Source organism: Nothobranchius furzeri, chromosome 15, assembly GCF_043380555.1.
Source record: "Nothobranchius furzeri strain GRZ-AD chromosome 15, NfurGRZ-RIMD1, whole genome shotgun sequence".
Taxonomy (NCBI): domain Eukaryota; kingdom Metazoa; phylum Chordata; class Actinopteri; order Cyprinodontiformes; family Nothobranchiidae; genus Nothobranchius; species Nothobranchius furzeri.
The window spans coordinates 58,111,296-58,255,474 of NC_091755.1; the positions used below are offsets into that span (position 1 = coordinate 58,111,296).

Sequence of the window (144,179 nt, forward strand, 5' to 3'; positions counted from 1 at the left end):
CTGATGGCCTGATGGAAAAAGCTGTCTGTCAGTCTGCTGGTTCTGGACCGGATGCTGCAGAACCTCCTTCCTGATGGAAGTAGTCTGAACAGTTTATGGCTGGGGTGACTTGAGTCCTTGATGATCCTCCCCGCTTTCCTCAGGCACCGCTTCTTATAGATGTCCTGGAGGGAGGGAAGCTCACCTCCAATAATCCTTTCAGCACATCGCACTACTCTCTGGAGAGCTTTGCGGTTGTAAGCGGTGCTGTTGCCATACCAGGCGGAGATGCAACCAGTGAGGAAGCTCTCAATGGCACAGCGATAGAAGGTCCTGAGGATGCGGCGGCTCATGCCAAATCTTTATGAGTGTATTCTTTAAGGGAGCCCATGATTCCAGTTATTGTGCCGTGATGTGAAGTGTACCTGGAATAAAATGCAGAAAGTAAAGAGAAAAATCAAACTTCAAAACTTAGTTTGACCCTTCGTTTATTTTCACTGGACCAGAATGATAAATGCATTTATTATTACTGCATAGCATTATTATTTTACATCTTTCACATATGATTTAGAACAGGGGTGTCAAACATGCGGCCCGCGGGCCGGATCCGGCCCGCAAGCAGGTTAGATCCGGCCCGCGAGATGGTTGTGTAAACTTTATTTTCTTACTTTACAATGTAGAGTGAAAATAACCTATCTTTGTGAGCAAGTTTCCTCTGTAATGAGTGTAAATAAAACAAAGCTGCACTCAAGGCTCACACAAGAACTTGAATCACATCCTGAAGTTGGCCGCCACTCAGGATGTGACTTCTGATGTTGATGTGCTGGTGAAAGCTAAAAGATGTAAAGTAAAATGAGTCAAATATCTTTAAGTGCTGCATGAAATTGATCTTGCCATGTGATCTGTAAGCTCTTTGAATCACTAAGGCAAACCTGGGCATTTTACGGCCCGCGGGCCACATACGACCCTTTGGTTGACTTTGACCGGCCTTCATAAGGTTAATTGGAAATTACAAAATAAATGTATTTTCTCATTTTACCTCATGCATGGGCTAAGGCTGCATTGCTTTTATTTTGAAGTTGTTTTTTACGTGCACAATGACGCAATACGTATAGCAACAAGTGCCCGCGGTTGACATGGTGATTGTAGCCCCAGAAATGTCCGCTCATGCAAAAAAAAAAAAAAAAAAAAAAAGAAAGATGCCAAATACAGGATTTTCAACGAAAATTGGACTGCTAAGTATTTTTTTTTTTTACTGAAGTCGGAGGCAAAGCCGTGTGTTTGGTTTGCGGGGAGGAGATTGCCATGTTTAAGGACTACAATTTGAGTCGGCATTACGACAAGAAACACTCGGAAAAATACAAGAACTCATCTGATGCTGAGAGGGCACGGACATCCGAAGCTTTGCTAGCAAAGTTGCAAAAGCAGCAAGGCTGTTTTACTAAGCTTCACACATCCAGGAATGCAGCAACCAGGACCAGCTTTGTGATATCCCACAAAATAGCTAAAAACAGCAAGCCGTTTTCGGAGGGAGAGTTTGTCAAAGAGTGCATGGTGCACTCTGCCGCACTAATATGCCCTGAAAAAAAGGCGCATTTGAGCAAATCCCGCTGTCCAGGCGAACCGTGGGGAACCTGAAGCTTCAGCTGCAACGTGAAGTGGCAAGTTTTGACTTTTTCTCATTGGCCTTAGACGAGAGCTGTGATGTCCGGGGGATAACGGAGCTCACAGAGGAGCTGGCAGCAATGCGGTCGATGAAAGGGACAACGACAGGGAGTGATCTTTTTACAGAGGTAAATGCGTGCATGGACACTCTGGGATTGAAATGGGAGAGACTGTCAGGTGTCACAACAGACGGTTGTCCAAATCTCACAGGGAAAAATGTCGGACTTTTGAAACGCATGCAAGATAAAGTGACAGAAATCGATGCAGATCAAAAATAGGTGTTTTTGCATTGAATTATACACCAACATGTGTTGTGCAAGTCAGTGCTAAAAATCACCCATGTTACTGATGTTGTTACTAAAATAATAAACTTCATCAGGGCACGGGTGATGGATCACAGACAGTGTGTCGCTCTTTTGGAGGACTCCACACAGCTGTCAGATGGCTCAGCCTGGGGAAAGTGCTGAAGAGGGTTTGGGACTTGAAAGCAGAGATTCAGGATCTCTGCTGGGTTTCTACTCTTCTCTTAAGGAGGAGGACTTTCCAAACCTGAGGAGACATGCTCAGAAGATGTTGGTTTTCTTCGGCTCTACCTACATTTGTGAACAAACATTTTCAATGATGAAGTTTACAAAATCCAGTTATAGATCCTCTCACTGATGATCATTTGTCAGCTGTGCTTCGCATCTCCACCTCAGACATTCAACCTGACTTTGATGCACTCGTTAAAGCCCAGCAGAGACTAGATTTATCTCAATGAATAAGAAAAAAATTGCTTAAAAACACAAAATAAGGTGTTTGGACCACAAATGTAGGCAACTAGCAGTGAACTGGGACACTTTTTTTAAACCTCTTTCTCAAGATCACAGTTCAGTGATTTTATTTTACAGACAATACTGTGTGTCTGTAGAATGCTAAGAACCTCTTTCCAACAATATTTGAAACTTAGAATGTGTTTTGGAGTGAATGTGACTGAAACTGTTAACTAATACAAGTCACAAATGTTTAACAAAAACCAACACTTTGTTTACCATTGCCTTGGGAAATTTGAATAAATCACATTTTTGTAAGCCTACCTCACTTTTTCCTTTTTGCTCATTTATAACATATAGTCTACTCTTACCAGCTTGAAAAAACGATGGTATTTACTGCTTTTCATAAAGAAATACCATTAATATTGTGCATAATTGACTTCAGCCTTTTGGCCTGGCCCTCCACAATATTTTCTATTTCTCATGTGGCCCCATGGAAAAAATAATTGCCCACCCCTGCACTAAGGAATGTTTTTTTATTTATTGATTTTTTTTTTATTTATTTTTTTTTTCAAATGTTCAAGTACACTTCAGGTGTTGTACTATTTTGGATACACTGTCCTCAGGCTCCAGCCTTGTTTTATATTGATTGTATTAAAACAAAAAAAAAACAATCTGAAGTTGTTTTTAATTTACCGGTCCGGCCCACTTGGGACTAGATTTCCCTCAATGTGGCCCCTAAGCTAAAGTGAGTTTGACACCCCTGATTTAGAAGAATATGAGAAGGTGGAACCACAATTATTGAAGGAATGGGTTCTTGGATTAGCTTCATTGTTGGCGGCTACAAAAGAAAGAGAAGAAATCCGGTAAAAGTTGTTCTGTGATAACGATCATCCCAGACTTGTCCTCTGATTTGTATGGAAACCACATCTCCAGCATCCAGTTCCAACGCTGCTCCATTGGCGAGGTTGTCTTCAGGATCTGTAGAAGTGGTAGTACAATCCCCTGAAAGAACTGTGGGATGCTCGTTCTTGGCCAATCTCATAGTGATGCTTGTGGTAGAGTGTGCAACATAGCCTGTAAACCTGAAGTAACACACTCCTCTTACAGGTGCGGTGAAGTAACCTGAAAACCAGGCAGATGGGAATCAGAACCAGTGCAAAGGATGTGGTCACAGCATCATGCACACAGTCTTTTCCATGCAAAACTCCAAATACATCAATGATGAAGTGTTACACACACACATGATGGCAGTAACCTTTACACGAGGAACACATAAGCCTGGTTCATGCTTCTCCGTCAGCTCCGCAAGGGACAAACACGCATGGATTGACGGAGGCGTTTTGCTGTCATACTTCTCCGTCTCCTGGGGAGTGTTGCCAAGCAATTGCCCGGCAGGACAACAGAGGGCATAGCGCTGTTCTGTGGTATCCCGTCATGTATCTGGTCCAAGATAGTGTGTTTATATTGTGTTTTTTTTTGTATGTATAAGAGACTTTTTAACACGGACATATTTGTCTCATTCTCCTCCACCTCATCATGCGCTCCCCACCTCTAAACCCACGTTTCCTGTCATTTCCATCCGCAAATAAAACGCTTGCTGCGCATCTTTTCACTCCTCCAGTCACGGGGAATTAAACGTTCATATTTTTAGAGTTTTTTCATGAGGTATTTTTCAAGCTTCTCCGTGTCTGCCGCTTGTTATCCTCAGCTCTCTTTATGTTTTTGAGGGCGCAATGGCGGCGCTGTAGACAACAGCGGCGTCCTGACCAATCACAAGCTTGCTTTGTCCGTCTCGACTGACGGATGTTTAAAAAAGAGAGCTCGACCCCGTCCGTCCTTGCGGAGCTCTCCGGCAGGCCCGCAAGGACGGATAATGGCGTTGCGTGTCTCCGCGCTGACGCAGACGGAGAAGCATGAATCAGGCTTAAGAGGTAGTAAATGTTAATGGCATGCCCATACCAGAGAAATCTGATGAATAATAATTAGAGATGGACAATATATCGGCATCAATATCAGTATCAACCAATGTTAGTCATTTTTTAACATATTGGTATCGGTCCGATAATAACAACCGATATTTTCCCCATCTTGTCTCCGTTTGTTTGCCTGTTTCAGAGGGTGACGGGGGAGGTGAGTATTTGTTTAGACATGTGACAGTGATTGTAATCAACTCAGAAGTGTAATTGGGTGTGTTGAGTGTACATACTAACGTAAATTCAGCTTTAATAATTTTCATTCTATACAAAATCTGCTGATTTTAGAAGCATTAATGTAAGCATTTTTGGTATCTGCAAATATTGGCTATTGGCCATAACAGTGATCTTAACATTGGATATCGATGTCGGCCCAAAAATTTCATATCGGTGCATCACTAATAATAATACAACCTCATGGACACTATTGCATGAGAAGTTATTAAGCTAGATGGTGCAGAAGACATTTTTAACAGAAATAGCTTTAGACCTATTGGAGAATTTTGCAAATAGTTTGGTAAGAAGAGGTTGTGTCCACACTTTCTGGTTTGAGATGCCAGCTCTTCAAAGGACTTCCTGTTGGAACGATGGAGCTGCAGCAGGGAGGAGGTGAGAGCTGCTGACCATCCTGGGGTTTTAACGGCCGAGGGTTTTAGACTGATCAGATCTCGTCAACAAGAGCCGAGTCGAGCCAGCTGTGTGGGATAGAGCTGTCCAAATGTCTGCCGGATTCCAACATCAGAGGCTCTAACCCAAACCCTACCATCACAGGAGGTCATCATGTCAGCAGAAAGCATTTTCAGTCAAACAGTGTATAACTTCTATGGGATGTGCAGCAACATTAACAAGGTCCTTCACTGAGAAATGCTTTTTTACTTATTATTTCTGAACAGTCACTCTGAGTTTAACATTCAGGCTACACCTGTCTCCTGCATTAGCTTCTGATAGAAAATAGACGGTGAAACTCTAGGATTAGAAAATCCTGACAGATCTACATCACACTGTTGGGGTTATCTGGGTAGCGAACAATTAGTAAGCTCCTACTTACTTTTGGATTCTTCAATAAATTCTGTAAATATGGGAATATTTACCAATGTATTAATTAATTACGATACTCTTTAGGTATCCCGGGGCACCATCCCCTTCAACCGGGGAAAAATTGAATCCAAAACTCTTATTAGTCTTTCTTGAAGTTCGTAGAATCCTTGGAGCAGAGACTTCAATTGACACAACAAATCTACTGGAGGCAAAAATCTGAATTTTATAACATTTAATTAAACAATTTGTCAAATGAATAAACAATGAAATAAATGAATAATAACCATGTGATATAATTCAAGGATGTATATTCAAAATAATGTTCAAGGTGTTTTGTGTGTGTGTATGTGTGTGTGTGTTTCTAAAATGGAGTCTGTATACAAGATGGCTGACCCCTTTGTCTGGCTAAAGTGTGGGTGGCAACTTGCACTTTAACTTCCAAGGCACTTAGAATCATAAGTAACTTAACCTTAAAATCACTCAAAACACTTCAAAATGATCATGAAGCTTCACCAAAGATTAATCACGAATAATATCTCTTTTAGTTTAACCGCTTGGCCGTAGCAGAAAACATTTTAAGATACCAAACAATGATCAATAAGCAGTTTATTCTTTCAAAATGACCCGACGGACGTATTTGGGAACGAAAGAGGAAAACACGAAGCTACTTTTAGCAATAGCGCAGTTTTATTGCTTATTCTGGACTATAGAGGAAACGGGAGAAGGAAAGAATGAAAGAAAATGAGTTTCTGATCACCAGAACAGCAAGGCGTCCCCCGCTGTTTGATTTGACGGTTCTCCGTGTTTCTCCGCAGTTTTCGGCGTCGTCCGTCGGCTTGATGGCTTTCTCCGCTGTTTTCGCGTTCTCCGTGAGTTTGACGGAGTTGCTGATTTTTCCAGCCCGGTTCTGTGTTCTTCCCTTCAGCAGCTAGAGCAGCGAGCAGTTGAACAGACCTGATGGCTTGTAGTTTAGCTTTTCCAGCGGTTCCGTGAGCTCCAACGGGGCACTTAGACTTCCCGCGTGCTCAAGTTAGTCGGAGCGTTCGACAAGCGTGTCCTTACCGCCAGGTATCCTGGGCAAAAGAACAGAGTTCCTTTGTCTTTGTTGATGATTTATAGCCTTTTTCGCGGGAAAGCTGTCCATGAGCTCCCGCACATGCGCAGAACGTGTTTCTGGTATTAGGCGGTGACGTCTTCACAATGCTTCCGTGTGCAAAGCATCATGGGAAATGAAGTGTCTTTTGGCGCTGATGTTTAATATCTGCTTTTCAAAGCAATTTAGCAGTCTTTTGGAGAAAATTACTGCAGCAATAATTTCCTCATGAGGTCAGACCCTCAACAACACTGACACTTAGCATTCATGTACTCACCCATCTTGACTCATAACTGGGAAGGCTGTTGTTGGTTTAGTGTCCAGGAAACAGCAGAGAATGTCTAGTCAAGTAGAAGCTAACCATTAGCATTAGCAACTCCACCACATGGCAGAAGCTCCTCCAGGCTTGTGTTATTAATGGTGGCTCTGCAACATAGATGATAAAACATCAATATTGCAGAGCAGAGTCAGTGGTAGAGTCACGTTGATATGAGCCAATCAGAGACGAGATCTTCAAATATCAGGAAAGAATACTCCAAATCCTGCTGTCTGAAGCTGCTATGGCCCAATCCCAATACCCGCACATCCACCCTTGCGCCCTTCAATTGCGCGATCCCGACCAGGAGTGCAAGTGCGTAGGGGGTCCTGATTCTCAACTGCATGCGTTGATTGCGCCCCTTTAGCACCCTTGATCTACTCTTCGCCCAAGTTTGCATTGATGCAGACTTGGGCGAAGGCTATTACCCACAATCTATTGCAGTGGGAGAAAGGACTCAAGTTCCTTTTCTGAAAAATGCCTTTCTAATGAAAGTAGCTCATTTGAGGATGATTAGTTGATGCTCTGATTGCTTTAGAAAAGCAGTGATTTATTTCAAACAACTGATTGTTTCTAAGAAAATTTTTAATAAAGGTTTATAGAAAAAAAGTATCATAGCAACCGGCATCCCGGCATGTGATGCGTTTGATTACGCGATGCTCCCTGTCTCAATTCGGCAATTATCTGCACATGTGTGTGCCGCGCACTCGAAGCCTTACTGCACACTTTCTCCACGTGCACTTTGCTGAAGACTGCAGGACGCAGTGCGAGTATTGGGATTGGGCCTTTCTATTCTTGAAACTGGTGCACCGGAGCTTTTTTTCTCCTGAGTACCACTCACAAGGCATCCATTCCTACTAGAGACCACTGCAAATGTATTAAAAATATGAGCGAAGTATGTATTTTAGTCAAGACAGCCTGGTTGAACACACCATACATGATACTGAGCAGCATGGTTGGGTGCTGACATAAGCAGTAAATTTATGTAATCATCCTGATTTTATTCCCTCAACGCTGATCAAGCTTCTGTGTCCTCAAAACAATGTGACTCAACTTCTGCCTCCCTCTCAGCACAGTGCAGCCCACCACTGCAATCAGTAAATAAAATAAATGTCGCACCTGTAATTGGGCTGTCATGGTTTCCCACGTTAATGAAGACATTTCTGAAGACGACATTTCTGCAGTAAAATCGTTGTATTCCGTGTTGCCTTCACCAGTTCGCAGCAGGGAGGTAGCAATTCTCCGTGCTGTGACTTAGTTCACACGGATGTCTCACAATTAGACTTGACCCAACTGTACACCTCCCACTCAAAAGACAAATATATTTTCTACTGTAGATATTTGGAATTCCTTGCATCGCCACATTTTGACCATCATAAGATGCTAACTGGTTCATGCAGAAACACTCAGATGATGAGACTTTTGTTCTAGCCTCCTGCTGATTCTGCAGCTCCTCCAGGTCACCCGTGGTGACTGACAAGCTTTCCTGTATGATGCTGAGCTTCTTCTTAATGACCCCGAGCTCTGCAGCTTGAGCTGAAGTGACATAAAATGTGACAGGAAAGGTTCAAAGTCAGAAATCCAACAATAAAACACCTCACCCAGGCTTTAGTTTTCTCAGCATGTCATCAGCCAGGATCTCTGCTGCAGCCATTCTGGCCTTCATGGCTGTAGAATGATGGATATGCAGATTCTTCTGCTCTAATAAGGTGCAATATCAGATTATACCTGCATTTTCCTTCTGCAGGTCGTCCACTAGCTGTTCAGTAGCTGGGACATATTTAGTCAGCTGCTTCAGCTCTGCTCTTTGCTCCAGCACCAGATTTAGCAGATTTTTCTGCTCATCCCAGATGTCCATCTGCAGCTCCATTATTTCCATTCAGTCTCTGAGTCCCTCCACCTACCGTCACATCGTTTTCCCTGTGTCCATAAAGATAACAGAGCATTAGAACCAATAGGAAGGTCAAGAACGCCCTCATGATCGTCTTAAGATACATGAAGTTTGCTGTCTTCTGGGTGCTGTGTGAACCGTGTGCATGGTGTGGGTTATTTAAAGGGCCATTCCCATCTGTACCGGGTCGGCCCGGGCCGGGTAGCGTAGGTTGTTTACATATCTGGGCGGCCTGGTATTTTTCCGGGCCAACCAAGGCTCATTCTCAGCCCTCTTCTCGAGGGGGTCTGCTTCAGGCCGACCAGGGCCAACACACCCACTGCTGACAGCAAATTCACACCTTCCATTAGAGCAAGCCTCTGATTGGTGGGTAGAATCAGCCCACATGGGCTTAAGGCAAGGATGTGTGGAATCAACCGGGCCAGGCTGGGGCCGACTGGGGCTACCCGGCCCGGGCCGACCCGGTACAGATGGGAATGGCCCATTATGGAGCCAGTCAAGGCCAAACGGGTCTGATAGATGGTAAAATGCTAACGTTGTGGAAAAAGTACACCTGTGGCTTTGCCCTGTAAGGACTTGGATCAGTAAACAGATCAATATGAGGACTTCTCCAGCAGGGATGAAATAAGATTAGATGTTTTAGAATTAAAGAATATAAGTACCATAGAGTAAAAGCTGAATAAACAAGTGGAAATACAGAAACAAGTAAATATACATGAAGATGTGGAAATATAGCAAGAGTTCAAATGAAAGGGTTATATTATCAGTTTATTCTTGTAATTAATAATTTGTGTCAATAAAACTTGATTATATTAATTAGAACATCTGGCATGCGCCAACTTCAAACCAACAATGACACTACAAAGACTTTTTCATGCAGACAACCCAGAATTCGGTCAAACTGCCGCTTAACTTTAATAAACTAATAAAAAACGATGCCAGGTGCACTTTATGAATTAATTAGGAGACGTGCTCTTTTATCTCCGAGACTATAACTGCAGATGCATCCATTGGCTACAAGACATCATGAAGCTCAGGGGAAGTTTCCCATTGCACCAAGACCATTATGTGGGCGTGCTGTTTAGTGAGTCATAAGTGTGTGCATCAGTGACAAGTAAGACAATTTGACAGAAATAACAACAAATCAACCTGTCGTTGAAAATAGCTTTCTGGAAGCGTGTATAAAGCTGCTGCGGGTGACGTGATTTATGCTGATTGCTGCTTGTGTTTATGAATAAGAATATGGAGCCGCTGTCAGTCAGGAAGGGGCCGCCACGTAGGGCAGGATTTACTCCACATCAGCAGCACAAGCATCAGTCTTTCAAAGAAAACACCGGTGCTGAGTGAGAAAACCCAGTGGTGCAAACTACTAAACAGTCCTGAGACGTTTATTCACGTTGCTTAATATAAATGAAAGACTTGCCATAAAACACTTTGCTTCAGGCGTAAACACAAACAAATGTGCACGTCCCACAGAAGTGTAGAAGACGAGTCTCTTCTGGAAGGAGAACACAGAGTTTGGGGTAAAGCAGCCGGAGGGGGCAGAGATAAACAGAGTAATAGTTAGACTGTGGTCATGCTGGTATGCAGACAGCCAGGAAAGCAACACGCTGCCTGTTGCATCTTGCAAATTCATTTGCTCAATATTGTGAAATTTTACCACTTAAATTGGGAGCAACTTGAAGGACTGACGGAAAACGACACGTTGTGTTTAGTAACATGAACTTGTTAACTGATGACTGTAAACCTCGTTATCAGAACCGGATAATGAGACCCAATGAGGATTCTGACATGTAAGCGTTCACGTGCTCAAATCAAAACGAGTCGATCAAAACGCCACAGGATGAAGAAACACAGGTGTTCGTAATCAACATTTCAACACGCAGACAGGTTTCCAAAAGGCTTGGAACACAACGAAGGGACACGCTGAGCGTTTTCTCAGAAGATCCTAAACTCTAGCGTAATAAAGCCCCCCGTCTGTCTGTGGAAGCGTTTTATAAATGTAAACATATCAGTGCATATTCAATTTAATCAGTTTAACAAGAGGAACTATTTACAATAAATGACTAAAACAGTGTTTATGAATAAAAAACAGAAAGAAATGTGTCACTTTGACTTCCACAAGACACTTTGGACAATCAGAATCTGGCTGAAGAAGGACACATTTAACTCTGTAGTCTTGAAATAATCATCAGAAAACTATGATTTAAAGCAGAACAAAATCATGAGTGTAGTTGCAATTCACATTTTTAGTATATTTATTGTGGAGATGTACTAAAATATTGATATAATTAATAGTATAATAGTGCTCTGCCTGCAGTACCTAGATCCTCCACCAGAGGGAAGGAGACATGTAGAGGCTTTCTGAGGAAAGTACTAAACCTGTCGCAGGTAGAAGTCCTAAATAAAACATATTAAACATGATAATCATGAAGCTTATGGGCTGTGTGAGTGTGTGTGTGTGTGTGTGTGTGTGTGTGTGTGTGTGTGTGTGTGTGTGTGTGTGTGTGTGTGTGTGTGTGTGTGTGTGTGTGTGTGTGTGTTACATACTAAACACAGTTTGTTGCTGCATCCAGTTCGTCCAGACAGAAGAAAATAAAAACAAACATCTAAAGGAAGACACTGTTCTGTGGTCTAATAAATGTTTTTTAGAAATGATAAATCATCTAACTTGATGTGATTTGTTCTTTCCTGCAACCTTAAAGTCAGCAACGATATTAATCCAGAGTTTTTGTCCCCGGTGGGTGAGCACCTACCTGGAAGTTAACGCCATTGGTTGGTTTAAATCTGCATAGCAGATTAAGACTTTATTATTCTAAGGTCCAAAATGCTTTAAATTACAGATTCTTCCTTAAGCTCTCAGAATTTTTGAGTAGAAAGTTTTGCTATTATTATTGATAATGATAATAACAATAATAATAATAGTAATTATTATTATTATTATTATTTTTAGTGCTATTACACCTTTTCCCTGTAGAGTTGTTCTAAAGACAAAAAAACAATATTGTTGTTTTAGTAAAACATAAGAAATGAACAAAAACTGCATTAAAAGTACATCACTACAATCTCATGGTTTATTTGTTTTTCAAAGTGATTAAAAATCCACGATTCTGGTTTGTTTTGTTTTTCAGACTAAGAGTAAAATCTTGACTATTTTCTTACGAGACTCAAATATATGTTTAATATAAATAAAACCAAAATGAGTTGGAGAAGCATGATAAATGTGATTATTAGTTTATTCTTTTTAATTTCTGGTTTAGAAAGTATAAAACAGAAGTTATGGGTGTCAGAAGCCACACATACCACAGATTTGCTGCCTGAGCCCAAGTCAGACAGTCAGCATCACGGGTAATTCCTCTGCTCAGATTGTTGACCTGTGATTGGGACTCCAGTAAATCGTCCCACCCACGGAGAACTGGAGAGGAGCTTTCATTTGACTCAGTGCACTTCAGCAGGGATTAGTTTCACTTTCCTTCCCGTTTCAGCTCACGGGGCTAAAGTCACACATTAACCGGAGGAATGGTGTTTTAATTAAAGTGTTATTACACCTTCACAGTGTATTATTCCAGGGTGTAAGATCAGACCCACGGAGCAACATCTCCATAACGGTGACAAGATGACAGTGTGATAAGATGATAGGTTAAGCTATCAGGCACCTCAGAGTGACAGGCGGCCTCACATACCTCCTCTCAGGCAAATTCCTCAACCCTTTTGCTGCTCTTTTAACTTTTCATCAACAGTAAAATGCAACACTAAACTTTAGTTTAACCCCAAAGTGTTCAAGTTTAACCTCAGAGATTATTCCTCTCTTGTCTCCAACTTCATCCTGCTCACTCGCTCACCCTCTGAAGTACAGTCACCCCTGGACGAGGCCCTGGGTTCTGATGCGGCTACTGTATGGGGTGGCTTTAGCTCCAGCTAATGATGCATGCCTCCCCCTGTTTGTGGCAGCCAGTGAAGAGCAGCGCTAGCCTGTGCTTGTCTTCTGCAGAGAATGCCCATTAATGCTTTTCAGCCCCTCAGGTAATGACCACCTGAGCTATCAAAGACAAGCCTGTCTGTATAGCCCCCTCCACCCCTCCGCAGCAGCAACCTCTGCCCAGACACATGCTGTACAACTTAATCTCTAAATTGCAGCAGATTTCTCTCTTTTTAAAAACACAGTTAATGTAACTACATCACATTCAAGAACCATGCTGAAACATTTTGAGATGAAAATCAAAAATCACACAGAACTGAAATGATTTGGTTTCATAACAGAGTCAGTCTGCTGCTGGTGGCAGTAAAAATCAGATCATCAGTCAAACCCTTCTTTTCTCTCTTTGAGCAAAAACTTTAACACATTCCTGCAAAAGCAAGGAGCCTCGTAAAGGATATACTGTAATAACCATCTATCTCACATTTTAAAAAGAACCAAAATGTTTCAAACAATGCCTCCATCTTTAGTTTATTTCAATAATATGAAAAAATTGTGGATTTAACAATAAAGCATGCCAAATCAATCAGTATTAGTATTAAAACACCAAAAGTAGCAGTTTTCACTGTGTAGCTGTTTAAAGACCAAGTTTGCAGAAACCATTTTTTACCTTTTTAAACATGATCAGTCATGAGTTTAACATTCAGGCTGAGGCCTTGCCCACACGTAGTCGGTTTTTTAAAACGAATATCCGCCCTCCCAAAAATAGCATCCACACCACCTCGTTTTTAGAAAAAACTCCATCCACATGTAACCGCATAACTGCATTAAGGACGGCATCCTTCCTGCTCAATTCCAACAAAACATGAAACATGGTGCCTATAAGTATAATTTTTGCTTGTAAAAACAGAGACAAGAAGCACTTGGACGATTAATAACGCGAGCACAGCTCTGAGGGCATCCATGTTGTAGTGTAAACACAAGTAAACTAAAACTCTGGGTATTTCTGTCCACACAGAAACGCTTAAAACGAAGAAAACACAAATCTTCACTTGGCCAGGGTGTTTAAAAAGATTACTTTTTGTTGCGTAAATCTGCGTTTTCATGTGGATGACAGGCCGAATTGTTGAAAATAATCTTCATTTGGGGAGATACCCGGATACGTGCGTAACGGAATGAAATGACTGTTTCCCCCTCTCCTCTGACACAGGACTAGTCTGCATGAGATATGGCCTCAATGTCTCATGCATTTGCTTCTAACCTGCTTCTTTTCAGCTCAACAGAAGAATGAATAATGGACTCTCTCCTTTTAATTATCAAAGAACTCAATTTTAATAAAGCTAATCACGCAATGTGTCAGTCAATAATAAGATGTGACCAATCTGCGAAATCAAAATATTATCTTAGGTGTGTTCTTGCTGTGCGTTATTTCTAATTCCATGTTGTCGTTCTTTTTTAAAACACAGAAACGGTTTTGTTACCTGTTATTGACGGTACAGTTTCACCGACGGCTGCCGGCTTCTTCAAGAAAAAGAAGACAAACACATACAACATGCTTTAAAGACCTGCAGATACCCGGCACGGGCAATAAACAAAGGAAAACGACAAACAAAAACAGAAAGCAAAGGACAACCAAAAAAAAAAGAACCAGAAACCCAGAAAGACAAGAACCAAAACCAGTGATAACCCTACCATACATCAGAGGCATAACGGAAAAAATAAGAGCAACAATGAAAAAACACAACATAAACACACCAACAAAACCATACACAACAGTTAGAAACAGACTGGTGCACCCAAAAGACAAAATATCAGCTGGACAAAAATGAGGAGTCATCTACGAAATCCCATGCAAAATATGCAATAAAACATTGATAGGAGAAACCGGACACCAACTCAACACACGAACAATAGAACATAGAAAGGAGTGCGAGAAAGAGGCAAATCGAAAACACACAAGAGCAGCAAAAGAAGAAGCAGAAAGTACAATTAAAAAGTCAGCCGTAACAGATCATTGCTTAAGAGAAAACCATATAATGGACTGGGACAACACACGGATCATAACCACCGAACAACAAAAATACAAAAGATGGCTCAAGGATGCAATCGAGATAAGGAGACGTGGATGTGGGACCATGAACAGGGACGACGGAGTTTACACGCTGGACCACGCATGACTGCATCGTCGGAGAGGGGAGAGCGGGCAGTAGAGGGCGACAACGTCCTCTGCTGCCCGCAGATAAACGGAGAAGGAAGTGACGCGCCACCATCAGCGTCAGACTGAAGAAGCCGGCAGCCGTCGGCAAAACTGTAGCGTCAATAACAGGTAACAAAACCGTTTCTGTGTTTTAAAAAAGAACGACAACATGGAATCAAAATATTCATTACTTTGTTATAATCCTATAGAATATAAAGGTACTATGACTTTAAATGTTCCAATAGGGCTGATCTCACGTAGTGTTAAAAGACATGACACATTATTTTCACTGATCCAGTCAGAATCTGCCAGATCTGACGGAAGCGTAGTTTTGGTGGTGTTTGGTAATTCTGTCAACTTTTTATTCGACCGTAAACCAAAACATCCGAAGTATAAAACTATGCCCACGTCATCTCTAACGCCAGTTCAAAGCATTCTAGAGAAGTTGCCGGAGTGGCCAATCCGTAACTTTCCTCTTCAGCCAAAAGAACCAACGACACGCCGGATAAAATCTGTTGCTGTAACAACCGCTGCAACGGTCCCTTTCAGAATAAAAGCTGAACCATCACGACCCAGGTGGGTCTCACCAGACGCCAACAAAATTGTTGTGACCTGGAAGTATCTCAAAGACTGGTGGTTGGTTGCTGTGGCTGCTTCTACAGGCTTTGGCTCCACAAGGTCAAGCTGGACCTTTACACCTCCTGATCTAGACGGGGACTTCCGCTCAGGGTATGTAGACCGGCAAATGGCGTCGAATGTGTTTATGAATCTCCTGATCAAAGCTTAACTCAAAGCTTAACGCGAAGACATCACCTTCAGTTCCCATCAGAACTAATTGCTTCTTCGGATTTGCTGGTTCTGAGCAACATTACACCTCACCCCTTTCACCGTCTCATCCACCTTAGTTGCAACTTACATTTAATGTTTAAAGTTAGTCTAGTTTAATTTGTTTAGTAATAAATGTTTAAACTTTTAAACTGGACTCTCTCTCTTCTGTTGTCTCTGAGTGAATACGAAGCTGTTATCTAATCTCTGCAATAAAAAGTTCCAATCTTCTGGTTTAAAATAACCTCACAGATCCGTAAGGTTGATTTCATATTTACTACGGAATCCTACGCCTTATGGCTTATTAAATAAGATGTAATTTAAATCATTGCAAGTGTGAAAATAGTCTACTACCCCTATTTCCTGCATTAGCCGCTGGCAGCCAACGCTTTGATCTGAAAAGCCAATCAGACATCAGTGAGCTTGTGACGACCCCCTGTTAGCCAGATAAGAGGTGAGCATACTTCCAGGACCCCCCCCCCCCCCACACACACACACACACACACACACACCCACACACACACCCACACACACACTTCTGGTAGGCTCATGGGTCTCAGAACAAAAAAAAATGGATGCAGGTGAGCGGAGATATAAAAGCTGTTTTCTAATCACACGTTTCACTTCAATTGTGAATTTTTACTACACTGTCATGTATTGTGAGATTTATTAGCTTGTAAAAAATCATAAGATGTGTCTTTCTGTTTGTTTCTTGTTTGATGATGCCAATTTGGTGAGACGGACATTTTTAGTCCTATACGTACATTCACACAAAACCTAAAATAACTTGTGCCACCGTGCCAAATGAAGCAGTTTCTTGACATCAAAATGTGTATTTTAAATTCCCGACATCATATGTGAGGCCCATGGCACATAACAAACAGATCAGTGAATAACTTTTATGGAGTAATAACTTTTTTTGATGGAGGGGGGGGGGGGGGGTGTCCTGGAAGTATGCTCACCTCTCATCTGGCTAACAGGAGCGCCACAGCTTTTCCCCCACAAGGAATTCATTTATAGAGACCACTGCAGATGTGTTGAAATGAGTGAACTTTGTCTTAATTAGTCCTGTCTCTTCTAGAGCCACCCATTCACCCTCTTTCTTTTTCCAAGACAAAAACTTCCTGTCAGCATTTATAAATCAATAAACTGATGCGTGTCAGGGATGTCTGACTCACCGTCCCTGAAACAGCGCACCACCTAATCCTGAGCAGATCAAGCTAATTAGAGAGCAGAGACCGGACTGTGCTCACTCTCAAACACTGTACACTCCAAAAGTGACATCTCCGTCTCTGAGGGGAAGCCATTATCATGAGTTATGTCAAGAGGAAGGTCTTGTTCTTAACGTCTCCTCTCTGCTCGTGAGGTTAGGCAGCTGTCATCGTTTTCTCCAAGAATCCCTGAAGGATGAGCATCAGAGCAAAAATCCCAGGAACAACTCTGATTTGTTCAGATGGCCTATGACCGTATAGCTCATCTGGATGGATAGAAGGTTGCCAGGAGGGTCTGCTCAGATGTGCAAACGTAATACTAACACACCCTTCACATGATCACAGAGGTCTACTGGCTTCTGGTTGTGTTCAAACATTTCACAATGAGCATCATGAAGTTAGCTCTCACTGGCCACAGAGGCATAATTTATTAATTTAAAAAATGCATAAATCTGCTATGATGAAATATTTAATTTGTACAGACAAAAATCTGAATATAAAAATGTTTTTAAAAGAGCAGATCTTCAACATGCTGGAGAGATGAAATTAATCTATTCTATAAACACTGGCGGGCTGCAAAAAATCAATCTGAGAACCTCAAATTGCCCTCAAGCCACCCTTTGGACATGTCTGCTCCAGAGCCTTAAGGGGAGACGAAAACCATGTTTGTACCTTTTCAGGAGCAAGTTTACATTTAAACGTCTTGTGTGTAGTACTTACTTCTTCCTGTAGATGGAGGTGTGACACTTTAACATCATGCAGAGCCGAGCCCAAAAGCCTTGCATGCATTCATTAAAATAAAACAGAACAAGACACTGCCACAGGTTACATATCCATGAATTTTATTGGTGATGACTGTGTGCAGATCAACGGGGGTCTGATGATAAATGCTGAGTTCTGCAGCAGGGTTGAAACGGCTACGGCAAAAGCCTGAAGATCTCTGGGGTGTCGTCGTGCACTCCTGCAACCAGCTCTGTTTAACTTCAGGAGGCTTACTCAGTAACACGGTGCAAAATCAAATACCTCCATAAGGGCAAATGCACGTAGAAGGAATTACCATGTATGTTTAAAAACATACAACCTCCAAACCACAGGCTGACAGCACGCTCCACGTCACAAATATTCCACCAAAATACTTTAATGCTATGTAAATCCAGCACAGAAATATGATACATCCATTAAAATATACTTCATTACAAAAAATACAGCAAACAGTAACATTAAATTAGCTTGAAAACACTTCAAATATTAAACTAAAGCAGCAATGAAGGTAAATAAAAACAGTTAAAGGTTTTAATTCATGATGTGGAAAAAATGATCATCAGAGGTGAAAAGTATCAGTAAATGTTGTTTTATATAGGTTTTGTTTAGTTCTGTTGCATCATCCACAGCTAGTTAGAAAAACATGTGGCTGATTGAAGTTGATCCATGATTCTATGAAATTACAGTTTAAAAAAGGCATAATTTTCTTTAAATAATCCACTTTTTATAGAATTAAAATGAATAAAAGCAGGATTACCTGTTTCAAACTCACCAAACACATAGTGGTAATGTTAAATTCTAGTAGAGGAAGCCATAATGGACTCCACGCAGACAGCTCAGCAGCAGTTAGAGGGAGTCGGCTGTGATGAAAACATAGATCCTGGCCTGGAAGGTGGTAAACTTCCCTTGCCTCCAAAGCTTCATCTCCACCGTGATTAGAAAGTCCCTTGGCCCCTGGACCTGTCGCTGTAAGTACACCGCACCTGTGTAGGCGTTCAGCTTCCTGGTGCTGAAGTAGTTCCCCTCGTTGCCCTGCGTGATGGAAACAATCACGTTGTCCCCGGAGTAGGCGGGCGACGGTCCAATACGGAAGATCTGAGCGGGGATGAGGATGTTGGACTGGAAGCTGAGGTAGTAGTAGGTGATTCTCTGTGGAGAGTTCTGACACTCCAGGGCGTTGGGACAGCTGATCCGCTCACAGCGTCTGCCAACACAAGAGGGTAGATGTTGTCATCAGCACAAGCGAAACTCAAAAAATTAGAAAATGGTGCAAAAGTTCACTTACTCAACTTAAAAGGTGAAACTAATAAATGAGATAGACTCGTTACATGCAAAGCCAGATATTTTTTGTTTTAGCTGTGATGTGAGGGACGGCAGTAGCTCAGGAGGTAGAGCAGGTTGTCTATCGGAAGGTTGCAGGTTCGATCCTGGCTCTGAACAGAGAATGCTGCCGCTGTGTCCTTGGGCAAGACACCTAAACTGCCTTGCCTGATGGTGGAGCCAGTGTTCAGCAGGCCTCGCCCCTGTGCAGCTGTGGCTGCAGCGTAACTCATCCCCACCAGCGTGTGAATGTGTGTGAATGGATGAATGACTGATTGTGTTGTGAAGCGCCTTGTAGAACTCTAAGAACGTGCTATACAAATATAGGTCATTTACATTCACCATGAACATGGCTCACAGCTCATGAAAACACCAAAATCTCAGACAATTAGAAAAAGGTGAAAAAGTTCCATATTCACGGCTCAAAGTGTCACACTCTCACCAGCTAATGAATCCTGCAAAGCCATGTTCTAATATTTAGTTTCATCTGTAGTGTTCCAGTTACGGTGGGATGCGAACATTTAGTCAGCCTCGTTAATCTTCATAATTATCCTGTATAAATCCTTGATTGTTTCAGTAAAATATATCATATAGGTATAGAGAAACCTTACCTATACGTGTACGCACACAGGTGCTCACATGGTGCTCTCATAAGTATGGACTTGGGCATTTTCAACACATGTCTTAAGGCAGTGGTTGGCACTAAATGCACTGTGATTTACTATAATGTGATTGTTCAGTAAAACAATGATAATTTGATGTTTCCTCATTAGGTTGATGCAGTGATATTTTGCTCTTGTTGTATTGTTGTGTGTCCCTTTGTTTTGTTTGTTTTTCTCTTTCTGCAGGTCTAGAAGCAGACTCTTGCTCATCATTGATTGTTTACTTTCGTGGGAAAAAAGTACACTGCCAATAAAGTTTTTAGTATCAGGCGTGACATTAAAGCAGACGCTTTGATGCTCCACCTGAGAGTTAATCTGTAAGGCTTGTCACCAGCATCCAGACATTAAATCTGTTTGCTTCACAGCCGGGCAGGACACGGGAGAATAAATAAATGAAAGCAACTTGTTGCATCTTTACCAAGAAGACGCATGGCTGCATTAGCTCTAAAGGGTGCTTCTATGCTATGTACTGAGCAAAGGGTCTGAATACTCAGGACTCTGTGATATTTCAGTTTGTCTTTTTTGATAAATCTGCATACATTTCTAAAATTCTGTGCTTTTCTGTCAGTATGGGGTGTTGTGTGTACATTAATGAGGAATTACATGAAAATTACAGTCCTGCACTGGAAACATGTTTTAGAGGTATTTTACTGTGTATTTTACGGTAATACGCAATGGGAATTACAGTGTAAGTGTACAGAGATATGAACAGTGGTGTGGCGTGTGAGTGATCCTGGTGAAGGAAACTACAGTCAAGCAGCAAAAGAAGTAATAGCAAACAGGTGATGCATAAATAACTAATAACTAAACTGTGCTATGGACTAGTCTGAATGTAGGGAGGTGTTATCCAAGATGTCAGCTTAGACAACATCCTCTCCTCCCCAGCCTGCCTGCTGGACTTCACTGGACAGTCCAGGACAGCGCTGATCTGTCCCCGTCTCAATTCCAGCCATGACCGATTGTGAAGGGTCGTATGAGAAGTCTCGTGGATTTGTACCCCAGTCTGGATACCTTACACATTGAGCTCTTTTTGACATGTACAGGATGTCACCCATAGACATACACTTACAACTGATTCACAACATGCTCTGTGTTGAACTACATGTAACTAATTGTCAAAATAATGTAAACCCAGATAACTAGACGTGTATAAATGTATCTGAATGTATTCTTAGGAAATGTTCAGTTATATATATATATTTAGTGATAATTTTGGTGGGACTTTCTTTATACGCTTCATTTAAAATAGATATAAGGACATTGTCTCCCAAACTCCATTTCTAGACTGTATCTGAATTATGCATTCATGTTTTTTTTTTTTTGTTCCCTGCTGATCCGGTCGGACTGCTTCTCTTTAGCTACACATGTACAGTAGTAGTATCTACAACAGGGGCCCTCAATTATAACGGTCCAAGGGTCACTCACAAAAATGACCCAGAAGCAAGAGGCCTGGACCGGGGTGCGGGGTGGGGTTGCTGTTGTATGAATGTCGGACGGGGGCCGCTGTTGTTTGGATCGCTGGCTGTAATGTACATAACACACAAGCTTTTAATATAAGGAAGGACAAGACCTGTCCTCTTCCAGCTCGGCTGTGTGACTGCACTAACCTGTCCTGTGTCACCCTCCCCATGTAACCCTCATGTCCATTTCATAGGAAACAAGATCTCCTGTAACTTAAAATGAGCCAAAGCTTCCTCCTAGTTTCTCTTTAAGCTGAATTTAACATCAGTTTATCATCATGAAACAAAAGAATAAAGTGGAACAAAAACTTATATCTTCTATTTCTCTCTACTTTTAACTTCTCCGTGTCCCTAAATAAAAGAGACAGATGATTATGCTGCAGCTGCTCGCTCCATCGGAGCGCGCCGCGCGACAACCTGCTCAATTAACATAATTCACGTCCCAAAGCCAACAGAACCGATCGGGCTGATTCGGTTCGGGTTCGGTCTCAGGTTACAACTCCAGCGCTCAGCCCTGCAGTACCACATAAAGAAGGACCAAAGTTTCCTACCCGGTAAATGTGGACAGATTCTAGATCCCATTCTGACAGATGTGGATGCTGCGCTTAAAATAACAAAACTACATTCCACTAGAATTGATTATGGCTACTCTTCTGTGATGCAGAATCGTTTAATTATTTTCCTCAGCTCTATCCAACACCTCTCGGTCGGCCGTCGGGGGTGAGGGTGGGGGTTGCGTGCGGGGTTCGGGGCGGCAGAGAGAGGGCTCGCGGGCTGAACATGGCCTGCGAGCCACCTATTGATTACCGCTGATCTACAACAATCACAGGAACAGCAGATTGTGTCATGAATTAAATAATTAGAACATTTGACAAATATGTATCTTTTGCATTTTTAATCACAATTGTCTATCTTTGCTTATTTAAAACATGTTTTTGATCATTTTTTGAAATCTTTTTTATATTTATAAATGTTTTGTTTTTGTGAAGCGTCTCGTGATTTTTATCTTGAGAGGCGCTATAGAAAAGATTCTTTCTTTCTTTCTTTCTTTCTTTCTTTCTTTCTTTCTTTCTTTCTTTCTTTCTTTCTTTTTCTTTCTTTCTTTCTTTCTTTCTTTCTTTCTTTCTTTCTTTCTTTCTTTCTTTTTCTTTCTTTCTTTCTTTCTTTCTTTCTTTCTTTCTTTGGACTAATACATGACCCTGTTGACCCCTAAACAGAATGCCTTTGGGATAAGTGGCTAGTTACTACAAAATGCTCTGGAGACATTAAATGTTGACCAAAGACTTTCTGTATGCGGAAGGTGCGCACGTTGGGTTCGGGGGCCACAGAGAGACGGCCCGCTGGCCGGACTTGGCCCACGGGCCGCCTATTGAGTACCGCTGATAAAGGAGATACACACAGTGATAGTAGAGAAGTGAAACTAAGTTAATAGGATTGACAGAAAGTGTGCAACAATTGTTTAAACAAAATTAGGCAGGTGCATAAATTAGTGCACCAAAAAAATAAAAATGACCTCAATGTTCAGTAGATCCTCGTTTTGCTGAAATAACAGCCTCTAAACGCTTCCTATAGCTTTCAGTGAGATTCTGGATTCTGGTTGAAGGTATTTTGGACCGTTCTTCTTTTCAAAACATCTCTGGTTCATTCAGGTCTGATGTTCTTCTGAGCATGGACAGCTCACTTTAACTCACACCACAGATTTTCAACAATATTCAGGTCTGAGGACTGAGATGGCCATTCCAAAAGGTTCTACTTGCTCCTCTACATGAATGCATTAGTAGATGTTGAGCAGTGTTTAGGATTGTTGTCTAGTTGAAAGATCCAGCCCCGGTGCAGCCTCAGCTTTGTTTCTGATTCCTGGACATTGGTCTCCTGAATCTGCTGATATTGAGTGGAATCCATACGTCCCTCACCTTTAACACGATTCCAAGTCCCTGTACTGGCCACACAGCCCACAGCATGATGCAACCACCCCCTACTTGCTCTTCTTCAGAGATATTCAAAGAGGAAGGAAACTTATAATTGGCCCCACTTAATACTCTTTCTTATAACTGGATTCACCTGTGTACGCAGGTCAAAGGTCACTGAGCTTACCAAACCAATTCTGAGTTCCTATAGTTTGTTCTAAAGGTTTTGGAATCAATAAAATGACAACAGTGCCCACATTTATCCACCTGCCTAAATTAGTTTAAACAATTATTGCACACTTTCTGTAAATTCTATGAACTTTGTTTCACTTCTCAATTATCAATATGTGAGTCTCCTACATGATATTTTTCAATGAGATTTTTTATCAGAACAACCAGCGATTCATAAAGAAAAAGCATAAAGAATAACAAGGCTGCCCAAACCTTCGCATCCTGCTGTGGAAAATGACTGAAAAGACAGGATTTATTGGTCTGAAATGAAGCATAACTGACAAATTGGATAAAACATTAGAGCTATCGCTCAAAAATGATTTCCTTTGTACATTAAGGACACGGAGTTGTTCTAAAGGTTTATACAATGTTTGTGGGAATCACAATCCTGCCATGTGTGGTGTGTCACAAGTGCTCCGGCACGCTCAGAAGGATGTCAGGACCACCCCCATCTTAATTAAACGCGTACAAAACAGGATGTTTTATCTATTTTGTTGGCTTTGTGAATCAGCTACCACAGGTGGTGAGTTCACAAACCTGGAAAAATGTTGGATTTATTTATTCAATCTTTGCTGTGTGACGACCAATTTTGAACTTCCAATTAGTGACCAAAAACTGAGCTGATCAGAAGACTCCTTTACCATTCTAACCGATTTAAACATGAAGAATATGGGTTTAAAAACTCATAACAACTCACGTGTCAGACACCTGGCGGTAGTCAGGGGGACAGCTCAGAGAGAGGCAGCGGTACCCTCCTTGAATGTTGTAGCAGGTCTCAGCAAGAGAGCAGTTGTGGGCCCCTGTGGCACACTCATCGATATCTAAAACACAGAGTAAAGGCCCCAGCGGGGCCAGTTTACAGCCACGGGATAACAGACAAACGAAGCTTTATAAAGTGTATGATTAAAGCACCATCTTATATTTATCTGAGCAGAAGCACTACTGCACCTTCTGCAAAGAGTGAAACAAGTGCAGAGCAGTTTTACCAAATCAATCTCAGAGCTGAAGTCAATGAGGCAACAACTCGCCCAGCAACAGCAGCAGCACAGAGAGATGAATTGATGTTGAATAAGATGATGAGGAGAAGCGGGATGCATTCCCTCACCTCTGCAGGATCGTCCATTGGGAGACATGCTGTATCCGGATTCAGGGCAAGCACACTGGTAACTACCAGGAACGTTCACACACTTGTAGGTGCACAGATGGCCGAGGCTCTGAGAGCATTCATCAATATCTGGTGAAGATAAATCATGCTGTGTGAAGTGGTCTGAGTCTGGTGTGTGTGGTGTGTGATGCAAGCGCCCCACCTTCACAGGTGTGTCCATCCTCCCTGAGGTAGTAGCCCTTTCTGCAGTAGCACTGGTAGGACCCGTAGACGTTAGCACATTCCTGACTGCAAGGGTTGGTCAGACACTCGTTCACATCTGGACAAATAAGGTTAAAGGTCAGAGGTCTTTGCCATCAGGATAATGTTTAAATCCTGACAAACACAAAATGTTTTAACCCTCTGGAGGCAGGTGTTGCAGATTTGCAACGTTAAAACCTACCTACCTGGTTACTCCACATACGTATTTCATGAGCATTTTTAAATCAGAAGTACCCCTGAAGGACTTAGATGTTCATCCTTTTATCAGAACTTATTTTGAGCCTTAGAGGGTTAAACAGGCTAATTATGGTTTTACTGGTTCCTGTCTGAAGGCCTGGTTTACTATAAAACACACTAATACATGTCTGCCCACACACACACACACACACACACACACACACACAAGCACACGCACACATATTTTCACACACACACACATATACACACACAAATACAAGCACACACACACGCACACATATTTTCACACACACACAAATACAAGCACACACACACACGCACACATATTTTCACACACACACAAATACAAGCACACACACACACGCACACATATTTTCACACACAGGCTCACACAAAAGCATGCATCAACATGCACTCATACCCAGGCCAACAGACATTCAGACAAACACACCTTCACAGTTCTTGCCATCAGCAGATAAGCGGAAACCAGAGGTGCACGAGCATCGGTAGGAGCCCGGGGTGTTCTCACAGGTCTGGGCACACAGACGGCCAGGGTAGCGCCAGCACTCGTTTATATCTGGGAGGAAGAAACTACATCATCATCGTACCTCAGAAAAGCCACGCCATGTTTGTTTGTTTGCTCCCGTCTGTGTGTGTGTGTGTGTGTGTGTGTGTGTGTGTGTGTGTGCGCGCGTGTGTGTGTGTGCGAGTGTGTGTGTGTGCGAGTGTGTGTGTGCGTGTGTGCGAGTGTGTGTGTGTGTGTGTGTGTGTGTGTGTGTGTGTGTGTGTGTGTGTGTGTGTGTGTGTGTGTGTGTGTGTGTGATGTGATGTGAGGGGACCATCTGTCTACTGATAGTCTAAACACTTGAGTTGAGTGTATTATTATGGGAGTCACAACACAGTGAATCAAGTGTAGAGGGTGATGAGACGTGATTGGTAGTCTGCCGGCTTCCTCAGGAGCTGGGAGGGATCAGCAGCTCCCTCTGCCTCGGAATAATAAAAAGGACACTGACAGAGAAGAATATTTACTAAGAAATCACAATGTAACCATAGACACATTGCTTGGTGTGTGTGTGCGCGTGTGTGTGTGTGTGTGTGTGTGTGTGTGTGTGTGTGTGTGTGTGTGTGTGTGTGTGTGTGTGTGCACTCTCTCGATCCCCAGTGAGTCGTGGAGGATGGCTGCTTATACTGAGCCAGGATCCTCTGGAGGTTTCTTCCTGTTAAAAGGGAGTTTTCCTCTCCACTCTCGCTGCATGCTTGCTTAGTATGAGGATTGCTGTATAGTCACTGACACTAGTCAGTGACTTGATGTAATTTGCTGGGTTCCTTATATAGGAAACATTTTTTCTGATTGGCTTATTGAACAGACCTAGATTGGAATGTTTATTATGTGAAGTGTCTTGAGACGACTCTTGTCGTCATTTGGCGATATATAAATAAAATTGAATTGAATTGAATAATCTAGTTGTGTGGTAATCTAGAATAATAAACAAGTTTAAAAAAACAATTTGAATACAGAAGGAATCGCAAATATCTGGAAACATTTAACCCCCCCACTGTCCTAATGGGTGTGACCCCGCGAGGAAAGTTGACCATTGAGCAGGGTTGATGGTTTATCCCTTGGGTCCACATGGCAGGAGTGAGGAGTGAGCACCACCTCACCCCTGCCACATGGACCTCAAAGGATAAACCATCAATCCTGCTCAATGGTCAACTTTCCTCGCAGGGTCACTCATAAAGACAGTGGGAGGGTTATAATAAAAACAGAGTCATTTAGTGTAAGACCAAATTAACACACTTTGTAGAGAAACTGCAATTAAAAGATGACATAACTGTTACAATTTGTCTGCAACTTTGCAGCATTAAACTCAATAAAAAGTTATTTACAGTGTACAACGAGTAATCAGACTCCCGTCCGTTTTTCACTGTTATGCTAAAATCAATTAAATTCATTTTTTCTTTATTGATGTACACACAGCATCCCATGTTGTCAGAAAAACACATAATTTTAGATATTTATGCAGAGATAAAAAAGAAAAACTGAAATATCACATGGTTCTAAGTATTCAGACCCTGAATTGATTAATGAGGAAAATAATGAATTTAAATGATTTAGCGAATGGCTGCAATATAACAAGAGTGAAAAATTGACAGGAGCCTGAATAATGTCCATAACACTGTATAAAACCTGTAGCAAAAGTTCCAGTTTAGTGTGATCGCAAAGGACTTTACAGATTTCCTTTCTACTTCATGTCTCTAACTAGCCCTTCCAGCAGCAGCTCAGTGAGGTCCTGGCTGTAGGGAGCTCTCAGAGGTCATAACGTACCTACGCACATCCTCTGGGCGTCCAGCTGGTAGCCTGTCTGGCACTCGCAGCGATAAGAACCAGGCAAATTGTGGCACAGCTGACCCTCTCCACATCGATGCAGGCCGCTCTCACATTCAGTCACATCTACAAGAACAACAGGACATCTGTGAAGCCCTCCTAAAGCTCAAATAGCTGCATCATGTAAATGCTGCCTTGCCATGTGTTCGAATTAAAGCTACTAATACCATTTACGTTGTAGCATGAGGTGCTGTTTGACCCAGTAAAACTCATGACTTCTGCATCACACTCATATTCTGATTAAACAGACGTTGACTCAGCATAGAAAACATCAGTGAACACTTGATTGTAAATCATTACCAACACATCTGGACCCATCAGGACTGGGCTTGTAGCCCCGGCTGCATATTATCTTCCTGTTGCACACGTAGGATCCCACCGTGTTGACACAGGTAAATCCTGAACCGCACGGCTGGGTCAAAAGGCCACACTCGTCAATGTCTGGTGGAAAGAGACACACAGAGGGAGTGAGTGAGTGAGGGAGTGAGTGAGTGAGTGAGTGAGTGAGTGAGGTAAATGTGAGGAAATGCAGGGGGGGGGGGGCACACAGGCAGACAAACATGGCCTGAGCTCTTTGCTGTGATATCATAGCAAACACACTTCACACAGATGGGTAACTATGTTGTTGTGCACGTGTGTGTGTGTGTGTGTGCGTGCGTGCGTGTGTGTGTGTGTGTGTCTGAAACTTTCTTTGTCCCTTTTTTCAGAGGATTTCTCCTTTGCTCCTGTTACAGGGGCATCTGCTGCCTTAACACGCCCCAGTTCCTGCCCCTGGGGGCTAATTCCACAGCCTGGGTTTGTACTGCAGGAGGACAGAGGATCAGCTTTTATCCGCCCCTAACAGCAACGTCTCTGATCTTCTCTCTGTGTGGCATTTAACCCCTCTGCCACTGTAGGTTCACTCATTCATCTGCTTGGAGAACCATCACACCTTTCACCCGTGGACAGATTTGTCTCATGAGCCAGTGAGTGGGTAACCGTCAGGTAAACACGTTTGGGTCCAGATGTTCTATCACTCTTAGAGGGAACCATAAGTTAGTTAGCTCCAGTCTGGCTTGGCGGTACATGAAAGCAACACTTACTCTGGCTGCAGATCAGACTGGATCAGCTTTAACATCCTTTTCATGAATTGTTGAAAAGATCAGTAATAATAGAAGTGAAAGAAATAAATACAAACACGCTATAATGCTTAACATTAGGACATCTGTCTTTATAAAACACCTCATTCTTCATTTTTACACTTTAACATGGAGATGCTGATTTGCAGCTATAATCATGTCTTTATTGGGACATCCATCACTAACTCTGTTTGCTCAGGGACATGGATGTTTCATCCCCCCAAATAACAAGCCTGGGGGAGCCTCAGCTGTGTGGTGGAGTTGCTAATGCTAGCGGTTAGCTTCAGTTGAAAGAGACGTTCTCTGCTGATTCTGGATGCTAAAGCAACAGCTTTCCTTGTCGTGAGTCAATATGGGTAAGTCCAATTCTCAGTGTGACGTAGATCTGTCAAGCTTTTTATATCCTAGAGTTTCACCATCTATTTTACACCAGAAGCTAATACAGGAGATAGGTCTTCATGTTCACCCTGCATATAACTTATCAGAAATAGTCCTTAAAAGTGTTTTTCAGTGAACCGCACCTTTAAATGCTGGTAACGTGAAAGTGTGTGGATGCTACGTGATTTTTACTTGTGCTCGGATGTGAATCTCTCCAGAGACATGACTGCTGATTTATCAGGTTTTCTCACCTATGCAGTTACCCTGGGAGTCCTGACTGAAGCCTACGGGGCAGCGGGGTTTGGGCTCACACCTGAACGAGCCCTCCGTGTTCACACACTCAAAACCATCGCCGCAGTTGTGACTCCTCTGCACACACTCGTTGATGTCTGTGGGAGAAGATCACCGGTGAGTGTGAGAGGACGTAGAAAACACCACAGATCACACAGAAACAGATGCAATGCTTTACTTGCCCACTGGAAGGCGCTGTGCTTTAGTGTCAGAGTTTAGGATCATTAAATCAACCTCAACACAACCAAACAACAGCTTCCTGTTTCAGCGTGAGGGCTGCAGCTCATGAAACGGCACAGCTAACGTCTTGTGCAGATGCTGTTCACTTCTCTAGAGTTTCCTCCCACCTGTTTAGCAGAAGCTCGACTTTTTCTCAATAAACCCTCCACATCTGTCACTGAACAGCATCTACACATCTGGAATAACAGCCTCAAAAAACAATATGAAGTCAATCTATGTGTGGCTGCATCAGACTAATGCTTTCACTCGGAATAAACACAATGAATATGTTGCTGCTGGTCTGGAGCAGCCCTGTCAGGAGTCCCTGTGGACGAGAAGAACCGGTTCACTAACGGGGACCGAGCATCTGGCACCGACTCAAGCCCAGCAGGTTGTGCAGGAGGCTGAGGGACAGCGATGGAGAGAGGAAGAGGGATAGACTTCTGAGAGACTATAACAGTGGCATCCCTCCAGGAGAAAGGACTGCAAATGTAAATGCTGGACTTTACTGGCACTTTGAGGGAATCAGTCCCTTTGGAAACCTGACAAGCGTTTCTGTTTTGTTATGGAGACCTAAAACACGGCACAGCAATGGCTCAGTTTGTTTAAACATGTGAAATATGACTTCTAAAGGAAAGGACACAATTAGATACTTCAAATGTTAATTTAACATTTTAACTGACTTCAGTTCAAATTGCACCTGTTGTCCCTATTCAGAGAGACTTGCTTTTAGTTATTATCATTGATGTAATCTTTATTTATTCTGCCTTTTAATTAGTTTTGAAATCATAATTATTAGAAAAACAATGATTTTTGCATTTCTGACAAAGGCACGGGGCTCAAGAGGATAGATCAATCTTTTTGACATTTAACAGTAAAATGTTCTTGAAATTGCTTATTGACATGTTTGCATGTATAAAATAGGTTGGTAACAGTGATGCACAAATGGATTCTTGAGTATTTTGTAAACCCTGAGGCTCTTATTGGCGCCTCGTTAAAAACCATTAGGACCTGTTGTATGAAGTGAACCATCTTACGGCGGCGACGGTCTGTAAAGAGAAAGATGGTTCACAAATCTGAGCTGAGCTTCTTCAGAGCAGCAAGATAAACAAATCAACTGTATGATCGCCACAGAAACCAGACACAGGAACACTGTAGTCTTTCTGGGTCAGATCTCTGCAGCTTTTGTTTTGGAGGTGAGGGATTATTAGTGCATCCTTGGGAAACCTGATCGGTCTATAAAACAAACAATATAAAAATCATCAACGACCATGCTGATCATTCCTGATGAGAAAAAATTGAAAATATCCATCCATCCATTTTTATCCGCTTATCCAGAGTGGGCAGCAGCCTAAGTAGGTAGGCCATATTAAATTGAATAGCCAGCAGAAAAGTAGATATTTTTTACTATTCTCTTTCGACAGATGACATAACTAGTAGCTGTGAGACATTTGTGTCACAATTTCCATTGTCAATTCCTGAGGGTATTCTAAGCAGCTCTTCCTCAATAATATGCTTTTCCCTCATTGTGAACCTTTATAAGTTGTTCACAGTGGGTGGAAGTGCGCACGCTGATGCTGCTCAGTGCTGATAAGGTGCAGTCTACCTTCACAAGTGTCACTGATGATCTGGTATCCAGGGGCGCAGGTGATCAGTCTCTGGCAGACAAAACTCCCTGCAGTATTCACGCAGCGCTCATTAAACTGGCAGGCACGTGGAGACAAACACTCGTTTATGTCTGCAGGAAAGAAATCAAGACAAATGTGTGCAGAAGATGAGGCCAGAGGGGGATAGGTAGTGAAAAGCAGTCAACAAGATGTACAAGAAACATCAAGTCAGCAGTTAGAAAGAGATTAAAGAGACAAATCCCCTTCAGGACAAATATTAGAGACAAACATGGAGAAAAACATCCACATTGAGCTGTTTTCTGCTCCATGTCTCTATGTCCTAACTCACATAGATCTACCTCCAGGAGACAGAATGGTCTCTATGTCCTAACTCACATAATTCCATTTTTGGTTCTTTTTTAAACACAGATAAGGTTTTTCTTTACTTTGCTGACGGTTTCATTTGTGGCTGCAAACATCTTCAGAGCTGGCGCCGATGGTGGCGTCACTTCCTACTCCGTTTATCCGCGGGCAGCAGTGGACGTTGTCGCCCTCTGCTGCCCACTCTCCCCTCCGATGATGCAGTCCCATGCGCGATCCAATGTGTAAACTCCATCGTCTCTGTTCATGGTCTCACATCCACGTCTCCTTATCTCTATAGCTTCTTTTATCCATCTTTTGTATTCCTGTTGTTCGGTGTTTATGATCCTTGTGTTGTCCCAGTACATTACAAGCTTTTCTCTTGAGCAGTGATCTGTTACGGCTGACTTCTTTATTTTGCTTTCTGATTCTTGTTTTGCAGCTCTTGTGTGTCTTTGACTTGTTTCTTACTGGATCGCGCATGGGACTGCATCATCGGAGAGGGGAGAGTGAGCAGCTGCCCGCGGATAAACGGAGTAGGAAGTGACGCCACCATCGGCGTCAGCTCTGAAGATGTTTGCAGCCGCAAACGAAACCATCAGCAAGGTAAAGAAAAACCTTATCTGTGTTTTTAAAAGAACCAAAAATGGAATTAGAAGACTAACTCACATAGATCTATTTCCAGGAGACAAGGTGGACGTATATAGTTCAGTTTCTGATGGTCATTGTGATTAAACCCACTATTTGCCTCCATTCTGGTTAGAAAATAGCAGGTGGATTATGGAATGCATTTGGTGAGCTATGCGGTGATAACGCGTGAATGGTTGGGGTAATCCCTCTGGTGTTGCATCAGTTCAGGACCACGATGAAAACGTCTGCCAAAGGAGGATTAGAGCTGCATCTCTTCCAATCTAGAGGCGCTGATGAGTGATGGAGACAAATCAGTGACAGAAGCTCTCTGCCACAAAGGTCTGCTCTGCTGGAACCAAATTCCTCTGGCTTGAACTGAAAACTGGGGTCAAGGCTGGACTTCAAAGCCCAATGTTCACTTGTGTCTTGACACAAAATGTTTCTACGCATGATCGGCTTCATCACGAGGTTTTACCTTCACAAGAGTGTCCATCAGCTCTGAGGGAGAACCCTGGCAGACAGGAGCACTGTGGCCTTCCTCCCACTGGGGTGCACTGTTGCTCACAGATGCTGTCGCCTGAAAGCATACGGCACAGTCAAAACATGTGGAATATAATCCTTCCACAGCCTAAGCAGGAAAACAGAGTTCTTGTGTTTCTAGAGTGATGCCTGAAAAATGTCACAATGTGCTAACAACCAACTACCGCCATCGAGACCAAGCAAGGGGAACAAAATGTAAGCCTGCATGGATCAGAGTATCGAAGCCTTGTGAGAATAAGTGATCATTTAAAAAAGACATTTTCAGATTTCATAAAAAGGGTGTGTTGGAGTTCCAAGCATGCCCGTCTGTGTCTTGTCCTCTAAACCTACTTCTAAAAGCTGAAGATGCTCACTGTGAGCTATCCCTTGCCTCATTAAGCCACATATCTAACCTTCACAGGGGTTGAGCAGGACCCCGGGCTGGTGGGGAGGTGGAAGTGGAGAGGTGGTCTTCTCCGCCTCTGTTCTGTCATCCTCCTGCAGTTTGTTCTCCTCATCCACAGTCTCTGCACGGACATGAATAACGTCAGGACTGGAGCAATGGGTGGCACTGTAATCACTAATCCAGCCTCTCCATCATCAACAGCAGTCAGAGCTCTGCAGACACATTCTGTAATCTGAGGCTGTGGAGTTCATGAGTGACAGCTGCTAAAGTAACGCAACGAGAAAAAACATGGCCTTCAGACATGCATTTGGGTTTATTATTGTGTCCAATACCTCACTGTAATTTACTGAGAGCTCCGACATCAGGTTCCTGTTGAGACAGGCTTGTGTTGGTAGCAGCAAGCGATTGTTGATTAATGCCTGGCGCTCTGCAAACTTCCTCAGATTAGAATATTTCTGAAGAGAGGCTGAAGAGGCCGAAGCAGCTACTTCACAAAACAACATGAACTTTGTACTGAGCCAACCTGTCCTACGTTTTAATGAGTTAAACTGTATTAAATCATTAAACTAAGATTCAAAAAAATGTCAGCACTACTGTGAGAGGCTCATCAGGGTCACCATAGTAACAACACAGTGTCTCTCACAGCAAGACACAAATTACACCTCAAGCAAAGACTTGATGAATGAAAACTACATAAATCCTTTTTTCTATGACATCATAGCATAATATAGCTCACTTGTGACAGGTCAGGAAGGCAGCCATAGCAATAAGGGTGCTCCAAGGCTTATGCATTAAATATTTGTACACCTGAGAAAGCTGTGCCATCCGATTAGACTGAAATAAGAAATGAAAGCTGAAATGAGGAGAAAAAAAAATCACTGAAACGATGCTGGAAGGACTTTTGACACGAGCAGAGATCCAGGAAAGGGATTTTACTGTAAGAGTAGAATAATTGTAATTAGGCTTGCAGACAGGAAGGAACTGAAATAGCCAAGAAAATAATACAGAGAGACGGATGGAGTCTTTCTGACATGAAGGGCAGACTATATGAATATTATTACAAATGAAAAACCACAGAAAGTTGCAGCCACAACCACCCTACGGACGTCAGCAAGACAAACGACGAGTTGTGGTTTTGAATTTACCTTGTGCACAAGTGAAAGCGTCCTCTTGTAGCGCGTACCCGGGAAAGCACTCGCACCGGTAGGAGCCAGGCGTGTTGATGCACCTGTGGTGACAGATGTTGCCCTCATATATCAGGCACTCATCCATGTCCTCCACCTCAACAGGACCCTCGACGGCATTCTCGCCCTCCCGCTCCGCACCGATGGAGAAGGCCTCTTTAGGGTACAGGCTGTCTGATACTGCAGCACAGGGGGGGTGAGTGTGAACGATGCATAAAGGAAAACACATATCTAGGCGTAACTACAGAAAAGCAACACTGAAGGCCGCCCCCATCGTTTAGCAGCTTCTTATAAAAGGAGAGCAACAAAATGGGGTGAGTAAAACTTGTATGAGATGAAAAATTAATCCTGACTATTGTGTCCTTTATCACCGCTAACCACAAGGCAGAAAGAAGAAAAGTTTCAGAATGAACGAGGTCTGAGCCAAGTTTCTGAGCTTGTCAAAGCCAAACCAAATGAGTTCTACACAACTTCAAACAAAGCAGTGATTTACTGGAAAAGAGCCGAAAACACGATGCCCAGCAGGCAGGCAGACATTAGATCTGAAAGAGCTACAGTTCATGAGGTGAATGAGGCTGTTAGGGGCAGCAGAGTGGGGTCTTGCTCTAGATTTATTCTTTTCACAGCAGCTTTATTTCTTGTTGCAGCACATCCTTTATTGGCCTGCAGTTCAATACGTGTGTGTAGGGTGCTGAGTTGATTTAGTTCATTATCTCCATAAAAAAATAAAAACTTGTATGTTAGATTGGACACTGATATATTTCAAATGTTTTTTTCTTTAATGTTGATGCTTATAATTAACAACTAATGAAAATCTTAAATTAGTATCTCAGAATATTTGGATGTTAATTAAGACTGAAGCAAAAATAAGGATTTTTAGAAATGTTAGCCAACTGAAAAGTATGAGCATTCACAGCACTCGTTGTTTAGTTGGGGCTCCTTTGGTCTGGATTACTGCAGCAATGCGGCGAGGCATGGAGTCTGTGGCACTGCCCAGGTGTTATGAGAGCCCATGTTGCTCTGATAGTGGCCTTCAGCTCTTCTGAACTTTTGGGTCTGGCATGTTGCATCTTCCTCTTCGCATTAAGGTCAGGTGAGTTTGCTGGCTAATCCAGAACGGGGACACCATGGTCATTAAAAACACACTTGGCAGTTTTGCTTGCTTTTAGCACTCCCTAGTGCCTGTTATTGATTATCTGTGGTCAAAGCAAAAGTGAAACTTATCTCCTCCCTGTGCGTTTGTGTTATATCCTAACAACTGTCTCTCCAGCCTTTATTAGTGTCTACAGGAGTGATTCATCTCTAAATGATACAAATCAGCTGTCTTCATCATCTAAAACAAGCAGGAAACGTACTGGAAGCAGACTTGAGTGCCAGGTATGTAAGCTGAATTTTTTTTTTTAAAGTTACCCCTACTTGACACCAGAAGCATCAGCGAAACAGAACGGGAGCAGAACATTACTGCTTCAAATATAATCCATTATAGTATATGGGGATAATTCAAACCAGCCACGATGAGGCAATTTTCAGGCGCTTCCCAGAAGCGGCACACCACACCACTAAAGCCGTTCTTCCGGCTCTTGGAGAGTTCAGACGCTTTTTTCCTCCTCTCCTCCCTATCTTATCCCAAGGCTCTTTGTCTGTCTTTGGGTGTACGGCGCTTCTTCATTTTTTCTGGAAACTGTAAATTATTAAAAATGCATCTGGTCAGTTGGTCTCTCAACGCGATTGACAAATTTTTTTCAACGATGAGAACAGGAGAAGGGGCTCCCGGATGCCCCTCTGGGACAGAGCCAGCTGGGCATATCATGGACTCCTGGAAACAGTGGAACCTGGTCTGCCTCTCTCAACTGTCTGTAGAGGATTCTGAGGACGTCTAGATATTTGTGGTGTTTGTGTCAGGTTTCTTGCTTTTTGGCCTGAGTGGTTACCTGGCTTACCGTAAAATTAATGAGCTGTCGATGAATATTGACTCAATCCCGGAGCTCAGGGATGGATTACACCATGTTGTGAACGCACAAACTCATATAATTGTCGAGATGAGTCGTAAGCTTGGAACTTTGGCTGAAATTCAGACTGGCACAGAAGGTGGATTTGATCAAGGAGAAAGTGGACGGATCAGCACGGATTGGGATAGATTAATTACGCCATTATTGGATTTAGAGGGGTAGAGGACCAACAGAACTTTAAGATAGAGAGGGAATTATCTCTGTGTGGCCCCAAGACAAGTTATCTTATCCGAATCTAGTGCCATTGAGCCTGTGAGGTGGAAGTGATTACTCCCCCTCAGAAGAAATGTCTGGGCGGGACTGCGACCAGTAAAGGCCATTGGATCGTTTCCAGGAGTCACTGTTCTTTCTAAACCCAATTACCTCCCTCCCCTGTCCAAACGAAGGTGACGAGCGCTGCTTATCGCAGCTGCATGCACTGATGTGTGGAGAGTCCCCAACCCTACCTCCCCACCTAGTGGACACTTATGTTGTGTAATGTCTGAAGTATGTTGCATTTCTGTCTGAGGTGTTTTTTGCATAGCAAAGCTGCCCTCCCTGTGGAGGGTAACTCTGAAGTGCCTTTTTTTCCTCCACCCGACTCAATCCTTATATAAACCCTCTGATCTCTATTAAGGTAGCATGACTCTATTAAGGTAGCGTGACTCGGGTTGCAAAAGACCACAGTCACCTATTCTTGTCATGTGTCTATGTCTATGTATGTCTGATCTCAGAATTGTGTGTACTGAAACTTTAATTTCCCCTGGGATTAATAAAGTATCTTTGAATGGAATTTGAATTGAATTTGAAATTGAATTGAATTGAATTGAATTGAAATGAATTGAATAGCATTGGGTTCCATTTTTGGCGCGAGCCGCTTCTGGGATGCAACAATTTATGCTGTTAACATAGGGCTAGACAGGAAATCTCACACTTTTTCAATGTAAAACCCCTGGTAATTTTCAAAATAAAAGTCTAAAGCAGCAATGCAATTTTATATCTATGTAGATTACGTCAATACAAGTGACCTAACGGCTTATTTACTCCCTGCTTCTTTCCAGAAGTGCAGCGATGTGTTTATCATGGCTTTAATCCTGGCAGTGGAGAGGAACAACATCGTAAATGACATCAAACAGCAATATCAGAAGTGATTTCCTTCTTTTGGGTTAAACGGCGTACGGCATAAACTCAAGGTACTTTGTGATCTTGCGAGTTAAGCAAGGAAGATGGCAGAAGTCTCGAGGGATTTTGTGATCTTGTGAGTCGAGTGAGGAGCACATCGGAGAAACCGCTTCACGGCTGAGACCCTCCCGGTGTGCACTGCGGTGCAGCAAATGTCGCAAGTGAACCTTTCCGCTGCCGTTCAGCCCATTTCCAGTGTGCAGTAGGGTGTCGGCCCGGCACTCTGAAGCAGAAAATGCTGTATTCTGGCCATAGAGAGCAGTGGAGCTCTGAATGACATTTCATTAACCCTGTTAAGAGTCATTTTAGGACATACTGAGAAAAGAAAATGATTTTAAAATATGAAAAAGTTGCGAAGAATGCCTTTCAACCAGGTACTGGTGGTTTTGGCACTGTATGCAGGTTCCAAGTCTTGTAGGAAAATTAGATCTACATCTCCATAAAGTTGGTCAGCAGCAGGAAGCATGATGTGCTCTAAAACTCATGGTCTGCGTTGACCTTGGACCTCAGAAAACACAATAGACCAACACCAGCAGATGACATGGCACCCTAAACCATCAATGACTGTTGAAACTTTACACTGGACATCAAGCAGCATGGATTCTGTTCCCCTCCTCTTTCTCTGCATTCTGGGACCTTGATAAATGCAAATTTCACTTTCAACAAAGAACATAACTTTGGACCCCTCAGCAGCAGTCCAGTCCGTTTTGTCTTTAGCCCAGGCGAGATGCTTCTGACGTGTTCTCTTGTTCAAAAGTGGCTTGACATAAGGAATGTGACAGCTGAAACCAGGTCTTGCACACGTCTGTGTGTGGTGGTTCTTGAAGCACTGACTCTAGCTGCAGTCCACTTTTTGTGAATCTCCCCCAAATTTTTGAATGAGTTTTGTTTCACAATCCTCTCCAGGGTAATCTCTAGTGCTTGTACGCTTTTTTCTAACATGTCTTGTCCTTCCCTTCACCTCTTTATTATTGTGGTTGGACACAGAGCTCTGTGAAAGGCCAGCCTCTTTAGCAATTTGTGTCTTGCCCTCCTTGTGCGAAGTGTCAATAGTTGTCTTTTGGACATCTGTCAAGTCAGCCGTCTTCCCCACGATTGTGTAGCCTACAGAACTAGACTGAGAGACCATTTAAAGGCTTTTGCAGGTGTTTTGAGTGTGTAATGGAAAAAATCTAACATACAAGTTTCACTTTTTGAATGGAATTACTGAAATAAACCAACTTTGTCATGATACTGTAATTTTATGACCAGCAACTATAGGTGAGTTACCTTTTCTCAGAGGCAGGGTAGAGTCCAGAGCAGGTCTCTCTCTGACTGTGGGGCTCTCCTGCTCCCCCCTGCAGCAGCTTAGGAAGATGTGTTGGCAGTGGAAGCCCATGTAGTGGTGGGCTTCACAGCCATGCCCCTGTTTGTGCAACTGCAGCCCGAGAGAGCAGCAGCTGCAGCACTCCTGCAGGTCACACAATACGGGTCACAGGGATGCCGTTTTCTCATTTACAAATAAATGTCATGGTTCTAACAAAGAACCAGAACGTTTGACGCATGACTTGTCTGTGTGCATGTATGTGGTACGTCACACGTCAGGAGTTTGTGAGGGAGTCTCCATAAATTCTTAAAATATTTGGCTAGCTATGGTCAACTCCTGTTTTCTTCTTTGATTTTTGATAATTATTTTCCCTTCATGGTGATTTTAGCCAAAACATTCAAACAATCAAACATATGTTGATTCTTCTCTTTTCATAAATTTAAGTTAATGATATCTTTTCTCATCTGGAAAAAAATATGTTTCTATACTTGAAAGCTATGAAATCTATGTCTACCCTTAGTTATTTATACTTTACTGTTACCTTAATCATTTATTCTTAAAAATGAATATAGCATCATGCAAATTCCACATTTTGGAGCCTTTTACCATGTTATTATATTATCTCATCATGAAAAACACCCTCAAAGCAGTTTCCTGTCTCAGCTGCTGTTTCCCTTCAGCTGTGCTAAACCCTGCCTAGCTGTTGTAAAAACCTACATCATCATGCCCCACTCCTCCCCATCCTCGGCGTCTCAAGTCTGGATCCCTCCTCCCCTGGACTGTAAACACTAACACCCAGTCTCTCAGTGTAGCTAGTGGTGAGATTATTCTCCACAGTTGTGAAGAAGTGATTTCTTTCCTTTTTCTGTTTTCAGCAAAAGCTGAATGGGACGTTTCGGCAGCCAGTCCAGCGGGAAATGTCCCGGTGCTTCTAATGTCCAGTTCACTGCTGCTTAGCTGGGAATTTAGTGTTATGTTACAAAATGGGTGGACCCAGCATTTAATTCCCTGACAGAAGGAATGGCTCATGAAAATAACTTATATTAAAGGACTTCTCAATAGTGCCAATGGTAATATTGTATCATATATTGTGCCTATCGTTGCTCTGGAAGGTGTAAAATAGCATGATACAGGTCATTTAAGACACCTGAGGCTGTTCACTGATACCTGCCTTAAAAGAATCAATTCCACATTTACTGCTGGCATCCTCTTCACATAAGCTTCCTGCTTGGGCTGCTTTAACTCCAGCCAAGCACTGGCTTTCTTTCAGAGAGCTGAAGCAGCACTGTTGTTGTGCAGTCCTGATGGAGAAAGATATGTGTTATAAATGACCGTGGAGGTGTTTGGACTCAAACGCTGCTCTTACAGGAATCGCCATTCTGGCCAAAGTGCTGAATAAATATTCTTTCAAATTAAAAGATCTTATTTAAAGGATAAATTCAACCTGGAATATCTAAACAATCACTCATCATGAGACAAAGAGACAAACAGGTAAAAATGAGTTTAGAGGTTTTACTGAGAAAAATCTCTGCCTTAAATAGTTGAAAGTGGAAAGCCTGAGGGAACAGGAAACTTGTTAGGCAACATTTGGGGAAGTTGAGACAACTCTTACAGTTAAGTCTGGCATCATCACTCTCTGTTGTAAAATGTCTGAAAACATGCATAAACCTTGAACTGAACTGTGTAAAAACCATTAAAGGTATCAAAATATCAGTTCAGACATATTAGTCCAACTCTCTGATGGAAAAGAATAAAGTTTGAATGATTTTTCTAGAGAACTGAGATTTCTCACACGTTTCACCCAATTCTCACTGTTGTTTGTGTAGCAATTCTTCTGCTTTATTATGTTTAGGTCATTTTGTCCATAAAGTCCCAGATTAGCATCAAATGTCCAAAGCTGCAGCAGAATCGTGACACCTACAGGTCTTCTGCCCCTGGTGGGGGATTTAAGAAATGCAGGCAATGGGTACCATTATTTCCATAATTTTTTATAGATATTTATATAATTTCAATATTATCATTAGCTATAAATTGCTGTGTTTAAAGGGAAATGAAAGAAGGACAAACCAGACTTTACTTCCCACAAACCAAGTGTTTTCCTGCTCAGTTTGTGAGCATTACATAACCAACTCACCAGCAGACTGAGCGCCTGTCTCCTGTTGGAGGCTCCGTGCTGTTGCAGCGACCATTAACCGAAGCCCATTTCCCCCCAGTTTCACAGCAGCTCTTCACCAGCTCGCTGACAGAAACTGGAATGAAAAACAAACACTCAGAGCAGCCGGGGTTTCGGAGCTATCCTCATTATTCTAACAGAAACAAAGGTTTAAAGTATGAATTCAGAATGAATCTGATGTTTAAAATGAGCAACTAAAACAATCATGTCTGCAGGTTTTCACCCACAGCAAAACAAGAGGAGAACCCCAAAGCTTCCATTCAGAGTGAAAACTTTGTAAAGCTTTAATTGGTTTCTCAACAGTATGGTCTGCTGACACATATGAGAAGAATAAAGAAAATGTTGTTTGCACATAATTTAATTATGCACGTACATACAGGCCAGCCCAAGGCCAGTTTGGCACTTTAATTTGCACATCTACCTCTGCAGTTTGCAGAAATCCCACTTTAATAACGAGACCAAAGCAACTCCACAGACCAGTGTGGGTGACTGCTGCAGCGTGCATAATTTAAAGGTTCGCAAAGGAGAAAATCAAAATGTTGACTCTTTGATACAAAACTACAGTATCTGTGCCAGCTGTGCAGACACACAGGTCCCTTTGAACTTGTGTGAAAGTTTATGAGAAGGCGGCAAAGGTACAACTATTCACCATTCACTTCCCATTCATTTTCTCCTGGTGGAATCGGCTCACTTCTCCAGGTGTCCACGCCAAGTCTTCATCAGGTTTCCAAAGGGTTTTGATTTTAGGGGACTTGGACATAATTCGCCAACCTGCACTGTCTGATCTACTTATGACGGCACTAATCCAGATGTGCATTAACTACACTTTCTCTCTGTTCTAGGTCTGTCATTAGATACGTCCATCAAACTGACCGTGACACCAGATGTTTTGCCCTTTTTGTCTCAGTCCAGTAGGGATGACATTAAACTCTTCTGAGCAGCAAAGAGCAGCTCTCAACATGTCTGCAGGCATCATAAAGCAGCACATCACCTATCGTTGAGGCTTTTATGGACTTACTAAAGCATTTACAGTTCTCTTATAAAAACATGGTTGGGTTTGTGTCTCCAGAAGACATGACACTATGCCCATCTCACGTGTAATTTGGCCTAGCAGGTGGTTGTGACGTTACAAAAAGCCCTTTGGTGCTATGAGCTCATTTGCAGCTGTTTTTACTTTCATTTCCACTAAAATTATGACTCAACTATCACGTGAGGGACCTTTTTCCACAACCAACAGAGTATGCAGCCAGAACCTGAGTGCCCAAAGGGGCTATTCACTTTAATTCAATTCAGTTTATTTCTACAGCACCAAATCACGACAAGAGTCGCCTCAATGCCCTTCACAAAGTAAACGTTCCAATACAGTTCAGTTCATTAAGCCAATCAGTAAAACGTTTCCTACAAGGAACTTTAGTGATTTCCAATGGGTCCGTGTGTTTAAAATCACTAACACTTGCTGGGACTTGTCATTAATAGTATGTAAACTTTTCAGGACCTTATTTTTACATATCCTAGACACACCCAAAGCCAGAGGTTTAAATATGCAACATCTGCATCCGCGGCACGCCTCCATCAAAACATTTTCCACACTCTTAATTAAAACCTGCTTCCCACTGCCTTGTTAGGCTGCAAGTATTTATTCAGACAAGTGTTTGAGAATCAGAACAGGGGAAATTTACTCAGCTGTTGCCTAAGAAAATGAGCAGAATTTTGGCACTGATGGGTTCAAAAAGAAAACATTCTTCTCTAACTGGAGGTTTTTAAGTCCAAAAAGTCCCAGCTTTTATCGGCGTTAAGAGTGATTGCATCAGTGAAGCATGAATAAAACAACTTTATATAAAATAGAGGGCTGGGAGGACGTATCAAAGGAGAAGTGAAGGAATCCAGCCGAGAGTCAACGGCAGGTTGGTTCCTCTTTAACTCCTAGTGTGGGTGTGTTTATGAGTGGTTTTCTGCATCTGGAGCAGATGTGTTTCCTAAACATGGGTGAATTTGTCAGTAAGGGCATGTTGACGATGGGAGACGTCGCTAAAGTGACAGTGAAGGAGTTGAAAGGCACAGTAGACCAACCAGAGAAAGCCATCATCTCCTAACTGATCTTTAAAGCAGCGGTACAGTAGAACAGCTCAGGAATCCACCGTCCTCTTTCATCACCAGGAAAATTACACATTAGCTCAACTCACTCCGACATGAAACATGCTGTGACAGTTTAGCTGATAAAAAAGGGCCTCTACTTTATTCCACATCTCCTTAGATGATTGTGGTGTGTTCTTCCTGCATGCATCTTTTTATGGGTCAAGCTATTGTTCTGGTTGGTGTTTGCTGAAATGGAAAAATGGGTGGAATTGTGCTACAGATTACCAGGAAGATTGGGAAAGCAGCAGCCTCATGGGAGATGGGCAATCACACAGACCCAAGAGGGAGCAGGGAGTAGCGTCTGGCAATCACGCGATAACAGAGGCCTCATTCATCAGAGGACGACGATGCTGCCAACAGGTACAGCCCCCAAGAAACCCTAAACCAGGTTGGCTTAGCTTTGAAAAGTAAAACAAGCCACACACACACACACACACACACACACACACACACTGCATCTGGCTGCAAAGCAAACAGCAAAGATACAGACAAAAAAACATGTTTGGAATAAAAAGCCATGTGTTGTTATTCATACTTTTCTCTTTTCCTGTCCAATAACGTGGACATCCTGTGCTAACGGTGTTGATAACAGACATTGGTCAAGGCCTTACTTAATCAGCTGGGTTTTTCCTGTTAGTGCGTTAGCATGTCATCACCCAGAATCGTGCTTTAGTGCACAGCAGTGAACTCTCGGCATCTGTAGTACATCCTGAAGAAAACTGCACAACTGTTTGTTCAAAGACTAATTTTCAGACGCATCCCTCCATGAAATTGTGTATAATTTATTTCACACTGGGTGTAAATAATTGAAGTTATCTTCAACTGATTTAATGACACAAAAGAAGGTGTGATCCATTTTTAATTTTCTGTAAAAGGCAATGAAATCTAATGCCTTCTACAGCATTCTACACTGTAATATTTTGTGTTGCAGTTTTCCTCTCACCAAGACATCCAGCAGACATACCTGTCGGGTGTCGAAAAGAACAAAAGGTCTTTGCAGGTCTCAACAAAAATGGTCGAGCTGAAGAGCAGGGTTTCTACCCACCTACTCTCACGGAAAAAGATCAGAAGCTTTTACACATCCACATGTATTTTTATTTATTTATTGTCCTTTCCTGATATTTAAATCATGCAAATTAAAGTTTGGATCACAGCTATCTGTGTAAATAGGTCATATAATCACTCTGTATCATTATTTAATACAAATTAAGCACAAAGGATAGTGAGGAATGTGAGGGAACTCCTCACGCCTGAATGCACCTTTAACGGCGCCATTGGAGCACATCTGCAGTTCTTTCAGCCATTCTGTTGTGGATGTGCTGCTGTTTGGGATTATTGTCCTGTTTTACGACTCCGCTGTGGGACAGATGGCCTCATCACAGGTCTACAGAGGAGTTAGTGCTCAAACCATCAGCCCGCCACCCCCGTGCTGACTGCTGTATTTGAGCTAAAATGTGTGTGTTACTCTGAGTGGCTAAGACTGATCCAAGGTCAGAGCTGGGAGACGTTTTGTCTTCCTTGAGATATTTTACTGATGGATACACTTTCCCACGGTACAAAGTTGGACTCTAAATGGTTTGGAATTTTTCCTGCGACTCTCCTCACTTTCATGAGCGACGGCATTTTCTACTCTAGGTTTGTTGCTGACTTCTGTTCTCCTCAGCTTTACTTAAAGCTCTGAATGTTCCACATCTGCAAACTGACAACAAACCTGTTTAGTAAAACCTGCTTAACTTTTTCCCATACTGGGTGAGAGTCACTGCCCTAATTTTAAACAGGAGCAGTAGGAGTGAAAGCAGTGCTCCATTAAGGTTGGCTCGAAATATGGGATGCACAGAATCAAACGAAAGAAAATTTAAACATACTAACAAATCATTTTTATGTCATCATAACTCTGAATTACATGTCCTGGATCAGTGCTGGTCCTTTCTGTTTGCTTCGGTCCAAACACTCCTCCTGTCTAACTCCTTTATCTAATCTGTGCACACACTCCAGCAGATCTGCTCTCCTTCATATTGCAGGGTAAAAGGCAGCAGCAAGGACGTAATTTTCACTTTAGAAGTGGGGGGGACACGGGGGGGGGGGGGGGGGTATCTTTACAATATGTTCTAATGGGAAACAGGCTTCAACACAAACGGTAGCTTTCGGCTTGGTCCTAGAGCTCAACCAGTGTCAATTTAATATAGCGTAATATTGTTTTTGGATGGTAAAAAGTGCAGGGGTCAAAACTTGACTTTGGAAAAAGTGGGGGGGACATGTCCCCCCTGTCCCCCCCCAAAATTACGTCCATGGGCAGCAGCATAATGTGATTTAACACATTAATATTCAGGAATGAGGATTCCAAAGGTGTGTGAGTTTTTGCAACACTTTAAAAGTCTCCTTTGTGGGTTCAAACGGAACAGCTCTGCTGATTTTGTAAAAGAGTGGTTTGGGTTTACGAAGCAGACCTTTAATGTGATTTTTGAAGGTGGTATGACTCACCTGGTCGTGATCATAACTTTACTCACCTGTCTCTGCCCTTGCAGTGTGAAGGAGTGCTGATCTGCTGGGTAAAATGCTGATGAGGTTTTTTAAGTTAACACTTTCACCAGAGCAAAGTGGTGTGTGTAAAATCACGGCGAACATTTTTGGCTCAAACATCTCAGGAAACAGCTTTTCCATGAACAATAGCTTATTTTTCCTGGATTTTTTCCAGCTGAAATGAAATGATTACCCTTTCTTCTTCAAAAGGCAGGAAGTGAGAGTCCATTTATTACTACATAGAGTAGTTTAGATGTTTGAATGAAACCTTTCATGTTTCAGGTTCATTTTCCTGCTCACTGGCATTTCATTCAGCAATCAAAAGAAAACAGACGCATGCACTTCTGAAAGCACTGAGTTACCTTCTGGTTCCTGAGGCTGGGGCTTGTGGAGGCTTAGGGTGTGTCTCAGAGCCTCCTCGCGGTCCTTCATCCTGATCGGAGCTCTACCGGTGGGACTGAGACGGACTGTGGGCTCCTCTCTTCCTAACGAGCTCCTTTGTTCCACTGACACTTGTTCTTGAGGAGAAAGGTAGACAGAAAAGGAGCGACCCTGGTTTCCTGCTTGGATCTGACTGTGTTTCTGCTGCTCCAAGTGTTCCACCCTCATGTTTCTGTGATTTTTGTGCCTCGTGGGTTTTTCTCCGACTTCATGTTGCCGCCTATGGGTCTCTGCGTCGGCTCTCTGCATGGTGGCGGTTGTAAGCGGTGTTGTTGCATTGCTTAGAGCTCTGGCTGAGGTGGACTCCATGCTTCTCACTGTACTTTGGATTGTTTCAGTCTCCCTCATCTCATTCCTGCTGCCATCATAAGAGATGAAAGTATCAGAGGTTGTTTCCTGGTAAGCTGAAGGTACTGTGGAGGAGTCTGGTGTTTGGGCCAGATTTGGAGTGCTGGAAGATGTTGGTTCTGCCAGCATGTAGTCATAATCCTCCGAGCCAAAACTGGGTGGGTCCTGCTTATACAGTGGAAGAGAATTTCCTAGTGCAAGCTTGGAAAAGGGTTCTGCTGGAGAGGTTTGTCGTGTGTCGTGACCGCGGCTAATGTCTCTCCATGGACTGCTGTCAGTGGTCGTCTCCCCTGTGGGTTGATTAACACCCTGCAGGTCACAACCAGGGATGGGCGAGCACATTAACCGGCCCCCATCGTTTGGACAGTGGCAAACCTGACACTGGTCCATCTGAAAGGAGTGTCCCGCCTCATATTTCTTGTTGCCATGGACACAGCCGATACGCCCACACTGTGGACATCCATCTGCAGGTTGTAAAACATCAATGCAGTTGGGGGAAATTTCAGGGCATGGGATAAAATGACAGCTTATCTTTCCTCCTCCCTGGGGACAGGAGCATTCGGTGCTTCCGAAATCCACAAAGTAGGATTCCCCGTCCGGGACTTTCCCTTTCTGGAAGCCTGCTTGGATGCAGTCATAGTACTGGTACCCCTCGCAGGTGCACCCCTTTTGTGTGCATTTGGGACAACAGGCGCCGTTCTCCAAAACGGTTTCGATGCAGTTCTGCAGAACGGGGCAGGTTATACCGGTGCAGTCCTCCTGGCTTCGGCAGTCGTCCACACACAACACCAACACGCACAAAAATATTACTGTTAGCATTTTGGCTTTAAAGTAAAAACAAACAAAGATGTCATCCAGTTGGGAAGGAATTCAGTGTTTTATAGCCTGTAAAAGAAAACAGCAGTTAATGATATGTTTATTGTAAAAACAACTGTGTGCTGTGATTGGTTTAAAGCATTATGACCTACACATTTGGTTTTATTTGAACAACCTGTCTACTTTAGATCTGATCAGCTGCCAGACGTACATTTTTCCTCCTGTTTTGGCTCCACGGGGGTGAAAGGCCATGTGTTATATTTAACAGCACATGGAAATTTGGCTCCCGGTAAAGTTTAAGCAAAAAAGGTACAATAATGGACCAACAGAGGAGTTCCCAAATAAACGTTAAGACATAAAAAAGCAACATTTAATGCTTTCATGCAAGTCATTTTGCAACATTAAAATCTTGTGTTTATTGTTGTGTACAGTAATAGCTTTCCTAGATCCTGATCCAAAAGGGTTCAAATCAAGGCAACTGGACTTCTTTGGTCCAGAGAGTCAAGTTGCCTTGATTTGAACCTGGAAGACTGAGAACCTTCACCAGCATATTTCCAGATCCCCTTTTTTATTGGTGATGCACAACATGTATCAGATGTGTTTTAACGAAGTTGTTCCTACTGTATGAACTGGCAGCCATTCAACGGTTGTTCTAAAAGCAGCCAATGAAATCTGGAGTTTTCTTTTGTGTGATGTTCTGCAGAGACAGACTCAGAACAGCAGCACAGACGTTGCGTCTGACAGGCTTGACGCTGATGATGTGACTTCCAATCTGAGCGTTTTTAAAACAGGTGATATTTTATTTCACTTATTTCTCACTACTTCTATTTAGAATAGAATAGAATAGAGTAGAATATCTTGTATTACCCACTATTTAAAATGCAGTCAAACACAAACAGTAAAAACAATAAGAAAACAAATGGTGGGAAGTTGCACTTTAAACATATTGGATAATGCACAGATTTGCTTTGACTGCAAAAGAGTTGAGCATCATTTCTTACCAAGAAGCTGAGTTTAACCCCAAAATGTTCTCAATAACAAATTTGTCTTGAAATGGTTTAGGATTTATTTATTTTCTGGAGCTTATCAAGTGTGGACTAATCGGATGGACTCCAGCCACAGAAGCAGCTGCTACACAATTCAAATGGGGCTTAGAAATAAACATTTCCCAATGCAGAAACAACTCACTCTGCATGTCACAGAGTCTAGAGGTCATGCAACAAAATACTGCCTACAACTTTTATCTGGTATTTGCTCAATTTTTGCAAAATATGCATTGGTAATTCAAAAAGCCATAAAATGAAACATACAGTAGTCCCACAAGATGGCCTGTGGGTCGTTAACATAAATCGAACATCTGTTATTCTGATCTCCAAAAATGTACAGAACCACACAAAGTGCACTGCAGCAGTGTTTCGGGAATCAATGATGTCTTTGTGTGCAGAAGCTTCAGAATCATTTCAGCAGAACTTGCGGCCTAAACCTGGCAAAGTTTGGTGACTTAACGGTTCTGACCTCAGCTTTGATCCATGTGCACATGTTCATATAAGTAACAAGCAAAAAGCAACAAAGTAACCATGGAGGAGGAGATCTAAAAACGGATTACCTTAAAACAAAAATAAGGATCTTTTGTGTGTCCGTTGAGGGAATGTCATCAGTTAGTTTCAGTGAAGTGAGGGGTGCAGAAATTCAGACTTTCATCCTGTTCCACGTGCACGTGCACACCGTGATTTAGTACAAACCAAATGCACAAATCTAATGCTCACATTACTGACAGCTGGTCAACCTGCTGCAGAGGTAAACGTTCCTAAATCATTTCAGATGAACAACCGGAGGTTTAAAAATGTGAGCTATATATGATTTTTGTTTTCTCTAACTGTCACAACTATAAAACTGTAACCAACTATCCGTGCAAAACCCTTAAATCCATGATTAGAAGCTTAGGGTACCTAGCGCGCGCCGCGCGTGAGTAACTGTCTAAAGCTCACGTGATGTTGGAGGAGATCGAACAGCTGAGTGTGATGTTGTTCTTTATGAATGGAGAAGTTTTGTTGTGAGATCTTCTTACCTCGCGGCTGGCTCCTCTCCGCGCGCGCTGCTACTAAACTTCTGCGCCCTGCCTGGCTCCAACTCTGGGACTCTCCTCCGGAGGGCGGGGCCAACAACGTCCAGAGAAACATTTCCAACTTGTTTTCAAGTTCTTCTGTTTCTTCCTCTGTCTCTGCAGCTCGGGCCATGGCGACATGGAGATGCGTCAGTGGAACAAAGCGGGGTCAAAAAGGTGAGAGGTCAGTGATGGTCAGACCCCCCCGGCCCTTTGTCCTAACCTTAATAACACTTTGTGGGTAATAACAACAGGGATCATTTGCTTATTCGTTCTTATTAATGTTAATAAAGGGACCCTTGTTGTTAATTACTATTGAACTGGTCATGTCTGGTGACCTTATGAAGTAATAAGGAACAAATTATTAATTCATGGTGACACAATGATGCACTATTCGAACTAATGTTAAATAAGTATTGTCAATTAGTGATCAGCTAAATGTGAATTAATTACTCATTAACTGTTAAGTAAGGATAAACTAATATTAGTTTGAGATAAACTAATGGTTAATCAAATCATTAACTAATACTGAACACATTATTCTAATAAAGATAACATTGATTAAAGATGAAAGATTAGCTAATGGCTAATATTAAACAAATAAATAATGAATTATCATTAAGTTGTAGATAACAGAGGAGTAATACTAAACTAATGGGTGGGTGAACTAACTATGATAACTGAACTGACTAAATGGGAAGGGTCAATCTCATGGTTAGGTTAACATAAACTAACAGCTAGATATTAACTAATTGCTCATTAATGATAAAATATTGATGACGAGTCTCTTAACTAACACGTTCATTTAAATACTGATAAGTCAACAGTGTATTAAGGATACGTAACCGTGAGCTGCATGTCTGTCAATAGGAAATGTTGAGTTGAGGAGTAGGAAACTATCATCTAACCATGAACTCCGCGGCTCTGAGAAAGTGCTTTATTCATGGCATGAACTCTAACCACACTAATGCATGAGACTTTCCTGAGCTGTGCTCCTTTAAGGGTCATTGAACCTCTGGAGAAAAGATTCTCCTCCTGGTTGCTGAATGAACTGATCAGGCGAGGTGGGGGGTGGGGGCAATAGGCCAGTGGTCTCTGGGGTTTCTCTTGAATGATCAATGACACAGATGAGCCAGAAGTCCTCTTATAGAGAGCTTCTGTTGGTTATAGCTGAATGTGGGCACAGCTGCACCAGTCACATGACCCCCAGGGAAATTTCTAAAACGTCTGGCTGGGCTGAAGAGTCTTTACGACTTGTCTAGTGCACAATCTGAATATGTAGGAAACGTGATAAGTCACACCAACAACAGGTCAGCTATCCTCTTGATTTGCACGTCAGCTGTTATGATGTATATCCAGCTTAACTTGGGAAGAGCTCACCTGTTAACCTGGGTCATCTGGTCATATGATCAATAATTGATTGGCTATGTTACTATGCTACTGCCCCGTTGTGGATGCCGTCCTTCCCTGACCATCAAAAAATCACAGCGAAGAAAAATCACTGCAAAACTTTTGCACAAGCATTTCTCCACACTTAATGCACAAACGATAAAGAATACACAACACACACTACCCATGACCACCTGCTGTAACAAGGCTGTTGAAATTCTCTGGAATGCCTTTTGTCATAATCACTTTAGTAATTAATTATCCCTCATGCCGTTTCTGCAACAGCACGTTGCTAATCTGAATTCCAGACTGTCAACAGTTTTGACATGAAAATAAATCACCTTTGGAATAGCAGTACGCCCTTTTAGATTCACAACACCTCAAACTCTCTAAAGCCAAAGAAACGTCTTCATGGCGCAGGCAAATGGTGCGTTTCCCCGACAGTAGTTGACCCTTCAGACTCTTAAGAGTCTTGAAACACTCAGTGCCGTAATGGCTTTCAGTCTGTGGGATAATGTCATACGACACGCTCTGATTTGGGAGAGCTAATTGGGCTCTGCACTGTTGTGATTTCTCATGCAGGCATGTTTTAATAGTAACTTCTTCCACTAACAGCGTCCAGAGCTTAACGGCCGCTCCCCTACTTTACACTAATCTACCTAACAGACATTTTATACTCCAAATTAAAAGTTCAACACATTGACTTTATTGTCTTTTTAGATTGGAGTGAAATCATTGAGCTTTAGGTCTTCAGAGAAGAACACATCTTTTAATTTCTTTCATTAAATCTGATGGAAACGATGGTGACATCATTGTTTTCACTGGCCCTGTACTGCAGCAAGTGTTAATGTTATCTGTCCATTGTGTGATGCATTGTCCTGGTCGTCTGTTTAAACAGGTGGATTGAGTTGTGCTTGTTGTAATCTTTGCTGAGTCATGGATCGGGAAGTGGTCCACTGCAATTCAAGTGTAACTCTACAAAGGCCTCAGTCTGCCAGGAACCATCCATGATCTCAATGTGAGAGTAACGTGTAATAAATCAAGCAGAATCACAGCAACACGTTCTTACAAATGAGCCAGATGACGATTTTCAGCAGGGTTCTCTAACTCATGTGGCCAAACATCCGTGTATGGTGCAAACCCTGCAAATGAGGAAGGCTTTTCTGGTATTCTAGAAGGTGTTTCCTGTGGTTGCACTGCTGTGTGGCCATAACATGAGGTAAAGAGAGGAAGTCCTTGGAGTGGATCAGCAGAGACACCGAGGCTCTGCAGGGTGATACACCTGGGAAATTAAATTAGCAACTTTTTCATATTTTCACGCCATTTTCTTGAGCCAGTATGTATTAAAATGATCCTTTACAGGGTTAATGAAAGGCCACCCAGCCTCTATCGCCCCATGTGGCCAGAATATTCCACTTGCAACTTCAGACTGGTGGGCCACTCTGTTGGGCTGCAGTCTGGTTCCAGCACGTTTTAGATCATGAGCACAGCTGATTCGTTTAATTTAGTGATGAATCACTCCTGTAAACACTGAGGAAGGCTGGGGAGACATTAAAGCTGTTAGGTTAAGGTGTTAAAAAGATTAACGCACAGCGAGAAGATAAATTTTTGCTTTTGATTCTACAAACAGACACTATGAGGTGCTAAAGGCAAGCCAAAACTGCTTAGTCTCCCTTTAAAGGGGCATTATGGAAGTTTGACAGCCAAAACATGTATAGAAATAATTAATTTCTTCTTCATACATTCTCCTGCAATGCCCTGGTCCTGTAGAATGAGCCCTGGCATTTTTACTGTGATTGCCTGTTTTTCTGTAAAATCACAGAAAAAGAGAGCTGCTCGGGTCGAGCAGGCTGCTTCATGCGAGTTCACGCTCAGGCATAGCCCGTAGCATTTGCTATCAGTAGCTTTAGCAGCAGAGAGAGAGGTAGTGCCAACTCAGCGACTTAGTCGCAGTTCCTAACGCCTAGTGATGAACCTAGCTACATTTCTGAGGACCCTTAGCTACTTTCTTCTAGATATTTCCTGCAAATTAGCAACAAAATAGCCATTTACGCTCCGAATCGTTCTTTGAACGTTGTTTCAGCTGTCATCAAGGATATAAATATTACAGATACTATAAACGTCACTGGTGGTTTGGCTCACCTAGTAAGATGTCGGACTCTCGTGCAGAAGACCTGGGTTTGATTTTTGATGTGAACATTGTTCATTTAGAGTTTCTTTTTTACATTAATGGTATATTTTTTTACAGTAAGATGCCCAAATTTCTATTTGAGACTCGCCGAACGGCATTGAATTCACAGATTAAAAAAGATGTGGGTTCAACTTTCATTTTGGAACAATTTTTCAAGCAAGGGAAGGGAATGATCTGAGCATGCAGGAGGACTGACCCATCATAAACCTTTGTCGGCTGTGCTGAAGAGAAAGGTACAGAACCAAATTATTTAATTAATTAGCTGCACGTTCTCCTGTCCTCTGTCCTCTGGGCCACACACTCACGCACACACGCACGCACACGCACACACACACACACACACACACACACACACACACACACACACACGCACGCGCACACACACGCATGCGCACGCACACAGACTTTGAATGAATGTCCACTGTACACATGAAAGAGTTAAATAAGAGTGACTTAACTTCAAACGCAAAGTGGATGTGAACTGATTATTTAGTCACTATGAAAGTTTTAATGATTCATTTTGATTAATTGAAACTCCTCTGTTCTAACTGCTTTACACTAAATGGAAAATATTTTTAAGTACTAAAGAGGACATTGACAGGAGTGAAAATATATGTTCTTTTCTTTCACTTTTATTCATAAACACATCACTCAACAGAAAAATGTGAGCAGCTGTGACCCTGTGGACATTTTATTAAAGAGAACAACGGTATAATTTGAGCTAGTCCCAGCTCTGCACCCGCTTTCATATTTCCTGGAACACATAAAATTGCTCCCTTAGGCGAAGACTGATTTCGCAAGACAGTAGCACCTTTTATTATGCCTACTTACAGCAATTTTTATTGTGCCTCACACCTTGGCAACCTTAAAGCTGCGCGCGTGCCAAAATGTTTGAAGCAGTGACCCCTCAATGATCTATTACTGGTGAAAGCACAGCCACCGGCTGCACACGTCTTCTCTGTGTAAGGTCTGAAGTAAATGCGCTGGCCTTCTGCACTTGTCTGAATCTAGACAAGTATAGTGGCCAAAAAATTTCCTGAAGGAAGGATGTGACTGCTGATGCATGCCAGATGGGAAGACACTCAACTGGCTTGCAAAGCAGCTGCTTGCAGTGCAGGAAAAATATTTCATGTGCAGCACACAGCTTCATGTATGATTTAAGATTTGGTTTGTTGTGTTGAGCCACTGATTTAAAAATAATAAAATAAAAGTAAAACGTGCTCACTAGAATGCAGGCAAGCATAAAATTCATCTTAAGAAAACATTTCTCAGTATTTTGAGAACTTTCTCGTTTTTGTTAGTTATTTCAGGCAGAGCCCCAATTCTGTCCAATTTGGTTTGAGGCAACTGCATTAAAAAAAGAGTCTGTACAAGGGCCAAAAACACTCTAAAACCTTATTATAACCACATTTCTCTTGGTAGAGTTCAGTCCTGCCCCTCTCCTCTTGTATTTCAAAAGGAAGCTCAGAGTCACAGTGTGACATTCAGGTATTGTTTTACATGTTGACAGACATTACATCATCGTAAGGGTCTCGAGAAAAAGATGCAATGGTGAAAATGAATGCCAGGATGGAGCTCATGCAGCGTGACGTTGTGATAATAATCAAGAGGTCTATTTTCTTCTCAGGTTTCAGTCCAAGCCGGCACCATTGTACTGAGAGATTAGATTTTAGCTCCACAACAGCTTAGCAAATGGGAGAATGTACAGTTTAAAACGTGTTCACTTGCATCTATAAAGCTGTTAGTCGGCTGAAGCACAGCACCAGTCAGTGATGAGGTTTTACAGCTCAAAATCTTTGACTCATGTCACCTTTGGCTCAGAGCAGCATTATGTAAAACACTTTGAAACCACAGAGTATCCGCTAATCAAGTCGTGAATCTCTCTGTGTGGAGAAGAAGAAACCAGGAGGAGCGCTGCTGTAAAGACTTCAAAGCAGATGAGAGGATGGATCAGAAATAACGCTGCCAATTCAACTCAGAGCGCATAATTAGAAGCGTTTTAAAAATTCATGTTTTATCGCAAGACAAGTTGTAACGCCAGAAAATGATCTGAAACACCAGCAGACTGAGGAGGAATCAGATTAGAGATGTTTTAGTGGTTTGCTCTTTGTTCTGAGTGGTGTTATGTTTTTGTAACATGTGTTTTTGTCATGTTGTTTTATGAGATTTATGGGTGGGCGTTAGTGACACCTAGGGGTCGAGAGTGGTACAGTACATGTTTTTGTTCAAGATGATCAGCTAGGTTATAATTCAGGAGATGCTAGGGTAGAAATGAAAAGCAGACACAAGTTTATAACATCTGACAGTCATTGGACGAGAGGGGAGGGACACCCAGGGCCGGTCACCAGTCCCTCACAGGACACAACTAATTATCCAAATAAAATCTGTAGTGTGATCGTTTTATGAACTAATCATGTCTCTTTGCACATTTTATTTTTATGTAAATGTATTTCACAGCACAGTTTAGACTAGTAAGAATAGAGAAGTCACGAGCATTAATGAGGGCTGCATTCCACTTCTGCAGCTATGCTAGTTTGTTATTTAAACAGAAATGGAATGGTGTAAAAGTTTTGCATCTTGATTATCTTAAAGAGACAATGTGTAGTTTTTACTATTAATTTCTGGAAATATTCATCAAAATGTTGTTGAAAATGAATGAAATGATACCCAGTTGTTGAAAATATTGGCAGCTTCATACAACCATAAGAATCAGGTCTAAAGTACATGGGGGTGAGTCTAAGTCTCTGGGTGACTTAAATACCATGTTTCCATCTATGGAAGCCCATGAGGACAAAATGCATTTACTGATTTGTAACAAACGGTTACAAAACTTCATTCTTCAATACTGTTGTTTTATAGCCTAGTGAACTAGAACAAATTCTTGCTTTGCAAAGTTTGGTCTAGGAATGCTTCATTTGAACCTCTGCAGCCCCTATTCTGGCTGGCCAGTCACAACTCGCTGTAAGGGTTTCAAACACATAAGTCCCCTTCAGACAGGCCATGAAAAACGGAAATGTTCAGGACTCTGTCCGTAAGACCTTTGTGTCTGAATGCAAACATCCGGATAACGTTTTCCGTAATTAAACCGGACGACGCCCCCTAGTAACAGGTGGCCGATTCAGACTGGTGAGGTCGAGTTCCGGACAGGGAGGAGGGGCAGGAGGAGGGGACCGGGGGACGCTGTGCGCACCTAGATAGCTCACTGCTGCAGCATGCGACGAACCATGGCAGCTCGCCTCCTACGGTACTGTCTAGACGCGCGACGGAGCGCTTCAAACCGCTTCCATGATTCCTTTAACCATTGAGCTTCATCATCCAGGTCTCTTATGCGTCTTCCTGTGCGCAGAATTATGCTTAACATAAGTCCGATCAGTGAGAAGAATTCTATCTCTTCGTCTGCCATGTTTGACTGAATGGCTTTGTTTGGGTAAATGACACATGTACGCCCCGCTGCACCATGTTTACGCAATATCTGGGTACAGCCTTCCCACCCCCTCCCCCTCAGACATCTGGAACTTTTCCCTGCTGTGTGAAGGCAGCCGAAAGGACAAGTTCCGGTACAAAAGTGGTGTGTCAGAAAACACAGTTCTGGTTAAAAACCAGACTGAATTGTCCACACATATTCCAGAATGTCAATCTGAAAATGTCTATAGAGAGCTGTGATTAGTCCACAGTGGTAGGCCAATCACAGCTCTCTATCTGCTTTCTGGACCAATCATAGCGCATTATCCACTTTGTGGGCCAAACAGGGCCCTCTATTCATCTGGTGGGTGGGGTGATACAACAGAGTGGAACAAGAAGGCAACAGCTAATTTGAAACGGCTTTTACATCAATTTTGGACTATTTGAATATGGGCTTAATTCGATTCAGAAGAAGGTGGATGTATTTAAGTTCTTATTTTTTTTTTTAGAAAAAAAAGGATGTATTTTTGCCTTCTTCAACAGCAGACTGCCTCGTTTACCAACATCTGTTGCAATGAGTTTGTCACGTTGTTCTTTGTCCAGTAGCATGCGGAGATCATTTGAAAGACAACAGTAGAACCCGCCCCACGACTGAGAGCCGTCAATGGAGCATTGCCAGGCTAATATTTTTACACATCCACCTCTTCACTTGTGTCCAGTGATGAAAGGGTGTCTGATGTGCTTGTTATTTTGCTAAAGTTTGCACTCCCCAGGGCTTTTTGACCCTAATGGCCATCCATTGGTAAGGTCTTACTCCAAGACAAAAATACAGCTTGCTTGCAACGATTTAGGCATCTACTGCTCCCTATCACCAGGAAAAAGACACACTGTCACTTTAACAATTTATTGTTATTTGCATAATTGTATGAAATTTGGTTGAGTTGGGTTCTTTAAAGTTGCTGCATACAGAATCCATTAATATTGCTGTTGTTATTTTGAAAGGTACATTTTTAATAATTCAGTACATAGAAAATCCAGTTATGTGTTGAGGAGTTCAATTCAGTTCAATTCAATTCAACTGAACTGAACTCAACTCAGTGCAATTAATTTCAATCCAATTCAATTCTGTTTAGCCCCTAAAGGGACACTGGTATAAAAAAAAGTTTTCTTCAGAAACCGTTGTTCAATGGCTCAGTAGAATTGAATGGAATTCATCTGAAATCATTTCAACACTGTCCCTTTAAGAGCAGGCACCTAACCACCACCATGACTGTGACGTCATCTCCCAGCATGCTCACTGGAAGTCGAATAATTGCTAATGGCGGGTATTGTACAAAAGTCGCGTGTTTGATGCTTTTGTTTGCCAAGCGAAAGCTTTGTTGTGAAACATTAAAATTTCCGGTCATTTTCCTTACATTTGGAGCCTACCTCGGTAATATAGAGAGCGCACGTGCCGAACAAGTGCGCGAGGAGAGTTTGTTACAGGTATCATGTGGCGGCGGCTCTCCTAATGTATCAAACAGAAACTGGACAGCGCGTCTTTGATGTTTAGCTTCCCGAGTAAACGAACAGAAACGTTCTTTAGTCACACAAGCAGGTAAAGGACTGAAGACACGCGGCTCCGTTCTTCGGACACGGTTTCGCTGCTGGTGATAAATTTCCGCTGTGTGAAGAGAAAACCATGGTGAATTTACTTGTGTTAATGGTATTAGCCGCCGTCCTGGTGGACGGTTCCTCGAAGCTAAATATTCCCAAAGTGTTGCTGCCGCTTGCTAGAAGCACACGAATTAACTTCACGCTGGAAACCACGGAAGGCTGCTACAGATGGTGAGTGTTCAGGCAGAGGCTCCTGCTTCCGGAGGAAGAGTCATGCTGTAAAAGGCAAAGTGGCCACAGGCTGTATGTTACTGGGTTATAATAATATGAAAGTGTTCATATTTTACACATGTGGTTATTTTAACTCCAGTTGGAGGCATCAAGAGGCCACAGCACATTATTAAAGCTGTATTTATGAGTAAACTGAGTAATAATCTTTCAAAAACTTAGTTCTCCCAACGTACTAGAAACAATCATTTATTGTATTTATTTACAGGAAAGAATTGGTCAAAGAACATGAAGTGGCTTTTTTTACATTTTTATAATGCAAATAAAAAAAGTTCAATACTGTAGAAGTGCCTTAACTTGGGTGTTAACCAGATATTCTGCAACTTTACGCTCATAATTTTCAGAGCTGCATGTAGAATGCTTTTACTCAACTCTGTTAAAATAAATCATAAAAAATGCTGGTGTTCATCTTAGAAAAGCATTTTGTTTTCCACCAGAATCCACACATGCACCAAAGCCACGAGCTGATATTAAATACACAACTACAGCACTGCCTTGAATGTCCTCCGTCTTTGTGATGATGGCATTTATCTTCCAGGTCCTCCACTAGGCCGGAGGTTGCCAGCATCCAGCCTGTGGATGAAGACAGCTCCAGAGGCTGCTCTAGCAGAGCTGTCCTGCAGGCTCTCTCCACCCAGCCCACCAGGCTGACCAGCATCATTCTAGCAGAGGATGTTGGTAAATACTTTTACCTCCACGTTAACAATGCACCAGATCTAAACAGGCATGCAGCTTGCATGTGTTGGGCAAGTTACTTCAAAACTGTAATGCGTGATTTATTACTTGTTACTGTCAATTCAAAGTAATTTGTTACATTGCAATATTACTGTGATTAAAATGGCATTACACTACTATTGCATTACTTTAAGTTACTCTCAACAAAATAATTGCATGTAAGGATTTAGCTATCGAAATGTAGCTCATGACACTCAATTAGCTTATTACACATCCCGTAGAAGTTGATGTTCCTGACTGGTCTAGGATTGTGGTTAAAACAGAGACAACAACCGTTCTTTAGGTGTAAGCACACAAAGTGCATTTGACTACAAAGTTCTTCGGATCCTTATTTTTCACAAACTTAAAGTAATGGGTCTATGTCCATCTGGAGAATGTTCTATCGGACGTTAGATCAACTGCAAGTTCACTCATCTCTGCTCTGATTACAGGAAGTGGAACATTTTGCATGAATGTTTATCTTCTGCCGATCTTGCGTAGCCTAGAAATCTAGACAGACCGAAGCTGGAGGAAAAATAATTTGCTCTGCAGGTCCTTTTGATTACCTCCATCCGGGCCAGATTATGATTGCAGGGGCCCCTGGGGATTAAAGTTCCCAAAGATGGCCAGGCCCCCCCAGAAAATTGTTTTTTTATGTATTAAATGCAGTGTAAGTGTGTGTGTGTGTTGGGGGGGGGGGGGGGGGGGGGGGGGGGTTGTTGAGTGTCTATTCAGCTGACGGCCGAAGGGTTTGATCAGGGGAAAGTGAACCAAACTGTTGCTAGCAGCTGAAGCCAACAGCTCAGGCTGGTGTTAACAGGGGCTCGGCTTACCTGGCTCTTTGGTGGTGTTGCTGCGGCCAGCGTTTAAATGTTGCTGATGCTGAAGTGGGTTGGAACATAGATGTAGCAGGAGTTTTGACGTCGAATCACAGACTTTCCTAGAAGAAAAAAAAAGTTTTTCTCGGTTTTTCAAGACGGCTCATTTACACCTAAAGCTGGTCATACTAGGCCCTGAGCTTTTAATATGCTACATTAGACACTCCAAGCTGCATTTATCCAACAACCACACTGGAAATGTGCTTTAATCCTTTTTGTTCACTTCAAGAAACCTCATGATTCAGCTCTAAAGGCTTCATGTTTGATGACCTAGAGCACAAAGGTTTAACTCATTCACTGCCAGCCGTTTCCTGATCACTAACGGCCTTCGCTGCCAGCGTTTCTCACCGTTTTTACTGTTTTTTTAAGAGTCACAGAACGTTGCGCGCTAGCATGATGTCGATGCCAAAACAACCAAAACAAAGCGGAGACTCACCTCTTACATCAGGAAGAATCCGTGTGTTTCGAGAGTTATCCGTTCTTTCATAATCCGTTGTTGAATTGTGACCGGCAGACGCTTTTCCGGTTCGCGCCTCACTTTTTTACAGGAACGGCCCAAAACGATCTCCAGACACATGGATGGTCTGCTTCCTGATCATGTGACGTGTGACATATGCGGATGAAGATCAGCTTCAGGGCTGAGATGTTTGTTCTCTCAGCTCGGGGGCTCGTTCCGATGCTCAAACAGTAAAAAATGCAGTGGCAGTGAATGAGTTAATAAATGTCACAATGTTCTTTATTGGTAAAATAGCTTGATTTGACAGCACCTGATGTTTTTTAGAGTGCATGCAATATTCTTAATGGTTGTATTGTAATGTTTGTTTTAGTTATCCCAACCTTAGAAGTGTGTCTCATGGCTGTGTGATTGAACCCATTTCAGTAAAAACTAAAGACCCATATAACCCCACCACCACGGTGCTTTACAACACGCCAGTCATTCACCCATGCACACATACAGATGTAGATCCAATGAAGTTATTAAAGACTTAAGACAATAAAATATGGATGAACAATAAAATGTCCAATGGTGAAATTCTAACAGTGAAGGATCTAGGTCAAGGCCGGTATCCTGGAGATTTTTGTTGTTTCCCTGTTCCAACACAGTTGATTCACCCGTGCAGCAGCTCATCAAGCTCTCCAGAAGCCTGTTAATCACCTGCTGATTGAAACCAGGTGTGTTGAAACAGGGAAAACACAAAAACATGTGGGATAGCGGCCCTCGAGGACCGGAGTTTGACACCTGTGACCTAAACAGTCTGTGTAGGGCTCGCTGGTCTGTCAAAAGGCCCCATTCCCATTGCACATTCCTTTTTTCTTTCTCTCTTTTCCATTTTAAGTTGTTGAGTTGCCATCTGCTGCCTGTGTGACAAACAAGGACTCATCTGCATTGAAATCAGGAAATCCAGACCCATTAGTGGTCTGCATGTGTGCAAAAAACTCTAGTGAAACAAATCTAAATAATGTGCTCAGACCACAGCCGCCATCTTTAAACACAGTCTAAATCAGCCCAGCTGTTTAGCATCTGCTTCCATAACCATCACTCTTGACAGCAGCTCTGTCAACACACCAGAAAAGCCACAGCATTTGAATTTACTGATAAGTGTAAAACCTGCAGCCGGAAAGGAAAGGGAGCTCCAAAGCTCTCTGTTTGATAAAGCTTTTACTTTACACTTAAAGCCGTTTTTCCTCTCGTCCATCTTGCAGTTACTGGGCAGGTTCTGCGCTGTGACGCCATAGTCGACGTCATCAGTGAGATCCAGATAGTCTCCACCACCAGAGAGCTTCATCTGGAGGACTCTCCTCTGGCACTTCAAATTCATGCACTGGATTCTGAAGGTGAGCGTTCTCTCAGCTCATCAACTCTCTAACTGACAGCATTATAAATAAGCAAATACCCCCTTAAGTCCTACTGCAGTGGACAAAAATGATGTCATAACTCAGTTCTTCTACATTAAGGAGCCAGTGTTGTTTTGTTTACTAGTTTCTTTGAAAGATTATGGCTCCAGGCTTCCAGTCTGAGGTGGCTGTTTGTTCTGTGCGACTAGTTCGATTTAGGACAGCCACGTTTGGTTTAATGAGGCAAAGCGACAGCCCGACTCTTTCATGATGGCTCCAGGGTGAGGCGGTTTGTTTTGTTGGCTTTGGCGTAAGAATAAATTGAGCAAGATTGTTAAAAATGATTACAACGCAATGTTAACACATTTGGCTGCCAGGAGCTTCTGACCGAGCTACGAAAACATCATTCCTGGAATATAAAGTGAGATGTAATAATTATCTGCTCCTTACCCATCTGTAGCTTCTGGAAGTGTGGCTTAATGAGTCTGGAGCACAAATCCGTTGTTTTTGAATTACAGGAAACACATTCAGCACCCTGGCAGGTCTGGTGTTTGACTGGACCTTGGTGAAAGATGTAGATGTGAACGGATTCACCGACTCTTATAACGCACTACGGTAAATATTCATGTGTTAATACTCTACTCAGGTTCTCAGTCATTACAAACAGATTGTGTTGATTTAACCGAAGCTACATGTGTTCTTCTGTTTAACTTAGTGTAGATAACGAGACTCTGGTCTTTCTCTCCTCCAGGGTTCTGAAGTTCTCCGAGTCTACGTACACTCCTCCTACATACATATCAGAAATGGAGCGTGTTGGCAAACAGGGAGACATTATTCTGGTGTCGGGGCTAAAAACAGGGCATGCTAAGCTGAAGGCCAAAATACAAGAGTCACTGTACAAGGTAATGCTTGGATACTAAAAATGGGTCATGTTAGGGGGAGCATATATGCATACAGTGGGGCAAAAAAGTATTTAGTCAGCCACCGATTGTGCAAGTACTCCCACTTAAAATGATGACAGAGGTCAGTAATTTTCATCATAGGTACACTTCAACTGTGAGAGACAGAATGTGAAAAAAAATCCATGAATTCACATGGCAAGATTTTTAAAGAATTTATTTGTAAATCAGGGTGGAAAATAAGTATTTGGTCACTTCAAACAAGGAAAATCTCTGGCTCTCACAGACCTGTAACGTCTTCTTTAAGAAGCTTTTCTGTCCTCCACTCGTTACCTGTATTAATGGCACCTGTTTGAACTCATTATCTGTATAAAAGACACCTGTCCACAGCCTCAAACAGTCAGACTCCAAACTCCACTATGGCCAAGACCAAAGAGCTTTCGAAGGACACCAGGAAAAGAATTGTAGACCTGCACCAGACTGGGAAGAGTGAATCTACAATAGGCAAGCAGCTTGGTGTGAAAAAATCAACTGTGGGAGCAATTATCAGAAAATGGAAGACATACAAGACCACTGATAATCTCCCTCGACCTGGGGCTCACAGAGCTGTGACCACAGTAACAAAGGTCACCATCAGTAACACACTACAACGGCAGGGAATCAAATCCTGCAGTGCCAGACGTGTTCCGCTGCTGAAGCCAGTGCATGTCCAGGCCCGTCTGAAGTTTGCCAGAGAGCACATGGATGATACAGCAGAGGATTGGGAGAATGTCATGTGGTCAGATGAAACCAAAGTAGAACTTTTTGGTATAAACTCAACTCGTCGTGTTTGGAGGAAGAAGAATACTGAGTTGCATCCCAAGAACACCATACCTACTGTGAAGCATGGGGGTGGGAACATCATGCTTTGGGGCTGTTTTTCTGCTAAGGGGACAGGACGACTGATCCGTGTTAAGGACAGAATGAATGGGGCCATGTATCGTGAGATTCTGAGCCAAAACCTCCTTCCATCAGTGAGAGCTTTGAAGATGAAACGTGGCTGGGTCTTCCAACACGACAATGATCCCAAACACACCGCCCGGGCAACAAAGGAGTGGCTCCGTAAGAAGCATTTGAAAGTCCTGGAGTGGCCTAGCCAGTCTCCAGACCTCAACCCCATAGAAAATCTGTGGAGGGAGTTGAAAGTCCGTGTTGCTCGGCGACAGCCCCAAAACATCACTGGTCTCGAGAAGATCTGCATGGAGGAATGGGCCAAAATACCAGCTACTGTGTGTGCAAACCTGGTAAAGACCTATAGTAATTGTTTGACCTCTGTTATTGCCAACAAAGGTTATGTTACAAAGTATTGAGTTGAATTTTTGTTGTTGACCAAATACTTATTTTCCACCCTGATTTACAAATAAATTCTTTAAAAATCCTGCCATGTGAATTCATGGATTTTTTTCACATTCTGTCTCTCGCAGTTGAAGTGTACCTATGATGAAAATTACTAGGGCTGTAGCGAAGCCTCGACGAAGTCGACGGCTCGATTCTAAAAATTTGTCGACGTCAGATCCGGAAGTCGACGCACCGCGCCCACTTGTTGCATCCCCAGGAGTTTGTAAATAGAAGAGAAATCTGCCTGTTTTTCCTCTAGTTCGCCCTCTTCTCCGCCTTCACTAACATCTCCGCCAAATACCGAAGACCCGGAACAACGTCCGTCCACTACTAGATTATTTTCCTGTTTTGCCCCTTCGTCTCCCGGCAACGGACAACAACTTCCGGGGTCAGATGCGCTGCTTCGTGTCTATCGCAGATGTAGAAAATCACCGGGAGCGCTTCTCCCTTCATTAAGGAGCTTCTTTCAGACACGAGGAGAGCTGTTTTGGTGGTAGCAGTCTCTCCTCCGTGCTGGTCTGTTTGCTGCTGGGTGTTTTTGGTTTATTTAAACTTGGTAACTTGAACTTAATGTTGGTAAAGCTACTGTTAGCATCTTCGCTAACAGCTTCTTGCGTTGGGATAAGCTGTTACGTTTTGGTTTAGAGTTCGTCTTTTTTGTGGTGTAGATCTCCCTTTTATTACATTTAGAGTGTTGTGGGTTTTCGGTTTAGTGTAAAATATCACCTGAGTTTGGTTTAACCCGTAAGACCACTCGCCTCACGCACATAAGTGACCAAAACAAAGCAGCATGGAGACACTCCATCTTCTACCTCCTCTCAGGCAGCAGCCTGCACTCCCAAGTTCTACACGTCACCAGAACATAACCAACCAACACAATAAACGCAGTGTTATACAAAATGGAAGGCCTGTAGTGTTTATTCTCTTACAGTAAGAATTTATCAATTTTTTTGAGGAATTTATTTGAGATTTTCTGGTTTTTGTTAATTGTGCAATAGAAAAATAATCATTAGATTAATTTTCTAAATAGTCATTAGAATAGTCGACTATTCGATAAAATAATCGTCAGAATAATCGTTTTAAAAATAATCGTTTGCCCCCAGCCCTAAAAATTACTGACCTCTGTCATCATTTTAAGTGGGAGAACTTGCACAATCGGTGGCTGACTAAATACTTTTTTGCCCCACTGTAGTTGCCAGATAAGCCTTGATTTAATTGTTGAATGCTGTAACCAGTTACCTTTGGTTTGTTAAGGCGGGAAACTAAAGCTTTGTTGTTCTGTTGCCATGGTGTTCTGGTGCCACAGGATGTGGGTGCTGCAGAAGTGAGACTGCTGATTTTAGAGAACATCCTGCTGAGCCCAGCTCATGATGTCTACTTGCTGGCAGGAACCTCCATCAGATATCGAGTTCTCAAGATAAGACAAGGCTCGATCACAGGTCAGGCCTTTAGCTTTCAATGGAGTCCTTTATTTGATCTGTATCTGCCTGCAGGAGGTTTTGCTCAACCAGAAAATCCAGTGAAATGTTGTTTATGTACGGCTGAACTGAAGCAGCCACACTGTTTTAGTTCACTACAGAAACGATGGTTCTAATGCAGAACATTCTCTTTTATCTAGAGCTGTCCATGCCTTGTGATCAGTATGAGCTCCACCTCCAGAACAGTGTGATTGGCCCTAACGGAAACCCAGACGCTGCTGTGGCCAGTTTGGATCACAGATCCTCCAGAGTGATGGGAATTCAGCTGGGACACATCAATGTGGTGCTGGAGCATAAGAGTATCCTTCTGGCATCCATGCTTGGTGCCCTTGTTCACATAGATTATGTTTACCAGAACAGTTGTTCCTTCTGGTTTCCATTGTTGTTTCCAGTTTGTCCGAGTCAGTTTTCCTGAGCCACATACATAAAGGCCTTCGAATGCAGGGAGTGTCTCGTCTGCCCAACAGCACGCTCTTTGTTGTAGAGCCCGCCTACCTCGGTCTGTCTTTCTCTCTCAGCTCAGTAATAAATACTTTAATGTTTAAAAATCTGGCTGACCTCGTTTTTTCTGTTTAGGGTTTAAAATCCATCCGGGAGACAGCTGGGTTCTTGAAACTGGCAGAGTGTATGATATATTTATTGAAGTGTTTGATAAATCTGGCAACAAGATTTATCTCTCTGACGTAAGTACACCCCAAAAATATCTGGACTCATATTTTAAGTAGCAGTTTATTCCTCAGAACCATCTTGACAACACTTTTGTTTTTTTATGAATTTATAAATTGTCTTGCTACAGTCAGCAGTGGTTGATTCAGTGACGCATCGTTAGACGTGTAATGGGGAATTTTTATTGTTTAGAATGTCCACATCAGCACGGTTTTCCCTGTGGAGTATTTTGAAATCCTGGAGTCCTCGCTGAATGGATCATATCACCATGTCAGAGCTGTCAAAGATGGCCTAACGCTCATCGATGCTACCCTGGGAGCTGTGGTAGACGACGTGAGTTTATTGGCCCATTTCACTGTTCACAGTTGGGATTTCATGTGATGTCATCATTAGTTTATCAGCTTTAGTACAGAGCGTCATCACTTCCTGTGTCCTCTGCTCTGTTCCAGAATGGAAGGACCCACCCATTAGCCAACCCAGTCCACAACGAACAGGATGTGGAGATTTATAATCCCATCATTCTAACGCCTGCTATCCTCACGTTTCCATGGCAGCCAAAAGTTGGAGCCTATCAGTACACAATCAAGGTAAATTGTCCATTTATTTGGATAGAGGGTCTTAATTGGGTCAGTATGATGATCTGTGTTTTCATTCAGTTTGGGACCAAACTGTTGGGATTGGATCTATTTTAAGGATCGATATCGATGTTCTTTCTAGGCAACCGGTGGGAGTGGGAACTTCAGCTGGTCTTCATCCAACACGGCTGTCGCCACGGTGACGGTGAAAGGAGTAATGACTACGGTCAGCGACATTGGTGTCACTGGGATTTATGCCCATGATCTACGCAACCCTCTACACTTTGGCCAGATGAAGGTGAGCCGATCTCGGAGACCTTTAGTGTGCGCAGCTGTCACCACATTAGAGCTATTAGAGGTTCTGAATGTTTCATCTAATTTACAGAGAGGTTTGGGCTGATGGGTTCCATCATTCTAGATTCAGTTTCATTGTTCTGTAGCGAGTTTCCACCGTGATGTTAAATATTTACTGTTTAAGGCTGAAAGGAGAGGTTTGATTGGGTTTCTACCTCACTCACACATGTTAGTAGGCACTTGACAAAATGTAACCTGAGATTATGTTCTGGTGAGGTTCGAGTTAGGGTTGCATCTAAATCTGTTCGGTCTTGTTTTCTTGCAGGTGTATGTTGTCGAGCCTGTTGCAATGGACTTTGCTCCTTGCCCAGTAGAGGCCCGGTTGGGCCTGGTTCTGGATCTGCCCCTCAGGATCTTTGGCCTACTGGAAGAGCTGGAGAGAGAACGGGTCATGTTGAGCGACTGCTCCCACTTTGATCTGCTGGTTGAGCAGGAGAACCAGGGCGTCTTTGAGTTACTGGATGGTGAGTCCCGTGGAGGCAGCAGGATCCATTCATGTTTTACCAAAGATGCGTTTGAAGTACATGAAGCTGTGTGTGAATGACACCCAGGTGTGTCACAGAGGTGCTGTGTTCACTGTCTGGCAGATAACGTTGTTATAGCACATGTTTTCTCTGGAGTCCAAACATTCACTTGGTGCATTGCTAATGGGAGAGTTGGCTTCTGGGAGGTTTTTTTCCAGCACATCTAAAAACCTCCCAGTGGAGTTCAGATCCAGATTCTGTGGGGTCTCCTCCGTGTGTGATGTCTTCTTTTCCCTGAAGCTCACTTCCACCGTCTGAGGCTGATGAATCCTGGCGTTTGTCTGTCGGTTGTTAAAAGGAACCAGAAGCTTCTTACAGCATCAGCCAGAATTAATCAAGTAGTCGCTCTCTGAGACATATTAATCACTGACTGTTACAGTAATTATTAATGAAGAACAGCTGTTCTGTCAGGTGATGAACGTGTTTGTTATCTCAGGTTTTATATGATGAAGTTGTTTAGATGTTTGTCAGGTAGACCCGAGGTTGAGACCTGCCTGGCTGCTTCCAGAGTGTGGGAGGAAACCACATTTGTTTTAGTAAAAATACTTTTTTTTTTAGTTTCAAAGTAGAATACAAAGTTACAAGAAGCCATGTAGACGTTATCAGAACCAAATATGGATAACGTTAGTTTTGCGTATTTCAGCCATCTGAATCATTTCAGTGGAAAAAGTGGAGCGTGATTTTTATTTAGAAAACTACTTGATGGATTTCAGATAATCATTACAACCTCTCTTTCTCATCTGTGAAAGATTACATTTGTTCATATTTCTTATTAATAAGAAGAGTGTACCGGCGTTTAGGTCAGCTACTGCCTGAACCGGTGTCTGTCTTTGTCCACTGTCCGTTTACATTAATTCTCCTTCTTTGGTTCTGTCCAACGCTGTTTCCTGCTCCTCCAGGGAGACTGGCGCCAGGCCAGACTCACTGCAGTGGAGTCAGAGCCAAGGCCCTGGCTCCGGGGTACACCGTGCTCACTGTCAGCTACACTCACGGTAACGTGCACCTCAGCGCCAGGATCACCATAGCTGCCCACCTTCCTCTCAGAGTGAGTCTTGAGGTCTCACCCTTTCAGGAATTTGCTCATTATTAACTTGTGACCGTGATGTTTTGGACATTTACTCAGACTTCAGTCCTAATTGGCTTTCAGAAAGAATATTTGAAGTTCCTCTCACAGTTGGGATTGTGTAATGAAGGCTAATGTGTGTGTCACAAATATTTAGAATAAAATGCAGCAGGTGCATTGTTACATATTTATAGCGTAGCTCTGATTGGTTTCTATTTTTAGACTTAACAGCCCCAAGGAAGTGTTTGCCAAAATTATCATCGGAGTCGTCCTCTTCCAGTCAGCAGGAGTGAACTGATGAAGAGCCGTCTCCTGAGCTTCCTCTGCACATTTCTGTCATTTATTATTCTGTTTCTACACGTACTTTTATGTTAAAGATACTGTTGAAAATTAAACTGTTCTGGTAGAATATAGAATTTCATTTTTGCTTATTTGAAGAAAAAAAAATCTTGGTTGGTAGGATGATGTTTTCTTTCAGAAACTGTGTGAATGTCTGAGTGTTTTCATGGATTTTTATTTGCAGGCTGTTGATCCTGTGTCTGTAGCCGTGGTCACTCTGGGATCCTCTAAAGACATGTTGTTTGAGGGTGGACCACGGCCTTGGGTTTTAGAACCATCAAAGTTCTTCTGTGCTTGGAGGGCTGAAGACGAGTCCAGCCTGAACCTCGTTCTGACCGGTCCCTCATCTCACAGCTACAATCACCACTGGCTCAGAGCCACCTGCAGGGCCCTGGGGGAGCAGGTCTGCACAGCTGCACCTACAGTCTGGCTACTAGAAGTTATGCCACGTGTTTTTGTGACATCCTGTTGTTCTTCAGGTGCTTGAGGTCACCGTGGGGAACAAGGCCAGTGTGACCAATCCATTTCCTGCCGTGGAGCCGGCGGTGGTCAAGTTTGTCTGTGCGCCACCATCACGCCTCACTCTGGTCCCGGTTTATACGAGCCCACAGCTGGACCTGACCTGCCCGCTGCTGCAGCAGAACAAGCAAGTGGTGTGTGAAGAACATTTGTTCTGTACCGAATTTTCACCAGAGCTGTTTCATCTGAGTCGGTGTTGGCGTTGGAGGCACTAAGAGCGGCACAAGTTAATATCAGTTACATTTTAGGTTCAAGTAACCAAAGTTAAAACACAGAAGTTGTCCACAAAGTTTTTTTGTTTAAATATAATTTTACTTTACAGATATTCTAATCAACACAATGCAGTTATTTTTAATGAAAAACACATTATAGATTTTTCACAGCAGTGCTTTAAGGTGGTGATTGAAACATAGAACGTCTCAGTTTGAGTAGCATTTAAATTAAAGTAATATTTTAAATGTGTATCTTCAGTCCTACGGTTAGCCACAGCTAACCGACCAAAACACCATCATATTATTAAATGTGTTTGAACTTAGGGCTGCTCGATTATGGCAAAAATAATAATCACGATTATGGTGACTGAAATTGAGATCACGATTATTTAGGACGATTTTTCAATTTATGTTGATTTTATTTGTTTTTATTCAGTCATAAAACTGCTCAGGGCACAATCAGGACAAAAATAAGAAACAAGATGATCACTAAAAGAACTCCTGATTCCCAGGATAAAAATACCAATATACTTATAGCTCATAGTCTATGACCCAAGGGCTATAGACCTTGAGTCTAACCAGTACAGACCCAAATACCAATATCTTGCAAATACTGACAGCAAGAATTATACAGTGGCATTTATAACAAATAAATGCAAATAAATTGATGTTCACAAAATGTTACATAACATTTATTGAGTCGTGTCAAGGTGCTGTAGCACTGTGTCCTCAGAGAGATTAGTTATCAGCGTGAGGAACTTATTTCTACCTTATTTATAAACTATTTATTTACAGGCCCATCAGTTAATGTAATAATTGTCCCGACCACAGCTGCACCCCCCACCCCCCCCACCCCGGTCTCACAGCAATCGGGCAAGCTGCACGTGTGTTTAGCACGCCGCACGCGCACATTTAGCTGTTTTTAGCTGCTCAGGAGACCGCAGGTGCGGTGTGTGTGTCACTCACTCTGGTTAATCCAACAAGGAGCCGGCTCCGAGAGCTGTCTTTAGCGACCGACACATCACTGCATCATTCCCTTTCCTAATGTTGTGAAGAACGGTCCGGAGCACAGGCGGAGTGTTTAGCTAACCTGCAGGAAATGTCGACGACAGTTATCCAGAAAGTAGCTAAGGGTTACCAGAGATGTTTCTGAGATGTTCGCTAGGTACTTTTAGGATTAAAAAGTCAAGAAGGGGGTCTGAAAAGCTGCTAGAAATAGCGTCAAAGTCGCTAAGTTGGCAACACTGTGGAGGAGCGCTTCATTTGCAACTTAGGGCAGCGCAAGCGGGAGGAGCAAATAATCGGCTTGTTATGTTTTTTATAATCGTTCAAAACTCAGATCGTAATCGTGATTAAAATTCGATTAATTGAGCAGCCCTATTTGAACTTGTGCTTTTCTAAGGTTCCCGTTTCAAACTATCGCAACCCCGTCTTGGACTTGGCTGCCTTTGATCAACAAGGAAGAAAGTTTGACAACTTCAGCTCTCTGAGCCTGTTGTGGGAGTCGTCGAAGGTGTCTCTGGCCAGTGTCGAGCCCACTATGCCAATGAAACTTCAGACATTCGAAGATGACAACAAACAAATGAAACTTCATGGTAAAAACTTTTTTTTTATTAGTGGATGTTCAGTTTAACACAAGTAAAGAGCTCAGACAAAATATTACATACATTTTTATACATGGTGTATAGTTCAGGTACGTGCACAGAAAATCATCCCAGCTGTTTGGATGCTTGTTTTAATCGTTGACAGGACGACAGGCGGTTCTTGTCCATCAGCAGACGGGTGTAGCAGCCATCACAGTGACGGCTCTTGGATACCAGGTTCAGCATCTTGGAGCAGCCAAAGTTCCCAGTCCAGTGAGTAGAAGCAGCGTCTTGCTTTAAATTGTGTATTCGACAGTTGTGTAGTCACCGCGAGTGCTGCTGGGTGCTAATGCTAGACAAACTGCATTTGCCGATTGAAAAAACACGGACAGAGCGCTAGGACGGCTATAAAAACAAGTGGAGACAAAATTCTAACTTTTATGCTCAAAAAGTCACTCATGACTCACAGGGCTCAAGTTCTTCTCTTACTCTTAGGTTATTGTCTGTGTCACTACTTTTTACATACATAAAGACTCACGTCGGCTTTATTAACTGCATGTAAGCGTCTGGCTGAAGGTGAAGAGGTCCTTATCGAGCTGAAGCACCCAGATAATGCGGAAGCAATTCGATTACATTCTGCTTGTAAACGGGTCCGCCGAACTAAACCGGTAGGACGCTCGCGCTCCGGAAACGACGAGACCGCGGAAGCATTCTTCTGACAAGATCGTCACAAAGCAACACTCGTAGCACCATAAAACATGACGGTACGTACCAAAATAAGCTGTGCTGCAGCGTTCTTGTTGCCCATTCCTTCAGCCTTTATGCATATCCTGTTTCAGTTCTGTCTGCTTCACTACCACCAGCCTCTGTTTACTGCTTGTGTTCCTATAAGCTAACAGGAAATATGCCTACATGAAAGGGGCATGTCGCCACCCACTGTACCAGAGTAGAATGAACTTTATTTGTGGGGCTGGTTTTCTAGTGTGCTTGTAAACTAGGATAAAGACTCCCAGCTTATTACAATAAAAAGGAACTTGATCGACTTGCACACTGGCATCAGCTCCACTCCGCCTGGACTGTGTTGGGAGTTTTCTCATTTACGTAGCCTTGAATTTTCCCGCACGCAACCGGACGTCTTTTCGGCCCTCTTCTTGAGGAGGTCTGCCTGAAGCCGAACAGGGCCAACACGCCCACTGCTGACGGACTGGCTTGCTCAAAAGCACGCCTATCATTGGGGGAACTTCCGACCGGCCGATTGAATCAGCCCGCAGAGGCTTCCCGCATGTGTAATTCATTAGCATTCTGGATGCTGTGGAGTAGAGCCCTGCACTGGCCTAAAATCTGAGCCCGTGTCCGGCCCGGCCCAAGGGGGTGGAGCCCCAGCCCGACCCGGCCCGAAAAGGTTTTCAGGATTATTCTCTGGCCCGACCCGAGCCCGACTTTTTTTTAACCAACTAAATGAAAACAAAGTGTGTCAATCCTGACCAATGTGTTAAAAGACGTGCAGGATCTGATCAATTTGTTTTTCCCTCATTTACCTTCATGGAGATAACAGCGCAGGCTCTGGTGGTAATCAAGTTAAATTTTATCTCTTTCCAACAATTTTCACAAGTAAACAAAACAGTCAAAAGCAGGGCTTGTGTTGTGTTGACCAGCTAGTTCCCGTATTTGACTGTTTATTTTGACGGAGAAAGAATAGAAAGAATTACTGCACTGAGCAGTGTACAGCTCAGATGTTCAGATGGGAATCTTTTCTTGAGTGATTTAGCTACATCTGCGATGTGCGTAGAATAAAGTGTCAGTTCGTCTGCATGCGTCGGGATAATTCTTTCTATTCTTTCTCCGTCAAAATAAACGGTCAAATACGGGAACTATCTGGTCAACACTAGCCCTGCTTTTAACTGTTTTGTTTTCTTATGAAAATAGATCAAATTAAACTTGATTAACACCAGAGCCAGGCGCACTGCGCCGTTATCTCCGTCGCTGTAAATGAGGGAAAAACAAAATGATCAGATCCTTTTCTGACCTTCCCCACCTACAAAGTTTAATTACTACAATCAAACGTGACAGAGCCTGGATTTGTATTCTGAACAGTCTAAACATGCTTATAAAAGAAACGTATGACAAAAGTGGCACCTGCTCAGTAAAACCACCAACAGGGTGAAAAATATCTAAATATTGTAGGCAGAGACCTTCTGGATCCACTTTATATAAATCATTTTATTGATTATCGTCTTATGAAAGATAACTGACGTACACGAGCGACCGGTACCAGCTGCTGTCACCTGGTTGTGAGCAGCTCTCTGCTGTCTGAGGGTAGGCCCCGCCCACAACGCCACGGCTGCTGTGGCTCCCAGTGTTTTCTTTACTTTGGGAAACGGGTAATAATGGCTCTTTGATGGGAACAGGTTGCCGACCCCTGGTTTAAGTGACCCCATAATCCAGCCGTCTTCAGCTTACCTCTGCTCTGGCTCACTTTTAGCTCCTGAAAAAGGAGCACCAGAGCTTTTTTTCCCTCAGAGATCAAGCCACAAGGCATTAATTTATACTAATGAAAAAAATAGTTAACTTGGTCTTTAAAAATCATGATTTAGTGTTTGATAAAACGACCTGAGAATGTTTGTCTTTGACAACTGGGCTGTCCAGCATCAAGCCAACATTTTATTGGCTTTCAGAAACATTTTGAACATTTGTAGCTCCTCTGAACTTTTCACCCTCAGACCCTGTCATAGCTGTTTTATTAACAGTATTTGTAATACCATCCATCCAGCATGGCTGCACAACACTCTGATAAAATAATTGTACCTATAAATGCGTTTGTGTTATCTTTTTAACATTATTTTTTGTAGTAAATCCTCAGCCTGCCTCACTCTATTTTTCCGTCGATTGTGACAGTGTTGTGTGATCTCTGAATGACTGTTGGCTGCTGTTTTCCTGTCCTGGACAGTATGAACCCCTGACTCCTGTCTCAGACACACTGGACCTTCTGCTGGTTGAAGATGTGAAGGTTTCTCCTGACATGGTGACCATTTACAACCACCCAGATGTGCAGGTAAGCAACAAAGCGTTTACACTAAAACACCTGTGTCTCTTCTGTTGTGGGTTTTGTCATGGCTGCAGTCACAAACCAGATCTTTTTTATGACAAGCTAACGTAAAAAGGGCTGCATGGTGACGCAGCTGGTGGCACTGCCACTCGTAGTGAGAAAGTCACACGTTAGAATCCCAGCTGCAGCCGTTCTCCTGGAGTAAGCATGTTCTCATGCATGTGTGGGTTTGTTCCTGGGTGTGAGTGAGAGTGAGTTACTGTGGTGGGTGTCACCTGCCTCTCGCCCGATAACAGCTGGAGAGGCCATACCCCAAATGAGTGAGCGAGTGAGTGACCCCTTCTTTCCACCGGAGCCATCAGCAGCACGTTACTGCAGCAGCACGTCATAGCTGCTGATAGGAACCGCTGTGGTCAACAGAACCTTTTCCACCGGAGCCGTCAGCAGCGCGAGTCGGCCGCGTCTCAGGAGCAGCATGTCGCGGCCCTTACGCGCCGGTTCTATTTTCTACGCGCGACGCCTCTGAAACGGGTCAAGTTCGACATTTTTGGGGAAGGAAAGACAGGAAATCGGACGCGGAAATCGAGAGAAGCTCCCGAGATTTTCAGTAAAAAGAAACGTACTGCCTTACGGTTGCTTTACTTTAAAAAAAGTTACTAACTGTGCGGCCCCGTGAGAAGTTATCACCTAGCTAGCGGTCTCCTTTGTTTTTCAGGTCCGTATTGGCGATTATAAAACGGACAGAACATAAAACAAACCATGTTGTAGTTTTCTCCTGCTTGTTGTTGTGTTTACTGACGAAGTCACTCGTGTGACTTCGTGCTCCGTCGGTGACAGCTGCTCCCCTGCTGCTTTGCGTCTCGTGGGAGGGGCCAAGCAGCAGCTTACGCGACGTGCTGCTGCAGTAACGTGCTGCTGACGGCTTCGGTGGAAAGCAGGGGTGAGTGATGGGTTTATGCAGGAAAAGGCTAACAGCTAGTTTACACAGAGGTGCAGATGCAGCTCAATTCAGTTAAAATTTGCTCCTCCAAAGTTAACCTAGCAACCACAATAAAATACCATGTCTTTGAAAAAAGAAAAGTTAATCAATGGTGCAGTTTTGTGTTTTTCTAAATATAAAAGCAAAGTATTTAAAGAGCTTCTTTGTGAGGCCAATAATTTATTTAAATGTTAAAATAATTCCAATTAATGTCACATTTCTAAATTCTATTTTGATGAGGAAATTCATAAAATAATGTAATCCGGCTTAAAAAATGTTCCATAGATTAAAATAGAATGTGACGTCCTCCGTTGTGGCAGCTAGATAATGAATTTAAATGTGCTGTAACCCTGTCTGCTGCTGCTGGACTACTGAGAAGGACTAGGGGTCAAATAACTAGTGACCTGACCTGTGTTAAGCTTGGTTTATGCTTGACACGTTTACTTTCCGCTTGGTGATGCGGCTCGCGGCTGGAACGCGCTTCACAACTTGCAGCGTTTATAGTTCATGCGGCTTGTCTCTGCGGTGAGCCAATATTCTCCCAAACTGTAGGGGGCAGCATGGAGCTCTACAGCATGCATCCAACACTACACCATAGTAGAAGTAAAAATTACTGTTTACAACAAGGCATTCCAGCAGTTTTAACAGCGTCCTCGTCTTTTCCGACAGTGCGAGCTATTTCTCTCCAAGAATTATTAACAACATGTTGATCACGGCGATCTCTGAGAGCTGAATCATACAAATGTCTGTATTTACGAACCTCTGCCATACTAGTTCTTGCCATTCCGCCACGTTTTTCTGTGTCCGACCGTCCGCGTGGTTAGAAATTTTCCTAGGTGCGCGGTGTGGAAAATTTGGGCCATGCAAAGGCGCGGTGGAGGGGTGTGGTTGTTAAAATGATGCAATTTTGCCGCGCGGACCTCGTGGACGCGTCAAGCATAAACCAAGCTTAAGACTTTGCTCAGGGATCCACTCTTACACTCCATAAAAACATCTGAGACATTTTTGTGTATCTAGAAAGTGTATAAACAGCTTAGGAATCTTATTTTTTGTAGTTGAATCTTGCCTTGCGAGAGGGTTCGGGCCACTTCTTTGTCAACACCAGTGTGAAAGGGATCGCAGAGGTGGTGCTCCGAGAGGCCCAAGGCACAGTTCAGGTGGGAAACTATGAAAACACGGTATTTATGTAAAAAAACATGCAGCCAAAATGTTTACGGGAGGCTTTAGCTGGGATTCTTTTGGTTCAGGTTTCTCCAGTCCATCCAGGCATGGTGAACGTGATGGTCCATGATCTCTGCCTGGCTTTTCCAGCACCGGCCGTAGCCACGGTTCATGTTTCTGACATCCTGGAGGTCAATGTGAGAGTGGTTGACAAGGTGAGTGTACATAATCATTTGTCCTTTAGGGTCACAACCCTGCTAGATCATTTCCTCTTCATCATCAGGAGCACACTTTCCATTTTCAATCCCATCTTTTCCTTTTGATTACAGGTGGAGATCGGCAAGTCAGTGAGGGCTTATGTCAGAGTGTTGGATGATAAAAAGAAGCCCTTCCCAGCCCGCTACCTCCAGTTCATGAATCTCAAACTCAAAGCAGCTTCTGCAATCGTCTCTCTCAAGTGAGTCATCCAAAAAGTTGTGTTCAGGTTGAACATGAGAGAAAAATACGTCTAGACCTAAACTTGAGAACACCTGTCCTGCAGGCCAGTGGCAGAGCTGGCAGAAAAGGATACAGCGGTCTACCTGGTGAACGGGGTCTCCATCGGTCAGACCACTCTGTCCGCCGTTGTCGTGGATAAAAACAGCAGAAAGGTTTCCTCAGCGCCACAGCAAATAGAGGTAGGATTCAGTCATTTTAAAAGGAGGATTCACATTTTGGTGCTCTTGTGCTATAAGGTGATTGTTTTTCATTCTTAAGGTCTTTCCACCTTTCAAACTTATTCCAAGGAGGATGACTCTGCTAATCGGTGCAGTGATGCAGGTGTGTCCAGTTTTAGTTGGTGCTTCATTTGTCTCTCAGAAGAATTCAGCTGAAAACTACAGAAGCTTATTGCTTTCAGCCACAAAAAAAAATTAAAAAGCTCTGTTTTTCCAAATTGTCGAGATAATTTTTAAAGAAATAAGTTTAAAAAACTGATCTTTTTATTTTTTTGTGGCTGAACGCATAATACTTCTGTAGAAAACTGCTTTTAACAGATCATGGATTTAAGTCCTGGAAAGTCTTTCACCAACTCTTTAAGTGGCTTCTTAACTGAACCCTTAATTCTCTTGTAATAGATCACGTCTGAAGGCGGCCCCCAGCCCCAGTCCAACATCCTTTTCTCTATTTCCGATGACGACATAGCTTCTGTCAACGCCATGGGCCACGTTAGAGGTGTTGCTGTTGGCAACGTGACCGTGACCGGACTGGTCCAAGCTGTTGATGCAGAGACTGGGAAGCTTGTGGTTGTCTCTCAGGTAGTTGTCTGTCAGTGATGTTGACCGATGGGTTCATCTGAGCTTTTTTTTCTGTCTAAAATGTGATTTTCTATTGTTCTTAGGACCAGGTAGAAGTGGAGGTTGTGGTTTTGACCGCCATCCGAATCAGAGCGCCCATCACCAGAATAAAAACGGGAGCACAGGTATCAGTATTTCATTAACCTGAGGTTCCTAACCTTCTACAAGGAATCATTTAATGGAACATCAAATTATAAAATGATGTAAAAGAAATATTCTAACGATCGTTTGTCTCCTGGGGTTCATGTTCTAGATGCCGGTTTACGTGATGGGGCTAACCAGTAGTCACACACCTTTCTCCTTCGGAAGTGTTCTGCCTAGTCTGACCTTTTACTGGTCCACCACTAAGAGAGACATTCTGGATGTCCAACCCAGACACTCTGAGGTACCCCTTCCCTTTTTTAATGTGGCAGAGATGAAAATGCAGATTTACATTTTACAGATAAACATGTGAATATGTTTTAACTACAGTTTACGGGGTAGTCTCAATCATAACGATAATAATCTAAACTCAACTTTGGTCCAACATGTTGCAGCCTAATGCATTTCTATGAATTTATGTTTGTATCTGAGTCAATTTCTTGTTTTAAAAGGAGTTTGGGGCTTGTTAGGTACCATGTTGTCTCCCATAGTCTGTTTCTGCTGAGTCATCGTTTAGCGCTGCTGTCTCATCCCTTTTATTTGATGTGCTGATGCTATAATGGTCTTGGTCCTATGCAGGCCAACATTAACCTTCAACCAGAGCACAAGTTTGGCATGAGAGTGACGGGAAAGATGAGGGGTCGGACCGGGCTGAAGGTGCTTCTCAGGGTGACTGACCCAACGGCGCAGCAGCTTAAAGGGAGTCTAAGGGAACTCAGTGATGAGATCCAGATCCAGGTACAGCGCTACAGTTAATCACCGAAAGGGAGAGGGAAAAACCTGCTTTTTAATAATCAAAATCTCTTCTTCTGAAGTACTTCTCTTATCCTGATGATGTCTCCCTGCTGCTTCTTCATTATAGCTGCTGTTGTAGATGGCAGATGACTGAGAAATGTTGTTAAATTAGTGGAGCGATCACACAGCAGATTAGCTGCAGTAGATCTGCCTCAAACTGTATTAAACTGACATGTCACAAGAGCACCAACATCAAAGAACAATTCAAATCCTTCAGTAATTTGAGTTTCAACGCACTGCTTTTATGAAGGTCTACGACAAGCTGCACATGCTAAATCCTCAAGTAGAAGCAGAAGAGTTACTGATGGCTCCAAACTCAGCCCTCAAACTACAAACTAACAGGTGAGTGGGACCAGCCAGTAGGTTTTGATTCTCTACATATAAAAACTCCTGTTTTCTTTCTTTCTTTTTTTTTCTTTTTTTTTTTTTGATTAAATCTATTTGGAATGAACATATATCAATAAACAAGACCAGATGTAAATGACATAGGAACATGGTCATTCCAGTTTTTTCCCCCTCCCCAATTGAATCCAGGATGAGTAGTGGACGGTAAGAGCATCCCATCCGTCACAGAGGAGTGTCTACAAGTAGAGTCCCTTAATGTCTAAACAACTGAAAAGAGACTGTGCTCGCGAGGAGAATCTGTAATAGTTAAAGGGTTAAACACATTTATATGGAACAGTAAACCTAACCAGGAACTGAGGGGTTGCCTGTGCTGCTAACAAAAAAAAGAAATGAAATTGCTAGGTTACAAAAAGTTGATTAACATTTGAGTCACATAAAGTCCGCTCTTGAGGGGGAAATGAATAAGATCCACTTGCTCCAGATTTCATAGAATTTGGTCTTCCGGTTATTTAACAAATATGTCAGTTTTTCCATCCTAAATATCTCTAAAATGATCCCATACCAATCATCCAGTGTGGGGAGGACAGGGCTCAGCCATCTTCTCGTTATTGTTTTCTTACATGCCACCAACAAGAGTAATTGCACCAACTTAATCTCACTCCCACATTTCAGAAAGGGGACAAGCCCCATGTATAAAACCTTAAAGTCCAAGGGGATTTGAATGTTCACAACTGTATTTAACGAGGTCTGGACTCCCGTCTAAAATTCCTTTAACCAGGGACAGTCCCAAAAAATATGCAAATGATTAGCAGCAGTAGCGCCGCATTGTCTCCAGCACGGCGTATGGGTGCCTTGATATCTTTGCTGATATGACGTTTTGAAATATCTTATAATATTCTTCCAGCCATGTTCCCTCCAGCTCTCTGAGCTGGACGTTGACCACTGGAAAGACCAAATTTTGCTCCACTCTAAGGAAATATCAGATCCCAATTCCCTCACCCATTTGTCCTTGATATGAAAAGTGTTTGCCTCACCGGCACTAGAGATGGTTTTGTATAGTTTTGAGATCGATTTAGTTGGTGTCATATGGGCCATTCCCATCTGTACCGGGTCGGCCCGGGCCGGGTAGCCCCGGTCGGCCCCAGCCTGGCCCGGTTGATTCCACACATCCTTGCCTTCAGCCCATGTGGGCCGATTCTACCCACCAATCAGAGGCTTGCTCTAATGGAAGGTGTGAATTTGCTGTCAGCAGTGGGTGTGTTGGCCCTGGTCGGCCTGAAGCAGACCCCCTCGAGAAGAGGGCTGAGAATGGGCCTTGGTTGGCCCGGAAAAATACCAGGCCACCCAGATATGTAAACAACCTACGCTACCCGGCCCGGGCCGACCCGGTACAGATGGGAATGGCCCAATAGTTAAAGCACATTTCAAGATGAGGGAAAAATGTGACTCAGCATCTGTAAAATCAGTCAATTTGCACTCATGAATGATATATGATCTCAACTGTAAATATCTGTGAAAGTCACAATGTGTCAATGCATGTTTGTTTCGTAAGTTCTCAAAGCTGATAACAGTGTTTCTATGGGTAAGAGAAAGAAATGTGAGATCATAATTCATCCATGATTTAAATAAGAGTCTTGTCTATTTGGAGCGAAATCTGAATCAAAGGCAAACCACCTAAAAATTCTTAACATTTTCTGTAGCCCACAAATGTTGATTACCCCCTGCCAGGCTTGAAGGGTGTGGGCCAGCCAGGGGTTGCCCAGCCCTTCCAGCCGGCACATTAGACCCTTGTCTGCAATAGCAGCCTGCAGGGGAAGCAGACTGACAAGTTAGACTCCAGTTCCTTCCACCTAGCCACGTATGATTTGTCACACCAGAATAGAAGGGGGGTTATCTGAGCTGCGTAGTAATAGTTCCTGAGGCAGGGGAGACCCAGTCCTCCCTTTTCCTTGGAAAGCTGGAGGGTGGTGTACTTAATCCTTGGCTTTCGGCCTTGCCAGATAAATCTTGATATCCATTTAACCCACTCAATGAACTGGTGGTCACTCATATCTACTGGCAAATTTCTGAAGAGTTAGAGCAGCCTGGGGAGCACATTCATCTTGATTGCTGTTGCCCTGGAACTGAGACTCAGGAAAGGGACCAGATTCCATCTGTGCAGATCAGCTTATATACCCGCAGATATTGACTCATTGTTTGCCTGGAAGAGCCCAGAAAGGTCCGCTGTTAGGTATATTCCTAGGTACTTAATTTTCTCATTATCCCAGTTGAGCTTGAATTTCCTACGTAGGGCAATGGAGGCTGAATAATTCAGCGTTGTCACCTGTGTTTTGGAGATGTTAATCTTATAGCCAGATAGCATTCCAAAATTAGTGAGAGTAGACATCAATTCACTAAATGACCTCTCTGGATCCTCCAGGCAGACCATTACATTATCAGCAAACATTACTACTTTATGCTCCACTCCTGACAGAGTAACACCTTTAATGTTATAATTTTGCCTAATTGATTGACCCAAAACCTCTATAAATAGGTCGAAAAGAAGTGGCGAGATTGTGCACCCCTGCCTACAAACCCGCTGCAGAACAATAGGCTTAGACAAATCACCTTTCACCTTTATACGAGCTGACGGCCGATCATAAAGAGCTTGGATTACTCTAATAAACCCATCTTGAAAACCAAACTTCCCCAGGACCTTGCACAAAAATACCCATCTGACAGAGTCAAAGGCTTTCTCCGCGTCTAGACTACCTATGATTGATTGGGTTTTGTTTTGTTGTAATTGAGTAGAGATGTATAGGATTCTTCTAATATTGTCAGTTGTTTGTCTATGGCAAATAAAACCAGTTTGATCTAGGTTAATGAGGTCAGGTAACAGCTTTTCCAGCTTACGGGGAAGAATGGCAGTAAACAATTTGCAGTCCAGGTTGAGGACGCTGATTGGACAGTAGCTCCCACATTCTTGCCTATCTTTTCCCTCTTTTGGGATAATAGAAATAGTTGCTTCCCTCCAAGATGGTGGGATTACTCCCTCCTGTAGGGTGCAATTAAATGACTTAAGAAGTATGGGGACTAATTCTGCCCTCAAACAGTGATACCAATGAGAACTGAAACCATCCGGGCCCACTGCCTTTCCTGGTTTTAGTCTGGAGATAGCTGTATTAATTTCCCTTGCCGAAATGGGGTGACGTAAATACTCATTTTGGGGACCCAGGAGTGCAGGTAGTTCTAAAGAACTAAGAAAGGCGTCAGTACTACTCTCCTCTGTTAGCCTGGCAAGCCAGACTAAATAAATGCATTCTTTGCAAAGCAAGAATTTGGTCTAGTTCACTAGGCTACTCCTCTGTCGCAGTAGGTTGTGAATACAATTCCCTAAAGTAAATTTCAAAACATTGGTGGATGTTTTCTAATTTTGTTAACAGATTAGTAGTTTTGGGATCTTTGATTTGGTAGATCGCATTTTCCTCCCTTTGCGTAATTTATAAGCCAGGTATTTTACAGATTTCCCTCCTAACTCGTAATATTACTGCCTCAAAAAGATTATTGTTTTGGGCCTCTTGTGTATAAATAAATATCATTTATTTCACCCTGTAAATGCCTGATTTCCTGCTTCGTAGTAGGAGTTGGGGAGTCAACATCTGCCTGCTGTTTCAACTTTAAATTCACCTGTAAATCGTCTAATTTCTGCCCTTTGATCCTCTTAAAGTGGGAGGCGATAGAAGTTAATTTACTTCTTATTACCGCTTTGAGCGTGTCCCATAGAATAGTTGGGGATACCTCTCCCGTGTCATTAGTTTCCAAAAAATCTTTAATGTCCTCCTTTATTTTGGAAACTACAGTTGAATCATTAAATAGGTGTGAATTAATTTTCCACAGAGCGGTACGCTTTTTCGAAGCCACCAGTAGAGATAAAGAGATAGAGCTATGATCAGATAAATCCCTTGTCAATATATCGCATTCCCTGACCCTAAATCTATCTGCATTGAACATAAAAAAATAATCCAGGCTTGCATATACTTTAAATGAGCCTGAGTAATGAGTAAAATCTTTAGTCGATGGGTGGCGATCAAAAACTCCTGTTTTCTTTGTCTAACAGGGATGGTGTAGGAGCTCTCTCCTATCGGATGCTTGATTGCCCCGATCATGTTGTCGTCGCTCAAGTTGACGATAAGGGCTTCCTGTCCTCTGGCTGTCATACTGGCATTTCTTCACTCCTGATCACCTCACAAGAGACTTTTGGCTTTAATCAAACCCTCATCCTCACTGTGAAGGTCAGTTCAGGAGCAACGTGTGCTTTTAGGAACAATGTATTTGCTATAAATCCATTTTTTGGCCTTTTGTCAAAGGCATTGATCAGATGGTGTCCAACAGTATGTCCACATGTGGAGCTGGGTTTCCACCTGGACACAGATGTTTTTGGTTAGAGTGATTACATCGTTTTAAAAGCTATTTAATAGATCAGTCTGTGGTCCACTGTCCTTTCAGAAATGAGCAGTTTTTAGATTACAAAACCATTTTAAGTGGTTTGTACGACAAAGTTTATATTTATTTCTGTTGCCCCCTTCAAGACGATCACACACATTTGTATAAATAATATTAACCATATTTCATCTGCAGTCACTGATTACAACACCAGTGCTTTGATTTATTTCTCAGGTGGTGCCCGTGTCCTACGTCCGCTTCAGTACCAGTCCTGTCCTCTACACCCACACCAGAGACGGCCTGAGGGCCTTTCCCCTGGGAGTCCTGCTCACCTTCACTGTTCACTTTCATGCTAGCTCAGGAGAAGTCCTTCACAGCTCCAATTCCCGCCTCACGTTTTCTACGAACAGGTCAGTCGCCTTGAGATGCGTCTAAATGAAACATGGTGGATTCTCAAGAGTGGGTTCATGGTGAAGGACGGTGGAGATGTGATCTTTTAGAGTCTTTAGCTCTGGTTACTTTTCAGATGACAGAAAATTCATTCATCTGAAATTAAATACAAAGAGATGCTGGACAGTTCAGTCTCATCTCTGAGATTCTCTCTCTCTCTCTCTCTCTCTCTCTCTCTCTCTCTCTCTCTCTCTCTCTCTCTCTCTCTCTCTCTCTCTCTCTCTCTCTCTCTCTCTCTCACACACACACACACATGCACACACACACACACGCACGCACACACACACACACACATACACACACGCACACACATGCGCATTGCCAGTGTGGAAGCTCGTTAAGTGGAGACCAACATTGACAGTTTGGCTGATTCTTTGATTACATCCTGTTTGTAATCATTTGACAGCCAGTGCAGCAGTTTCCTTTCAGTGTTTTAAGATATTCTGACTCTGGATCAATGCCTCGTTAGTGAAACACGGCTAAAACTATCCATTCAGCAGCTGTCAGATAGACACAAACCTGAACTTAATCATCTTCCCTGGTTGATAATCAGAACAGCCTCATGTAGCAGCATGGGGTGGTTTCAAAGACTTCTATTTGAATTCTATCTGATGGAGGGCTCTAGCTTCGTTGCACCGTTTGTGACAGCGGACATGGTAGGGTCGAGGAGGGGGGCGGGGCATGACGCGTAACTGGTAGAACAAATAAATAAGAGCTATCAGCCTTCCACAGGCAACACTCAATCATATAATTACTAATGTTTAAGATAATTGTCATAATTGTAAATAATTGCCAGAATTAAATCAGATGGATGAAAGCAGCAGAAACGTCATCCCACATGGTTTTGTTCCAGCATTTCTAAGAAGATTTAATGCAATTTTTCCCTCAAAATCTATTGATTTGACATATTTTGGGTTTTACAAACTCATGTTCGTGGTCTAGTTATGAGGTTTGGTACAGTTGGGGTTGGGGTTACACAATAAACTCAACACTACACCTCATTCATTTGTAACAATGAGCAAATAATTAATAACAGGTGAAAGCATCCCACGGTTTGACCATACGGCTGCTCGCTCTAGGGCTGCAACAACGAATCGATAAATTCGATGAAAATCGATTACTAAAAGCGTTGGCAACGAATTGCGTCATCGATTCGTTGTGTCGCACAACTCTTCCAAAAGCGCCCCCCCCCTTCCCGCCCACCGTTGCGCGCAGACAGATCAGCGCGAGGGAGAGCCAGCAGTTGTTTGGAAGAGGAACATGGCAGAAGCAGCGAGAGTCAAAAAAGTAAAAGCTTTTTAAGTTTGGGAGCATTTTCAGTTAAATCAGGCGAAGACATGCGTTACCTGCAACGTTTAGGTCAGACTTGCATGGGATGATGCAGCGTCTTAAACGCAAGCATGTCGGGATCATCAGCGGAGAGAACTCTGTGTCCGGGTAAATTAAAAACTTTTCAAAAGTGATTCATCCAAGTCCCGGATTATTACACAGGCTAGACATGCCCTAAGCTCGTAAAAAAAGAGTCTAAAGTCGTGAGCGCGACGCTTATTAAATGAGCGGGGGGACTCGCGCTGCTGCGAACCGGTTCCGCCCAAGGCCGGATTAACTGGGCAATTGCCCAGGGCCCACGAACTCTAAAGGGCCCAGGGCACGAGCACAATACTGTATCTATAATTTCCCACTTTATGAGGACTATGGTGACCGTACGTTCCGTTTTCCCCAGACTTGTCCACTTTTCACTCTCTGTCCGGCGCGTCCGGACTGCGGGTTCTTGTATTGATGAAAATGTCCGGCTTTTCATCCAGGAGCAGGGATCGAATTATGAGGGAGCTGTATATCCTACACATCCGGGGAGCCGGAAAAAAAGTTTTCTATATTATATCATTTTTGGACTCTTTTGAGCAGAGAGCGGCACAGCGCATTGTTACGCAGCGATCCAGGCAGCTGCTTCCAGCGCACGGTCCATTCGCAAAGTGGCGCAACCAAAAAACTATAATTAGCACACGATCGTTCATGTCTGCACATGTTGTCTATTTTCTGTCTTATTTGTGCCTGCAGCGCTCTGCTACTGCGGAGCTCATCACCTGTGCTGCAGTGATTTCACCTCACGCAGCATCGAAAACGCGCTCTGCGCTTTGTGGTCAGGAGATCCCTTTGATCTGCTCAGAAGTAACTGATGAGGTGAACAAGTAAGAATCCAGGCAGCAGTTTTTCTGGAGAATTAAGAGGAGATGCAGGAAGATGAGACAGACAGGACAGGAAAATAGTTCAATAAAAACAACAAAACAAAGTGTTGAAAAGTAAAATGTAGATAGATTTATCTCCACTACATGTTTTTACCTATAAAACAATAAGTTACACACATGTAATATTTATAAATTTGATACTATTCAGGTCACCTTCAACACTCAGTCACACACCCAGGGCCGTTTCAAGACATTTTGGGGGCCAAGGCAAAATGACCCCCCACCCCCCCACCCCACTGGGCTCCCCAGAAGCCTCTGTGTAATTCATACCCTCTCCAGTAGTGTTAGTTATACAGTGTTTATAAAAGCCCCTCAGACATTACTGACATGCTCTAATATTATCAGATGAAAAACTAAATTATCAGACATGCTGTCTCATCTGCTGCTTTTCTAAACTTGCAGAAAGTAACAAAACCATTTGAAAGCCACTATTTGTGGATTCTCTGAAAGTTTCCATGGAGTGTGGGACAACTTATTTTTTCAGTCATTTTTGGAAATAGTGATCAATTTTGATTAATTCACAGCCTATGTTTAATTACATTTAAAAATTAGTTGTTTGACATCCCCAGTTATAATAAATGTCTACAGATGAGATCAAACAAAACAGATGAGAATTGCCCTTAAGCTGTTTAATTGGACCAAGCATTTTAGGTCACAGATAGATGTAGCTTAGGGTCTCTGTCTATACACCTTATAAGACAATTTAGGTGATGGCATGTTGTTTTTCTGCTATTGAACTGTTTTCTAATAATGTTGTGTTAAATAAAGTGAAGGAAGGAGAGAAATAACGTTTCCCTAGCAGTTTTTAAAAATTTCCCCATGTAATCCGATTAATCGTGTCGAGACCCCATCCGATTAATCGATTATCCAAATAATCGTTTGTTGCAGCTCTAGCTCGCTCTTTAAGTTAATATCTGTTCATACTGACCACAGCAGCTGGGGGTCATTGTAGTGTGTGTAGTGGTAATCTCTGTGGGAGTTCACAAATGAAATCAGCCGGCCTGCCCCCACAACCCCAGCTCACCCCAGTGAGCGAGCTAAATGAACAGAGACGAGTGGAGCTGCTGTATGAATGAGGGACTCCATCACAATCAGCTGATGCTCTTAGATGATTCTCCAGTTGCTGAGACAGTTTTAAAAGGAAAAGTACCAAAATAAGCTGTGAAATCCTCCTAGTGTGGGAACTAAGATTACCGGCCTGTGATTAAATCCTTCTGGGTCTCTAAGGGAGCAATTGCACTTGACTGGTATCGGAGATTGGAACAGCTCGTCCTGTTTGTTTAGGATGGAGGCTTTTAGAGAAAAAGGAAAACGGTGAGTATTAAATGGTGTGTTGTACTTTTACAGATGAAATGGAGAATGTGACCAGAGCTATGCAGGGTTTACCTACAGTATCTGATTCCCTTTGGGGTTTTTGGTAATTGGACAGAGTGATGATGTGGAGCTGGGCTGCCGGTGCTGCTCTATGAGAGGCTTAACCCAACAGAACGGAGAAGGATCATAAATGAAGCTTAGCTGAAACCTCGTGTTGCTTTATGTAAAATAATCTGTTTTAGGATGCAGCAGCACCTATCCGTAGCCTCGGTGTGACCTGTGTGTTGTCCCCCCCCACAGAGACGACCTTGTGCAGGTAGGAGTCGGACCCACTAACCACACCCTAACAGTGAGGACCGTCAACGTGGGTCTCACTCTTCTAGCTGTGTGGGACGAGGAAAACATGGGCGTAGCGGACTATGTTCCAGTTCCTGTCCAGCACGCCATCAGTGTAGATGAGTCCAACAAGCTGCTGGTGGGAGATGTGGTCTGCTTTCATGTCCAGTTGACAAGTCCAGATGGTGAGTGTTCAGGAAGATCTTTTAACCTTTATGCTGGTGAGTGTGGTCATCTGTTATGTGCTCTGCTTTGTGGTGGGATCTCCATCTGGTTTGTTTTTCTACCTGCGTGTTTCTGGCCGGAGGCCCGTGAGTCTCTGTCCCATTTTCTCCTGAGCTTCTCCTTTACTTCCTAAAAGCTGCTGACGATAGTTCCTTCTCTGTAGGGGCTTACGGTGCATGGAGCTCCTCTGCTAGCGGTGTTCTTCAGGTGGATCCTAAAAGTGGTGCAGCCGTAGCCAGAGACTCTGGGACAGTTACTGTTTACTATGAAATACCTGGCCTTTTGAAAACGTACAGAGAGGTCAGTTATGGGCATGGGTGTTTCTCCATCTGCTGTGTGTCACTGACCAGCTAGGTGACATACCTGAATGCTTGTGTTCATGTTATCAAGCCTAATGTGCAAAACTGTATATATTTTTTTATTTATTTGTGTAAATTGTACATTTCTTTATTTGAAGTTGACCAGAGAGAGTTGTACTCCAATCCTTATAAAGTATTTTATGTGTATCTGAAGGTTGTTGTAGAAGCACCAACTAAGACTACAGCCATGGCTCAAGCTACGCCTGTCAGGGCTGGCAAAGAGACAAAGGTTCTACTTACGACCAGAGAAAGGGGAACCAACCTCATCGGTAAGGATTTCTATTAACCACTGTGCTCGAACAGGAAGTCCTGACTGCAGAAGATAATCATTATTTAAGGGAGTGGTTTAAGGTTGAGACTTTAGCTTAACACACTTGTTTTTCATCAATAACACCAACGTTCAGCAGCTTGAGGTGGAGATGAGCAAACGCCAGACTGACCCTCTGTAGATTTTACCTGAGCCTGCCTCCTCAGGTTTTAAATTAGTACAAAAATAAATGATAATTTTGACAAATTAAACTGAGATGATCTATTATAGGTTGTGAAAAACGGGCAACTTCCTAAAAAGTCTGCTGGTTGCCTGGCAACTGCTCAGAGCCAATAAACAGCAGCAGAACATCTCTTTTAATCTTCTTTATTGCATCTTAAACATCAAAGCTTATGAGAAAGCTTTAAAACGAGGACAGTCGAGCAGCCTTTCTGTGGTTTTAGTTTTATACAGAATTAGTTTCAATGGTAAATAATATCAAACGGCATTCATGTAAAACCTTTGTTCAGGTTTTTATTAATGATTCCCCAAACTGATGATTAAATACAGTAGGTGGATATTTATTTGTTTGTATGTGTCACTAATGTGCTTCTGATGGATCCACAGGAACCTGCTCCTCCACGCAGATAGATGCTATTTCACAGCTGCAGCCAGAAACATCTGTAAGCTGTCCTCTGAGCTTCACTAATGGGGACGCTGTGGACTTCTCTGCTAATGATGTCTTCAGAACACACGTCAGCTTTGACTCCAGCACTGGTGAGACTAATCTGAAGGAGTCATGGCCACCCGCTCGCTATAAAACCAACAATATTCGGATGCCTCTGATCATAGTTACATGCATAGATATTGCATAAACCCCCCATGTGTCCTTTACTTTTTTATTTCACCTTTAGGTGAAACGTAAGGATCGGCACCAGTGGGTGGGGTCGGGGGGGGGCAGCATACTGCCTACCAAACAGAATTTAGCAGAGTTCAAACATATTTCTCCGTTTTCTCAACTCAGTTATTCGTTGTTAAACTTTCACATTTTCTTACCGTTGTGCAGAATAGAAGTGCATTTAAATCTACTGTGGACACAGTTAATGTAGGCGCGTTGCATGGGGGGGGGGGGGGGGGGGGGCATTTACAAGAGTCTAATCAATCCCTGCGTGACCCAAGGAAGGAGTTTAGCTGGGACCTTTAACTCATTCACTGCCGTTGACGACTAAAGTCATCATTTGCATTTTTTTACTGTGTGGGCGTCGGAACGAGCCCCCGCACCGTGAGAACAAACATCCCAGCTCTAAAGCCGATCGTCATCTGCATACGTCACACGTCACACGATCAGGAAGCAGAACATCCATGTGTTAGGAGATCGTTTTGGCCGCTGCTGTAAAACAAAAGTGAGGCGCGAACCGGAAAAGCTTCTGCCGATCACAATTCAACAACGGGTTATGAAAGAACGGATAACGCTCGAAACGCGCGGATTCTTCCTGATGTAAGAGGTGAGTCTCCGCTTTGTTTTGGTTGTTTTGGTTGTTTTGGCGTCTACATCATCCTAGAGCGCAACATTCTTTGGCTCTTAAAAAAAACTGTAAAAAAGCTGAAAACCGCTGGCAGCGAATGAGTTAAAGGTGTCCAGCTATGGACCAATGATGTCTGGGACCTCCCCCGGCCCTTTATCTCTGTTGGGATCCAGATGTGTGTGAACCTAAAAACCCATTGGACTGAACCACCTCTGTGACCGCACCGTGTTGGTGGGAAACCTTGAATCATCCATTCTGACATCATCCTTTTACACCCCCAGGCTTCTACACCTGCTCCATAACCCTGCAGCCTATGACTGATCTACAGACCCGTTTGCTCAGCACGTCCATGACCAACCTGCTGGTGAAGGCCAGCCTAGAAGGCAGTTCCTTCTCTGGAGAACAAGTCGGCAGCAGGCTGCCTGTAGAACTGGGCCTGTACTCGGACCAGACCGAGCTGCTGCTGTCCAGCCTCCACCCATCTGCTGAGTTCCTGGTTTACGGCCCCATGGCCATCCTCTCTAACATGGAGGTGAGGCATAGAAGGGGTTCTTCAGCAGAAGAAAGGCCTTGACGCATCGGCGATAAACACTGTTTGATGTTCTCAGGTGGTGTCCAGTTCCCCCAGCATCACTGTGGAAGAAAGGGAGGTCCACCAAGGTTTCCCCAGTTTCTCCAAGTACTCTGTTCATGCTGTGGACCTTCAGTCAGCAGCTTTAGCTTCTGTTATTATCAGCAGTGCATCCTCTGGCCAGAACCTCATCATCCCAGTCACTGTTGTTCATGCAGCTGACCTCAGCACTGCTAAGAAAGGTCAGAAATTCCTTCAATGCCAATTTCTTGTCACATTCCTCACACCTTCCTTTGCATTGCTAAAAGTTTTAACGCATCCGTGTTTTCTTCAGCTGAACAAAACCTTATAAGGCTGCTAAAAGATCAGTGGAAACTTTCTGCTGGAGGCAGGAACTCAGACATTAATCAGATATCAACATGATCATCCCTCCCTGGGATACATAACTGATGTGTGGCGTGTTATCAAAGAGGTTTAGGATGTCCGTCTGTCTTGTTGTGATGCTCCCAGCAGCTTCTGCTTCAGCCGGTGTCATGGAGGGAGGGACGTCCCTGCACAGCTTCATTAACTCCTACCAGACCATGTTCTGCACCTTATTTGCCCTGCTGGCTGGAACAGCTATCGTCATTATAGGTGGGTCACCTCGTGTAAAGAACAAGTGTGTGTGTGTGTGTGTGTGTGTGCCACATTTGATGGTTTAAAATTGATCAAATTTAAATCCCAAGTTTAAAAAATAACTTTTTGTGTTTCTATGTTTTCTGTGTTCTAAAAAACATTTTAATCGGGCCTTCATCGAGTGTGTTGAGAGCTTTAGATTTATTGTCATGAATGTGTGACCTTTTTGTGGTTAAACATTTTACGGGTGCATCGTGGGTCTGTCACATCGCTGTGAGTCATCATATCGCTATACTAGTGCAGTTCTAACTGCAACGAGCTAATACAGCGGAGTAGCTGGCTGGGGTGCCTGTTGATATAACTGTAGGTGTAAGTAGCATAACTTCTGAGTTAGACAGTTGCTAAATGGAAAGGAAAGCAGCTAAAGCCGTGTTTCTTCATGCCAAGGTTCAAACATGGAGCAGGGTAGTGCTGTTGTAGCTGCAGAAGTAAACATGTGATAAGTAGCTTAGATGAAACATGCAAATGAGTGAGATTAGTGTGATCGGCTCCCAGCTGCACCTGTAAGGAACACTACGACAGCTGGAGTTCTTCTGTTTTCTCTATATTCTGAAATATCAAATGTACTGAAGTTAGGACTAAAGGACTCCTGTTTTTACAGCTTAAGATACTTGAGTCATTTCATTTCCCCCTGCAGTTCTCCACTCCATGTTCTCACCAAAGGAACAAAGCTATCACCCTGCATTCATCCAGAGGACACCACCACCTGTCACAGGTAGGACCACTCTGCTGTGGCACTTTATAACCACTAAGCCGCGTTTTCAGCTGACCTCTGTGTTTTTGTTCAGCCTTGAAGGCTGCGTGATTCCACTCAGTCAGGACCAAAGGACTAAACCAATAAAATTATAGAAACAACTCACATTTGTTTCCAAACTACGATCCCTGCTGCAGCAACGGCCTTTCAGTTATTTAAAGTTTGTTTTGTATTGACTGGTTGCATTAAAAGGTTTACGTTCACAATCCACGAAGGTTATAATCATTTAGACCTGTTATTAATTAATTTAAATTATAAGTTTTCAACAGACTTTTAAAAACAAGAAGTGAGTTCTTAGAGCGCTTCGTCTTTGACATTTTTAGTCCCTGGGTTAGCGGTTCAGCTGACTGCTTCTCTCTATCTGCTGACACGTCACAGAAGGAAACAGAGATGAGGGTTTTTATTTATCTAAGTTTGCCTCATTTACTGGTGATTTAATATCTGACACGGTTTCAGGTTTCGACTCGCCTGTGGTGAATTCCTACAGCCGTGTGCTGCCCAGGGCCAGTCCTAACAGCAGCCCCAGGCCACGCCTCTACTCTCCAGACTATAAGTCCTGATGAGCCTCTGCTGGGGTTCAGGAAGACCACACCTCTGGCCGTTAAGGCTCAAAGAGTGTGTCGCTGTCCCTCAGGAGGACAGGAGACGTCGGGCAGGACCGAAGGTCTGCTTGCGCTCACATGCTGGTACAGAAATGCAAAGGCTTCATTTTTGTCTCTCACTGACGATCAGTTAAGAATGAAAATGTCAGATCATTCTGGGGCTTTTTAAATCCCCTGTGTTTCTGTGTGAAAGTGTTGTGTGTAAATACTGATTACATGCTTGTGTTTTTGTTCTAAACCACTCCGTAATGACTGAAATGTTGTGAAAAAAGCTTGAAAATCAAACCATTAGCGAGTGCTTAAAATAACTTTCCTTTGTGAATCTTTTGAATCTTCTCGTGCGCTACTTACCATGTTTGACATGTGAAAGTCAGAAACTCAGGACAAACCATGTTGCTTTTGAGCAGGAAACAAATTAAGTTTATATTTCTGGGCATAAAATAAGTTTTTTGTTGTAGCATTTAGAGTTTGAAAAGAAGCCGTCCAACGAGTCTGTCCTCACAGGTTTCACTCCCTCAAACGTTCCATTTCCTAGCCAACCGAGGAAAGGGAAATGGGTCCTAATAGGTATACCTCTCTGACACGTTGCAGCTCTGGTTCGATTCATCAATGTGAACCCGTTCTGAGCCATTGTTGAGTTTTATCTACTGTCATTTGAGTTCTCAGACGTGAAAATGTGATTCTCTGTTCTTTCTCGGCCAACAGGAGCAGCTGTAGCATCAAAGTGGGACTTTGTTTTTAAAGGACATATTTTTGTATTTGGTGGAAAAACCTGTTGACAGATCTGTTTTTATGTTGTCTTTATTGTTACTCATGTTTATGCCTTAAGATCACTCATGCAAAGCTTTCAGGAGAAGAGCCAGTGTGGGTGTGTGTGTGCGCGCGTGTGTGTGTGTGTTTGCATACAGTTGCTAATTAAAGTTTTTACACTTTGTCAGCTGTGCCTTTTCTTTATTTTCCTGACGGAAAGTAAACAAGCCTTTTCATCCACACTGGATTAGATCAAAATATTGTCGTTTTAATCATTGAGCTACAGATGAACTCAAAACCATTTTTTTTTTCACTCCAGCTGTGACTAATTTAATGCATCAATGCTATTTTGTCTTTAAAATATGAAGATTTATTCCTGTTTTTTATATTAATATTTTAAGAACTGGGAATATTTCATTTAGAAAAATTTAATGAATTGTGATCCTAATAATCAAACTAATGTACCATGATTTAATATTAGAAAGCAATCACGATCTCCAGTTAAAGAGCATGAGAAGAATAAGGCCTCAGTCTACAAAAGATGTTAACATGATAGCGTACTACTCTAATAGGACTATATTTCTAGAGCTGGCTTCATGTCCGATTCAACAAGGTCTGGTCCATTCTGACATGGTGGCATCAGTTACATCCAAGATGAGAACCTTCCCGTTTCACCACATCTCAAATGTTCTGGACTGGTCTGAGGCTGTTGGGGCCCAGTGAACTCATGGTTGTGTTCCAGAAACCAGAGATGATCTGAGCTGTGTGGCATGGTGCATTATCCTGCTAGAAGGGGCCATCAGAAGATGGGTCTGTGTGGTCATGAGGGGATGCACTCCCACCAGCTTGGCCAGCACTGACGGACACTTTCAAAGTTCTATCTTCTGTTTGAACTTGACCACATCCACATGCATGAAGCATCTGCTGTGTGATTGGCTCTAGTTAAAAGGCAGTTAAATGAGTACCTGATGAAGTGGTCAGTGATGGTATAGCTAAAAGTCCCTGCATGTAAAGATATGTTCTAATTGTTTTATCTGCTCAGAAGCCCAGTTCCATGGGTACATTTCAAAGTAAAACACTGAGGTTTCTCAAAGCCCATCGTGTTTTATTTCAAGTCTGTAATGCTTAATATTTATTTAGCAGAAGGCTTTTGTGGTCACGTTGGCCCTCAAACTAATCCTAAGTGGGACATATGAGGCTCTGACTTTAGTGTTAGTATTTACATCCATGTTCTCCTTATTTCTCAGAGGGTTCGTGTCTGCAAGCTCCAGTAAAGAGCAGCCATGTGGCTCAGACCACAACCAGGACTCGTGGTTCAGAAGATTTTAGCTGGCCAAAGATGATACATTAACCACCATGTTGTCTCATCAAGAAGCACAAACCAGACCCACTCCACAGCAGCTTGAAGGAGACATCTAATTCTGATGGACTGTCTAGTTCACTTAAAACACAGTGAAGTGGAAATGAGCATTTTTCTCCCATCAGCAGTTGGAGACGGGTGGACCTTCAGTGTGGCTGCATGTTGAACATGATTAAAGCTGTGCTTTCCATTCAGCCACACGGGTCGCCCAAACCGCCTCACGTCAGCCTTTAGGTGTGATTCTGTGTGGAGGGGAATCGCCACGGTTCCAGGGGACGTACTGTTCTGTCAGCAGAGGTGATCAATGAGGGGATTACCAAATGAGCCTGACACAAATGATGAGCTTTCTCCAGGAGGACCACAGCCATAGGAGAGATTCACCTCCAATCTAACTTGTTTCCATCAGTTTTACCAGAGCTTCAGTGGTGTTGAATAATGGAAGGTGTTTGGCTGCACGGGCAGACAGGGCAATTGCCCGGGGCGGCATTTTTTCATGACACAAAAGGGGCGCACAAGCGCTGAGTAAAAAAAAAAAAAAAGGAAATCTGCGCCGCACCGAGGTTTTCTATTATCTGTCATATGACAGAGTGTGGATTGGAAACAGCAAGTTGGCGCCCCCTGCAGCTGCAGGTGCTCCTGCTGACTGAGAACGTTCACGTGCTCCGTGTGTCTATGAAGAACAGGAAGGGGAGGGGTGCGGCGGGGGAATTCACCTCTGCGTCTTTCCCAAATGAAATGAGCGTGCAGGGGCTGAATCAACTGTATTAACATGGCTAAAGTCAATCACATCTTAACGTTCTTCCATATTTCATTCATAATATCATAAACACAGGCCTATCATTCTTTCAGGTTTCTCTGAATTGTGTGAAATGGCCGAATAAAAAAAGGAAAAACAAAAACGATTTTGTGGTTTCCCCCCCCCCCCCCCCCCCCCCCCCCCCCCCCCCCCATCAAGGTCAAATTGTTTAGTCCTGACTAAAGGAAACTTACTGAGTCAGGAGCCAAACAGAAGAGATGAACATAAAAAGGCTAAAACCACCAGGTGCCCCATTCAGGGGGGAAAAAAAAAAGAAAAAAGAGGAGGTATGCTCTCATGATGCATGTTGCATGATGCATGTTTAACGGTTAAATGCGGTCAACTAATTGCTAACAGAGCTAATAGGGCTGAAATATTGAAACGAAATTCAAATGGTTCGAAAAAAGTCCTTGAATCGTTTTTTACTGATTCAAACTAGGATTTGTTAAATGCTTGCTGCAGCCTGTGGCCTGCCTGAACAACAACAAACACATGTTGATCATGTTCACATAATAATAAATAAAACAACTGTACAAGCAGAAGAAAACTCTCCAGTCACCACTAACTCTCCTGTTTATTTATTGCAGATGGCTGCACTGGTTATTTTTACATGATTTGTTCTGTAAAAGTTGGCATTTTTGGTAGTCTACAGTTTTTTTATGTCAGTTTAAATTACAATTTCAGAGGCAATTCTAAAATATTATGGATCATGATAAAGATCTATTGGAGATCTACCCCAACTTTTGGACTGCTCTGCCAGTCACTGTGGCTCAAGCTGAGAGGAGCTTTTCAAAACTTGATCAAGTCATACCTGAGGTCAGCTATGTTTCAGGGGTGGTTCACTAACCTGGCTCTGATTAGTATCAATCACTCAGTAGGGGAGCAGATTTCATGTGATGACATTATTGATGACGTTGCATCAAGGTTAGGTTTTAATTTTAGTTTGTGTTTTCTGTTCTAAGTGCAGTGCTGTAGTGATTATCTTTAGTTTGTTATGTGTGAAATATTTTTGCTATTTAGAATATTTATTATCTATTAAGTTCATATATTCTTAATATTTAGTTATTGTTTGTTTTTGTATATTTGATTCTATATATTTTGATACAGTGTATAATGTATATTGCTTTACATTCTCACAGCTTCATAGTAATTAATGTAAATATGTGCAACTTAGAAAAATGAATGTTCAATAGTCGTTCTAATAAAACATGCCTGTTTGTAGAAAACATGTGTGTGTTCGTGCAGGTGGGGTGGTGTGGTGGTGGTGGTGGTGGTGGGGGGGGGGGGTTGGGGGGGGGGGCGCTCAAAGGGGGCCTCGCCCAGGGAGTAATTCGATGTAGAACCGCCACTGATCGAATCCATTATTAAATCCAGATTAGGTAGTGAAAAAGTTTATGTGGACTGATAAAAACAGAAGACAGTCACATTTACTGGAACTTCTGCAACACAAAAGAACAATGATGAAGTGGTCAACTTAGAGTGGATTCCTGTCGGTGAGCATGTTAGCCCAAACCTGCTGCAACTACAGCCAGTTACCTTCCTCAGGGGCAGCGCCCATGGGCACCGCCTCCTCGCTGATATATTTTACCACATGGCATGCCAATGTTTCATTTTGATTACCTTCAAGACCCCCTGGTGGGACGGTGGCACAGGAGTTAAGTGCTTGCCCCATAATCGAAAGGTTGAAGGTTTGAGCCCCGCTCAGTCTGTCGCTGTTGTTGTGTCCTTGGGCAAGACACTTAACCCACCTTGCCTGCTGGTGGTGGTTGGAGGGACCGGTGGCACCAGTGCTCGGCAGCCTCGCCTCTGTCAGTGCGTCCCAGGGCAGCTGTGGCTACATTGTAGCTCATCCCCACCAGTGTGTGAATGTGTGTGTGAATGGGTGAATGACTGATTGTGTTGTAAAGCGCCTTGGGGGGGGGGGGGGGGGGGGGTTCCAGGACTCTAGAAGGCGCTATATCAAATACAGGCCATTTACCATTTCAAGTGGCAAAGTGCTACCCATTATTTTATTTGTCTTGATGACTAACCAGCATGGCTGCCTGGCCACGTCTATCCTAACAATTAGTTGGAATAAAAATTTTGAACACTTTTTACTTCTAGCTTAATGACTACAGGTGATGTATGCTTTATAAAACAACAGATTTTATTTTTTTACCAAACAGAACAGCAGTCCCCCCCCCCCCCCCCCCTTCCAAAATACTAATTTCTGTGTTCTGTGTCATTTTAATAATCCTCTCCCTAATTGAAGTCAACTCCAATCTCCTCATAATCCTTCCCTAGAGCTGCCACGTCCTGGCCTCTGAGAACTCCCCCTCCTCCATCCCCTCACTGGTACGTGTAAACGGCCTCATTGTCCATCAAGAAGGCACAGTTGAAGTGTGGGGCACAGTGTAACGGTAGTGGTCAGGATGGAGTTGTATGGTTCCACCAAAGTAGAGGAGAGCTGAGTAGATGGGGAACAATACTGGGACAACACCCCTGGCACTCATAGCGGGGGTTGTCGCTACGCTGAATGTTAGAGTGAGAGGGTCCCTAGCTTGGTCTCCTTGCCCTAGTCCACAGAGAGGTGTAACCAGAACCGGTGCCTCCTCTAAACCTGGAAGATCAGGAAACCTTGAAGGCTTAAGCACTGGTCAGTCTGAGGAAAACCACACTTGTTATTCAGTGAGAACACATCAGCTGCAACACAGACAATACTAAATGCATGATAGTTGGTACAAAATACACATTACATATTTAATTCAGTTTATTTATATAACGACAAATCAGACAAGAGTCGTCTCAAGACACTTCACTAAAGAAAACATTCTAAAAGAGTTCAGTTCATTAAGCCAGTAAGTTAAAACGTTTCCTATATAAGGAACCCAGCAGGTTGCATCGAGTCACTGACTAGAGTCAGAGTCTTTACAGCAATCCTCATACTAAGCAAGCATGTAGCAACAGTGGAGAGGAAAATATCGCATCATATGTCTATCGATTAGTGATGGGAACTCCAGCTCTTTTAAGCTCTTTCGGCTCCCAAATGGCTCCTCGCATTTTTTGTTACTTAGATGAATTTAATAACCAGAAATTATACAAAACTGTGTGTAAACTGATTTGCTAATCTACAAATATACACTACATCAACTGTTTATGAAATAACATTTTACTGATTGATGGTGCCCTTGCCCCCTTGGTCCTCTATTTGGGGGCGCCCCTGTGAACACAAACAGGTCACCATATGTAGCAAAGTTCCCAAATATTCAGCTCAACACATGAATTTTTGGAGAAAAGAAAGAGAAACAATAACACAAATGAGTCCAAGTTGAATAAAAACCAGGAGTCTGGACCTCCTGCAGCGGCGCTGCAGATTCAGAAACTTCAAACCCCGCCCACCGCACGGGCAGCGTCTGTTTACGAAAAGTCACGGGAACGGCGTGGAGCAGGGCTGACGGAGAAATGTCAGAGCGAGGATCCGACAGGGGCACCGAGTGGACTGATCCAGCTGTCATCCTCATCATGAAGCCTGTCACATTTGGCTGAAGGAGAATCTGACGCTGACGCCGGCTCACGCAGCTCCAAAACGCGTGTCCAGCTCCTGTGGAATTGGAAACGCGTCCTGGAAGTATTTATCTAATCCGAAACCATCACCCTCAGCGGTTTAAAGCGATGACGAGGCGTAAGAGGCACAGCCGAGAGAATTGTTGCGCCTGAAGCCCGCAGCTCGACACGGAACCACCTTAGGAGAGCAGGGGGTGGTGGCGGTGGGGAGAGGGCGACATGGAGAGCCCGACCGAGAACCCGGCCAGGGCTGCGGAATACCTTAAGGAGCTTAACAAGATCATCGAGACCCAACAGGAGCTGCTGGAGAGGCAGAGGGGTAGGATAGAGGAGCTGGAGCAGCAAGTGTCCGACGTGTGCACGGAGAACGTCTGCCTGAAGGAGCAGTACCAGCGGCACCTGGCTACCTGCAGGCTGCTGCAGGGCACCAGCAGCCTGGTGACGCTGGGAGCCATCAAGGAGCATGTCACACAGGAGAAGTAAGACCTGACACACACGCGCGCACACACGCACGCGCACACACACACGCTGTCTTTGAGAAAAGTTGTGCTTAATTATTCTGTCACTCCTCAATCTGCAGCTGCTGTAAGTTTATTATTATTTTTATCAGCGCCTCTCAATAGAAGCGTATACTGAACTCTACACAGCACCAAAAGATTGCTGTTGTTGGCTGATGGTGAGCCCCAGAAAAGAGCCTGACCATAGCAACCAGCATCCGAACAGCACACACAGATTTTTCCTCAGACATTAATCCTAATCTGGTCTGAAAGAGTGTGGCAATAATCCTGCCTGATCCATCGTTAGAGGGATTAAAAACAAATCAATATGAGCTGCATGTTACACGAACGCGGTCTGTTTGCACTGATTCTATTTTACACCAACCTTCTAATGATCTACTTGGTTTTGCATTCAGATCAGATCATTTCAGAGCTTTTAATGATCTGAACTTGAGTTTCTGTTAAATGCTGTAAAACTCCTGGAAAGGGGTGGGAGGACGGGACACATGGATCCACGGTCTGCTCCAGGGCAGAGGCTGGGTGAAGTTCCAGGCAGCTCAACCAAGCACCTCTCAGTGCCATCCTCTGCTGGCCCCGACCAATCAGCAGGCAGCCCTTTAACTCAGCCTCTGACAGTTGGCAGGATCATGTGATCCAGCTTGACCTTTGTCTCCAGGGACATGTTTGTGTCATTGGGATCAGTGGCAGCAAATCAATACTGTTGACTCAGGGACTGTGTGTCTCTGCCGCTTGGTAAAACCAGACTCATGAGATTTGAACGCTGACCTTTCAGCGTAGTCCATCTGTAAATCTCACTGGAGTATCACCAAGTGTGATTCCTCTTCAAATGGCCTGTTTTCATCTCTCGTCCTGTATCGGCTTGGAGCAAAATGTTTTCTCAAAAACCTGCGATTATCTCACCAGCTGATGAGAAGAAGCATCTGTTAGTTCCAGGACACACAGAGGGCTCTAGTTCTGTGAATATCACAGTGTCTGATGCAAAGATAAGCAAAGGTCACGTTAGTGTACAGATTATGTCATTTCAGCTAGAAAAAATGCACTTGCTGCATGAACCTGGTAAAGTTGTTGCGTTACTCTTGGAATGTTAGCAAAAAACATTTGAAGGACAGTTAAGCTGTCAAAAGTTTAGACTCTAAACGACATTTGGATCAAATTAAAACAAGAATTTTTTTTATTTATAGGGCTGGAATTGTGTTGTTCTGTTAATTTAAAAGTAAACTTGTTACATATGAGAACAAAATGCTACAAAATGCAATTGCAAAAAAAATCCCATCCTAATAGAAGTCTTTTCTATCCTGATTATTATATTAGACAATGGACAGTTGAAACTCAGAAAGTTTGAATATGGGGAGGAGAATAATATATGGTGCAAAAGTTCATTCAGGAATTCTAGAGGTCCTTCAGTCATATTTTAATACATTTGCAGTAGTCTATTAGAAGAGAATGCCTTGCAAGTCATACTCTGGGGAAACAAAGCTCCGGTGCACCTGTTTCAGTACAGAGAAATTAGTTTCAGAAGACAGGATTTGCAGTCTTATTTCCTGATATTTGGACACCTCGCCTCTGATTGGCTAACAGCAACACGATTCCACCACCGTCTCTGCTCTGCAATGTTGATGTTTTATCTCCACAAATAACCCAAGCCTGAAGGAGTTCTGCTGTGTGGTGGAGTTGCTAATGCTAACGGTTAGTTTCTAACCAAACATACATTTTTCTAGCCAAGACGTTCTCTGCAGTTTCCTGGGTGCTAAACCAACAGCAGCCTCCCTCGTCATGAGTCAAGATGGGTGAGTCCATGAATGTTAAGTGACTGTGTGATGTAGATCTGTCAGGCTTTTCAAATCCTAGCATTTCACCTTCTAATTTCTATCAGAAGCTAATGCAGGAGACAGGTGCAGGAGACTGTTTTACGTTCAGCCTACCTGAAAAACTGAGACTGAATGATCATTTTCAAAAATAATAATGTAGGGTTTGGTAAATTGAGTGCTTTAAGAGCTCAATACATATATATATTACCTCTACTTATGACCAGTAAGCCATGATACTCTATCTAAATATAGAATATCAACCTGCTTGGTCTTTACGGTGTTTAATCAGAAGATTCTAGGATTCTTTATTAATTAGGGGATTGAAAACACTTCGTTTTGATTTAGAAAAGAGTCAGGTTTATAAAAGTAAGAATTTATTTTACCAACAATTAAAACGTGACAAGTTAACTAAGCATTTACTGTGATGGATGGAACTAAATGTATGAACCTATGTGTGAATGCGATGTTAGTCAGAGCTTCCGTATCTAGGAGAGCTGAGTTCTGGAAAAGAATTTAGTTAGCGGTAAGCTATGAAGTTGATTATTATCAAAAGCACATCAGATGCTATCTGTGTGTCTACTTCACCCGTTTCAGAGACCCTCTTGGTGGATCTGAAAGTCAGAGAGGTCAGATGACCGCTGGCACCGAAGGTCCAGTAGATTGACCACAGCACCAACATCACCAGTCGGTGAGATGCCTTGGGTCACGACAGATGGATGGAACCGCACGTTTCTGGTGGACTCTTGAAGAGTCTAAACAATATCAGCTTGTTCTGCAGGAACTGTTTGCTGTATCAGCTTCACAGGTGCAAAAAGGTTTTGACGATGTGTCAAAAGCTTTGATGGTTAAAGAGGTTTTGCTTCAGATGGCCGGTCTGAAACTTTCTCTAGAACTGAGGAACCACCAGAGTAATCTGGTTTTAATGTTCTCATGTTATGATTTGTGTAGCCAACCAGAGGTTGACAAGTTTGAGGAACATTACCAAGAATCTCAGAAACACGTCTTCCTTGATACCGGACACTCTGATTTTGGGTAGAGGACTATTTATGTGTCACGAGTTTAACTTAATCTTACTTTGTCTTTGTGTGAGTGCAAATGGTGTTGACCTTGTCATATCAACATGCTGAAACATATTTCAATCACTGTAATCATAACATTCATTTCAAACTTCAATCATTGAGCACAGATTAATGAAACATTTCATTATATTATAATTATTATAAGTAGCAATAAATAAATGTTTATTTATTGATTATCTAGCTTATAAGTTGTAGAAGTTCATATTTGATTTAGGAAATCATTCTTTGATTTAGCAATTGATCCGAGCTGGAGTGTTCCTTATATGGAGGCATGAAGAATCCTGAAAGATGGGACCTTGAGGAGAAAACGTTATTGTTGACATTTCGTTATCTGTGTTCAGAGCTGCAGGCTCTGAGCTCCAGCTGGTGGGATGGAGGCAGGCTGATGTAAAGGGGACACATGCAGTCTCGTGTCTCCTTTTTGACCAGATGTTGAATGGTCAAACTAAAAACTGACCATTGCTGGACGTTACAATAAATAAGAAAAAGGTTCTTAGTGAAGGACCTCTGAAAAGTGAAACAATGAGATAGGCTCCTCACATGCAAAGTTAGATATTTCAGGTCTTTATTTTTTTTATAATTTTGATGATTATTGGTTGCGAAGCCTTTTCACTGGATTCATTACTGTCAAGTGATGAAATACACAGCAAGCAGACACCGTCATAGTGGATGGGTGCGTTTTCACCGGCTGCGAACCGTTTGATTTTCAGAGGGTCCCAGAAGTGTTGACCTGCGTTGCTCACGCTTTGAGTCTATTTTTTACGTGCTTTGCTCCCAGAACGCATCAAACTCTGCAGTTCCGATCACACCAGACAGGAAGTCAAACACAAAAGCAGTGTAAAGCATCTGGAGACTTTCTAAATAAGTCACTTGCATATTTCCATTTGCTTAACAATAAAAAAAAAGCACAAAACTTCCTATGAAACCTCTGTAGCCAAAGTAAAAAACAAACAGAAAGTAAACCACAGACCTTTTTGTATGTTTGCTGTCATCTTTCCCCTTTCTTGTTATGTGAATTCCTGAAATAATGCATGGTGTTTCAATTATCCCATGTTTTCATGATTTAGCAGGGTTAGCTGCATAGAACGCTTTGCGTTAGCATCTGAAACGGTGGAAAGGGAGCTCACAGGTAAAATGCATCTGTTTCCCCTAGAAATATTTCTGGGAGTGGGGGGTTGCGCACTGACCTTTTTCGCCTGAGCCTATGTAGTGGAAACACTGATGTCACTCTGGTTGCCACAAACACACATCTGGTGGAAATGCATCAACCCCAAATTCAAAATCTTAAAAAAATAAATAAAAACGTATATTGTGACAAGATTCAATATTCTAGACTCAAAATGTCTAACTCTAATCAGCAAGTTCACCTGCAAAGGGTTCCTGAGCCTTTAAACTGCCTCTCAGTCTAAGATATCTTTCTGAAATAAATACAGTTTTGCACCATATTCTAAGTTTCACACTGAGTGCATTTTCTGTAAGTTCTGCAAAAATGAGGCTAATGCTAACTCACTTCCTCTGTACTTTTGTATATTTGTTGTTGCTCTTGTTAATCGTGTGCTGAATAAGCAGATGAGTGAGATTACTTGCACATTTTAAACACTGGAATATAGCTCTTCATTAGCAAACTGCTTCTTTGTTTACGTCCTTCTGTTTGGAGCGACCTGGTGTTACGTTGGGATGCTTCCCCACCTCCACTACCTTCTGGCTCTGCCTGCAGCCACGTAGTCCCATGCTGATGACTGTGGTGAAAAATGTATTTTACGATGCCACAATGAAACAATAGAGTGTTTATTTTGTTATCCCGTTCCTTTAGTCGTGTTGCACTGCTCTGCTGTAAGATATTAAAAAACTTCATCTTTTGGTGAAAGTCCAATTGTTTTTCCCAGATGGAAGCTTTATAATATTATTAGCCTTTGAAGAGGACTAGTTTTTGTGGTGTTTGAGACAGTCTCCATTCATTTCCTTTATATTTATAATATAGCTGAGTACTTTAAAAAAGGCAGTCATATTTGTAATGTTTTGAAACGGCTGCAACGTTTAAAGGTTCAGAGGTTCTGATTGGCTGTGATTGCACACTGCAGTTACAGCTACTGTAGACGTGAAACTGAAAGTGTCCAGACAGTCAGGTTCGTGCATTCTGGGTCAAAGGTCAAAAGGAAGAAGAGAACTTTTCCTGGGAATTTTCCAAAAACTCCATCTTATCCCACCACCACACCATCAAAGCCAGGACTGATCAGCTGTAGGGAGGATAAAAAGCACTCAACCTCTTTGTTGATTCATGTTTCATCATGTTTAGTGACCCTGACAATATCAGTAATTTGAATTTATCACGCCTCTTTTTCTTCATTGGGTGTCTGCGTAGCCAGGATTGATACTGATTGATAACAGAGCCCTCTGTGTGACATTTTACCATGAACTCTATCCTCTATATATCTTTTTTTAACTTTTTTCATTCTTTCTTAAGTAGTCGGCCTCATTTTCCTGCAGCACTATCACTTGGAGTGTGCAAATGTTGACACATACTGTGACTATGTAATCAGCTGGAAAAGCAACCCCGATCCAAATCAAAGATCACATGCCTGAACATCGTCATCATCTGCAAACAGCAGACAGTAATATTGTTTAAACAGACACACTTCAGACCTTCACATCCTGCTCCTGCCTTCCGTGCATGCTGGTCGAGTCGAAGCACATCCGCCTTCCCGTGACACGGCAGTCTATAACATTTTCTTCCACAGTGCCAGGAATGTAGACAAAGCTCCTGTTTGTTATATAACCGCTGTCTCCGTTCACTCTTAGCCGTCACTCTAGCTTGTAGTAGGTGAAGAGTGGCAGTGAATGTGAGAAACAGGTGAGTTGTCAACTGGACCACTTGTCTATGCGAGAGGAGGCCTGAGAGGAAAAAGGCCGTTTAGCTTTCTCCATCGGCGCTAACTCGGTGTTCTTTCGCACAACTTTGGAAAGAGACTCCGCCGGTCTTCACGCGTAAATCTCACTAAATTCCACTTTGTGTTTAATCCGTAACAAAGAAGTGTAGGATTGGTACAGAAGGTATATTTAAGCACACGACTCAATCGAGGATAATGTGAAGACTTTTTACAGCATTATGACTCATAGTTCATATTAGTCATGAAACACCTCCATGACAGAACAAATACAATGATGTGCTTTTCTGTGGCTTCACTTGGGGACTGTGAGATTTTTTTATTCTAGAGTCACTTCCTGTTTTCAGTCCAGCAGATAATGGAGTTCGTAACCTTTTATATGCAGTTTAAACCAAAACTATTTATAGAGATTTAAAATGCGACCTTTTTAAAAAGTTTTGCGAACAAAAACAAGTTTTCATGCATCATATGTAAATATTTTTATTGTCTTCCATTCGATGTGGTATCTGCTGCACCAGAACTTTGAGCTTTTTCTAAAATCCCTCTCAGAATGATGCAGGCGCCCCCAAAAGTCCAAAAGACTCCCGTAATATCCCAGCTCTGACTTTCCTCGTTCACCAACTATTTAGAGAGGAGTCTTTTTAACTTGGAGTACCAACAATCAGTCAAGATTCTTTTCCATATGACTGACTGTGGATGGATGACTAATTCGTTGATGAAGAATCATGTCAGGCAATGAGAGGCATGAGTGCGGGGTTACCACGGTGACCCTACTGAGTCGTGGGTAGCATATTTAACATTTCTGTTTATCTTTGTTCTCATCCTCACTTCATGCAACTTATACATCAAAGCATAAGCATTAAAAAGTCTGTTCCAGTCTCCTTCTGGGCTTTGTAGAAAACATGGGATATATTAATTCAGGCAGTAGCTTCATTGGAATCCTTCATCTTTCTCAGAGCAAGAATAAAAATGTAACATTTCTTATATGAAACCAATTTTTTCTCAGCTTCCTATCTCTCTGCTCAGTATGGACCCATATTCATTTTTACACATTTAAAATCTCGTCATTTAACATAAAGCAGATCTTGTGTAGCTTTGAGATGATTCATCCTGTGCACTTTTATTGGCTTTGTATATTACTTTTACTGGCAGTAGAATCCATTTAATGTACAGAGAATTTGTAGCTCTCCAGTTTTTATTCTCCGTATGGATCTCATTACAGTTTGCTACCGATATATGCAGCAATTTGGAGCCTATCTCCATTTTACCATTAATCTTGAGTATAGTGCTTCCTGATTGTTTCTAACGTGTGTGGGAAGTTGTGTTGTATCCCATCAGGTTTGAGCTGAGACATCATCTCTTTTAGCAGGTTTATGTTGGGAAGAAATGAAGGCAGAAAAGAAGAATTGCTCTGGGAGGGAGAGATCCTTCGACTGAAGGATCCATAAACTTGTTTGCAGCTGTCTCGAGGTGGCATTAAATGGAAGTGGTTTCCCTTTCAGAAACAAAGCACAGAGAGCAGTGAATGTGATGTGTCACTGATAGTGGAACCCGTGTTGCCAAGTCAACAGATTTATCAGTGGATTCTGCAGAGCGCTCTCCAGGGTAACGCTGTCAATCCAGTTCCCAGCATGCACACCACAGCTGCACGGTCTTTAGAACGCATAGTGGTGAGTGCTGACCCTGATTAGTTACCGTAAATGTCTCCATCATGGTTGTTGTGAACTCTAAGAGGGTGTCTAAACAACAAAGTGGAGCATTCAGGCAGTAGTTGCATTTAGTCACGTTTCCTCATAATTGCCTTGCATTTGAACAAAAAAGCTTGTATGGAGAGTCCCGTGTTTCTTGTTGCTATTTGTAGTTTTAATGTCTGTTCTGTGCTGTTTGGGCAGCAGGCCATGTGCTGAGGTAGGAATAAATACAGGGGGTTGGGGTCTGGGTCTTGTGGCTGAGGAAGGACCCGACCTTTTTTGACCGGGTGGGCCGGATCCTTACGAGGATGCTGCCCCTGAATTTGGACACGGCTAAGTGATCGGGCTTTGTGTCACATCTAAAAGGGTCCATGTGGAGCAGCCCTAAAACATGCTCCGATCTCAATCTTTGTAAATGATTGAGAAATGTCAAGTAGTACCTAAAGGGTTTTAGAAAGTAAGAATTACATGGTTACACATTTAGTTTCATTACAAATAGAATGTGTTCCTTTATTATTATATATTTTTACTATATATATATATTTTTTTTTTGAGTGAGGAAAATATTTGAAAACTCTCCCACTTAGAAATCATGGAGGGGTCTGAAATTACATTGGTGCATTCCCAATTCAATTCAATTCAATTCAAGTTTATTTATATAGCCCCAAATCGCAACAAGAGTCATCTCAAGGCACGTTCCAATGCAGGTCAGTTCATTAAGCCAGTCAGAAAAAAGTTTCCTACTGTGAGAGACAGCATTAAAACATTTAGGACATCAATTTGTACGATTTTTAGATCATTTTTACACACACAAGTATTTGAACACCAGAGGAACTCAGTGGTAATATTTTAAAGCCTTTATTTGTGATTATGGAGGTCTAATGTTCAGGGGTGTGACCAAGTCACTGCTTTGCCAGTCACAAGTAAGTCACAAGGCTTTCCAGTCAAATCTCGAGACAAGTCCACGTCAAAGACAACCAAGTCCAAGGCAAGTCCAAAGTCAATGATGTGGAAGTCCAAGTCAAGTCCAAGTCCTTAACTTAGAATTTTCAAGTCATAATCAAGTCATCTGTCCAACTTCAATTTAATGACAATGATAATAAATAAATTCCAGAAATAAAGCATCTTAAAGCTTCCTTTATTTGCTCAAACGAGCAGAAAGAGCAACTGAAACTGATTATAAACTAAGTTCTGCAGCATGTAGCAGAACAAGATCACACCCAGAACCAAGAATGATTTATGATTTTTGTCCATGTCGTGTCTCTTCTGTGTTAAAATATCAAATATGCTCAAGTCATCATCAAGTCAACAGATGCAAGTCGATTCAAGTCACAAGTCATTGGCGTTCAAGTCCAAGTCAAGACGTAAGTCATGTGACTCAAGTCCACACCTCTGCTAATGTTTCCTGTAGTTCTTGACCAGATGTGCACACACTGCAACAGAGATATTGGCCCACTCATCCGTACAGGTCTCCTCCGGATCTGTCAGGTTTCGGGGCTGCCGTTGTGCAATGTGGAGTTTATTTATTTATTTAACCAGATTAATTAATTGAGAACCCATTCTCATGTACAACATTCCAATTTCAGCTCCCTCCAAAGATTTTCCAATTAGGTCTGGAGACTTGCTAGGCCACTACAGAACCTTGATCTTCTTCATCCCAGGAGTGGCTTTCACGGAGCCACTCCTGGGTTGTCCTGACTGTGGCCATGTTGGAAGACCCAGCCGTGGCGAATCTTCAAAGCTGTGACTGAGGAAAGGAGGTTGTTGCTTTAAATCTCATAACACATGGCCCCATTAATACCCCTTAATATAGTGCAGTCATCCTATCCCCTTTGTAGAAAAGTACCCCCAAAGCATGATACCTCTACCTCCATGCTTCACAGTAGAGATGTTGTTCTTGGGATGAAACTCATCCTTCTTTTTCCTCCAAACACAGCAAGTGGAATTTAGACCAAAAAAAGTTCTATTGTGGTCTCATCTGACCACATGACTTTATCCCATGCCTCCTCTGTATCCTTCAGATGGTTGTTGTGTAGTTCTTGGCTGATTCCTCACCTTTCTTATCGTCAGTGATACCACATGAGGTGAGATCTTGCATATAGCCCCTGTCGAAGGTAGACTGAGGATCGTCTTTAGCCTCTTCCGTTTTCTAACAATTTCTCCAACAGGTGATCTATTTTTACCAACTTCCTTGACAATTGCCCCGTAGCTCTTTCCAGGGTCCACGGTTTTGTCTTTGGTGTCTTTTGACAACTCTTTGGTCTTGCCCATGGCAGTAGCTGGAGTCTGACTGTCTGTGGGATGGACAGGTGTCTTTAACAAGCTCAGACAGGTGCTACTCATTTAGATTAATGAGTGGAGTATAGGTGGACCTTTTGAAGGCAGGAACAGGTCTTTTATAAGCAGAATACTTGCTGATTGTCTGGTGTTTAAATACATATGTGCAGCAGTGCAAAACGAAGACATTCTTTTAAAATCTTTCTATGTGATTTCCTGCATATTTTTGAATGCTGTCTCTGTCAGTGGGAATGCACCTACAGTGTGAATTTCAGACCCCTCCATGATTTCTAAGTGGGAGAACTAAGGTGTTCAAATGCTTAGGTATGATTTGACTTTCCCTACCTGTCAGCCTGTAGGACATTATCAGTATACCTAAGGAAATCACATCAGTAAGTTTACATTGACATCATATACATGACAACACATATTTAAAAAACACACTTTGATTTAGTACATTTGGAACCACGTAAACAGTTTTTAGAATCATGCCAACATACGTGGCAGAACATCTTAGGTGTGTTCTTGCTGTGTCGCTTCTCTAATTCCATGCTGTAGTTCTTTTTTAAAACACAGAGCAGTTCTGTTTACCTGTTTTCCCGCTACGTTTCGTTTGCGGCTGCAAACTTCCTCCGTGGCAGAAACCCAAGCCATGTGGGAGTGGCATCACTAATCCCACTCCTGTCAGCTCTTCTCTTCCCATGGCTCCAGGGTTCTCCATTAATTTAAAAGAATGTATGCTGACTATGTAGTCCTTGTTAAAAGCCTTTTATAGTTTTGTGTGTCTGCGTTTCCTCCATGGTTTCCTCACACTGTAACGAAGTAAAAAAAAACAAGAAAAAAGGGTTTTTCTAATTGGAAAATAAAGTTTTTCTGGATGCTGGTAGTGGAGAAAGCTGCTCCTGGTTTAATCAGAGAGCATCACTTGTGATCCAGACCTGTCACTGGTGTGTGTGTGTGTGTGTGTGTGTGTGTGTGTGTGTGTGTGTGTGTGTGTGTGTGTGTGTGTGTGTGTGTGTGTGTGTGTGTGTGTGTGAGCCTGGAAGCGTTTTCATTTTCTTATCTTATCTCAGAGCTGGTGGATGCATCTATTTTCCCACCTTTAATATTCAAACTCTGTCCCAAGCCCAGATAGCCAACCCAGTGTAAACAATATTTGGGATGCTGATGTGATTTTTCAACAGATAACTTGGGGAAGGCAAACAGCTGACATGTCACTTTCCGTTTGCAGAAATGCATGAAAGGAATATTTGCCTCTGGAAGTGGGAACTTTTATTCTGCTGTTTGCTACAGCTGGGGAGGGTGTTGGTGTTGCCTGGGGATAAGATGTGTGTCACAACAGAACAATGTGTGTTTCTATCTGGAAAATCATTTCAGTATCTTTTGAATCTGAGAGAGAAAAGAAGCTGAATGAATCCTAAATGATAAAATATTAATGAATGACGTGAGAAATTTTTTCATTCCTCTCCAGCACTCATCTTTTTTCGTGCATTAACGAGTGTTTCAGCATCGTTGTGAATGAGCAGCGACGCTGTTGATTCATCTTGACCGTGGTGTGTGCCAAAGCGTCTCCCGCCTCGTCTCCATTGACACGCGTTTGTTGTGCAGATTGTACGTACAGCAGCTTGGCCTTGTTGGGTTTGCAATGATTAGCTTTATTTTTAGCTGCAGTTTAACTGTAGTTGCTTTGATGCTTGAGCCCAGCAGTTGATAAGTGCTTGATGAGTTAAAGCAGCTGCATCGTTATGCAAATAACGGATTTAATTGGAAAATGGAATCTTGGAAAAAGTGTTTTGTGGGTTTTTTTGCTTCATCGTTTTCAGAAAATGTAGAACAGCTGTGGAAAATGAAACCAGGATATCTTGTTCCTCACATTATCTGAGTTGTGTGTTGAAACGTGTTTAGGCCCAGCAGTAAAGGAGGTCAGGGATAAGATTTTTACTCTGTTGCATCATCTATTTTTTAACAACTCAGTTAAAGTGTGTAGAGTGTCTGGAGACAATTTCTCAACATTGCTAAACATTTTCCCAGTGACCTAATAGGTCTAAGCTGGAAGCAGACTGACTCTTTTGCAGCAGCATTTTGCCTTGCTAAAGTATTGAATGAACTTCACCTCACTAAACTTTAGTGTTTTATTGAGATTTTCTGTCACAGACCAACACAAAATACCACATAATTATGAAGTAATGGAAAAAAGCAATAAGAATAATCACAAGGAGCAACTACAGAGATCCGTCCAATCCATTATTTATAAAATTAAAAGCACTAAAATTCTATGACCTGGTGGACTACAATATTTTGAAATGTATGTACAACGCAAACAAAAGGAACGTACCTGCAGGTTTAATCAAAAGATTTACAAAAAGACATAGCAAATATGATTTAAAAGGACATGAATTATTTAATATACCTAGACATAGGATACTCATAAAGGAACATTTTGTGTCCATATATGGAGTTAAACTGTGGAATAAATTAAATACTGAAACCAAGAATGCAAAAACTATATTGACTTTCAAAAAAGAGATAAAAAATGAAATGATTAACTTACATAGATCTGTTACATAAATGCGTGAGGGGGGTTGGGGGGATGAAAGAAAAAAAAAGGAAACAAGTCTATGTATGCATATGTGTGTATATGTATGTATATAGGTCTATAACTTTATGCTTCTTTCTGTGTCACTTGTTTTCTCTCTTTTTTTCAATTCATGGGTTGAGGTTGTGTCGGCCAACCAGTCCAGAAACTATATTGTTCAAATTTTTTAAGAATCATACGATTGTTTCATTTGTGTTAATGTTATTTTAGTTAAAAGGGGCAGATAACAGAAGTTTTTCTTCTTTCCATCCCCTTTTTCATTTCGGCTTGTAGCAATTTAGTTCTGTATTTTTATTTTAATGTCAATAAATGAGAATAAAATGAAAAAAAAAGTAAAAATAAACTGACACAATTTTCAGAAGTACAAGCAGATAAACCATTTTTAGGCCTAAATGTAAAGAGCTATGTGCGACGGAAAAGTGACACTCCATCACCCTGTACACATCATTCCCACTGTGAAACATGGCAGTGGCAGCATCATGATCAGTGGTAGTCTGCCTGTCCTACCCATCCACAGGGGGGCGTCAAGCTGGGCGACGGTGGCACAGGAGTTAAGTGCTCACCCCGTAATCGGAAGGTTGCAGGTTCGAGTCCCGCTCAGTCTGTCGCTGTCGTTGTATCCTTGGGCAAGACACTTAACCCACGTTGCCTGCTGGTGGTGGTCGGAGGGACCGGTGGCGCCAGTGCTCGGCAGCCTCGCCTCTGTCAGTGCGTCCCAGGGCAGCTGTGGCTACATTGTAGCTCATCCCCACCAGTGTGTGAATGTGTGTGTGAATGGGTGAATGACTGATTGTGTTGTAAAGCGCCTTGAGGGGTTCCATGACTCTAGAAGGCGCTACATCAAATACAGGCCATTTACCATTTACCATTTACACCACCCACTCACCAAAAGTAAAAGCATAATGTTCATTTCCATCTGCATTATGCAATACTTAAAATGAGATTATGCTAATTTACTGAACCTATCCAGTGATATTCTCATCCATCTTATTCACAAGCACTGCTTCACAGTTATGTGCTACTTTGTGTTGGTCTATCACAGAAAATCTGTAAAATGTGTAAAAGTTCAAGGGGTATGAATATTTTTGCAAGGCAAAGGCAAGTTCCACTGTTTGAATAGTAACGGAAATCTATAATCTTCACACCAAAATTAGTTTAAAAATCTCTAGTCATTTATTTTCATGTTTGTAGTTTTCCCAAAAGCTCTAAATTAATTAGAAAACGATTTACAATAAACAATTGTCTAAGTTAAATGACCGTCTGATTGAAACAGAGTTGACATGACTGATCGATTCCTGTTTGTAGAATACATATCTGTGTCAGTCTGTGATTTAGACTCACAAAATCCAGATTGGGTTGTGAAAACAACAAAAGGGTTTATGTGGACGGCTAAAAACGGGAGACAGACGGTCACATTTACTGAGACTGCTGCAACACAAGAATCATGTGTTTAACCTGGTTTTTAAAAAGGTGTATTCATGTTGGTGTTAGAGTCATGAGTATGGTGTTAGCGCAACCCTGTTGCAATTACAGCCCGATGTATTTTACATTTACCTTCCTCAGGGCGTTCGACTGGAGGGAAGCGGCACGTTTCATAAACACACAGCAACAGATCATTTACAGCTTCTGACTTTTTGTCAGAACAGAACAGTAATGGCATAGCCACCAGAACTAAACTAACGTCTAAGCCAAATTAGCTGGATCAGTTTGATTAAAAGTGTTTAAACTGCACAAACGCAGCTTTTTATGCTATGCCTTTCATGATGGTGGATTTTTTTATTGTTGCATCTGATCCTTCCTTAAACGTGCCTTTTCTTTATAATTGTGTTATTTATTAGTTGTAATGACCACATCTTGGCTTCTTTGCTATAATCCGCTGCCCAAGAAACCCCCCGCTTGTCCTCAGTAAGTCCCTGGATGGAGCCTGTGGACTGGAGCTTGGCAGGTCCATAAATATTCCACCCTGAGCTGCCGGAGCAGCTTTGGCGACCGTCTCCGGACCCCTCGAGAGGAAATAATATTATAATAGAAGAAGCTAGATCTTGTGGCTGGTGTCGTCCACTCATTTACCAAGTGATCTGCTGAACAATCAGAGGGCTAAATGAAATTTATGAACACATGGATTCCCTCTCTTCAGCAAAGGCCTTCTAATGAAATACCCCTGCTGGATTAATGTCTGCGCTGGAATGATTTGCATTCAGACTCATAAAAATCTTAAGCAGTGGCCTAAGACACTTTTTTAAACGTGCACTCAAAATCAGCTGCAGGCTGTTTTCATCTGTAATAGACCATCCCCCCCCTGGGTGTGGGAGTGCAGAAGAAACCTGTTGTTCTCTTCATCAGGTCCAGTAACGGCACGACCCAACAGGAAGCAGAATCCAGTCAAAAGCAACAGAGTTTGATGCTACAACTTCACTTTTTGTTTTATAGGTAAACAAATCCATTCCTACCCTAAAGACTTTTTTATATAACAATTTTTGTATTCAGCCCGGACCCAGCTGTGAACAAAACAAAGTAAACAGTGACCACGTCCCTCTTTGGCCTTTTTAAAAGGAGACAAACCGGCCTCCACCCAGTCGGCTGAGGAGGAAATCTGTTTCAGGTTTTCATTTTGGGAGTGATGAGGATGGAGAGGATCAGGAATGAGTCCATCAGAGAGGCAGCTCTTGTTAGATGTTTAAAGATAAAATCAGAGGCTAGACTGTTTGGACATGTCCAGAGAAGAGACGATGATGATATTGGTAGAAGGATTGCCCCGGGTTCCAGTCAGGAGGCTGCGAGGAGGACTAAAAAGGAGATTTATGGATGCAGTGAAAAATAATTAAAACTTTAGAAGCAGCTCTGAAAACAGAAGCCACAAAGTGCTGTACATGAGTGTAAAAACAGTCAGTTCAAAGCTATTTTACAATGAAGAACCTGCAGACTTCATAGTTGTCTGGAAGAGCATTCCAGAGATCAGGAGCAATGGTAGAAGAACGCACACTGGCCCCTAAGCCTTCACTCTGGTGCAGGGTACAGCCAAAGGCCCTGGTCGCCCGATCTCAACGCTCTGCTTGGGACACAATGGGTCGGGAGGTCTGCAGTGTATATAGGAGCTTGATCCTTCAAAGTGGCATAAAGTTAGTGGATGAGGGTAGAAGACATGGTTTAATAGAGATGGATGATTTGCAGTGGTGTCCCCTGAATGAAAAAGCCCAAAGAGAAGTGACCATCAACACCAAGACCCTGTACTGCTGCACCTTTACCTTTTCTTCTTTATTTCTTTGAGGAAATGGTTGATCCAGAAAAGAGTCGACTAGTTAGGATGGACAGAAATTGTTAAAGCTGTCTAATTAGTTCTGCTTCACTAGCTGGGCGGCATATTCATAGGTACAGCATAACTCTATTGTTTAGGAAAGTTGATGAAGTTTTTAATAATTTTCCTGTCCTTCTACTCAGGTTAGCTAAATCTTTCCATCTCATTCTACGCATCTTCGTCCCACTCTGGAGCGTCACTCCTGAAGGGGCCTCGGGGCCAAAGTGTGGCCGGCTTGTTCGTTCTTTATTTCTTCATGGCTGAACCAATTATCCACCCTGCAGCTGTCAAAAGCAGCTGATGCAGCAGCTGAATCCAAGGCAATTTATAGAGCAGTACCTGTGGAGAGTCGTTTGAAAGGCTGCCACTCGTTTTCTGCCAAGTGGGAGAGCTGTGTGTGTGTGTGTGTGTGTGTGTGTGTGTGTGTGTGTGTGTGTGTGTGTGTGTGTGTGTGTGTGTGTGTGTGTGTGTGTGTGTGTGTGTGTGTGTGTTATCTGACAAGGTGGAGGCTGAGTCAACAGCTAAACACAGATGAGGAGCTGCTGCTCAAACATCTTCTTAGTCATCAAGGATGGGTGTCAACACGGACTCCCTCACAGCCGACTTGGTCTTTCACCACCAATCTTTGCACTCGCATTTCTCACAGAAGCAGCTGGAGTCACACAAACAATTCATTTTCTTTTCTTTTGCTGCATGTTTACTTCACTGTTAGTGGCTTGCAGCTGGTTCAACCGTTTCTTTCAGAGGTTTTAAAGTACAGTTTATGTTTTTGCACACAGCTGCTTGTGTTCTCTGTAACCACAGACTTTGTCAGGGGTTTGCCTAAATCCAGGCAATATTTTCAGGAATGCAGAGCCAGAATGAAAGTGTGTTAGGTCAGGTGCATCAGTTGGAGGCAGAAGAAGAGGACAGGTGTCTTTTATTGCACACTTTCTGTAAATCCCATGAACTTTATTTCACTTCCCCAATATCACTGTGTGTGTGTGTGTGTGTGTGTGTGTGTGTGTGTGTGTGTCCTATTTGATTTATTTAACTGAAATGTTTTATAGTAACAACAAACAATTTATAAAGGAAAATCATGAAGGCTGCCCAAACTCTCGCATCACACTGTTTAGGCACGCACAGGCTTGGATTATTTTACTGATTATTTAAAAAATGTGCCATGTGGTGAACTGGCTCTCTGTCCAGGGTGTACCCTGCCTAATTGCCTGTTGACCGCTGGAGATGCCCCCCCCCCCCCGCGACCCTACATGGACAAGCGGATTCAGAAAATGGATGGATGGATTTAAAAAATGTAACATATACCATTTCATCGGTCTGCCTCTGCAGAAATAGCTAATAAAATGTTGAATTTTCTTGTAAATAACCACATTTCCTGTTCACAGAAAGAGTTTTCCCATTTAAATATGCAGACTTAAGAAAAAGCTCTATGACCAGAATTAAAGGAGTAATATGAACAAACTTCAGCCGAACAACAAAATAAAACAGTCATAGCCCGGGTCGCTGTATCAATATTTTAGGGTCCAGTTCCTCTGCTGCCGCCTTTCATCCTGTTTGGTATTGATCTAAATCATGTATTGACTGGTTGTTCAGTGTCAGAGTAAATAATGAGAAGTCAAAGTCAGTGAAGGAGGTGGGTGGACTGTTTTTGAACAGTTTCCAACATCTACAGACGTGTGTGTGTGTGTGTGTGTGTGTGTGTGTGTGTGTGTGTGTGTGTGTGTGTGTGTGTGTGTGTGTGTGTGTGTGTGTGTGTGTGTGTGTGTGTGTGTGTGTGTGTGTGTGTGTGTGTGTGCGCGCGCGTGCATGTGCCCTCATTTTGTACAGCTGGACAGCCACTGAGGGTCCTGCACCATGTCCATAGAGGTACTGGTGTAATCTGATGGTCCTGCAGGAAGCACGCCTGGAGAGAGAACTGAACTGAGTCATTGGGTGTGCTTTGCTGATGTAGAGAGATTGGGGGGTTAAACTATGACCAATAAGATATGATGATTCTATATAAATATAGAACATCAACCTGATTGATCTTTGAATGTTTAACCAGAAGAATTTAGGATTCTTTGCTTATTCAGGGACCATAAACACACTTCGTATTAATTCAGACAGAGTCAAGTATATAATTAAAAATAAACTTTATTTTCTAGACTAATTATAATACACTGAACACGTTGGTGCTCATTGCTGATTTACACACATTATCTAGGTTTCAGTAGTATGGGTGCAGGAATGATGTGGTTTATCGAGGAGCATGTGTCCTACATGTCTGCATATAATATGTATAAACCCAGGAAAAGTATGCATCTGATTAAAGAATATTTTATATTAATGTTGAAATACAATCTGCTGAATCCCTTCTGCAGAGTTCTTCTTGAGAAGTAGAGTACAGCTTATAAAACATTGAGATAGCTGTAGCATACTGGGGAGGAACGGCAGGCTTCAGTGTTTCTGAGGAACTTGTCAGTGTGAGTGAGCTGTTAGTGGACCATCGGTTTGACTGATCGTTTTGTGACTTTGTGGCAGTCGGGCCACAAGGTTGCAAGGAAGCTCTGTTTTAGAGCTGAAACAACTAATCGATTTAATCGATTATAATCGATTATTAAAATAGTTAACAACTTTTTTAGTCATCGATTAGTTGTTTAATAATCATATTTTACCGCATAAAGTCTATTTTTTACCACAATCTGACATCGGTTACAAGCTGTTAAATTTGCCGCCAGTGTGTGGCAGTAATGAGCCACTGATCTACCAGTGGAGCCGTAGAAGAAGAAATGAGCCAATGGGTGCCCTCGGTTTTCATGACGTATCACGTTACTGACGCTCATCTTGCTGTGAGAAAATGGCGGAACAAGAGGAAATACGGAAGAAAAATAGAAGCGACAAAACTGAAGAGAAACCCCGGACAAAAACCTCACGAGTATGGGAGCACATTTGAGACGAAAGCATGTGGGGGCTGATGCAGCAGAGGAAGAGCACCGCGGTCAAGTGAGCCGTCATTTGGAAGAGCCAGCCCGGTAAGTAACAGAAAATAAACAAGCTGGACTTAGTGTTTTAGCTGAGTTCGTTATAGTGGATGTTAAACATGTTTTTTTGCCGCGTCAGTCTGCGGTGTTCTACTTCTGATTGACTAGATGCAATCGTGAATCTCCTCCGTGTTGTGTATCATGCGCTTGCCAAATTTAGCACGTCTGTTTATAAGAATGTTCTCGTTAAGAGAAAAACGGCACAAACCCATAACTATGTTCCTCATTCAAAAAAGGACAACTCCGCGGAGAAAAATATACAGACAAGCTGTGTCCAGGTGAATATAACGCGGCATAGTTGTACACTTTCAATTTTTAAATACAGGAGAAATTCAGAAAAAGTCATTTTTTTACTATTAAAAGGCTGTTTTACTATCTAACGCTGTAAAACGCCTCACAACACATTTTTATCATGTTTCTTAAACAGTATTACACAAAATAAACATTTTTCACATTTCTCTGGCTAATTTAAACACTCCCGACTCAAAGTAAAAACCTCATGAGCTTCTTACTTAGAGCTTTTTAATAGTAAAAATGTTTTACTTTTTTTCTGAATATCTCCTGTTGCGGGCTATTTTGTAGAACGTAACCCTCAAAATAAATGATCACTGTATATTGTTAATTAATTCAAATAATATAATATTGATTTAGTGTTGTAGTGTGTGTGCTGCTTTATTTTATATGTGTACTTATTTCAGTCTATTTGTGTTTCTTATGCAGAAAAAAACAAGCAACGATGGACAACTACATGGGGAAGAAGACACTCACCCCCCAGCAATTCATACCACTTACAAACTCTATTCTAAACATGCTGGTAAAAGACATGAGGCCACTATCCATGGTGGAAGGAGCAGGCTTCCAGCTAATGCTAAAAATTATTCTGGACTGATATTTTGCACTGTTTAGCTCATTTTATACTGCTGACTGTGTTCATGTGCAATAAAATAGATTGCAGTCAACTGCACAATTCTCTTATGTTTTTTTGTTCTTAACTGAAATGCATCCATCACTTGTATAGGTTAAATAGCTAAACAATAACAAACCGATTAATCGATTAATCGAAAAAATAATCGACAGATTAATCGATTATGAAAATAATCGTTAGTTGCAGCCCTACTCTGTTTTGATTTAAAGCTTCACTTTTGCTTTTCGTAGAATGAGATTTACCCTGTTTCGTCACAGCTGGAATGAGTTCGTCGAAGCATTTCACAGCTGAATAATCAAACATAATTGGTGAGTCCAATAACAGTCGGGTGACATTGCAGGGCTTGATCGGAGAGTTTAAGTGAGAAAACAGAAGCCAAACGTCTGGATGTATATTTTTTATTTTAGCTCTAAGCTTATATCGGACATGCTGTACTGTTATAACACGATATCTGATCAAAACTCTCACCTGTGTTGGTTTTATCTTCAGTGGGAGGAAGTTGTCACTCATTCCTGAGAAACGTGCCTGCAGTGATTAAGGCTGCACTGTACGTTATGTCCATCACAATATCAGTAAATATCACAAATGAAGGCATGTCCCAGGCTTAGAAAGCATACTGGTGGTATGTAATCAATCTGATGGACCCCTACAGCTACGAATGTCCACCTCTATTTTTGCTGCTGGCTGAAATGCTACAACAAAAGAGCTGTGTGTGTGTCAGGAGGAAAGAAGTGCAATACCCAATAAAGATAATGTTGCAACTGCAGGTTATTTTCATATCATGCTGTCCTAAAAATGATGTAAAACACAAATTCAGGAGGTTAGAGGTTGGTATTTGGACCAGAATTAGAGAAATGTCCATGGAGTTGTTGTTTTTATTTGCTTATTAATTTATTATTGCATGTTTTAACCTAATCATTTACCTGTGAAATATATTAATCAGCCTCGCTGGGAAAATGTGCTAAACAAATAAGTTAAAGCCTGCCCTTAATCAATAAAAATGCCCTAAAGCTTCAATAGCAAATAAGCAAAACAAGCCAGCTTTTAAAACAAACATGGTTACAACTCTCACCCCTCCTGTTGGCTATCGTCCCTGAGCCACGTCTGCTGGATACTGGAAACCCGCATTGCCACAGTCGACATGAGAGTACTAAACACCAGTAGTTGTTTTCTAGGTCTGCTGGTCGAGGTTCTCCGTCACCCAGGTCCCGGTGATCCAAAAGGGTTTGAATGAAGGCAACTGGACTTCTTTGGTTACTTAAAGACATTTTGCTTCTCATCTGAGGAGCTTTGTCAGTTCTGACTGGAATATGGGAGATTTAAGCTTATAAGCTGTAGCTATTGTTGCTTAATGAGCTGAAACTACCTATGAATACCCCTCATCCCTATTCCCCGATGAGTCGTAAACATTTTCGGTGTTTTCTAAGTCCGAACGTGTTTTGTTGTCCATGACTTCAAATGGTGTATTTTTTTTTGGAGACTCTGGTAGTTTGTTCTAAAGTTGTAGTGGTAGCAGCCGGCTGTTTCTCCTTCTCTGTTGACATTGAGCCAAGCCAACTTTATTTATATAGCACCTCACAACAGTAGAAAACCAACCAAAGTGCTTCACAGAAATTAAAATACATTAAAAACAATACAAAACATAAAAATGCATAAAAACAGAAGCTTAAGAACTAAAACTAAAAAGACTCTTATGCTGAGTTAAAAACCTAATCATAAAAACGGGTTTTCAAAACAGATCTAAAACCACACTGATGCTAAAAGGTAGTGCATTCCAGAGCCTAGGGAGGACCTCTCAGACCAATGGTGTTCTGTTGCTGAATGTATTGGTGGGTTATGAGTGGAGGACCCAGGAATGTCCGGTGTTTCGGTGAGACCAAAGCAAAAGTTCAGTCCAAGCCGTGGTATTGGTGGAGGTTTTTAGACAAATGCGAGATAACTGCTTTATTTATTTCAATTTTTATCTAGAAAATTAGGGATGCACGTTTACCCAAATTTCTTTAACCGCCTATTGACACCCCTTAACGGTTACTAGCCGGTTAACCAGAATAGACCCCCCACCCCAACACGCAAACATTTGTTCCTGCTCTAAAAATAACGCTTTTTTCCGGCTACTCTTTTTCATATAATTCTGATGCACTACTAAAGTTCCACACTCGTGGGATGACAGCTGGAATGTCCGTCAGACTCAGAACTTGTTGCGCAGCGGACCGTCTGGCATCAAATACATATATATTCGTGTTTGTGCACATTTGTTTGGTCATGTGACGAGCTTGTTTCTTCTGCAGTCGCCCAGTAAACATATTTGATAGCGGTGCTGTTGCATTGTCTGGTGGCACTAAATATACTGCATCCAGTGACGCCCCCAAGGGGTGGCCAAGGGTGGCCATGACCACCCCTAGAAAATTGCTACCCCCCCCCCCCCCCCAGGAAAAGCCAGTGTTAATAAATCATATTAATGTTCACTCAAACCATAAATTGATCTTATTTATTCAAGACATAATTGTAAAACAAAATCAAATAATGCAATTAATGAGTAAAGAAATAATCCGATTTTTAAAAAACACATACGTTTCTGCTGCTCACCATTTTAAAAAAGTTTTTATCTCCATAGTTTTTTGTGAACACAGCAACAGGTGAATTAAACAAAAAATAAATACATTTTAAAATTAATTTAGACATGACATTTTAAATAACTGAAATGTATTTTTCTGAAATGTTTGTGTTTGTAAAATTTAAGTGAAATGTTTTGGATACGTACTATTATTTTTTTTAAATAATGAAAACCAATAGATGAGCAATGCAATACATCATTAAAGGGTAAACTCTCCCAGAGTTACCATAAGGACCAATTTGGTGTGCCACCCCAAAAATTTCTTTGGCCCCATCTGGCCACCCCATCAAAAATTTCTGGAGGCACCCCTGATTGCACCCAGCGCAGCAGAAGGACTTGAAGCAGTTCACCGGGAAAACTACTTTACCCGGTAACAACATTAACAGCAATAAACCGGTTAACTACGTACATCCCTATCCAATATATATATTCATAGCTATACTGTTAGAACATTGTTAAGAGACATAAAAATGTTTTAAGCTAGCTTGTTTTGTGGGTTTGCCTTCGCAGCTTTGATCCATCTCAGTCCTAAACCGGAGCTGGGTTACTTTACATATTTAAAATATAAACTTTAAATTGTCATTCAATATGAAGCTCACTAGAAATGTATCACCTGGAATAAAAATGGAGCAGAAACTCTACACCACATAGGTTGGAACGTATCGTAATTCACTTCGGCCAGATCTGAAAGACTCGATGAAAATATCTGCTCACAGTAAAATAAATGTAAAATGACACCTATTATTTTCATTTTGAGCTGCTGGAGTAGAGAGAGAGAGGTAATTAGAAAAATCGTCCTGAAACTATATTTAAAAACTTAATTGTGTCTAAACAGTAAACACTTAAAAAGCAGGTTGTAACATTTAATGTGATCCACACTTCATCTGTTGGCTGGCTTGCTACAATAAAATATTTAAGATCTTTTCCTGAATGATATTAGATTATGACCTCAGTGAACTTGAAGGTTATGATGAGCAACAAGAATGTGGAACAGCTAAGCGTACACTGTTGGATGTTAACTACCTGCTTTCAGCCAAAAACTGTAAACATATGAAGCCCATCACCTCAGTCATAGCTGTTCCTGCAGCTGTAAATATTGTTGCATCCTGTTGGCATTTATTCCATGCTACGTTTTTGCTGAATAAATGTGCACGCGGCTTCAATCAGGGTGTGTTTGAAAAGAAAGAACACGACACTGCCTCCCCATTCCCACTCAGCCCCAGTGAGTAAATGATTGAACACAACTTTGGATAAGTTTTTTTGTGCAGAAATTGGGTTATAGAGCCACAAAAAGGACTGTTGTCATGTTACCTTTGTAAATTTGCTCTTAAGGAAGTGGGCGTCATATTTCATCTGCATTATGTGCATCAGAGCTGTGATTACAGTATCAGCACCTTGAACAGGTTCTGCAGGATCGGTGTCACATTCTGAGTTTAGAAATGAATCATAAATGCAAATAAAAACTTTGCCCTTCGTTTAAATGGATATAATGTTTGTCAGATGCAGCTGTAGCTTCTAAGTGTCTTCAGAAAAGGACCGTGGCTTGATGCTGAGCCTCTTGTGGCCTCTCTTCAGTCATAATTTCAAGCTTTATAAATACAGCTTATTTAATATGCAGTATTTGTTTCACAAAGAGCCAGAACACGGATGTATAACTGTGGCACAAAGAGGAATGCAAAAGCAATGTGATGAATTCAAGAATATGCAAATCCGTGTACGAGATCATTCAGCTGATTTTAAAGCATGCTTTAGATAAATACCAACGGGATCTGCCTAACACAAACAGAAACCTTGGGTTTTCTGGTCCCACTAAGACCTGTCCCATTTGTTATGTAGCTGTATAACAGCAGCTCTTTCAGTTATTTCTCATTATTTTAAATAAAATTCTGAGTTTACTGTTTGTGAAAATACATATGTAACAGTGTGTAAAAGTCTCACAGGCCTACAGCATGACTTTGACTCCTATATTGATATAATCTACAGTAATCTGTCTGTTCGAGGCTGAAAAACATTGCTGATCCAGCAAAGAGGACTAATGTCATTAACCCAAAGATGGTGTAAAAATAAAGCACAATTTTCCTTTGTGCAGGTCCACACACCACTATTTTTGGCCTGCCTATGTACAAAATAAATTACACCCAGACTCACTGCGTCAGTTCCCAGGTAGTCCAGGTGCCTTCGCTATGCAGGATTCCTCTGACTGTAGACCATAATCTAAGAAGTGCATTTCTATATGGTCTGCTTGATTATGGAATGAAAAAAATTCATAATTATTTTGGATATGGGAATGATTAGCTTTCTTAGCCTTTTTGACAACATATCCTGCATGATGTGACATCGGCCCTTTTACCTGACCAGAGCTCTCTTCCTCTGTTGCCTTTTATTTCTTTAAAAAATATGTATGTATGTGTGTGTGTATATATATATATATATATATATATATATATATATATATACAGTTGTGGTCAGAAGTTTACATACACTTGTAAAAAATATAATATAATGGCTCTACTGAGTGTCCCGTTATTTCTAAAACTCTGATTTTTCTCTGATAGAGTGATTGGAACAGATACTTCTTTATCACAAAAAACATTCATGAAGTTCGGTTCTTTAATGTCTTTATTATGGGTTAACAGAGAAAAGTGATCACATTTGCTGGGTCACAAATATACATACAGCAGTGCTAATATTTGGTTACATGTCCCTTAGCCATTTTCACTTCAATTAGGCACTTTTGGTAGCCATCCACAAGCTTCTGGCAAGCTTCTGGTTGAATCTTTGACCACTCCTCTTGACAGAATTGGTGAAGTTCAGTTAAATTTGATGGCTTTCTGACATGGACTTGTTTCTTCAGCACTGTCCACATGTTTTCAATGGGGTTTAAGTCAGGACTTTGGGAAGGCCATTCTAAAACCCTTATTCTAGCCTGATTTAGCCATTCCTTTACCACTGTTGATGTGTGTTTGGGGTCATTGTCCTGTTGGAACACCCAACTGCGCCCAAGACCCAACCTTTGTGCTGATGATTTTAGGTTATGTTGAAGAATGTGAAGGTAATCCTCCTTCTTCATTATCCCATTTACTCTCTGTAAAGCACCAGTTCCACTGGCAGCAAAACAGCCCCACAGCATAATATTCCCACCACCATGCTTGACTGTAGGCATGGTGTTCTTGGGGTTAAAGGCCTCACCTTTTCTCCTCCAAACATATTGCTGGGCATTGTGGCCAAAAAGCTCGATTTTTGTTTCGTCTGACCCAGAACTTTCCTCCAGAAGGTCTTATCTTTGTCCATGTGATCAGCAGCAAACCAGTCGAGCCTTAAGGTGCCGCTTTTGGAGCAAGGGCTTCCTTCTTGCACGGCAGCCTCTCAGTCCATGGAGATGCAAAACACGTTTGACTGTGGACAATGACACCTGTGTTCCAGCAGCTTCTAATTCTTGGCAGATCTGCTTTTTGGTGATTCTTGGTTCACTCTTTACCCTCCTGACCAATTTTCTCTCAGCAGCAGGTGATAGCTTGCATTTTCTTCCTGATCTTGGCAGTGATGAAACAGTGCCATGCACCTTATACTTACAAACAATTGTTTGCACTGTTGCTCTTGGGACCTGCAGCTGCTTTGAAATGGCCCCAAGTGACTTTCCTGACTTGTTCAAGTCAATAATTCGCTTTTTCAGATCCATGCTGAGCTCCTTTGACTTTCCCATTGTAGCGTTCGTGGGCGTTTGTATCCAATGAGCCCTATTTACCTGGCCTAAGAGAAGTCACCAGCTGTAGTCACTCATAATCACTCACAAAAAGTTAAGAGGCCATGCTATGAAGCTCAGTTCACTGACACGTTTCTAAGTCACCAAAATTGCTAGTTCATGTTGCTGTATGTATATTTGTGACCCAGCAAATGTGATCACTTTTCTCTGTTAACCCATAATAAAGACATTAAAGAACCAAACTTCATGAATGTTTTTTGTGACAAAGAAGTATCTGTTCCAATCACTCTATCAGAGAAAAATCAGAGTTTTAGAAATAACGGGACACTCAGTAGAGCCATTATATTATATTTTTTACAAGTGTATGTAAACTTCTGACCACAACTGTATATATATATATATATACATATATATATATATATATATATACACACACATATATATATATATATATATATATGTATGTATATACACACACATATATATATATATGTATATATATATATATATATATATATATATATATATATATATATATATATATATATATATATATATATATATATATATATATATAGGCATTTTGTAGGCATGGCACAACACTAGCTTTTAATAAAACAGACCAGAGGTGTGCAAAATGTGACCTGGACCTGACTTGAGAGCCACATGTTTTGGTCCCCATGATGTAATCCTGTCAATAAATCATGACGCAGTTTTGTATGTGGATTACACATCGTTAATGTTTTACTTCCGGAGCGGGAGCAGTCAGCTCAGATTGTTCACTCAATTGGCAGTGAGCACCAACACCCTGACTCTTTAACCAATGTCGATGCAGCCCTTTGACATTTGTAGTTTAATTTTGCTGACTGATGGACAGCACTGCTATAAAAGCGGAGAAGAGCTGCTATGGGAGCCCACATATGCGTTTCCTTTGTTGCCTCAGGTTTTTGTGTTACTCTAATGTCCATATTTAAGGTGGTAATGTGCTAAAAGTCGTTCCTTTAGGGCTTCAGCCTATGTTCATTATTTGGCAGCAGAAAAACAAATAATGGCTTCATAATTACTGTACAAGGTGATGAAAGTAAAACCGCTTTAGGGGAAATTTAGAAGAATGTTGCATGTTTCTCATTCACGATTATTGCATCTTGAAAACCAAATAAAAATATGCATTAAACCCAAAGATTCTCAGACCGAGCATTGTGTTGGTGTGAGGGTCGTTGCAGATGTGCAGCCTGTAGCTGATGATGCTCCAGTTTGCTTGAAGCTGTGCGGCGAGCTATGATTAAACAAGCAGACTAGTGCATTTCTGCAGCCGTGTCCAGTTGCACTTACTCTTGCAAAAAAAAAAAAAAAAAAAAAAGAGGCCAATTGATAATTTCTGAGTCAGCACTTTTAGTGCTTGGTGTGCCCTCTGTTGTTCTCCGCCCTCACAACAGGAAACAGGCTGTCCTCGTTGCAACAGATCCTGTATCAGCGCCACAGGAAAGGGGGGATAAATATACACCTCTCCGCTGGGATGAGAGGCAGCCTAGAGTCACTGTGCTGCCAGAACTCTGGGATTTGGTGTGAGGGTGTAGCTCGGCTCAAGTCTTTATTCTAACCCTGCAGATTTGACTTCTTTCGGGCCAACATGTGAGGAAGCAATCACACAGCTCACGGAGGCCGTACTGTGGAATAATACTTCCGCTGGGATTTAGCCTTTCATGCATTATTTAAAAGGCTTTGGGAATGCATCTCAGTCAGCCTCAGTGGACTGTGTTTCTACGCAATGCAGGGAAAAATGTTTTAACTGGAATTTTGCGTTCCATTCAAGTGCCTATCATCATAAGAATGATGGACAACTGGGAAGAGAAGTGATTCATTTTTTTTTTAGTTGTTGACAGCTTAAATAAAATTAGGCTTTTTCTCCAATGGATTCAAAATGATTCACTACTCCATGCTTCTTTTATTTAGCTGCTTTCAGATTTGCAGAGTTTTATGCACATTTTTTCATCTTAGCAACTGATCTACAAGAATATGTATTTAAATGTAATTGATAGAAAACAGCAATTTAAGGGTTTAGAAACACTTAAAAACCTGTGGTGCCTGCTTGGCACTAAACCGCAAACCTAATGGCAAAATTCTGCCTCTAATATTTCTCTGAGGAATTGTTTGAGACTAAATTAAACAGGTGGTCAGAAAACCGACTCCAAATGAATGTTAATGTATCTCCGTGCCCGGCTGGATAAAGGAAGCGCTCTTCTCGATGCTCTTTTGCCTTTTAACTTGATTACAATAATGTAATTGAGACGGAAACATGCTTTTATACTCCCACAGGGAAATTAAAAATATTTAACAGAGATAAGCCCCTTCTACCTTTTACAGTTATTTTCCTTTTTGGCCTAAAAAAGTCTCCATAAAAGAAAACATTAACCGTATTTTTCTCAGGAGGGCTCATTGTAACGTTCCACACGAGCAACGATGACTGATGGAGCATCAGATGCTGTGGGACGCAGCCCGATGGTCCATTTGTCTTTTTATTGTTGTGTCAGAACAGAAAACAAATGCTGGTGCACACAGCTCTTGTGTTTACGGTGATAATAGTGGTTTGTATTTCTGCAGAGCACAATCACCCCCTCCTCCTTTCTGTGTTTTGGGCATGCATGACTGAGTGACTCTGCATAATTCAGCTAAAAAGAGAGATTCATGGTTTAAATCTGATTATTTAATGGATTTCATGGATTGTCTATGACAATCAATAGCTTCAGTGATTGGGGTTGTGTCTGATCTGTGTCACCCTCCTACTGCATTATCTGAACCCATATTTCCACAGTCTAATAAAAAACTGTAATTTAACATGTTTTTGGTGGAATTAATAAACTATTTATATTGTTATAAAAGCACAAAGAACATGTCTATGAGAGGAGAGATGCACGAAAAGCCCAAGTTGTAATGAGTAATAAGTAAAATATACACAGCCTTATATCTAACAGGATGGCTGTCCTGAAGAGGACGTTTCTGCACAGAGGGTACAATCGCTAATAGTTTTTGTGTTAGTCACCGTGTGCTCTTTACCTCTTTGTTTTCTCTGTGTGAAAAGTAAGAAGAGCCAACAAGGCGGCTCATAAATTCACCCTGACGCAGCCATGCAGTTGCTTTATTGCCCCTTAGTGCTGTGGTTTGGAGAATGGGCTACATTTTATTTCTGCGGTGTGAGGAGCGCTTTCCTTCCTGCTGCAGTCTAACATCAAACCCAGATGCTGAATTTCAGGGGACAAAATGTGTGTAATGCTGATAATTATGGTGATGTTTACACAGCTGAGCGTTCCAGAGTCTGTTCACCAGAATGCCCTTTTGTACGGCCGTGGAACATCCTAGCTCCGTTGGCATTTGTTGTTTTATTATTGGTGTTCCTTGTTATGTTCGGTGGTTCTTTTCAAACATTGGTTATATTCTTGCTTAACACACGGCGTAGCAAAGTTTTTACCTTGATTTGATGACAGTTTTGGCATCACACAGTCGCCACCTCCAGAGCCTCGCCAGTGTCAACGGCGTCATTCATGCTGTTTGTACCTGATAGTTAAAAATGGCTAGTACACCCAAAAGCACAAGAGCAGAAACGTGGAGTCGTATATAAAATAGCATGCAAGCTTTGCAAGAAAACTCTTGTAGGAGAAGCAGGACGACAACTCAACACACGTAAAGTGTAACACTGAAAAGAATGTGAAAAAGAAAGGAGCTGAAGAAACACGACAGCAGCCAAACAAGAAGCAGATAAAGGAAACGGCCATAACTGACCGCTGCACAAGAGAAAATCACACCATGGACCGGGTTAGAACAGAGATCGACAGAACAAGTAAAGTACAGGAGATGGAGAAATAAAGAGAGGTGGACCCTGGACCATGAATAGGGATGACAGACGCTGGATCATTCATAAAACATGGTGACTGGCCGGGAGAGGTGCGAGCCGTAGGGGGCCATGTCGCCTTCTACTGCCCCCCCCCCCCAGCCAATAAGCAGCGGAAGTAACGCTGTCAACATCGGAGAGGCTCTGAAGATGGCGACTGTGTGACGCCGAAACTGTCTGCAATTCAAGGTAAAAACTTTGCTGCATTGTGTATTAAGATTGCAAAAAACCAATGGAAATTATTGTTTTTATTATTATTGTTATAATTGTTATTATTTGTGTTCTTTTCCATCATGGCAGACTGCTATAAAACACTAAATGACAGTGAATTACAGCAAAAAAGACACAACTCTAGCTCTTCCAACCAGGATTTACATCTTTAGTTTTTATTAATAAAGTTAGTATTTGGTAATAACTTTTCCTAAATCATAAACATTTGATAGGATTGAGCAAAAACTCACAAAAAACCTTCTGAACATACAGATTAGCTGCTTTTATATTTGTATTTATTCTGATGTTTTGGCTTCATTTCAGCCTTTTATGAAAAAGACAAATAAAAAATCACCAGGCAGATGAATATTAATGTTTGTTATTCCTCAGGAGCCTGATGGAGGCTTGATGCAGCACCTGACTAACTGACCTAACTAAATCATCTATCTTTTTTTTCCAGATCTGATTGTGACCCCTCCAGAATGGTCAGGTAGGTCCAGGTGTTTTAATAATAATCTCTTCTGTATTCACGGTTATTTTTCCCGAGTATTTCTCTGTGGAGTTGATTTGGAAGTATGAAAACTCCACATAAGCCTGTCTCATTTCACTGGCTGCAGCGCAGATGCAGGCCATTGGCCAGAAAATGTTTCTGAAAGCAGGAAAATTAAACAGAATGGATGGGATTTTATGAAGTTTGTTTTGGAAACATTTTCTCATTAAACATAAAACACAGGCAAGGAAAGTGAGCATACATTATAATTTTTATTATTATGCCACAAAGGTGAAATGGAAAAGTACACTTTTAATTGGTACTGACTAAAAAGGGGTGTTTGCATGTCTTATTATAGTAATTAGTGTAATAATTTAAACAGTTAATTCATTAACTGTGCATTTTTTAATTAAGTTTATTGAGCATATTTGCTGGTGCTAGGTTTGAATTGGCCCGTAGCCTTGCTAAACGGCTAACATTTACTGGGAGTGGCTCGAACCGTTACTGGGAGTTGAAGTGACCTGGTCTGAATGCAGAAAATAACTATTTTTTCTTCAGCAGCTGCAGCAAACAAGAGATCACCAGCATGACTCTTGCTTTAGAATTGTAATAATTTATATTTTGTTACAGGGGTATTGCGTTCTGGGCCTGGTATCCACCATGTTTTAGTCTAAACTCTGCTTCAACACACCTGATTTCAATCAGCAGGTGATTAACAGGTTTCTGCAGAGCCTGATGAGCTATTGCACAGGTGATTCAACCACCAAACTGAGTGTGTTGGAGCAGAGAAACCACTAAAACGTGCTGGAAACCGGCCCTCCAGGTCCTGAATTGAATATTTATTATGTAGGGAATATTACTAATTTTTGGTTTGGCTCCGAATGTATTGCAGCTCAAAAGTTGTTAAATGTTTTTCTTGTCCAGTATAGAAATAAAAAAATAATAATTTATAATTGTTCGATTCTTCTTGTGTACAATCACCTCTAAGGTCAGAGGTTATGATGAATAAATGTATAAGTGAATAAGTGTTTAAATGTGCAATATGTAAGAATCATGTGAGAATGACATCCAGTGGTCACATGTGGGTACTGCGGTCCATGTTTCCAGACAAAAAGTGACTTTCACACCACCGTTCTGAGTTTCCTGGTTGTTACCAGTTACAGATCAGTTCCAGAAGATTCTATACGAGCAAAGACAAGTCATAAGTAGGTAAATAAATTTCACTGTAATATTGAATTGTTGATAGTTGAAAAAATAGCTTGAGATTTTTTTGACTGTTTATAATTCCCCATTAGTTTTATTAGTTCCAGCCTTCTTAACCTGAAAACAAAAGGATGCAGTGGCTTATTGGGGATAGAAAAAAAAAACTTCTGGGTTGGTCCTCTTACCAGAATCAGAATCTTTATTCTAGCAATGCCAAAAAACTTTGCACAATGAAATTAAGGTGCACGTTCCAACCTTGATACAAAATTTCATAACCCACATTTATTATGTGCTAATAGCTCATCAGGCTCTGCAGAAACCTGTTAATCCCCCCCCCCCCCCCCCCAGCCTACTGAGGAGGAAATATGTTTCGATATAGCCTTCCTTCTTACCTGATTGAGACATTAGACTGTTTTGTGATGATTTCACTGTAAAATTCTTTTAAACTCTTTAATTCTTCATTGAACTCTGTTTTGATGAGAATTGCCTCCTTTGCTGTAAAGCTTTACCTTCCCAAAGGAGCCAGTGTGTGTGAGTGTATTCCAGATCCTGTTGATGGTTTTCCTCTGGCTGCAGGATGAATTCCAGCCAGCATGTCAGGAGAGAAAACTCGTTATTGCTGTTGGTGTTGGCTACTGCTGGAAATAAAAGCTTGAAGAGGAAATTGTGAAATTTTGTGTCAAGGTCACATTCCAGTGTTTTTACTTGTTGGTTGTGGGAGTGTTTCTACTCAGACAGTTAAGATTTAAAACCATAATGTTTACTGAGAGCATGACTGAAACGTGGGCTTCTCACACCAGCAAACTCCCCTTATCTGTAGTTTGTCTCCTAAGGAATCCAAACAGCGTCTGGAGCTGTGTGTTTTCAAAACCCAACAGTTTGTTCAAATGTTGTGTTTTTCTATCGGAAACATTCCCAATAATGTGTTTTTCAAAGTTATTTGCTATCTGCACTCCACCTGCTGCAGTTCTGCTCCTCTAAATGTCTCATTAGAAATTATGCATGTATGCATCATTGGACAGCATCTCCACCTCATGTTAGAATTTTATTTATGTTTTTCTCATGCAAAATACTTTTTTTATCCAGTTTGCAAGAAATTCAAATGAATCTGATTATTGTAATAAACAAGCTACATTGAGTCCTGATAAGAGAGTCCATCTGTCACTTCTCTGCATTGATCTCCAGCTAATCCAGGTTAATCCAATGCTGAGCAAATGTGTGGCACAGCAGGACACTCTGGGGTGGTTTGGAGGTGAGACAATATAAGGAGGTTCGTCTCAAGCTTTTTCAACACCAAACTCTGCAGACAGTGCTGCAGTAGGATAATGACCCAAAACAGGCATGTAAATAAATAAATGAGCGTAATGGAGCAGCCAGTGCAGTTGCTTAAGAACATCAGCCATTTTTGTATTTTCTTAGGCTTTTGTTTAAAAAATAAATAAGTAAAGTAAAAAAAATTTAAAGGAGTGGGTGACTCATTTAATCGATACATTTGCAGTGATCTCTAGTAGGAATGAATGCCTTGTAAGTCGTACTCGGAGGGAACAAATATACTAGTGCACCATTTCTTTGACCTGAATTGGACCCACATCACAGCTGAGCTTCAGATGGTAGGTTTTGGAGTCTTTTTCCCTGAAATTTGGACATCTCGCCCCGGATTGGACAACAGCAGAGAGACTCTACCACTGACTTGCAACATGGATGCTTTACCTCCACATATAACACAAGCCTGGAGGAGCTTCTGCGGTGTGGTGGAGTTGCTAATGCTAATAGTTAGCTTAAAGTTACCTAGCCGAGACGTCCACTGCTGATTCCCGGACGTTAAACCAAATACAGTCTTCTGCGTCACTTGTCAAGATGCGTGAGTTCATGGATGTTAATTCACTGTATGACGTAGATCTGTGAAGATTTTCAAATCCTAGAGTTTCACCATTTATTTTCTTTCAGAAGCTATTTTCATGTTCAGCCTGCATGAAAATTTCTGACAGATTATAATCAGAAAAAATATTTAAAATGGTTTTTCAGTCAACTACCTTTAAAGGTATAATTTAGTATGAACAGTAGAATTATTGAAGGATCGATATTTCAGAGCACAACTCTCCTTCTACTGCCATTCCATCTGCTCAGATCAGGGGGTCTGAAACCTGCAGCTCTTTGGACCAACGGTGCTAAATAACTTTGGATTCAAAAAAATAATACTTGTGTTTTTATAGATGTAATTCAAAATGAGGCTTTAACCTGATCTTGTGGACTAACCAAAACTCCAAACATTTAGGTGTTTCATCATATTTTGAGTTCTTCATTTTTGCACTAAGCCTTCTTTTGTGTAGTCTTTCATTAGCTACGTTTACATGCACCAAATTTCCCCTATCCGATTCAGATCTTGGTTGATCGGAAATTCCAAATCTCTGTTTAAATGGACACTAACTGAAATGATCTGATCATGCTGTGAGTATACACACACCAAGCATTGTCAAGTTAGATGGACTGAGCATGTGCAGAGTTGTCTTTCCCGAACAAAAATGTAAACAAACACCATCTTGTCCGCACGTCTTTCCTCTCTCTAAGTTTTGTACGTTAACTTACGTTTTTTTCTCCCGTTATGGACCTTCTTCTAATTTTTTACCTGTATCCTTTTGATTTTACTGATCGCTTTAACTAAGCTACAGGCTCAGCGGTACGTAAACGCTACTGCTCGTCCGCCACAGGAGAGGAGAGCAAGATAACTTCTGTTTACCTCCCGCCATGTTTCCAACTTGTCCTGAGCGTCTGCAAAGGCGGAAAGACGTCACAATGAAGTTAAACACATGCACAGTGGGCGTTATTTTACTCTCAAGAATCCAAATGAGTGTGTACATGGACATCAATCAGAATGATGATCGGGCAAATCCACCTCTCTCAATCGGAATGGAATTTCGATCCGATCGAGCCATATTGGGCCAGAATATTCTGACTGAGGTGTTTACATGATGAATTTTTTATCTGACAAAACGTAGCTAATGAAGATGTGTGTGCAAAACGAGATGTTTGTGAGGGATCATCTTTGTGGAAAAATTAGTCCAATTAGTTGACGTTAAATGATTTATTTTGTCTGATTGTTGAGTTTTTAGTGAAAAAATGTTGAGTTTGTTGAAACGGCATGCGAGCAAAAAAAATTCTCTGAAACACTAAATAATTGAGTGTTATTTAACTCTAGAGATTTCCGTCCGTTAAGCACATCCACCTGTAAATCCAATCATCTCTTACAGCTATCTCTGGATTTCATTGTACTCTGCAGCTCCCAGCATTAATAATGGAAACCTAGCATCAAATATTCATTAGAAAACATGATCAGAGAGAGAAAAGTTTGAGTTTTTACTGATTCAAAAAAGACACAAGAAGTGTTGGCTCCATGTAACACGTGTAAGATGCAATTCCAACTCTGGCTTCGACACTTTTTCTTCACATCTTGGATTTCAAGCTGGTTAAAACTGAAGAAAATGGAGGACGGAACATCAGAGGAGACCCATCCCGTGTTTTGATGTGGTTGGAAGCCTCCCAAATGGCAGCAGCCCTCTGCTTGCTTGGCTCTTGATTTGGCCACAATTTCTTTTAATGAGATTCAGCTCTGGAAAAAACAAAATACCAACATTTGCACAGTTTTTACAACTAAAGCGTGTGTAAGTTTAAACTTCAGGCTCGTATTAGTCCATTAATCCGGAAACACAAAAACTGATGTGCTCACCCAGAGCTTTACTCCATGACTGAATATCACGGAGTGTCATTTCAAACGCTCCACGCTAACAGCAGCTAGAGCAGAGCCGCTAACAGCTCTGGTGAAACACGGAGAGGAGAACAGCAAAGTGGTTCCACAACAAAGCACCATTCATTAACAGCACCCCGTGAAAAGCTGGCATCGATGAAACCGTGCATCAGCAGGAGCATGCAACCTCTCCCAAACGCATGAATGAACGCCCCTGCAGCATCGCACTCTGCAGACCAACATAAAGGCTGAATGCATTTCAATCTCATCAAATATCAGATTACTAATCTTAGATGAGAGATTTCTCCTCCCTGTCCTAGAGTCCTGTTTTTCTGTTTTAATTTAACTACCATTAAAGCATTACTTTTTATTACCACTTGATGCACATCAGCCAATTATAGCTTGTTAATGATTAAATCTCTATTCGCGTTTAAATTTTTTTGCTTGCAAATTGAGGAACTCGCCGATTAAGCCAGACAAAAATAGGTTCCAGTTTTTTAATTGGCATCTGCCGCTACTAAAGCAGCAATATGGAGTTTTCGTCCTTTCAGGATTTGTGTTTGACTTTTTTTTTGTGGAAATTTGTGTTATTCCTAACGTGTGCTGATATAATGTAGGAAAAACATACGTCTTATTTCCAATGCTAAGCCCGCCCCAACCAATGTAATTTGAATTGAGCGCCGCTCAGCATTAGCCAATAGCATTTTACATCTGCTTATTTACAGATGTCAATCACTAAGCAGCATCTGCATAAGCAGCTAGACAGATGCAGAGTTGGTAGCATAAAGTAAAAAAAAAAAACATATATATATATATATATATATATATATATATATATATATATATATATATATATATATATATATAATTGTTATTCCATAACAGTTTTACGTGAGAATACTAATTAGAAAACAGCGTGTTAGCTCTATTGGTCAGCTAAAGGTGTGCGTTCATAAGTACCATAGTTATGGAAGTAGGGAGAGGGGCTGAAGGTGCAATAGTTTCTTCTACCTCTAGGGGGCGGTCTTAGAGAAAAACTCTGATTTCTGCTTAAAGTTAAATCTTTTTTACTGAGCAGCAAAGTGAGCAGCTGATACTGGGGCAGCAGTACCTCAGGTAGAGCACATTGTCCAGTAATTGGAAGGTTGCAGGTTCAAGCCCAACTCCGACCAGATAGTGCTGCCTGCTGGTGGTGGTCGGAGGGACCGGTGGCGCCTGTGCTCAGCAGACCATGCCTCTGTCAGTGCACCCCAGGGCAGCTGTGGCTACACCGTAGATCATCCCCACCAGCGTGTGAATGTGTGAATGACTGATTGTGTTGTGAAGCGCCTTGGGGGGTTGTAGAACCCTAAGAAGATGCCATACAAATACAGGCCATTTACAGATCTCTACAGAAGATCAATGTTTAGTACCTCATGCATCTATTTTTCCACCCCTGACTTTGTTTTTACACACACACACACACACACACACACACACACACACACACACACACACACACACACACACACACACAGGCTGTCCCCTGAGAGAGAACACGTTTCATTGCGAGCAGATCTCTGAGCCTTCTACAGCAGAGACTCACTTTGACCACATCTGGGTTACATAGCAGCAGTTTTCATGAACCAAACCAAAGCAGGTGCAACCCTTTAATGAGAATCCACAAACACCAGGACATTTGCTCTCTTTCTGTCTGTCTGAACTGAACTCCAGCTCGAACCACCAGAACATCATCCTGCTGACAACACACACAGGACTTCCAGTCAATTACACCTCACACCTCGTTAATATGCCACAGCATGGCATTGGTGAGCTCCGCTGTTTAAGTTTTTGTGTTGCACTGCTCAGTAGATTTGATTGTCATTAATTATGTAAAAGCCTCTGAACTTGGCACATGCGCTATAAATAAATAAGCCCCCATCCCGCTGGATTGCTTCGCACTGGTTTGAAAGAGCTTTGTGTGGGGGAGAGGAGATTGGCCGAGTGACTGATGCCGGATTATTTTTCCACCGCGCCTAATGAGAGAGGAGTAACAACACGGTTGTGTTTTAATTGGTTTGTTGTTGCGTAATCAGAATGGATGGCTTTATTCAGCTGTGATTAGACCTTGGCTGACATGTTCAGGCTTCAGTGACCTGCTTTTATTGGATTGTTCTGTGATGAATATCTGTTTCCATGCCGCCACAGCACCTGATCATTCACTCACAAACCCAGATGAATGAATGAATAAAGCTTACAGCTGCACTCTGAGAGGAACTAAAAAACTGTTTTTTTAAACTCGTTACTTTTGTTACAGATTTTTCTCTCTTGCAGTTTGCTAATTGATATTTGACATTGTTGGAGATGCTGAATCCATGACCGGGGTCCCCTGGAGTTCACGCCCAGCCTTTGTTCACAGAACATGTTGAGTTCGACTCAGATTAAGTCCAGGGGAAACTGACTGTGGGCATTCAGGGAAGCTTTAATCTCTGGCTTTTATTTTCCTGAACCTCTCTGCCGAGACTCTGAGAAAACGGAGGCGGGGATTATACAGCTCAGCTATTATTATAGAGATGACAGTGAAGAGAATAAAGCTCTGCTGGGCTGTTGTGCTGCAAATAAAAACAAACAAAAAAAAACCTCCCTCAAAGCAACACCAGCAGCCACACTGTTTACAGTTAGTTCACATATCTCCCTGGTCCAACCTACTGCTCTAACAGAATACCGTAAATCCTCTAATACAGGCCCGGGCCTGTATTTGACTCAAGATCATCAAGCTCCAGGCCTTTATTGGAAGGAGGGCCAGTATTAGAGGCAGGCCTCTATTTCTATTTGAGCAAAATGAACAAATGGTTCGCTGGAGTTTTTGACAATTAAAATTGCGCCCACATTTTCAAAGTTAAACACATTTCTTTTAACAACGGTAGTTTCTGCTTCAGCCCCCCCCCCCCCCCCCCCCCGACCCCCCACCCCACCCCTGCGCAGCGGCCGCAAACTCACTGATGTGCCTGCAGCCTCTCGGAGTTCCTGCTGCTCTAAACATTAAAATAATTATTTCATTTTCTGTTCCTCACTTCTGATTACCTTTAATGGTGTCTGTTTGTTGCAACCACCAGGTACAAAAACTAACTTGTTTTTATTTGACTATTTTTCTGTCCTGCCTGTCCGCCTTGGGCTTCCTGACAGGGTTGCGGAAGGCGCTTTATAAATAAAGCTTTGATTGATTGATTGATTGATTATCTACCTGCATCTCCTCTCAATCCTAAAGAAAAACTGCTACCTGGGTTCATATATATTCACCTTATGAGTTACCTTTGAACTGCAGTTCTTAAAGATCTACCGACCGCAAAAACAGCGGAGTGCTCCCTGTTTGGCGGCTGCATCAGTGATCGGTGCGTCACCGGAGGACAAGGTGATGCGCCCTGCTCCACAGCAGCGAAACACATCAGGTGCAAATAAAAGACAGAAAACATTAAAGGAAATGAACCGACATGAACGATCGCGTGTCAGTACCGACGCTCTGGCACAGCGCGTTGCCCCCCCAAGCGCAGGAGCTTGTCACCTGCTGATAGCAGGCTGCTGTCTTTTCCGAGGGCTGCATCTTGCCGGTCATTATCACGTGACAGCGACTAGTCGATGACAGGCAAAAAAGGTCACTATAGTGAAGTCGATTAGTTCATACAACCCCTATTGCTCCCCAGTGTTCTGCAGCGCACGTTCTCTTTGAACTTGATATCAAATTTTCGCCTCCTCTTTGTTTCCGCACGGTTAAAGTTACCCTTGCGGTCTATCACTGGCAAATCAAAAGTGAGACGATGACACAACCACCCCCCTAATTGCTTGTTACCACATTCCACCCGGCCACAATGAGAGACCGGCCATTATTCACCTCCGCCGACTCCGACACCGGCCAAAATTGGAGACCCGGCCTTTAATTGAATACAGGCCTGTATTAGAGGATTTACGGTATGAGATACTTAATGAAGCCCACATTTAGCATTAAATAAATGGTTATAATTAAAGGGCAGAAGAAAGATGGCCGACTAACGGATATCTCTGAGAGGACAGCAGTTCCCTGCAGCACCTTTAAAACGCCCTGTGTCTCTGTGACAGACAGTCCAGGCTAGACAGCTGGACTGATATTTGTCTGCAGGGATGGGAGGTGACATCAAACTGCTCTGGTGCTGTCTCGCACCCTCAGCCGGAGCTTTCCTCAGGGACAACACAAATCTGTTGTGCTCTGTCCAAGGATGCTCACAGCACTCTGTGTCCTCTCTCTTTGTCCTTTAGCCTGGGAAAACTAGACTTTAGGCCTTGATCGGGCATTATTTTCAACATTCTGACGCCAAAATCTGAATTTCAGTCACCCAGATGTGGAAATAAACTTCTCCATTAGATGTGCCTCTCTTTGATTTACATGAAAACACATTTTGTCAAAAAAATTCAAACAAATACTTTTCTTTATTGCAAATAAAATCTTTTAAAGTTCAAATTTAAATAAAATCAATAATGATCAGATGCCACTCCTCGTGTGTTGTTCCTGTCTGACGCCACTAGCTCACTAATGAATCCGCCTTCAGCTGAGAAGAAGAGATGTAAAGGAAGCGCCAGCATGGCTGGTAAAACTCTGCTGCAGGGCTCTCTGATTGTGATCTAGACACAAAGAGCACAGCACATCCACACATTCACAACAACAGGAGTTCTTTCATGCTGTAGACATCAGCCTGGAGCTCAGGCAGTTGGACAAATGTCAGCATTTTCCTCTCAGGAGAAAAAATGAACATCTGACTAAATCTTTCCTAAAAGGGAACATGTATTTCCGTGTACTATGTGATGTTCACCTGGATCCCTTTTGGCTTCAGAACTGCATTAATACATTTAACAAGGTGCTGAAAATGGTCCACAGAGGTTCTGATCCATCCTAATATGACAGCGTCACAGCTACATCCGTGATGTGAACCTCCTGATCCACCACAGGTCTGAGGTCCGACTGTGGAGGTCGCTGGAATCCAGAACCTCTGTTGGAACCACAGCTGTTGTTGTCTCTGTCAGCTGGAACCAGCACGTTTCAGTTTTGACCCTGCTTCAGCACACCTGAGTTCAATAAGCAGGTGATTGACAAGCTTCTGCAGCGCTTGATGAGCTGCTATGCAGGTGACTCAAGCACTGAATCAAGCATGTTGGAGCAGAGAAATCACTAAAACATGCTAGATACTGGCCCTCCAGGACCAGGATCGGGCACCCCGATCTAGAAGCAGTCTGACCGTTCTCGTCTGATGCTGCTCACAGGGTTGTTTCTCTTTTCCAGACCATAAACCCTTCTTCTCATCCTCATGGTGATGCTCAGATTGAACCTCAGCAGGTCATCTTCACTAATTCTATATTCTTAAATGCATTGAGGTGCTGCTGTGTGATTGGCTGATTGGGTGTTTCTGCTAACACACAACTGAGCGAGTGTTAGTGTTAACAGTAGCCTTGCTTCTGTGTGTGTGTGTGTGTGTGTGTGTGTGTGTGTGTGTGTGTGTGTGTGTGTGTGTGTGTGTGTGGTCAATATCAATAAAACCAGAAAACCTCTATACCCACACGACCACACGTATCTCTGTTGTGAATAAACCACAGCAGGAAGCAGCATCGACTTCCAGCTACAGATTATCTCGGATTAAAAAAAGGAGATGGGATTTTTAATCAACTCAGCCGTCATTTCACTTAGAGGTCTGAGATTTGATCGGAGGACATGTCTCTGTAGCGTCGCTGGTGTGACTCAGAAAAGGAAAAAACTGAGAAGTTAGCAATTTTTAAAGTTATAATTTATGTTTTGCCTAAATCTACAGAGAATGTCAAAGATACCTGTGAGCATCTGTGGATTCTTTAAGCTGATGCTATGGTAACGAGCTGGTTTCAATATGGAGGAAGAGGTCACTTCCTGTATTTAATAAACCTCTGAGTTTGCTGCTGTTTGAGGTCAAACTTGAGAAGTGACCCCTGAACCAAAAGGAATCTCCGCTCAGCCCAAACATTAGCAAACAACAGATGAGAAAGAGACAAATGTCTCTGAGGACATTGTCTCCTGTGATAAAGTGATGACAAATGTCTGAGCCATGTGTGCAGCTCGCCAAGCTCAATAAATGAGGTCCAACATAATAACAACATTTCTCTGGTGTTTTCTGATGTTGGAGGAAAAATGTGAGTTTCATGAGGTCATCATTTACCATTTCTTACCAGTCTTCTTATTCAATTAAAACTTAAATATTAGAAATTATTTTTCTTAGAATCAAAGAGATATAAAGAAGTTTGTGGGAACTTAATGGTGGTGTATAAAATCCAGCCACTTATTGGAAATAATGTGAAAGTGATCAAACTTCTATTTTAGTGCGTAATGGAATGTTTTTATAGAAATATGTATTTGTGTGTAAAACATACCAAACATGTAAGGAATCACTTGTGGGCTTCTCCAGTCTTCAGCTTGGGTCACAGAAAGAGAAAAAGACACAAACATAACAAACATTTGTATTTGTACAGTTCAGTGATGTATCGTTGTTTGCGGCGTCCGTATTCATCGTTATAATTTGGTTTTGCTTGAATTTAAAGAAACTTAATAGGAGGATTTATTGGTGTTTGTAACAGCCAGTGGAGAACCTCCAAGGGCAAATGGATCCCTGACCTCTGAGCAGTTGTGTCTCACTAAGAGGTTTCCTTTCACACACGTCACCTCATGTTAGCAGGTTGGTGTTGTGACACTGTTTGTCCTCCTCTAGGAGACATGCATCTCTACCGGTCGAAGCCACGGAGAATCTTGTGAGGTCCGTGTCTGAAGGTTGCAGAAGAGCCGCCCCCTGTCGCAAGTGGAAGTCTGCCTCCTTCGGGTACAGTAAGACATTTTCGTAACGCAGCCTGAGTGTAACGTTGTGTGTTCTATAAGCTGCTGCAGCAGCCAGCAGTGGTGCACTTCTTTTTGGTCTTGCTCATTTGGTTGTCTAGAAGCTGTTAGGTGTAAAAATCAATGCCCTGTTAGGTAGCCTTTCTTCGTCAGACGTATTAGCCCTGACAGCTCAACAGCTGCAGACTTTGCGGGATCCGAGCGTTTGAGGCGTTGCAGCTGTTCTTCACTCATCAGCGTTTCATGAATGCAGTTTGAGCGCCTCTGGTTTTGTTCTCCTGGTGTGCATGCTCATCTTCTGTGACCAAACGCACTACAGAAGGAGATCATTAGGGACGGCCTAATGAAATATGGTTTCTGCCTAAATGAGCCTTCAGCGCTGCTTTAGCCAGCAGCTCACGCTGAGCTCAGACCTGAAGAATGCTTCTCAGCAAACAAGCAGAAAAGAGCCGTCAGTCAGATCTCTGGGACTGAGGGGGGGGGGGGGGGGGGGGTTCAGAGCTGCCTCCTAGTGCTTTGTGCTTCATCATTAAAACAACTCATAATCCATACCCCACTTGTTTGTTCTTGTGCAGCAGAAATGTCAAAATTCCCTTTGCAAGGTTCTATTTTTATAACGCTGAACTGATGAGTAAGGGCATTTGGAGGCTGTTTATAGACTCTGGTAACATTGCACAAATTAAATATTTGCTATTTTTTGCTGATTAATTCCTCAGTCATCTACCCCTGGAGTGATTGCCGAGTCGTTTTTAGAGCAGCTCAAGGCTAATAGGTTAAATGGATCATGATGGCTGTGAGCAGAAGTTTGTAATTTTCCACTTCAGCCCAGTGGTCTTGTTTACAGTACAGAACACACACACACACACGCACGCACACACACACACACACACACACACACACACACACACACACACACACACACACACACACACACACACACACACACACACACACTATTCATTAAAACCCATGTTTTCTCTGCTGAGGCTAGTTTGTTTGGGGGGGGGGGGGGGGGTAATAACACTAAGTGGGCCAACTGAATGACTCATGAGGTCTGAACCATGACGGAGCAGTTTTTTGTAGGTTCAATAATGTGTTTGTGGCTGTAGTGATTTTGGCTTTTAGGAGAAAAAGGAAGACCTTGCTGCATCAGCGAGAACCTGGATGGTCTTTGGTATTCAGAACGTCATAGCCTCATTATAACGTTAAATGATGGTATTGAGCATGTGCAAAACTTCTGTTGTGAGGTTATAGGTCCTTTTGTGGTAGCAGAGTTTCTGAGTCCTGGTTGGAGCTTGGTGACCACGCATCCATAATGGGTACTTCACACACCAGCAAGGCGCTAGTGTATAATGATCTTCTAGCCTTTAGCTGCATCCTGATGTGGTCAAGGAGTACTAAGGTTGTGGTTTAGAACGTGATGCTGATGTACAGAGTGTGCTGTTTGGGTAAAACGTAGCAGGGGAAGTTGCTTTGGTGACTGCTTTCACCCCGAAGGAGGTTGAAGCTCTCTAATGGTTCATGCTGGTGGTTGGCGGTGATGGACGGGCTCGTCATGGTGAGCTGAGGGGAAGAGGTCCACTGCATGGAATATAGCAACGTTAAAAAAATAAAACACAATTTGGAAAGAGTAAAACAAATTTTATGGAACTCTACTGTTTTCCCTCCTAATTTTTTCTGATTAAAACAAAGCGGCTGAGTACCTCGGAGTGTGTATTTGTGCTGAGTGACAAAAGCATTAATGGTAGATGCTGAGTGCTGCACGTGCCGCCTCCTGCATCCCACATTCCTGTCGTTTCAGCTCCCCTCCCTAGGATATCCTCTGCGCTCGCACACGTGACCTCAGCGTGCAGCAACGATGCATCAGACCTGACATAGAAGCGTTCTGTGTAACGAGGGCTGGATGATTCATCAATTCACCTGATTTCTTTTTAAAGTTCTGCTCGCTTCCAAACGTTTTCAGTCCAAAGTTGGTTTGAGTTCTCTGTCGGAGGAATCCATCCAACATGCCACGTTTGAGTAATGGCTGAACTAGAGGAGTTCATTTGTGTCCCTTTTCCTCATTTATTTGAGGTATTTCCTGTGGCAAACATTTACCGTGATTTAGCAACATAATCCTTCTTTTGCTTATTGTTGTCCACATTTCTGGACAGTTTGAAGTATTATAATGAATGTGAGTGGGCTGCTCACTGTGCATTCCTCACATAACACACACACTCACGCACACGTTTGAAACTTTGAGGAATGGATCACTGCATGAACGCATGTCTTGTCAAGATCTTGATCACAGCTGCCTTTTGTCATGTTCTGTCAAAACGTGTTTTTAAAATCCGATTTCCTTCTGCGGTGGAAGCCAACGAGACACGGCGTGACAAAGGTCACACTCCAGATTCAAACACAGGATGTTGCAGTGATGCGGACCAAGGACTCACTAAAAAAAACAGCATTTTTCTCTTTGTGTTTGAACAAAAATGTGATGCAACCAGTGCCTGCTGCTGCTGCTGGTGAAGGGCTGATTTCTGACTGTGTTTGTGTGGCTCTAATTTGAAATGAGGGGTTTAAATATTAATTACGTTGCCATTTCTGATGTGCGGTGCCATGCCCTGCAGCAGGCTCGTTGCCTCGCTTATTTTAGATGTATGTG

At 42.3% G+C, this 144,179-nt stretch overlaps 3 protein-coding genes and 1 long non-coding RNA gene across 12 annotated transcripts in view; 3 read left to right on the forward strand and 1 right to left on the reverse strand.

Annotated features, from left to right (window-relative positions):
* Positions 1–17,680: 17,680 nt before the first annotated feature.
* Positions 17,681–48,917, reverse strand: fbln2 (fibulin 2). Of its 2 annotated transcripts, none has more exons than XM_015968173.3 (17): positions 48,842–48,917; positions 45,531–46,842; positions 40,474–40,588; positions 39,511–39,640; positions 38,303–38,483; positions 33,825–34,043; positions 32,687–32,800; positions 32,230–32,331; positions 30,764–30,895; positions 28,899–29,036; positions 27,452–27,592; positions 27,092–27,217; positions 25,217–25,342; positions 24,509–24,625; positions 24,307–24,435; positions 23,899–24,022; positions 17,681–18,825 (listed from the first exon to the last, which is right to left on the reverse strand). In XM_015968173.3, the coding sequence occupies exons 2-17, from the start codon at positions 46,774–46,776 to the stop codon at positions 18,468–18,470; spliced, it is 3,498 nt and encodes a 1,165-aa protein (XP_015823659.3). In that variant the 5' UTR covers positions 46,777–46,842; positions 48,842–48,917; the 3' UTR covers positions 17,681–18,467. The 2 variants fall into 2 exon arrangements, with proteins under 2 accessions (XP_015823659.3, XP_070401360.1); XM_070545259.1 differs by lacking the exon at positions 48,842–48,917 and adding an exon at positions 48,762–48,780.
* An 8,489-nt stretch (positions 48,918–57,406) lies between these two features.
* Positions 57,407–92,441, forward strand: nup210 (nucleoporin 210). 2 transcript variants are annotated; one of them, XM_015968171.3, is made up of 40 exons: positions 57,407–57,686; positions 58,282–58,421; positions 61,040–61,171; positions 61,690–61,786; positions 61,923–62,073; positions 64,754–64,886; positions 65,066–65,224; positions 65,356–65,424; positions 65,502–65,608; positions 65,784–65,924; positions 66,041–66,178; positions 66,309–66,464; positions 66,786–66,984; positions 67,944–68,089; positions 68,631–68,849; positions 68,926–69,099; positions 70,580–70,772; positions 70,927–71,033; positions 73,708–73,812; positions 75,841–75,942; positions 76,033–76,161; positions 76,276–76,403; positions 76,488–76,623; positions 76,703–76,765; positions 77,062–77,241; positions 77,325–77,405; positions 77,534–77,665; positions 78,001–78,159; positions 78,467–78,558; positions 82,658–82,832; positions 83,218–83,393; positions 87,294–87,514; positions 87,718–87,854; positions 88,068–88,182; positions 88,788–88,937; positions 89,968–90,218; positions 90,295–90,499; positions 90,768–90,890; positions 91,570–91,647; positions 92,143–92,441. In XM_015968171.3, the coding sequence occupies exons 1-40, from the start codon at positions 57,541–57,543 to the stop codon at positions 92,244–92,246; spliced, it is 5,649 nt and encodes a 1,882-aa protein (XP_015823657.3). In that variant the 5' UTR covers positions 57,407–57,540; the 3' UTR covers positions 92,247–92,441. The 2 variants fall into 2 exon arrangements, with proteins under 2 accessions (XP_015823657.3, XP_015823658.3); XM_015968172.3 differs by having other exon boundaries at positions 90,771–90,890.
* A 6,291-nt stretch (positions 92,442–98,732) lies between these two features.
* Positions 98,733–144,179, forward strand: part of LOC107391097 (IQ motif and Sec7 domain ArfGEF 1) — a 116,699-nt gene continuing 71,252 nt past the window's right edge. For 3 of the 7 annotated variants that reach the window (XM_070545049.1, XM_054746014.2, XM_054746013.2), the window contains exons 1-2: positions 129,710–129,734; positions 141,414–141,521. In XM_070545049.1, the coding sequence (XP_070401150.1) occupies positions 129,727–129,734; positions 141,414–141,521 (116 nt within the window). In that variant the 5' untranslated portion in view covers positions 129,710–129,726. Of the gene's footprint in view, positions 99,217–100,973; positions 101,043–129,704; positions 129,735–141,413; positions 141,522–144,179 lie in introns of those variants that run through there. The other 4 variants (XM_070545048.1, XM_015968164.3, XM_015968165.3 and 1 more) reach the window with 4 other exon arrangements.
* LOC139063346 (uncharacterized) lies at positions 117,717–118,873 on the forward strand. The gene is made up of 2 exons (XR_011516726.1): positions 117,717–117,897; positions 118,627–118,873. It is a non-coding gene; the product is annotated as an uncharacterized lncRNA (long non-coding RNA).

Excerpts from the sequence above, each read along its gene's own strand:
- nup210 (XM_015968171.3), top strand. The coding sequence starts at position 57,541 with ATGGTGAATTTACTTGTGTTAATGGTATTAGCCGCCGTCCTGGTGGAC. Across the intron at positions 64,887-65,065 it reads AAGACAAGGCTCGATCACAG|AGCTGTCCATGCCTTGTGAT; the intron begins GTCAGGCCTTTA and ends TCTTTTATCTAG. Across the intron at positions 87,855-88,067 it reads TTTTGAAAACGTACAGAGAG|GTTGTTGTAGAAGCACCAAC; the intron begins GTCAGTTATGGG and ends GTGTATCTGAAG.
- fbln2 (XM_015968173.3), bottom strand. The coding sequence starts at position 46,776 with ATGCTAACAGTAATATTTTTGTGCGTGTTGGTGTTGTGTGTGGACGAC. Across the intron at positions 27,593-28,898 it reads CTCCCAGGGTAACTGCATAG|ACATTGACGAGTGTGGCCTT; the intron begins GTGAGAAAACCT and ends TCTTTCCACCAG. Across the intron at positions 24,023-24,306 it reads CAATGGACGATCCTGCAGAG|ATATCGATGAGTGTGCCACA; the intron begins GTGAGGGAATGC and ends TCTGTGTTTTAG.